This window comes from Thamnophis elegans, chromosome 2 (genome assembly GCF_009769535.1).
Source record: "Thamnophis elegans isolate rThaEle1 chromosome 2, rThaEle1.pri, whole genome shotgun sequence".
In the NCBI taxonomy this organism is placed as follows: Eukaryota; Metazoa; Chordata; class Lepidosauria; order Squamata; family Colubridae; genus Thamnophis; species Thamnophis elegans.
Window position 1 is genome coordinate 115,604,937 of NC_045542.1, and position 121,896 is coordinate 115,726,832.

The following is a 121,896-nucleotide window of genomic DNA, read 5'->3' on the forward strand; positions in this document are numbered from 1 at the left end:
TGAAGACCAGCTGGTCTTTGTTCATGTGCGTGGCGGAATTCAGAAGTGCAGCTGGGTGCTGTGCGCATGCACACTGGCCAGCTGTTGTCTTCTGGGTTTTGGTGCTCTGACGCACACACACATTCCTTTTTCGGCACTCTGGGCCAAAAAAGTTAGCCACCACTGCCCTAAATTATCCCTAATTGGTCTTTGTTTTAGTTCAGGTAGACTATATTACCTACAGCCCATTTTTATTTTAAGTCACTATAATTTTACAATTTATTCTGTACAGGAGTTCATGTCACTGTACTAGATATGCATTTCCAATTTCTTGTTTTAAGCTGAAATAATACTTCTCCCCCTAAATTCCTGGTAAGCCCAAGCTCAGAAGGAGTAAACTGTTTTATGTAAAGGTATTTACTGATATATAAAGCTCTATTTTATGTGTAAGGATCGCCCTCTGCTGATCATGAATTAAACCAGAGAATGATTTACGGCAATTAAATCATGCAGGTTTTCTCTCTCTTTTGGTTAGGAATCATTAGATATTGCTGAAATACTGGGAACATTGTGAAACTAAGTTTGAGTTGTGCTATCACATGAGCAAAATGTCATGTCAGTTAGTGTAACACCAAGTCATGCATTTCTTGCTAGAATATTATATCTATTTGTTATACTGATGAAGTGCAGCAACAGAATGTGTCTTTTGTTTATACTACAGAAAAATATAAAATAGAACATAGAATAGAGTTGGAAGAGACCTTGGAGGTCTTCTAGTCCTATTATCAATAGATAATAATCAATATGAATGAAATGCTGAATCAATATTTCAATAATAATCATTAAATGATTGAGGGGATTAATCTCAACAAAAGCTCACAGGTTTATTCTTATCCTTTAATAGCAGAGAACTAAAAATTGTGCCTCCAAAGACCTGACAAACTGCAGGCCTGACATTGTGATGGAACTTCAATGACCAAAGAAGATCAATAGTTGATTAGTAGAGATTACTCAGCACTTTTCCACCCCAAGGCCAAAGGAAGAAGTCAAGTGAGATTTGCTAATAGGAAGCTAATTTATATTGGGTTGGCAAAGGGGACAGAATGATGACTGTGCTATTTGCAAATAAATTCCATAGATCTCTAGATACTTTTATTAATCTGATAGGGACAGCAAGAACTCCTTATTCAGCAACTAGGGCTAGATTTTTTAAAATTGTAACTCACCTTGCCCAAATTCAAAATTTTATGAAAAGTTCTTTTCTAATATCCCAAACAATGTCATTGTCATGACATTGAGGAGGATATATTTCAAATATTTTGGTATTTTGTTGCATAAACATCTTGATTTACGTTTATGCAAACGTATAAAATAAAATACAAAGCGAAGAACAATAGCATGTTTGTTGTGTATGAGAAGTCACACCAGCTGAAAAAGCAATATGACTTTTAAAAAGTTGAGACAAAACTCTTTCAATCAGGAACTGTCGCTCAGATTTGACCTTCATTTTTAAGCTATTTTTGCTACATCCTAATAAGTTATCTTAACTTTTAACTTATGCTATGTATTCATAGATTTATTTAAAATAGGTGCTTCACAACTTGTTCTCTGTAAATACTGACATCTATTTTACGGTTCCACCACAAATGCGCGCACAACAAAAGCACGCCTGACTAAACCGCGGTGTCTAAAGCGCGGTGACAAAACCGTGCGACGAATGAGCGACTAATTAGCCCTAAAGTGCGCCGACAAAAGCGCGCCGACAGAAGCACGCTGTAACGTAACCCTAAACCTAACCCTAACTGTAAATCTTACCTTAAATGAAATCGCGCTTCTGTCGGCGCGCTGTTGTCGGTGTGCTGTTGTCGGTGCGCTTTTGACATCGCGGTTTTAGCGCCGCGGTGTTGTCGGCACGCTTGATGTTCGCGCTTTTGACGGGTCACGCTATTTTACTGCTCCCAAACTATATTTCTTTTATTCTATTTGTTCCTTTTTTCTTACCCCCTTTATTTTTCCTATAGTTTTTCCTTACTACTGATGTTAGCACCTAAAATAAATTTTAAAAAAGGAAATGCAGTATGATGGATCATGATTGATCAGGGTACCCCTTATGCAGCTACTGTGAAGCAGACCATTTTTCTCAAGAATAATAGAAAGAATATTTTTTGCTGTTACATTCACATTACGGAATCTTCTCCCCACCAGAGATGAAGTTGGTCTTATCATCCAGATAAGCTTATGAAGGTCTCTCAGGATAGTTCATGCAAGCAGACCTGGAAAGCCCAGGTCTCCAGGTGAACCTGTGGGATGAATCCATTATTATTCACATCCTTCTGCCTATTGTGTCCTGTTTAAAAAAAAAGTTTTGCTTTTATAGTTTTTAATGTTTCTTATTCATTTACATTGATAGAAGGCGACAATTGTTTTACATTTATTCTTTTATTGGATGGTTGTATGCTGCCCCGGTGGGACGTGGTGGCTCAGCGGCTAAGATGCTGAGCTTGTCAATTGAAAGGTCAGCAGTTTGATGGTTCGAATCCCTAGCGCCACGTAATGGAGTGAGCTCCCGTTACTTGTCCCAGCTTCTGCCAACCTAGCAGTTCGAAAGCATATAAAAATGTTAGTAGAAAAATAGAAACCACCTTTGGTGGGAAGGTAACAGCGTTCTATGCACCTTCAGCATTTAGTCATGCTGGCCACATGACCACGGACAGAGCTGGCTCTTCAGCTTTGAAACAGAGATGAGCACCACCCCTAGAGTAGGGAATGACTAGCACATATGTGCGAGGGGAACCTTTACCTTTATGCTGCCCAGAGTCACTTTCTATGAGATAGGTAGCCATGTAAATTTGATTAATAAAGAAAGAATATAAAGAAATGAACTTTTACAAAACTAGATGCCGGCATCTTATTCATGATAGAGGTGCCTGGAGGTTACCTCTTCTGTTATCATTTCTGTTCAGAGCACACAAACATCCCTAGGCTGAAACCAAGGAAGATGGAAGTCTTGTTTGTACATTGGGACTCTGTATCAACACCAATATTATCTCTAGACAGGGAAGCCCTATCTCTAAGAACAGGTTCACAATTGGGGATCCTTCCAGACTCACAACTTCCACTCAAGAAGCAAGTGGAAGCCGTGGCTTGAATGACCTTTGTGCAGCTCCAGCTGATGCTCCAATGGCAACCTTACTTGGGAAAAGAGGATCTGGCTACAATAACTCTCACCTCAAAACCACTGGATTAGACTAGTGCAATCCACTGTACATGAGGTTGCCTTTAACGCCTACTTGGAAACTATAGTTTATCTAGAATGCAGCGCCTCCTTCCTAATGATGGGAGTGTATTACCTGTGTTACAGGCCTTGCAATGGCTACCTTGTGGTTCCTGGATACGATGTAAATAGCAATAGCAGTTAGACTTATATACCGCTTTATAGGGCTTTCAGCTCTCTCTAAGTGGTTTAGTCAGCATATTGCCCCCCCAGTCTGGGTCCTCATGCTGGTTTTGACCTATAAAGCAGAAATGCTTTCTGAGAGACAGAGGAAAAAGCTTCAATAAAGGCACTTGAACTTGCATGTACTTAAACATGAACTTGCATACTCAATGCTGTTTTTGACCTACTGTCACCATTCTATGACTGATTATATGACCGAGGAGAGTGTCAACTCTAAAGGGATAGGAATGTCTAAGTGATGTTGTCCTTTGTCATTTACAAGGTTTTTGATACAGTCCATCACCAAAGATTCCTAAAGCAAACATTTGTGGTAAAAGCAGGAAAGGAGTGCCTTTTCTTAATCTATCATCAATTGTTGTTGTTGCTGTTGCAAAGTTGTGTCCAACCCGTCACTACCCCATGGGCAACGTTCCTCCTGGCCTTCCTGTCCTCTACCATCTCCCGGAGTCACACAGACTGCTTCAGTGACTCCATCCAGCCACCTCATTCTGTCGTCCCCTTCTTCTTTTGCCCTCAATCTTTCTCAGCATTAGGCACTTCTCCAGTGACTCCTCAATTACAGGATTTTTTTAAAAAAGTGCGCTTGGAAATAAATAGACAGCGATAACAACAAAAAAATGATTTAGGGAAGCAACTCACCAATGACAAAAAGGGTTTTATTTACAACCCAGACAGAAGTCCAGTAAGGAGCCACCGTCAGCTGATAGCGTTGTATACATATATGCAAGGGATACAATTGTATCCCCCCCCCCTTGTAAATTGTACTTTGTACAATTGTAAATTGCACTGCCGCTTACATGCTTCTAGCTTTGCATGCTCGAACCCAGAACTTTCCCTAAGCTAAAGACCTCGGCGAGTCAAAGGCCGATTTGCACGTGTGAAGAATGCAGCCTGGCCAAATCCGAGTTGCACGCGGGATTTCCACGGGCCTCAGCTTCGTTCCCGCCGGGACGGAAAGTTTGAACGGGCCACCCTTCTTGCGAAACGGCGCCGCGGCAGATGGCGCCACAGCACCGCGGTGGGAAAGGGGGCGAGGCTGCGTCCTGGCGCCACGGGAGGCTGACGCAGGCCCGGGATAGGGGCGGAGCGCTCAGAGCGGCGTTTACAGCAGGAGCCGCCGGCGCCGCCACTTGGTTGGAGGGGTCTCCGACCGGAGTTTTGCCGGCTAGTTTCTTCTTCGCCGGCCCGCCTCCGTCCCCTTTCCAGCGCCATGTACCGGGCCCTGTACGGCTTCCGGTCGGCCGAGCCTAACTCTTTGGCCTTCGCCGTTGGCGAGACCTTCCTGCTGCTGGAGCGGAGCAACCAGCATTGGTGGCTGGTGACCCGGGCGGGCTCCGGGGAGACGGGCTACGTGCCGGCCTCTTACCTGCAGCGCCTACAGGTCAGGCAGGGGGGCAAAGGATGGGCGAGGGCAGCAGTGGGGTCGGTGGCCACCGGCGTGGCCGAGGACAGACTTGGAGGTTTCTGCTGCTTTCCTGGAGGTGGCAAGGCGCGCGCTGAGAGGCGCAGGGTTCAGTGCCCGCAGGTCCGAGGCCAAGGCTCGGTGCCGGTGCTGCGCCGTGCTGGGATCTGCCTGAAGATCAGCCAGGCTGGAGGGGTTTGCTTCAGCCATCGGGTTTTTTAAAATAATACAACAACAATAACAATAATAATAATAATTCCTGTTCAGAGAGAACGGTTTCTGTGTATGGAAAACGGAACTAAGCCTGGTCATCAATCATCATTGCACATTTCCATATCCATGTAAGGTAGGGCTAGGCAATGGCATCATAGGTAGGTACTGTATTGGTGTGGCTGACACAGATGATGATCAGTGAGAAGGTCTTGTGGAACTTTTCACCTAGGTGCGAGGAATACAAGGAATGGTAGGCACTTGCTATCTTACAGGTGCATCTTCCAAAAGTCAGACATGCTGACATAGAAAATGGTTCACCTCCATATGAAGCCACACAGTGTGTGCACTGTTTGGAGGTGTTTGAACAGGAACAGGCCTTTTTCAGTGGAGATAAATTACTTGTATTATTACCTATTTGCACACTCTGGAGGCTCAAGTAACAAGGAGGCGCAAAGGTGATTTTGAGAGGGAGAGAGACTGCTTTACATTCCTTTGGTTGGCAAGGAAAATCTGCAAAGATTTTTTGCTACTGGTACTCTTGATGCAGATTTTCTGAAGTTGTATTATCGTTCTTAGGATGCACTTTCCCCCATATATGTTTTCCTGGAACAATGAGCTTCTTTGTAGATTAAGCCAATACTTTAAACTGTAACAAATACTTTGTAGAGGATGTTGCATGACCTTATTTTGATAACTGGATTGGTATCTAAAAGAAGTAGTGGGAGATGGGAACATCTCACCCTTTCTGCAAACTTTAATGAGAGGTAAAACTTGATGAAATTTTTGTGATAGTGCTGGGCATATAAGGAAGAAAAAGTGAATGTAACAGAGAACAGATTGATTTTGATTATGTGCCATCAAATTATTTTTGACTCCTAGTGACCACATAAGTAGATTTCCTCCATAATAATATATCCCTAACCTGGTATTTCAGATCTCCCAATTGTGCACCAATGGCTATTATGAGTCGATCCATCTATCTTCTTGCTCATCTTCCTTCTCTTTCCTTTTGCCTTACTCAGCTTTAGAGAGTCAGGTCTTTGCATAATGTGTCCAAAGTAGGATAATTCAAGCCTGATTATTTGTGCCTGCCTCATGTGAGAATTCTGCATTGGTTTGTTCAATGATCCATTTGTTTGTTTTCTTTCCTGTCCATCGTATTCTCCAACACCATAGTTGATATACGTCAACATTCTTCCAATCTGGGCTAGTAGAGTATCACAGGGAATACGGTGGCTTGTATGATTCTGATTTTTGTAGGTATAGACGCCTCATTTGGCATTTGAATATCTCTTCCAAGGCCTTCATGTCTGCTGTTCGAAGTGCTAGTCTGTAGTGTATTTCTTAACTGCTTGTCCCTTTTCTGTATATGGTGATCCTAAAAGGCAAGTTATCCACTACTTTGATATCTTCATTGTCAGTTCTAAGGCTGTATTTTCTACCTATTGTCCTTACTTTCTTTATATTTAATTTAATCCCATATTTCACTGTGTTCTTTGACTTTTAGAATATTGAATAAAGAAGGAGAGATCATGTGGTGTTGAATTTCTTCACCACTCTGGAGTCAATTTATTTTTTGCCATGTTCCCGCCACACTGTGGCTTCCTGAGCTGTACATAAGTTTCTCATGAGGACAATGAGATCTTTGGGATTCTCATTTTTCTGAGCACTTTCCGCAGCTTGAAGTGATTGATATAATTAAAGGATTTTTTATAATCAATGAAGCACACACTGGTTTCTTTTTGGCTTTCTCAGTTATCCAGCATATATCAGCAGTGTTCCTCTGCCTTTTCTAAAGCCAGCTTGTACATCTGGCATCTCTTTTTCCATGGAGGGCTCTAATCTGCAGTGGATGATCCTAAGCATTATTTTGCTGGCATGTGAAATTAAGGATGTAGGTCTTGCTCCAACATTTCACTGCACAAGGGGAATCAAAGAGATTTTAAATTTAATGTTATAAAGTAGAACTAACATTTGGGTGAAACCGAACCAAATGTTATTTATTTATGCCACTTATTACCAAAATGTCTTGGTGATCTACAAAAAAAATGAATGATTGGCAGGACTTCTCATTTATTCCTAATATATTACAAAAATGTAAAGCTTGTAATGGTTTCCCATCACCAATTTCCAGGATATTATAACTTCACTGTAAATCTTACACAACTGTTTGCCATGGGGAGAATCCCTCTAACACACTGAAGCAGAAAGTATACTGTCACAGGTAAAATGTGTGTGTGGGGGGGGGGGGACGGACATTGTGAGCTGTGCAATAAGAGAAGGGTCTATCTTGCAATTATTCTCAGATATTATCTTGATTGATAGCCCCTACAAAGGGAGAACTTGAATGTTGTCTTCATTACTTGATTTTGTTTCTGTATGTACATGCCTACGTATACATGTGTGTCCATATGTACTAATAATTTGGCATTTGTCTGGGGAAGATTTTTGAAGCAGACGTTTTGCATCTGTGGAAATAGTGCAACATAATAAATGCATGGGAGAGCCGCTTTGGCTGTAGCAAGTCTATTTCTCCGAAGTAAAATATAATAGAAAGAGGCTAATAACAGGCCTGCTCAACTGCTGATGAGGGGGCCAGTCGGCTAAGCATGAACAAATGTTGTAACAATAGTGGCAGTAATTATAGCCAAGTCAGACAAGTTTGCAATTATGGAAAGTGAAAGAACAGATTGCTTCAGCCCAAATAGGAATCGGAGTGATGAGTGATAACACCCTCTTTGCTAATGTGAGGGTGTATTTAGTAAAGGAAATCCTAAGGAGAGCATAAATATGGAAATGAGCTTCTCCTTTGCATCAGGCACCCTTTGGGCTAAAGTGTTTTGTCCCATTGCTGGAAATTGGACATACTGCTTCTGAGTTTGAAGGGTCTTAATGGACGAGCCCACTTTGCCTTTATGCAGGTGGTCCTCCTTCCCCACAAACAAGTGACAGTTTTGGTGTGAAACTCTATACCAGGACCAACTCTCCTCTCTGCTCTAGCGCTGATCCAGTTCACTGCCTCCCACATAGCAGATGTTTGAGAAAGGAAAATCATTCATGCATGGGCAAACTACATGACAAGCATCATTGTCAGTTTGGCCTTAAGTTATGTGTTGAATTTATATTTACCGACAAAGAAATAAAGGGAGACTTAAGTTATGTAAACAACTGTCCTTGTTTTGGTGTTCATGTAAATGAATATGAATGAAAAGAGAAAGCAAGGTGAGATTGTGCATTATGCCCCTCAGTATGCTCTGATTTTTAAGAGTCCTTAACTCAATAGTGGTAGAATATTAATTTGGAAAACTGAAGAGCAAAGAGAGCTGTGCACTGTCCTGCTGGTTAAATTGTACAATAGAGCATCTACATATTTTGCCTAGAAAGAAAATGTGACATACATATTTGCTTGTGGTCTGAAAGAAAAAATAGCCTTTTCCCCCAATCCCACCCCCTTTAAAAAAAAATTCCTTGAGTTCTTCTAAATTTATTGCTGGGCCTAATATTAGTTTCCTGCAATTTTGAAGCTGGAATAGTCAGAAAACTGATCCAAAGCAAAAATTAAACTAAATCAACTCAAGAGCCATACTTAGTGGGTAGGCCCATTTAAGGTTTTCAGCAGTTTTAATCAGTATGAAGCTTTAAAAAAAAAACGGGTTTGCCACTTTAAATCCCAAGCCCTTCACCAGTGCAAAAAAGAAAAAAAAATCTAAAGTTTTGGTGAATATGTACAGAATGTTCCATTCAGCCTAGAACTAGACTAATCTGGAAATGTATTAGTCTATGCTTATTCTATTTTGGATGACAATTTATGCTTGAAATGAGCGTGCATAGCTTTTCCTGAGAAAGAATATTTCTAAAAGTTGGCAATTTTCTTCGCTCTGTTAACTTCAAGTCTTGAATTCTAGAGCTTTGCTTCAGGTATATTCTTAGTATTTTCCCATCCCCATTTATACCATCCTCCATCGTTGACAGCTATTGCATATGATGGAGGTACCATCTGCAAATCTATGCATATCTTTGGAGTTTGATTATATTTAATCTTGAATACATTTTATAACAACTGCTGGCTTTAGCCACATATTGACCTTCTTGTAAAGTTGGGCTTAGGTATCTTGTCCAGCTGCCTCATTTAAATATTGTAAATAGAAATGCATCACATTTAAGAATTCTTTTGGTCTAAGTCATATAATTAGATGTCTAGAAGGCAGCTATGACCACGGGAGGTTTAACTAGCCTTAGAATTACATCTTGCTCAATATAGTTCAGTCTGGTTATGATCGCACATACATTAGATATATAATTATTAAGCTACTGTATATTATGTTCAATTTAAAACTTCAGTTGCCACAATATGCTTCAGCTATTATTAGGTTCCCCTTTTATGCTTTTAATTACACTGGGTGTCATTCATTTTGGGGTGTAATTCAAGACATAGTGATAGTCCTAAAGATAATCCTTAGTTTGTCTCACTCTCTGTAAATCTGAGTGCTCCTCCAGATTTTCTGATAACATTTCAAGGTTTTCAAAACAGTGATTGATGGGAATGTAGGAGAATACTTCTTTTGTAGTTATAGTCCCAATATAAACATTCCTGTCCTCCCAACTTGATTTAAGGAGTTCAGAGATGGCCTTGATGAAAATATATGGCAACCATTAGAACACAACTTAGCCTAGGAAAACAGAAAAACATGAGAAAGAAACTCAACATTGCCTGACCTTGATTTCTTTGCCATATGAGAAAGGAAGGGGAAATTCTGTTAAGCTTTCAAGATTCGTCGATTATAGTCTATACTAGCTGGATACCTGTGCTTCGTGACAAAACTATGTGATTGGGCAATGCAGGAGAAATCCGGTTCACTCTGGTTCAGTCCGTTGGCTCAGTGGTGGTCAGTGATTGAAACGCATAAGAGAATATCGCTCCCACTACCTTGAGTCTGGAAGAAGTTCCATAGGTGGAAGGCATAGACATTTTAGTGATGTACCGACATTTAGTATTGTGAGAAGCCCCAGACCGCTCCTGAGTGAAGGAGTGGAATGTCTGCCAGTTTGAACTGAGGTAATGGAATATGAGGCAACTGGCACTTGAAACAGAATTATTTTCAGGTGGGGAGAGGGAGTAGAATGTCTAACTCCTTAGCATCACAGGGTGTTAATATAAGGCAACTGGCAGTTGGAACAGAATTCTTTTCAGGTGGGGAGGGGGAGTAGAACTCCTTAGCATCAGAGCATATTAGATTAGATTAGATTGCTTTTATTTATAGGCCGCCCTTTTCCCTGAGGGGACTCAGGGCGGCTTACAACCTATAGGGAGGGGATACACGTGATGACATATACAGACAATACATAATTAAAAAATAGAAGCAACATTCATTCATCATTCGGGTGGGGACAGATCCTAATCTTTAACCCCAGGCCTGGCGGGATAGCCAGATCTTAAGGGCTGTGCGGAAGGTCTGGAGGGTGGTGAGGGTACGAATCTCCACGGGGAGGTCGTTCCAAAGGGTCGGAGCTACTACTGAAAAGGCTCTCCTCCGTGTAGTTGCCAGTCGGCACTGGCTGGCAGATGGAACTCGGAGGAGGCCTAATCTGTGTGATCTTATCGGTCGTGAGGAGGTAATTGGCAGGAGGCGGTCTCTCAAGTACCCAGATCCACTACCATGAAGGGCTTTATGGGTGGTAAGTAGTACCTTGAAGCGCACCCGGAGATCAACAGGTAGCCAGCGCAGCTCGCGGAGGATAGGTGTTATGTGGGCGAACCGAGGAGCACCCACAATCACTCGCGTGGCCGCATTCTGGACTAGCTGAAGTCGCCGGATGCTCTTCAAGGGCAGCCCCATGTAGAGCACGTTGCAGTATTCCAGCCTAGAGGTCACAAGGGCACGAGTGACTGTTGTGAGAGCCTCCCGGTTCAGGTAGGGTCGCAACTGGCGCACCAGGTGAACCTGGGCAAATGCACCCCTGGTCACAGCCGACAGATGGTGATCGAAGGTCAGCTGTGGGTCCAGGAGGACTCCCAAGTTGCGAACCCTGTCTGAGGGGTATAATATTTGGCCCCCCAGCCTGAGTGATGGAACACTAGCCAAATTATTGGGAGGGAAACACAACAGCCACTCGGTCTTCTCCAGGTTGAGTACAAGCTTGTTAGTCCTCATCCAGTCCCCAACGGCTTCAAGACCCCAGTTCATCACGTCCACCGCTTCATTGAGTTGGCACGGGGCGGACAAATACAACTGCGTATCGTCCGCGTATTGGTGATATCTTATCCCGTGCCTCCGAATGATCTCGCCCAGCGGTTTCATGTAGATGTTAAATAGTAGGGGGGACAAGACCGACCCCTGCGGCACCCCATATGTTAGGGGCCTAGGGGTCGATCTCTGCCCCCCCAATCAACACCGACTGCGACCTGTCCGAGAGGTAGGAGGAGAACCACTGCAAAACAGTGCCTCCCACCCCCACCTCCCGCAGTCGTCGCAGAAGGATACCATGGTCGATGGTATCGAAAGCCGCCGAGAGGTCAAGGAGAACCAAGATGGAGGCATGTTAATTACTGTATAAGAAATACTAATGATCTGATGGTCATTTTGAAAAATCCATTCTTAGAGAGCACCTAGAAGCCAAGAGGAACATACGTGCCAAATTTCAAGTTTGTAAGCTTTATAGTTCTGGAGATTTCGTGATGAGTGAGTGGTATTTAGCTTATATATATATATATATATATATATATATATATATATATATGTATATGTATATGTATATGTATATGTATATGTATATGTATATGTATATGTATATGTATATGTATATGTATATGTATATGTATATGTATATGTATATGTATACACACACATACATATACACATACACATACATATACATATACATGTAATAGAATTCAGGTATTTCTAGTGATGACTATTTCCTGGCCAGATTTACCTTAGGTTTATTTTAACTTTTAGGTTTCTATTTTCTCTATTGTCATCATGCTAGTTGCTTGAAGAATGTTCTCTTTCGTTATACTTTCATTTCTGGTTTTTATTGGCTTTGTGTTACTTATTAGCATGCTTTCTTTTTTCTCCACATTTTATTTGTAGTTATTGTTGCCTGGAGTTGTTTCTGCAGTGATGTGCAAAATATTTTGAATGCAAAGCATTTGGGGTTAGAAATTTCCTGTTTCAAACTAAAAATTGCTGTTTTGACTTCATAGAAAGTGTCCTGATTGTGATAATCTCAGAACACATTCCTTTTTTTTCCACATTTGAAGTGGAGGCCTTTCAAATGTGGAACTCTTCCAGAACAGATTGTGTGTGTTTTACATTTCCGTAAGACAGGCAAAAACATTTTAAAATAGAAAAATAAGTGAAATATGGACACTCTGAAAAAAAGTCCATTACTGTATATTGTACGTGTATGTTTAGAACGCATTATCATCAACTCGGAGAAACAAAAGATAAAGTATGTAAGCATGGAATTTTGTATGGACACCAAATCTAATAGCACAGTCAGATGTGAATTTAAAAAATATCGATATTCTGCTTTACTATCCTTGACAACATTTGTGTCAAACTCAACAAAGGAAAATTACCATATAATCAAAGGGTTGGTTGGAATTTATCCAATAATCATACAGAAAAAAATATTTTGATTCCTTTCCACATACCCCTCCGGAGTAAAGTTCCTGTCTTTGAAAATTCATTAAAAATCAAATGTTCCATTTAAAAAAAATGTAATATAATGATATAAGCTGCAGCCAGTATAGGTAGAAACTATGGAACTTGAAGTTCAAAACAACTGGTAGGCCACAGTTTAAAATTAAGCTTTTGTTTTTTGACCTTGAGAAAGTTTTATCCTAACATGCTGTAGTTATTAGGAACTCATTTTGATGAGCATGACATCTGGTGAATAGATTTATAATTTTAGACTTTTATTTATTTTTTTATTTAATGTATGGCATATCATACTAGCAATATATGTTAACATTTCATCTAGATTGGTAAAACACAATAAAATATGCATGTTAAAAAGATCTATGTTCAAATACCAGTGTCTAGGCTAGCGATGGCTAACTTTTTTCTAAAGGCGTGTCAAAATTGTGTGTATGCTATCATGTGCACGCGCATTCCAACCAACTGCGCATGCACCCCCTGCATTTGCGCACCCCTGTATTGCCTCCCCAGACTCTGGAGTCTTTCCTGAAGCCCGGGGAAGGCGAAAATGGCCTCCCCCAGCCCCCCGGAGGTCCTCTGGAAGGCAAAAAAGGATTGTTCTGAACTTTAGGAAGGAACTTCCGGTTGGCCTGTTGGGCCTGTTTTTTGCCCTCCCGGTGCTCCGGAGGCTTTCCTAAAGCCTGGGGAGGGCAAAAACCGACCCAACTGGAACTTTGGGGATGAACTTCCAGTTGGCTTGTTGGGCCTGTTTTTTCCCTCCCCAGGTTCTGGAGGCTTTCCTAAAGCCTGGGGAGGGTGAAAATGGCTTTCCCCAGCCCTCCGGAAGGCCAAAAATCAGCTGGGGTTGCTGTGCTGGCAAATATGGCACCGCATGCCACTTGTGGGGGCATAGATTCACCATCACGGATTTAGGTAATCTAACCATTGAAACACAATATCATTTATATTTATTTTTTTTAAAAACAGATACAGGACTATATATGCCCTCATATCCAGCTAGTCAGAATATGATCTACAGTTAGACATGGGACCCTGCAGTCATACTGAGGGCAGGATACTATGCCCCATTTACACAGATACCATATGATGTGGTAGTTCAAAGCATGGCACTGTTTTTGTGGGGCCATTTCTATGTTTTATTATGTCTGGTCATTTAGTGTCCCATTTGGCTTTCCATTGGGAATCAATGTTAAAGTTGCTGGGCAGACTTTGTGCAAGTACAGTGGGGGCTTCTTGGATTTAAGTCTTTCAGCTTAAATGAGTAAATTGGCATGCAATAGCAATAGCAATAGCAATAGCAGTAGACTTATATACCGCTTCATAGGCCTTTCAGGCCTCTCTAAGCGGTTTACAGAGAGTCAGCATATTGCCCCCAACAATCTGGGTCCTCATTTTACCCACCTCGGAAGGATGGAAGGCTGAGTCAACCCTGAGCCGGTGAGATTTGAACCGCTGACCTGCTGATCACCAGTAGGAGTGAGTGGTTCATAATTTTTCTGTAATCTCTCACTAGTGCATCTTGCCTTTGTAAAGCTGGAGTGCTATAAGCAGATAGTTGGAGTGGTTTTAATACATACACTTATAATCCTCATGGTGTCGTTGAGTCTGGCGTCTAACTTAATAGTATGGCAGCTGTTACAGGAGCACAGTATTCTGCTGCTGGGTATATCAACCCTAGTGCTGATGACTTGAGGGTTGCAGATGAAGCTTCCCATTTAGTTCCACATAATTTCTGGAGTATGTTGTTTCCAGTATGCTCCCCTATTCTCTAGGTGTATCTTGTAGGAGGGAGTTCAGTCCAATATTATTCCAGGGTTCTTTAGATACCGTGTTTCCTCAAAAATAAGACAGGGTCTTATTTTCTTTTGATCCTCATAATATGGCTTGGGCCTTATTGTTTTGGGATTGCCGGGCGGCTGCTCTCATGTGATCGGGCTCCCGAAGAGCCGGGCACATCCTCAGGAGTGAGCGGCTGTGTTGCGCTGTCGCAGCAGTGCAAGAAGTGGTCATGAAGTGACCACGCGCACGAGCAGCCGCCCGTCAACCTTCCTTTCCAGCCAGGCAGAGCGCCATCCACTCACCTAGGGGTATCCCAAAGGTGCCAAGCCGCGTGGCGCTCTGCCCACCCCCCCAGCTCCCATGGCTTGGCACCTTCGGGATACCCCTAGGTCAGTGAATGGGGCTCTGCCCGGCTATAGAGGGGGGTTGCGTGAGTGCCTGTTTCGCTCCAGCTCGTGTGCCTCCCAGCCTCACCATGCCCTGGCCCAGCTCTACCTGCAGGGTCAGGGCACCGCCAATGCCACGCTCCTAGCATAACTTCTTCTCCGGCTTCCAAACTCCGGAGATCGGCTGCCGTGTCTTCCGGCAGCGGCCGCTCTGAGAGTGTGCTCTATGGTTGTGATTCAGCTGCCAGAAGACTGGTGGTCTTCCACTACCCACCCAAGTTCTCACCGGAGAACTCTTCCCACCCCCTTGTCTATCCATCACCGCCACCCTGAGGGAGTTAATGTGATTGTGAGACCTGGCCTCTTCAATCCGCAGGCAAAGGATTTATCAAAGCAAAAAGTTCGGCTTCCAAATCTCTCTGCTCAGCAGCTGCCAAACCGGGGAGTAAACAGTGCTTGAGTGTGCAAAGAATATGCGTCTTTTTCCAAACTGGAAAAAGTTCGCCCCTGAGGCTGTGCAAGAGAGCAGCTATCCGGCAACCCCCCCTCTCCAGCTGGGCACAGTGCCATTAATCAACCTAGTGGTATCCCAAAGGTGCCAAGCAATGGGAGTGCCTTTGCCCCCCCCCCCGGGCTCCCTTGGCTTGACGCCTTTGGGATACCACTAGGTTGGTGAGTGGCGCTCTGCCTGGCTGAAGGCGGGGGGGGGGGGTTGCCCAAGAGACTTATTTTCAGGGAAGGGGTTATATTTTTGCCCACCCGAAAAATAATGGCATGGCCTTATTTTCAGGACATGTCATGTTTTCAGGGAAACATGGTAGGATCATAGGGATCATAATTTTGGAAATAACAGTGCATAGGAAAAAGGATGTACTAAGTAAACAGTTTCAAAGGCATCACTTATTTTTATGTTCCAAGTAAAAAAGAAAGAAGTGTATCTTAAAATTAGTCTAGATTTTGATGTAACATCACATTTGTTTTTAACTTTCTTTTCCTATCATGCTTCAGATGCCATTTCGAATGCATTTCTTATCTGTTTTCCTGCAGACAGAAAATGACCTTCCAGAAGATTAGTCTCTAACAGTTTTTCTATTTTTTATTTTTTAAATAAATTTGTTATTAAACAAATAAAACTAACACAAAGTAATAAAAAGCAAAAGCAATAAAGAAAAGCAAAAGTGTGGGGGGAGAATGGGGATAAAATAGAAACTTCCACTTTCCTTTATAGTTATCAGTACTGTTTAAAAATTCTTCCTTATACTATTGTTATAAAATCCCCCTTACATTTTTGTTATCCCATTTTTTTCTGATCATAAAAACCACAAATCATAAGTGCACTTTTTCTGTTTTATGAAAAAAGCATATGAGGATTTTCTGTTGTTGTTAGTTGCAAAGTTGTGTCTGACCCATTGCAACCCCATGAACAATGTTCCTTGAGGCCTTCCTGTCCTCTACCATCCTCTGGAATCTATTTAAGCTCATACCTACTGCTTCAGAGACTCCATCCAGCTACCTCATTCTCTGTTGTCCCCTTCTTTTGCCCTCAATCTTTCCCAGCATTAGGCTCTTCTCCAGCGAGTCCTTCCTTCTCATTAGACGTTCAAGGTGTTTTTTGAGTTTTATCTTCAGGATTTTCTAGTCAACTATAAATATTATTTTCCTCTAATCAGAGGTTAATTTCAATAGTTAGAAGAGTGGCAAATAAATTTAATAAATAAATATCTTCAGTAACCATTCTACTCTAGACAGTGTTGAGTCTTTCCACTTTTCAACATGCAATGGTCTTGTCGCAGTTGTCATTTATAAAAGCAAAGTTCCATGACTTTTTGTAGTTGCTTGTCCATTGGACCCAAAAGAAAAGTCTTCTGGTTTCAGTTGCACTTTAACCCTTTAAAATCTTTTGAATTAGTGCATATATTGTATTCAAAATGTTCTGACTTTTACATGTCCACCAAACATGATAAAATGTCCCTTCCTAGCAAAGATTCAAAGTACCTTTATACATTGTAGACAATTTCTCTGATGATAAATATGAATGATACCTCATCTTATAAAATTCCTTTGAAGGCTACAACATTTCAATCCTTTCAGCCATATATTTCCTCATTGGTCCTTTTGTATATGGTTAGCAAAGTTTTTGACCCATTTTATTATGCATTTTTCAGTTCTTCTGTCTCATATTTTAGCAAAAGTTTATACTTTTTAGCAATAACATGTTCATCATTAGTACATAATTCTATTTCAAATTTAGTCATGCTTCATTCAAAACCATAAAATGTTTTATACATGGTCGATCTTTCTGTTAATCATACATAAGAAAACTTTAAACCAGGATAACTTTCTGTTATCAAACCTTTTCTTGATTTCATTTTACAATCACTTGAGAAAATTTTAGTATCGCTTGGTAGACTAACCATTTAGATTTACTTATTTCTCGTCTATAAAATGCATCTTGTACTGAAAGCCATATAGGTTGTTTTGTGGCAAACCCTGAGCTCATATTTGTTTCATGTAGTCTGTCTAACAATGATTTTTAGAGTACATTCACCTTAACTTTATTATACCATAGACATCCATACCTTCCAAATCTCAAGTCTATAGCCAATAACTCCTTCCTCTTCTTAACATTACTCATTCTTTCATCCGAACTCAACAGCATGCAACCAAATATACTGATAAGTCCAATCCTCTTCATTTCTTCATATCTTCCCTTGCCATGTAAATTTAGATATGTCCCCCTGCCATTGTTTAAATGGTACATCAGCTGTCAAAACAGGTATTATCTGAAACAAAAATAACATTCTGGGTAAAACATTCATCTTAATCACAAAATTTCTCCCCAACAATGACAATTATACTTCATCCCATCATGACATTTTTTTAAAAAATTCATCCATAATGCTTTTCTTTCTGAATGAAGTATCCAGTATTGTGTTTTAAAGGATGAGTTCTCTTGGAAGCTACCGTAATGCATTTTCAAGTAATTAGTTGTGCTTCTATGACTAGATCCCCTCTAATTTAAGAAATTAATATACTGTAATTGATCTTCAGTGTGGAAGGGAACCTAATGTTGTGAAGTTCAAGCTCCAGAAACACAATCATTCTGATTTATTTTATATTAACATATGGTTTAATCCTTTAACAATTAACAAGAGCTAGTGGATGTACTTGGTTAATTTAGTCATGGCTATCTTTCTTACCATCCAGAAAATATTTCAAAGAATATGTACTTCAATAAGTACTTTCAGTGCACCGTTAATCATCACATTCTTTGTTGTATGAAAATTGTCTTCAAGGACATGTGAAATTATCCATCTATTAACTTTAGAGCAATACAGGATGCATTTGTTAAAAAAAACCCTAGCAGATCTGAAATTTGTAATCAGCTGAAATTTGACATTGTTTTCTTGAATGGGTGTTTGCATTCCCTTCAACTTTTAAAACTCCAGCTGCTGTAATGTTATGTTAATTATAGTAAATAAATATACTGCACATTAAGACAAGCCTCTTAAATGTGTTTTTGTTGGTGCATCATGTTTGATTGTAGGGCCTGCTTTTGGTAAATGGAAAAGCTTGGGGACAGACAGTTGATAATGTCAAAAACAAAATTATAATTTGGAAGCAGCTGTGAACTGCACAAGTGGAGTTAGGCTAGAATTAAACTAACATCTCTGTGGTTACTTGAAGGGAAGCAGTACTGAAAAAGAGCACATTCTTCTGTCTCTGCCCACAGCCAGGAGTTCGATTCTAATAGGGCTCAACATTGACTCAGCCTTTCATTCTACCGCGGTCAGTAAAATGAGGTTCCAGATTTTTGGGGTGGGGGAGCAATATGCTGACATTGTAAACCACTCAGAGAGTACTGTAAAGCACTATGGAGCAGTATATAAGTCTAAGTGCTATTGCTATTTTTCCATGAGCCTTCACAGTCTGAAGTGAAAGAGGTAGGGACAAAAAAGTGTTCTTTTTAGCTTCTCTTTCTTTCACTTGGCTTTTAATTAATTCGTATCTGCTTCTTAGGATTGTCTCTTGTCCTTATAATGTTTTGGATTTTTAATTTTGAACCACACTGAAGTGGTGTTTCTGAAGCCAGTTTCTGGCTTGATTTTGTATATGGCAAAGAAGGAAGAGGAGGACTTTTTGTCACTTATGAAAATGGTTAGTCAGTGGTCACATAGCAATAGCACTTAGACTTATATACTTCTTTATAGTATTTTGTAGCACTCTCTAAGCGGTTTACAGAGTCAGCATAACCTTGAGCCAGAGGGGATCGAACTCCTGGCAGTGGACTGAGTTAATTTGCAATACTGAATTCTAACCACTGTACTACCCTAGCTTGTAAAGACAAGATTGAAAGAACTGTTTGAGTGTCCCTTCCCAATCTGGAGTGCCTCAACTACAACTTCTAGAACAACTTGCAACTGCATGTTAGGGGGAAATTCTGGGTACTGTTGGCCCAACACCATTGGATTGGAAAGACTGGTTTGCGTTATGAGTAACATAACTCTGAGTCACTTTATGTTGAAGTGATGATGTCCCTATAGAACCAGCAAGCTAACCTGATTTTTTTAGGTAATTTGCTGTTTCATTACTCAAAATATCATATTCATAAATATGAATGTATTGTATTCAATAATTCAACATTAGCCAGTGGCAAAACACTGAAAGGTAGTTGAAATTGCTTGCTCCTGGTGAGAACACAGTACTTTGCATCTAATATCAGTGACAGTGTCATGGGAGATAGAGTTTCCATCACAGGATAAAGAATGTTAAATGTGCAACTAACAATGGAGTCAGATTCCAAGTAAAAGACACCTGTTGTAAGAGAAGCAATCAAAAGCTGAATGTCCTGGTTGGAGGATTCAGAATTCAGGAGTTTATTTGTATGCCGCCCTTTTCCCTGGGGGGACTCAGGGTGGCTCACATCCGAAAGGGAAAGGGGAAACAGACTTTTACATATACGACAACACATAATTAAAAGAAAACACAACATTCATACCATTAGGGAATCTTAGCCCCAGGCCTGGCGGGATAGCCAGGTTCTAATGGCTGTGCGGAAGGTCTGGAGAGTGGTGAGGGTACGAATCTCCACGGGGAGATCGTTCCATAGGGTCGGAGCTGCCACCGAGAAGGCCCTCCTCCGCGTGGTCGCCAGTCGGCATTGACCCGCAGATGGAACCCGGAGGAGGCCCAATCGGTGAGATCTAATAGGTCGTGTGGAGGTAATTGGCAGTAGGCGTCTCTCAAGTGATGTACTTAGACCACAACAGGTCAGTAGGCATTTCAAGTACTACCTACAATTGCCTGCTGGTGCCATGTGCATTTAAACAGGGATTTCTAATGTAACTGCTGGTCTGTTCCTAGTTCCTCTTCCACTCTTAGCTTCAAGTAAAAAAGGTGAACCATCTTTTGTGAATATATGCAACTACACAGTGCATCTATATGTCACAATGTATGCAAGCATTTACGAGCACAGTAAACCTTGGGCTCTTGTTTCAACCTTCTTTCCTTTTGCATTTGTTTATATTCTGCACTCTGCAGCTATAATTAGGGCTAGCTATGTTCCGTTTCGAAAAGCCACCTTAGTCATTAAGTCTATCTTACTTAAAATAACTATAGGTTTATCTTCACTGCATTTCCAAGCCCAGATGAAACAGTAATATGTGGTTTACAGGGGTGCAAAATAATCTGAATTTCTCCTTCCTTAGTAAGAGGAGAGTGAGCTTGTTGCAACTTGTTCTTGCTCATGCATTTTATAATTGGCTGTGGTTTAGTGTGATGATTGAACCACAGCATTATGATATAGCCTGGGATAGATACTGTATTCCATTAGGCCTTTGAGATCTATACATTTGTTTTTCAGGACAAAATTGGGCACACTTATATTTTGCTGTTGACATGGTTACACTAGACATCTTAACAAATTGTAGCCTTATCTTGTTAAATATTGTGAATTAAAATTAGCCGAATAAAGGGATTCAGTACCCTAGAATGATTGCTTTTCCTTAAACTGCTATTCCTTTCAAGAGGGAAAGCATTAGCAATTTTCCCCATGGGGCAGATGCCAGCTTCAGTGGGTCTGTTTTCATCCTTTCTATAGTTTAGGGAGGGAATAAATGTTTGCTTTTCTTCCAGCGCTGCTGATTAGTCAAGAGCACCTTCCCACCCATTGTAATATACATCTTTAATAATAGATAAAAATAGAGATGCACCTTTATTTTTATTTCCTTCAGTATAATAGTTGAAGTGAAAGAGTTGTACAAATGCCATCAAATGAACTTCATTTTTCCAGCTGTAGCAAAATTGCCAATGTTTAATGTTTAAAGCCAGCTTTTTGTGTCTGAAGTGTTAGCCAATATTTTGTATACAGGATTTGATGTAACTGGTATTGGAAGGAACAATGGCGCTAACAGGTGCTATTGCTGAGACTTTGAAGCGTGACCTTGGCTGTAGCATCTAGTTAATTGCCTGGAGTCACTGAACATGCTTCTAGTCCCTTTAGTGCAAAACAGATGTTGTAGTAGCAAAACCAGTCTATGAACTTCACAAGTTCTGAATAAATGGAAGCATGCCAATTGCTAGAAGTTCTCAGTCTGTGGCAGTGCAACTTAAATAGATTGAGAACAGCAAAAAGATTGATGACTGTGATGGAAAGTCCATTTTTAGGTACATAATTTCTTATTAAGAATTTTGATTATAATAGTAAAACACAATACAAACTAAACTTTAAAACAAAAATAGAAAGAATAAAAATTACAAGAAAAAGAAGAAAGAAAAAAGTAAGAATATAATAAAAAGAATATATAGAGAGGAGTGACTTCCAATCTTCATTATGAGTCCAAACAAATGTGTTGACTCTTCACCCTTTCTAAGGTTACAAACAGTTATCTCTTCATTCTATATTTTTCTTTATTCCATATTTGATCTTTTATCTATAAACAAATCCATAAAGCTTAATCTTTTCAGTTCTGGTGTCAGTAAAAAATCCATAAGGATTGCCAGAAGTAACAATATTTTATTTTATTTTAATTTTGATCAAATTAACCAACTTAATATTCTTTCTTCTCTACTTCTGACAATCTTAATCTAGTTCATTCAAATATTTGTCCCATCACATGGAGGCTTTATTGAAGGCTTCAACAAATCTTCTTTGTAAACTCAATAGGAAAACATTTTCCAAGTCACAAACATTTATAATTTGCATTTGCTTTTTGAATTTTAAAACATCAGCCAATTTCTTTTGTGGATCAGTGAAGTATCCTTTTCTAAGTCAATATTTTGGCTTGTCAGTAGTAAATATATTGTTGATAGTCCAACCTGTTGGATAATTTATTCTACATCTGCCATTTTTTTCAATAACCTTTTGGACATTACTATTGACATTTTCCACTCCATTCTTCAAATATCTCCTTCAGTATTCTCACTGTTACATCACTTTGCATTTGATAGGCTTGCATAACATTTTACACTTGATAGGCAGTCTAAAGACTAAATCTTTAGTCTGCCTATCAAGTGTAGTCTTTAGTCTTCTGTAGTGTCCAGTTTATAAATCTTGAAATTACTTATATCTATTATGTCTTCCAAAAACCAAAATAGATTTGTTGTCCTCAAGAAGTTATTGTTCTTTATAATTAACTACAAAATCTGATTGCAAAAGTTCCAGTATTCACATTTATCTGATCCCATAGCCTGTTTATAACTTTCTAAGAACAAAATCTTAATTAGTTTTTTGCTCTTTATTTTAGATTCTTTAAGTTCTTAAGCTTAAATTTGATTTTGTCTTTTGTTCACACTCGGCCGACGCTTCACTTAACGCCACCAAATTTTCATCAAGGGCTATGGCTTCTAATGTGACCACTCGCTGCTTGCTGTGGCTATGCCACTGGCAGGCGGACATGAAGGCTAAGTGGAAGTTGGCCTCGGCTCCCTTCAAGGGTGGCAAGCTATTTGGGGAGGCCTTGGACTTAATTGAGTCCAAGGACAAACAAAAGATCTTACCGGCGGTCACCAAGAAAGCGGCCCTCAAAGGCTGCTCCTATTTTCATAGGCAGCCCTTTTGGAACAATAATTCCCCTTCCACTTCGGGGAGTTTTACCAGATCCTATTCCCAATCACAGGACTGCACTCAGGATAGGGCGTCCTTCAGGGACAAATGCAGACAGCAGGGGAACCGCAGGTCATTTCGATGGGGGTTTTCCAACCGCTCCTTTCGCAGACCCAAGTGACCCTCACTAGTTGCCTCCCATCAGGGGTTGGCTACAGCTTTACGCCGACCAGTGGGAGGAGACAACAATGGACACTTGGGTATTGAACACGATCCGTCACGGCCTCACCTTAAACTTCCTTTCCCTGCCCCCTCGGTCCTTCATTCGTTGTCCCATCCCGAAATTGTCTCACAAGCGACAAATGATGCAGGCGGAGATCCAGCATCTACTGGACATAGCAGCCATAGAGTCAAGAAGGCAGGGGAGTCTACTTGATCCTCTTTCTGGTTCCCAAAGCCTCGGGAGAGGTGAGAGCCATACTGGACCTCAAGAAACTCAACATCCACATAGCGTACAAGCGCTTCAAGATGCAATCACTCCAGAGCCTCTGTGGGGAGCAGGAGGCATAGCTACACAAAATTTGAACTCAGTCCTTCGGCAGCAAGCTGAAGTTAATCCATGCTTGGACACTCCTGCGTCTAGAGAACGACCATTCAGGTAAGCCAACGGTCAATCTCCCAGCACTCAAACCTATGGAAAATTGCTGTCCTGCAGTCTCCTTGGAAAAAGCAGCCGTCCAGAGCCCATGTAGGAAATCTCCCACCCTCTCCTTATCCACAAGGGTTCCAAGGAGCTAGACTGGTTCCTTTGTCTTTGCTGCAGTCATCGACTGCCCAGAACTATCTTCCGTTCACTGTACCTCCTCTGGAAGTCAACTGCAATAGAAGCTTTTATCTGAGACAGAATAATTTATTGTAGGAGACTAAAGTTATATATGAAGTAATAACAAAATCAATTTAAAAGCTTCCTTGGGAGAAACGGATTTATTCTTTGTGTCAAGAAAAGGAATAGTTGCTGAATACGAAAGAAACTCCCGTGTAACAAATGAGGGTCTTACAGTTAGGTTAAACAGCTCATACGTTATCTTAATAATAAAACATGTAATTACTAAATGGAAAATTGGAGCTGTTCCAAATTTCATATTTTAAGGTAATATTTGACAATCTTATACCCTTCGAAAATATTGGAATCGCAGATTCCAGCATGCTGGTGGTTTTGGTTTTGTTTCCATTATTTATGTATGTGCCCTCCCTCCCTCCCTCTGGAGCTCATGTACATCTGAACTGGAAAGTGCCTGGTTGGGGCAGAGTATTATATGAAGATTTATTTTATTTTTATTCACCATATAGAATCTGTTTGCAAAACTATATTGGGAAAATGCTTCTCTATTTATAGACTACTAATACATTCTTTCTGATAGTTAGAGGAAGATAAGAAATTGTACTTTTGCCTGCCTTGACTGTTGTCATCAACAATTAAATGAAGATGAGTTGACATAGCGAAGAAGTCTCTTGTTCAGTCAGAAGAAATGGAAAGGGGAATGTTCATTTGTCTTGAAAGTCTATGGTACATGGTTCCACCACAAAACCGCGTTCGACTAAAGCGCACTCGATGAAACCGCGTAGCTGATGTCATCACAGAGCGACAACAGCGCAGAGAAAAAAGCACACTGTAAACGCTAAAGCTAAAATTAACCCCTAAACCTAAACCTAACCCCCCTAAACCTAATCCTAAACCTAATCCTAAACCTAACCCTAAACCTAACCCTTAACCTAATGCTAAACCTAATCCTAACCCTTAACCTAACCCTAAACCTAAACCTAAACCTAACCCTTAACCTAACCCTGAACCTAACCCTAACCCTAAACCTAAACCTAACCCTAAACCTAACCCTTACGTTTACTTGAATCGGCTTGCGTTCAAAGCACTATTTAAAGCGCCCTTTTTTCTCCGCGGTCGCTGTTGTCGCCCTGCTGATGACGTCAGCGACACGGTTTAATCGGGCGCACTTTAGTGGAGCGCGGTTTTGTCGTGCCACGACGGTACATCACTTATGTCACAAACAGTGACATAATTATATGGACCAACTTTATATGGAAGGAAATTCATGTGAAAGCAATTGATTCTATATATTTTTTCACTGCATTATGGCACAATGAAAGTTATTATTCATGTTTGCCTACTCTGAAGAATTGGCTGTCAGGTGGCTCATTATAGGTGACTGTGTCATTGCAGCTCTTTTTGAAATCAAGATTTAGGTCAGGGGTGTCAAACTGGTGTCATCACGTTGTCATGTGATGTATCATGACTTTTTTTCTTGTTTGCTAAACTGAGGGTGGGCATGGCGCATCCAGCCTGTGGGCTGTGAGTTTGACACCCCTGATCTAGGTGGTTGCAATAGTTGTTGGATCTCTGTTTCCTGAGCAGTTCCAGTTCTCTTTGCAGCAGCTTCAGCCATTTATTTCATGCTACACTTTCAACTGGTTTGCAATTGGTTGCATCTGGTGTAGAAAGTGTCTTTGAAAGACGATTATTTTTAGACATTCTATGTAGTTTGGTTTCAGAGATTAAGGAATAAAGAAAAAAATCTTTGATTGCAAACAAGATTTAGATTAAAGGAATGCTGTGTTTTAAAAGTAGGACAGAATTTTAAATACGATTGAAGTGTCATATGGAAGTAGCCAAAACAATATTATTTATGATTTCAGTGCAAGGAAAAAACTCTTATTGTAGAATGATAGGGCTGCAAAGGACCTCAGAGGTGTTCTAATCCAGCCCCCTGCTCAAGGCAGGAGCCTTCTATCATCCCAGTCAAATGGTCCTCCGATGTATTCTTGAAAATCTCCAGTGATAGAACATCTACAACCTGCAAGCTGTTGAATTAATTAATTGCTCTTACTATCAGAAAAAAATCCTTTTGTGCTAGTGCACATTCTCTTTTATACTCGTGCATTCTCATTTAAGCAGAATAGATGCTCTAGCATGTCAAACTAGTTGAAAAACTATTCGTATTCATCTCAGTGTTGATTAAATCAAGTTATTTAAGTCAGTGTGTCTTTGCTTTCCTGGACATATAGGATCCGACCATCAGTGCTCAATTTTGAATGCAATGAAAAGGAAGCTTAGAGTTCTACAAAATATGCCATCTGTTTTGATTGTGACTTTCTTTCAGAGAGATAATGATTTTTTTCCTTTCCAAATAGAAGAATGAATGTATTGATGTCCCAGAAGCATATTTTGTTATGCAAGCAGGACTGTAATTTTTCCTCAAATATAAATTCTGTTTAGATGGCATATGATCAGTCAATTCTTCTCTATTAGGATTTGCTCATATGGTCAAAAAAGAACCTGATTAGAAGACTAGAGTCAAGGCATATGTTACTTGTCCTTAATATAATGGCAGTAGATAAATTAACATTGACCCCCAAAAAGGGGGGGTGAGCAGGATTTGGCCCACTGTTAATGCTCAGATAGAAACCAGGACTGAGCGTTTAGTCAGGGAAGTTGAAAAAGATTCTAAAAGAAGGCAATATTGCACACTAGCCTGTTAGGGCTAAGTAAATTTTGACGATGAGCTCTTGCAGTTAGTTGCCTGATTTGAAGGAGTGTTTTTTTTAAAAAAAATGCATTATCTATGCTCAGAGGTTAGTATTCTACTGGTTCAGACTGGTTCGCCCGAACTGATAGCGGAAATTGCGGGTGCCCCCCCCCCCCGGTCCTTGCTCTGGCATACGTTTAGGTCCAAAAGCACATGCACAGAAGGCTAATGCATGCACGGAGGTGATTCATGTGCTCACATTTGCAAACGGGTAAGGAAGATGAGTGAATACCACCCCTACCTACGCTTTATCTGTGGTTGATTTCTAACAAAGTTTGCTCTGCTTTAATGCCACTCCTCTGGAACATCCTGCCCCTCTGGGGTGAGGTTTGGCCCCACCCTCCTATCTTTCCGCAAGGACCTGAAGACATGCTCTGCCAGTTGGCCTGGAGACATAATAGGGGAGTACATCACGGGAGGTGGCTACTGGACCAATTAACTGACCCCACCTCCACCTTGTACTTCCTGCTTCTCTTCCGCCCATCATTTTAATTTCATATTGTTGTACTTCCATTGTTTATTTTTATTGTTTTATTCCTTTGTTGTTCTGTTTACATTTTTTTGACATCCCCTCCCATTTTATTTTGTTGTAAGCCAACCAGAGTAGCCCCATGGCGAGATGGGCAGCAGATAAATTTAACAAATAACAAATAAATAAATAAACAAATAAAGTCACAGAATTGATTTATGAACAAATATGCAGAAATACAAGTTAAGCAATGAAAGAGAAGTGTGTTTAGTGGTGGAAACAGAGTTATGAGAGTGAGCACTCGGATCTGTGGTTTGTCTCCAATATCTTAATCAGACACGAACTTGCAAGTGACAATATTTGTTGGAGAGAGAGATCAGCTTGGTGGCTTTTGATTGGATTTTCAGACTGGAGATTTGGTTTTTAATTAGCTTAGTTCATACTCTTGTGTGATTAAATTTAAGCTGTGTACCTTCTGTCTCATTATACTCCAGACTCTAGTGTTCCCTTAGAAGGGAAGTTCTTGTGATAAAGAGTGTGTGCGGTGAAATCGTGTTGTTCCTTATAGTTTATTAATCTAATTTCAAGGCTTCTCTGTCCTACTTCTGTCTTCCTATCTTCATTAAAGCCTCTGAAGATCCAGTTTGGCTCTATTAAACTGGCAGTTGAAACTTAGTTTATATGTGTTGTGATGGATGTTGGAGGGGACGAACACACACATACACATTCTTAATCATATTTCTGTACTATGTATTTTTTCTTTCTATTCTCTTTCCCTAAGCTCAGTTTGTATTAGATGTTACTATTATAATAATAATAACAATAATAATATTTATTGTTGGTAAGCTGCTGCAAGAAGATTGTACCAGTAACCTGATAAGCTGCTGCAAGAAGATTGCACAAACTGACTACAAGCAGCGGCATGACAAAGTAGCAACAATGGTGCATTGGAAGATCTGCAAAAAATATAATTTGCCTGCAAGCAAGAACTGGTGGGACCATAAAATAGAAAAACTCATAGAAAATGAAGATGTTTAATTGCACTGGGACCTCAGAATAGACCGACAAATAGAAATAGAACAACTATGGTAAAGGGAAGCAAGGGTAGGACCAATAGTAGTAGGCACCTTGGGTGCAGTCCCAAAACAACTGGAGCACCACTTTAACAAATTTGCCACCAGTCAATTGCAGAAGGCGGCTTTACTTGGAACTGCTTCCATCCTGCGACAATATCTGTAACACCATAAAACATCCAGATTTGCCTATCCCAAGTCCTTGGTAAGGACTCAATTTTCTTCTTCTTGTGCTATATGTGTCTTCAGACGTCAGCGATCATGTTGGTGATCCTATTTTTATTGATAGTTGCACGAAAAAGTACTCTTGAGTTTTGTCCAAACCAGTCCCTTAGATTTTGAAGCCATTATCTTTTTCTTCTGCTTGGACCTTGTTAGGATTCAATAGGTAGAAAAAAATGTCAAACCCGAACATCTGGCTGTGTGATGATTAATAACAACAACAATCATAATTTTTTGAAAACCGTGATATCTGGCATGTTGTGTTCCAAACGATGATCCGTCTGTATTTGAAAGTCCCGCAAGATCTTCACTATCTCATTTTCAGTAACTTTTTCCATTTTATGTTCCCATGACTTTTTGGATACAGGTAGGACGTATTTTTTACATAATGAGCAGTGGACTAATTTAGCAACTCGGTCATGTCTAGCTTTGAAATCGCGCAAACTGATTACAAAGCTAGAGATGATTGAATTGCTAAATTAGTCTACTGGTCATTATGTAAAAAATATGCCCTACCTGTATCCGAAAAGTCATTGGAATATAAAATGGAAAAAGTTACCGAAAATGAGACGGTGAAGATCTAGTGGGACTTTAGAATAAAGACGGATTGTCATTTGGAACAGAACATGCCAGATATCACGGTTATCTAGGGCCGAAGAGTACAGTTTATTGATATTGCTGTACCAGGCGATGCCAGAGTCGAAGAAAAAGAACTGGAAAAAAATCACGAAATACTGCCACCTGGCCATCAAAACTACACAGTTATGGATGAAACATGTAACAGTGATACCCATTGTCATTGGGGCACTTGGTACCGTGTCCAAGAATTTTAAAAATAAATCAATAATTTGCAGCTTCCTGCAATAACACCAGCAGAACTGCAAAAAACTGTGCTGCTCGGAACATCATATATTTTAAGAAGGTACTTGGTTGATACCTAGGATGCTGGCAGCAACCCGTATAAACCATTAGCATCAGTCGATGGTATTTGTTACACATTTTTAAATATTCAATTGACTGAGTTTCACGTTTAATGAATACAGTTTAAATAATAATACATACAAACATACATAGCTTTTCAGCACAAAAGGAGGGCCAAAACAGCTAAGATTGGATAGTAAGACAGTTAACATTCTTCTTTCAGATAAAATGAATAAGATCCTTTTCTCACTGATCCTATGAAGACTCTAAGAGATACCAGAAAAAATGGCTGGTCTCCTCCAGGACAATCATATGTAAGGTTGTTCTAAAAGTCAACTGTAATGTCAATTTTCTGTTAAAAAAAACAACAACAGATTTTCTTACCGTCATCATTAGTTTCTGGTCATGGTCCTAACTTTTTAGATTGTATAACTTTATTATTGAATATCAGTACAATGTTTTGCTCATTTTTTTAAAAATTACAAAGGTATAAAATGTTCTTTATTGTTAAACTATTTTGTGTGCCTTGTCATGTTGTATCCCAGAAGAAGGTAGCGGCATACTACTTCCATATTGCAGTATGGATTTTTTCTTTAATCACCAGAAATTAATCCCAGCTTGTTTTTGTAGCTCTGGATAGTATACAACAGAGTAAAACAGATTGGTGGGCTAAAAGAAGAATCCTCATAAGAAAAAAAAAAAAGGAACCGGATTGGTGTTGTGATTAAAGGCATTGGATTAGAAACTGGAAAACTCTTAAATCTAATCCCGCTTTAGGCATGAAGCCAGCTGGGTGACTTTGGGTTAGTCACTTTCTCAACCCTAGAAAGAAGGCAAGGGCAAGCCACTTCCGAAAATGTTGCCAAGAAAGCTGCGGGGATTAAAGATTGCCAAGAATCGTGACAGATGTAAGGGCACATAGAAAGCAAAGCAAAGAAAAACCACACCCAAAATATACACTCACAGAAAACAGCTCAAGTTGAATCTGCAGTGCAGAGTTTTTCTACCTGCCATGTAAAATGTCAAGAGAGTGTGGGAACTTTCTTCCCCACTTTTTTGGCAGCACCTTCTAGTATAGTTGTACATGGATGGAGAAGGGAGTATGGGAGATGAGATTATGTGAGGGCTATCACTTTAATGTATGCGGTGGGGCATGTGAGAGGGATTTTTGCTGCCGCTGCTTCTATGTGCACCCTGTATGGATATGAGAATGTTCCCACTGTGGGTCAGTAACCCTCCTCTCTCATTCATAAATGTATTTTCCATGTTCCAAAGATCTTTTTCAAGAGGCAACTAGGCTTTCTGGTTTTCCTTTGAAGACGTTTTGCTTCTCATCCAAGAAGCATCTTCAGAAAGTCCAGTTGCCTCTTGAAAAAGCACTTTTGGGATAACCATGACCTGGATGAATCTCTATAATAATTTCTATGTGTTTTTCCTTTTTTTATTGTATTGTGATCTGCTATCATCTAGATACATTATACCAGCTCTACCTTTTCCCATGATTTCATGTGATATGCAGTCTGCGATAAGAGTGGGTTGCATTTTAAAACTCTTTTAAAAACCTGTTTTGTAGATTAATCCCTTTCTCCCTTTGTGGGAATAATTGGCAGCATTGCATTACTGGCTAATACACTTCTTGAACTATTGACAATCTAAGGAGATAATAAAAAAAGAGTTAGTATTGAGCTAATAAAAATAATCTAGCTTTTACAGGAGTGGTATAAAGAAATTTCAATACATGAAAGTGCAATATAGAAGTGGTAATTATGAACAGAGATTAAGATAAGTAGTACTACCCAAAAAGGCTTATTTGAGTGTATCTTCAGAAAATAAATTCTAGGATTAAAGTAAGCACTTGAATTTAGCTTTTTTGGCTTTTACAGTCAGTGGTAGATACACACACAAAAGGATGTCAAGGATAAATTAAAGTTCTTGCCTTAATTTCAAAGGAATAATTATTTCTAGGTCAGGAATAGGGTAATGTGCAATTTTCCAAAATGTTGCCAAATGTCATCTCCCAAATCTTTTAGCTTTGAATGCAATACAATACTGTACAATGTATCGTGTTCCCCACAAAATAAAACGGGGTCTTATTTTCTTTTGACCCCCCCCCCCCAAAAAAAATAAGCATTTGGCTTTAGTTTTGGGGAGGTCTTATTATTTTTGAGGTTCAGGAAGCGGCGAGCGTGGTCACTTCATGGCTGCTGCTGTGTTGCAATATTTTCAGGGAAGGCTTATTTTGGGGGAAGGGCTTATTTTAGTGCATGTGCTCAAAAGCCCAATTAGGCTTATTATCTGAGGAGGTCTTATTTTGGGGGAAACGGTAATACAAAAAAAATATTATAGCAACTTAACAACTGGCATTGGTGAGAAGCACTTTGTTGTTGCTGATTTTTATTTTCTTCCTCTGATTATTTGTCATGGCTAAAACCCAGAATAAATGCCCCAAGATGACTAATATTTGCCAAAATGATCTCAGCTACTTTGCCCTCCACTTTGTGTTTAAAATATAAACTTGCCTTTTCCTTCTTGTAGCTCTGCAGAGTTGTTGCCCCCAAGAGCCCACTCCTCCTTGCAAATGTCTTAATGTTCATGCCATATTATATATAGATGAAATATTGTTATACGTAACATCAGTCTCCTATTACTGGAATGATAAAACCTACAGGTTGAAGTCGAGGGGGCATTCCTCAAAAATAACCCAATTTATCCTATTCTATCTTTGATAAATAGTTTCTAAGGCAGCCTGAAGACCTGGAGAATCATCGCTGAAAATGTGATGACCTGGCTGATTAGTAAGAGTAGTAGCATAAAAATGAAGGAGCAGATGTAGAAAAGATGTTGACAGAAATTTGAACAGTTGGGATGGCATAGCAGGGAAGGAGATCTGAACAGAGGAGCTAAAATATTCTATGCCAGAATAGCTGAAGCTCTCTTTCCCAGCCTGCTTGTTCACATAAGAATAACCTGGCATGCAATGAATTGAGAGTAAATAGTCTGCCAACAAGCAATCTGTGAAATTCACACCCACAGCATACTGTTGTGGATATATATAGGAATAACTCTTACTCCAGTGAGATTGTGAAGATAAAGTGATCATTTTCGGCTTGTGTGCCTGTTGTAACTTTTCTTTAAAATGGAGCTAAAATGCCACTATTTTGCTGTATTGGACACGTCTTAACCAAAAATACTACTAGGGCTTGCATTGCTTTGTATTCAACTGCAAAAAGCTGCTTTGGAGAACATAATACTCACATAATATTCTCTGCCACTCCTTACAGCAGCTCTGCCTTCCCAGCTGCAGCACAAACTTGGGGAGATGCACATTTAAGTGTGTGCATCCCCATACATTCCCAAACACCTTGCTGGATCAGGCCAAGGATTCATCTAACCTAGTTCATAAAAATATCCACCCCTGTGTTGCTTTGGAGGCTTATAAGGAGCACCATCCTTTAAAGTAATTGGTAATTAGGAGCTTTCAATCTGGAGATTTGTTCACCAATCATTAGGTCATGCATTTATAGAGAGCCTTTTAAGTTTTGCCCCTCACTTTGTGTTTAAAATATAAACTTGCCTTTTCCTTCTTGTAGCTCTGCAGAGTTGTTGCCCCCAAGAGCCCACTAAAAGGCTTTTTGGTAGACATACGCCTATGGAGATTCTCAGTCATCCAGGTCATGGTTGTCCCAAAGGTGGTTTTTCAAGAGGCAACTGGACTTTCTGGTTTTTCTTTGAAGACATTCACTTCTCATCCAAGAAGCTTCTTCAACTCTGACTGGATGGTGGTGAATGGAAGGATTGATACTGCTTGCAGACAGCTGGTCATTTGCATTCTTTTTAAAGAGCCCTTGAGGCCACCTGGAGCTTTATCTATGTCATCAGGGCAGTGGTGAAATTCATTTTTTTTTACTACCAGTTCTGTGGGCATGGCTTGGTGGATGTGGCAGGGGAAGGATACTGCAAAATCTCCAATTTATAGAGAAGGACAATGTCAGTGATCAGGAAATTGGAAACAAAATTCTGTGAATTTGGAAATTGGAAACATATCTGTGCCTGGATATGTTTAGTCTTGAGAAAACACAACTGAGGGAGGTTAGGATAACAGTCTTCAAATAGCTGAAAGTAGGTCAGGGCTTTTCCTTTCTTGTTGACAGGATAATAGATTTAATAGTTACAGAAGAAAGATTCTCACTGAAGTTTAGGGTGAGAAAATCATAACTGTAAGATCCGTTTGGCATTGAAACTGGTTATCCAGAGAGATGATTGACTCCCTGTTTGGAATAATTTAGTTTGGATTTCTGCATTGAGCAGGGAGTTTAGACCTACTGGTCTAAATGACCCTTTCCATCTCTCTCTATGATTCTGAAGCTCATTAAAACTGGATATCACCATTTGTTGTAGTTCTCTGTTCCATCAGTTTCCTCTTAAGAAATCTACCGACCTCCAGTGGAAGCGTATCACTTCTACTGCTTGATAGCTCTTACTATCAGGGAATTCGTCATTACTATCTAATATAAATCTACTTTCCATAGTTTCAACCTACTGGTTCTGAACTTGATTTTTGGAACAACAGAGAATGAGCCTAGACCAGTGATGGCAAATCTTTTTTGGCTCGCGTGCCATAAGCAGGAGGAACGCAGGGTGGTACTGTGCCAACCCCCCCAGTGCGCATGCGTGCATGACAGGTGCAACCCCCCCCATTTTTTGCATGCTTTTTTGCCCTCCCCAGGCTCTAGAGGCTTTATAGGAGCCTGGAGAGGGCAAAAACAGCCCCCCCGCTTCCCCCCCCGGAGGCCCTCTGGAGGCTTCAGGACCTTCCCTGAAGCCTCTGGAGCACAAAAAAACGGCCCTATGGGCAAACCGAAAGTTTGGGAACGGACTTCGGGTTTGCTCGTAGAGCCGGTTTAAGCCTTCCGGAGCCTTTAGGGGCCTTCTGGAGGCTTCCCTGAAGGCTCCGGAGGACTAAAAATAGCCCTATGAGGAAACCGGAAGTGACTTCCGCCTGTGGCAAGCGTACCATAGGTTCGCCATCCCGGCTCTAGACTTTCGATCTTTGAAGACTGTTACTATATTTCTCCTCAGTCTTTGCAGGCTAAAGCATGGCTCATAGGGCTTGGTTTCCAGTCACCTCACCATCTTAGTATCCCTCCTAGAATTTGCTTTAGTTTTTGAGTCCCCTTTTAGATTGCAATGCCAGCACAATATTTGGAATACCATAAGTGGGGCAAGACCAAGACAGAATAGAATGGGAGAATTATTTACCAATTATTTATGCTTCTATTAATATGTTACAAAACAACATTTGCCTTTTTAGCAGCTGTATCACTTTGTTGGCTCTTGTTCAATTTGTGATCTATTAGATTGACCAGATCCTTTTCACTTGTAATGCTATCAAACCAAGTCTCTCCTATCCTATACTTTGTTTTTTTCCTACTCATATGCAGAACTTTTTCAGTCGTCTTTTTCTAGATCTTTAAAAATCTCATGCTTCTGTTCTAAAAGAGAATTTCAGAATATTGTGCATATCTGCAATATCTGTAGATATTATCTGCAGATAATATGTGCAAATAGATAAATCACTTTATCATCCCCTTTTCCTTCATGATTAACAGCACAGGGCCCAGTTCAGAGCTGTATGGTCCTCTCCTTGATACTATTCTACAAATTGATGTAGAAGCATTTAATATTCCCTGGGTGCAGCCATTCAGCCAGTTATTAAACCCTTTGACAAATGGTATCATTGAGCTAATATGCTAGCATTTTATTAATATTATGACAGACTTTGTCAAGTGTTTTGCTGAAGTTAATATATACCATTGCCATATTATTTCCCCACTCTATTAAGCTGAGTAAACTCTGTGAAAAAATGAAGTAAAGATTAGTTTGTTTTACTTGTGGGTGACAAACCATTGGTGGGTCTCACTATATTCCTATCTAAGAACTCACAAAAGAGTTGTTTAATAATGAGCTCTATGACTTGGACTTTATTCACATAAACACAGTAAGCTTGACATATTTGTAATTTCCAGAGTGCTTTCTTTGTTGAAAATTGGGGAAATGTTGACTTGTTAAGAAGTAAACAAACCAGGAATTCACCATTCATCATGTTTATTTACAAAGGGATTCTGGTTTGTTCAATAAACCATAGTTAAAGCAATATTTTTAGCATAATGTGCAATACGTAGATATGAATTGGCTGATTTTTTAAAATTGTGCTATTAGTCCTTCATGGTTTGTTTCCTTTTTAATCTTGTCCATCAGCAAGGAAAGAATCATCTAAGATAGTGGTTCCCAAACTTGGCAACTTTAAGACTTGTCGACCTCAACTCCCAGAATTCTCCAGCTAGCTCTTCTGGCTGGAGAACTCTGGGAGTTGAAGTCTACAAGTCTTAAAGTTGCCAAGTTTGGGAACCACTGATCTAAAAGAATGGCAGGATGATGGAAAGTAGAATCTAGCAAAAGAAAGTTGCAGGGATGTGCAGTCATAAGAGAAATATAAGAGCAAATATAAGGAAATTGCGCTCAATAAGAAGATGAGAGATCTGTTAGATTAGAAGAATGTATCATTTAGTAAACCCAAAGGTGTTTTTTTTTTAAAAAAACAAGTCAACGAAAGATTAAAACAGATTAATTTTACAATACCAAGAAAGTGCAGTTGCCTTTTGGAAAAAGCCCCTTTGGGAAAATTATGATCTGGACCAGAGGTGTTAAATTGACGGCCTGCAGGCCAGATGTGTCACACACAGGCCATGCCCACCCATGCTCCACAAAGGCAAAAAAGGTCGCAATATAGTATGTCTGGATACATCACATAACATGACTGAGTTTGACACCCATGACCTGGATGATTGAAAATTTTAGAGCCAAATTGATACAAATAGGATGTTGACATCGTGATGTGGGAATGTTCACAAAAATGGCTGCCCTAGTCAATTTGGCTGGTCACAAAACTTCAATTTATCTATTGGATCTCTGACAAGGAAAGCATTTTAAACATAACTGGGGCATATAGAGAATCAGAAAGCATTGTTAGAAAATAAAGGTTTGCTTGAGGCTATTGCTTTCTTTTGTGGCATGCTCATGCCTTATTTTTTTTTTTAATTAAAAGAATCTAAAAAAATAAAATCAATGGTGCATGCATTGTTCAGTCAGCATAATTAACTCTCCATAACTGCAGTTCTAAATGAATATAGCTTAACTATAAATTGTAGTGTTTCATAATTCATAAAATTAAAGTTGATAAGCAGTTCCCGAGCAATCCTAAATATAGGTTGGCATGATCCAACTTGTTCAGTTTTTTTCTGATTATTGTAGAGCACCATGGAAATTAGAATATTTCATTCTTCTTCATTCTCTTTGTTTTTTCCCAAAAAATATGTGCTTAAGAGTAAGCCTATCTTGTATGTGTGTGTGTGTGTGTGTGTGTGTGTGTGTGTGTATGTATGTATGTATGTATGTATGTATGTATGTATGTATGTATATGTACTGTATATAGAATAGAAGAATAGAATAGAATAGAATAGAATAGAATAGAATAGAATAGAATAGAATAACAGAGTTGGAAGGGACCTTGGAAGTCTTTTGGTCCAAACCCCTGCCTAGGCAGAAAACCCTACACCACTTCAGACAAATGGTTGTCCAACATCTTCTTAAAAACTTCCAGTGTTGGAGCATTCACAACTTCTGTATAAAATGTTACATAATAGAAATGTGATAAGACCAATTGTAATTTATAGATAACGATTTAATTTGGTACTAGCAATGTTTTTTTATAATTCCATATACAGGTAGTCCTTAACTTACAACCATTTATTTATTGACTGTTCAAAGTTACAATGGCAAAAAGTGACTTATGACTGTTTTTCACACTTAATGTACAACCGTTGCAGCATTCCCGTGGTCACATAATCAGTATTTGGATGCTTAGCAACTGGCCTGTATTTATGATGGTTGCAATGTCCCGGAGTCATTTGATCACCTTTTGCAGCCGTCTGACAAGCAAAATCAACGGGGAAGCCAGATTCACTTAATGACTGTGTTAGTAACTTAACAACTGCAGTGACCACTTAACAACTGTGGCAAGAAAGGTGGCAAAATGGGGTAAAATTCACTTTTAACAACTGTCTCACTTAACAGTGGAAATTTTGGGCTTAATTGTGATCATAAGTCGAGGTCTACTGTAAAGTATAAATATTTAGGTTGCAGTAAGCAGTTGGGGAAATAAACAGAAGGGGAGAATGTGTTCCATAGTGTTTTTATGTATATTTGCAAATCAACCAATTATAGATGGGGAGGGTGCAGGCAGGTGCTTGATACTTAATTATTGCAAGAAGATCCAAGTAGTAGTTTCAAGTATCAGCAGAAGGAAGTACATTACTGTAGTAAGGAAACCATTGTACATTTTCCAGTAGACTTCAGGGAGGGGCGACTCCTGGGATATTCTCACAGCCTGATTGGTCCAAAGACTGAGGGAAATCTATTTTAACCCACTTCTTTCCCTGTGGTTCCCAGTTCCTCTCAGTCTTTTGGTCCAAGCACTGTGTTTTTGGTTCCCAGAGAAAGTGAGTAATTCCTAGGATTTGATTCTTCAATTTGATCCATTAGCAAAATTAAATTCTAAAATTTCTGAGCTGCTATCTTGCAGAGACAGGCTCCTCCATCTCACAGCAAGCCGGGAGAGATCAAATTGGCTTCCCTCTCCCCTCGCTCTGACCGGTCCCTGGAACTGTGGGGGTGTCAGGCTCCGTTTCTGAAGCTCCGCGGGAAGGGCTGCCAGCTGGAGGCACCGATCAGGCTTCGGATGGCTTAATTTAAATCGGGAAGTTGCGCCTGAGTGAAATGAGCCGTGGCAACCTATTTTGAGCCGCGGCTGAAGAAAAAGTTTAAAGCGCGCGGAATTCTCCGGTGGCCATTTTGAAAATGGGTGCCCATTTTGGAAGGGTGCACATGGAGGCGGCCATTTTCTGGCCCCAGATCATCGGCTTGCATAGTAATCAGAGTCGGGCCAGCATGCTTCAGCCTCGGCAGCCCAATTCTTATTCCCGCAAGGCCCTTGCACCGGCTGGTGACTCTGGGTAGCAGTACCCTCAGGACATGTGAGTGGCACCAATGGTGGAGAGCAGGCAGTCCACTTCAGTGGCCCTGGGGAGTGTCCTAAACGAGGCCGAGGAGAGAGAGATGATTGGGCCAAGGACAAGAGCAGCAACAGCTAAGCTTTCAGCAGCCCAGCGACCCTCCAGAGCAACCCAGAGAGATGAAAGCAGATGCCAGAAGGCCCTGGAGAAGAGGATTGCTAGGGCAGAACAACAAGCCCAGGTCAACAAGTCCACTTCTCCAGTTAGATCCAGATCTCCCCTGAGGCCTGCATCCCACCAATCAGCCTCTCCCAGGGGGTTTAGCCCTTCTTCCCCCTCCTCGGGGGCCCAGGAAGTAGTCAGGAATCCATTAGAGGATTCATCCCAGGATTTCCTCCCTCCCTACACCCTGGCTCCACAGGGTCCTGCCCCAGGACATTCGGAGGATGAGTTTGCGGATCTGGAGTTGCTCCCTGAGAGCATTAAGAGACTTATTTCCTCAGCAATTTCAAAGGGGTTTGTCTCTGCAGTTTCCTTAAGGGAACGGCATCCTTCTAGGGAGCCTACATCTCAGGTGTCTCACCAGGCTAGGAGCTCCTCAGACCATACACATCAAGTGGCAAGGCCTCCTTCGCCCTTGGTTGTCAGTGAGTGTTAGGGGATGACCCCCGTCAGGACTTGGGGTTTTCGGAAGATGAAGAAACTGTCCTCGCGGACAGTTTCACCCAGGCGACCATAGTTTCTTTGACATGTTCCTCCTCTAGCTTATATTCCAACAAAAATCCAGGTGGCCCTTTTGTGGGGAGGGGCACCCCTTCTGCAAAGGGAAATGACTCCAATCCGAGATTTCCCATTGGCTGCCTGGAGCTCTTTGCAGATCAGTGGGATTGAATAACATCAGATGCCTGGGTAAAGTCCACGGTCAGGAACAGCCTCCGTCTGTAGTTCCTCTCCATGTCCCTGACCTCCTTCAGAACCTTTCCGCCATCCCGGGACCCGGAACCAGGAACCCCATCGTCTGATGTCCTTAGCCGTTCAACATCTGGTGGACATCCAGGCAGTAGAGCCTGTTCCAGAGATGGAGCGCGGGTTGGGCCACTACTCCAAACTGTTCATTGTTTCGGAGAGCTCGGGGGTGCTGGAGGGTGATACTGGACCTCAAGCAGTATCTGGTATACAGGCACTTCAAAATGTCATCCCTCAGGTCCATTCTGCAGGGCATCAGGCGGGGGGATTACTTGGTGTCAGTGGACCTGACAGAGGCCTACCTCCACATCCCCATCCTGCCCACCCATCGCAGGTTCCTACATTTTTCACACAGTGGGCTCCATTTCCAATACAGGGCCCTCCCCTTCGGGTTAGCTTCAGCCCCACAGACATTCACGAAGGTCCTGGAATTTAAACCATAGTTGTATTCACTGTATTGCAGAAATTATATTGTGCCATTGGTAGAAAATGGCAATTAAAACATTCAGGCACTGGAATAACACCAGGGAAGAAATGGTGAAAATATTTGGGACTTTGTATAGAATAAAGGGAGAAATATGCATAATCAGAAGAAAATGAATGTGCCATTTTCATACCCACTGAAGCTAGATCAAGCTAGATGAAAGTATAGGACTTCTTCCAAAGGTGCCTTATCCAAAAGGCAAATTTCTTGGTGTTTTTTTTTCCTTTGAAAATGTTTTACTTCTCATCCAAGAAGCATCTTCAGTTCTAATTATTACACCTGCACAAGCTGTTAGAATCTTCTTGGATGAGAAGTGAAATGTTTTCAAAGGAAATAAAGAAAGCCCAGTTGCCTTTTGGAAAAAAATACTTTTGGGACAATCATGATTTGGATGATTGCAAATCTCCATAGAAACTCGGAAGTAGATGAATTTTCCAATGTCAAATATTGAAACAATTATTGTGTCCCAAAGTAAAGAAAAAATGGCTAGATATTGGTGCCTGCAAATTACACATAGCTGCAAACAAAACGATCTATATGACTTCCACTCTGGTGACATTCTGATAAGCATTGGAAATCTGATTATCTTCTGAGGTTTGGGGCAAGGTGATGGTGAACCTCTGTAATATTTGGTTTGATTTTTTTTGCATGGTGCTTTTTAATGCATATTCATTTCTTTTTATCTCCCTCCCTTCCTCCCTCTCCTTTATTTTACAAGCTTTCTGAAATGTAAAGCACTCAGTTGTTGGATGTTCTTAAAATCTTTGTTAATAAATACATCTGTAGAATAAACCTTCAATTCTTGCTAGAGGGAGAGAGAGATGAGACTTTTCTTCTCTTCCCTGACCTTGCTGGGTATTACTGACTTCTTCCTGCTGTTAGCAGACAGATGAGTGATGCGTTCTCTGCTAGCCAACTGAGCTTTAGAAAGTTTATGGGGTAGCTAGTGGTTGCACGTGGCACCATTTTTTTGCAGCTTCGGGCTATAGGCAATTGCATTTGCTGCTAGAATGTAATGATGACCATCAACTTGGACAGTTATAAATGAGGCCTGGACTAATTTAATCTTGGTGGTTGTATTTCAGCTCTGTTATAAAAAGCAATATGTTTCTAAATATTACTTTGGAGAGTTACTTTAAAAAAAGTACTATTATGGTTATGGCCTGCAATATTTTTTCAAATTCAGAATAGAGCTGGAAGAACTTTGGAGGTCTTCTAGTCCAACCTCCTGCTCAGGCAAGAGACCCTAGGCCACTTCAGACAAGTGGCTGTCCAGTCTCTTCTTAAAAACGTCCAGTGTTGAAGCACTCACAACTTCTGAAGGCAAACCGTTCCACTGGTTAATTGTCCTCACTGTGAGGAAATAACTCCTTAATTCCAGGTTGCTCCTCTTTAACGACTGTAAAATCAGTGTTGTACTGAAATGGTGTAGGGCAGGGTGTCAAGCTCAAGGCCCCGGGGCCAGTTCCATCCTGTAGGGTGCTTAGATCTGGCCTGCAGGGCTACCCTGGAAACAGCAAATCACCAGCTCACAGTGCCTCTGCCAGTGGAGCTCAGGAATTTTTGCTGGCAGAAGATTGTAGGAAGCAGTTGCAGCCAAAACGAAGCTTGAGAGGGTTGCAGCTGGCTGTCCCAAGCTCCATTTTCACTGGCAGAGGGTTGCAGGAAGCTATCGCAGTTGAAAATGGAGCTTGGGAGCCCGTTTTTTAATGGCAGAGTGCTTGGGCCACCACAGGTGCCCCAACATGAGTGACGTCAAGCTGGCCACGCCCACCCTGGCTCTCCAAGGTCAAGCCCAACCCTGATGCGGCCCCCAATGAAATAAAGTTTTGACACCCCTGGTGTAGGGTAACTCTTAAGAGCCGAGGTGGCGCAGTGGTTAGAGTGCAGTACTGCAGCCATTTCAGCTGATTGCTAAGCTGCAGTTCGGCAGTTCAAATCTCACCGGCTCAAGGTTGACTCAGCCTTCCATCCTTCCGAGGTGGGTAAAATGAGGACCCAGACTGTTGGGGCAATATGCTGACTCTGTAAACCGCTTAGAGAGGGCTGAAAGCCCTATGTTGCGGCATATAAGTCTAACTGCTATATAAGTCTAACTGCTATTATGATTTTATTTATTTATTTATTTTATGTCTTAGAATTATCATTCATATACTTCCATTTTGGTACAAGAAACATGGAATAACTCTGACTCTCTTCTTGACTATAAAGCAACTAGCAGATTTATATTTTGTTTGCTGTAGCTTCTAAACAATATAGTAGTAGTTTTTGAATGACAAATCCTCAGGATGTTGCTTCCATCTCATCCCCCAATTTGGAGTCATATTTAGATATTCTAATTTGGAACTGAAACTTCCGTTGTGATCAGTGGAGGAATGAACCATGGTAAGGCAGTGAAGGGCAGTGATCTGCTGAGACCTACTAGCATTTCTGTGGCTATTTTGGCTTCGACTGTCAATCGGACACCTGCCGTTCTTCTCTTTATTCTGGAATATTGAACTCAAAGGAGTTGTCAGGCAGGAATTCTGCTGTTTAATGTGTATTTAATGTGTATGTGTGCTGGCTGCAAGAGGCAGAACAGAAGAGAGTCTGAGAGCTTCTTGTCTGGCTTTGCTTTGTATTCAGATCAATTCTGCCAATCACTTAGGCAGATTTTAAGGTTCTCAGATTTGGGAAACAAGAACCACTTGGATTTCTTGAAAGTTCTTCATTGCTACCGTTGTAGGATAATGCTACAGCATTTCAAAAGCTTGCCAGTGCAATTTCCCCACTGTACTTATACTTGGCAAAGTAAAGGCAGAATTATTCTGAGTCTCTTTCTCACATTTTTTCCTTTCCTAGGACAAATATGCTTCTTTTGCCACAATTCTGTTTCCTCTTCCATTTTCTTAGGAGACAGTAGACACAGGGAATCAACCCTCTGTTGCTATTTTACCTAATTTGATGTAGTGATTAAGGTGTTAGCCTAGAAACCAGAAGACTACAGGTAGTCCTCCACTTACAACATTTCATTTAGTGACCTTTCAAAGTTACACTGAAAAAAGTGACTTTTGACCATTTTTCACAGTTACAACCTTTGCAGCATCCCCATGATCATGTGAACAAAATTCAGATGCTTGGCAATGCTTGGTTCATACTTATGACTGTTGCTCTGTCCCAAGGTCATGTGATCATATTTTGTGACTTTCTGACAAGCAAAGTCAATGGGGAAGCCAGATTCACTTAACAACCGTGTTACTAACTTATAAACTGCAGTGATTCCCTTAACAACTGTGGCAAGAAAAGTTGCAAAATGAGGCAAAATTCACTTAACAAATGTCTCACTTAACCATAGAAATTTTGTGCTCAATTGTGGTCATAAGTCAAGGACTACCTGTACTGTGAGCTTGCCTTCAGCATGAAAGACAGTTCGGTGATCTGGGACCAGTCACTCTCTCTCAGCCCATCCCACCTCACAGGATTGTTGTTTAAGACAAAAGGAGAAAGAAGGATTATTATATATGTTTGCCATCTTGAGTTATTTATTAAAAAATAATAAAGGTGAGATAAAATTCAAATACATACATATCTTACAGCATAGGTGTCCAATCTTGGTAACTTTAAGACATGTGGACTTCAACTCCTAGTGTAACTCGGCAAGGACACTCCTGCCTTACAGTAAATTTTGTGAGGACAGCAACAGCATCCAACCCTAATGCTGAGGTGTATTAAATGTAGGCTGTGGTGGGATATGACCGGTACGCCCGGGTATGGCGTACTGGTGTTTGCTGGGAGCACCAGGAACCATTCCGGTATGGTGCTCTGGAGGGCCCGTCCGCCCACGTTCCTTATCTGTATTTGCGCTGTTCGGGGTTTCCATGCACGGAGCTTACGGCATCTGTGCAATGCTCCGCCGAGCAGCTGGAGCATCGCAGGCGGTAAGTACGCATGCGTTCATGTGGTGGATGCCCGGCCCCGTTGCACTGTATCAATTGCAACGGGATCTGGAACCCACCACTGTTGTGGTGGTGGTGGTTGTTTTATTAATGTTATTTTATTTTGCTTTTGATTCAGAGATGGAAAGAAGAACTCGTTAATGCAGCCTGGGGAAGAGCCAATGTCAGAATAATTTATTTCATATTGGAAAGGCAGGGCAGATCATTCAGAACTTGAGTACTTTTCATCTGCCTGAATTACTATAAACTTGACTAATATTCATGTAGATTAATACATCTAAGTTAAATTCTGGCTCCCTTGGGTCCTGTCCTAAAAATCTTTGAGTGAATATTTGCAAGTTAGTTAAATACTTGTATCTCAGTTTCATTGTTTTACAAAAACTTTATAAATGTTTCAATTCTATCATGGCATTGGGAATTACAAAACTTCCCTGGGCCCAGTTGAAACAGAATTCATTCAAAGGAATGTGATTGCCTCAGTGTTTGTTGAAATGCTTAGCATTAATTGAAACGTGGTCTTCCAGGAGAAGTAATAAAGCTGTTCTGGAGGGAGATACCTACATTGTCAGAATGAGAGTTGATGCTGATAGTATTTTTCTCTACCCCAGCACAAGATCTATACACAATTTTCATACAAAGTGTAGTAAGAAAAGCTGTTTTCCAGTATCTTGAGGCACCAGCCAGCCTGAAGACAGCAGGTGGAGCTTGTGTTTACCTGCCCTGTTCTCCTTAGGAGAGAACGAGTTGGGTGCTCGTTCCCACAATAATCTCTTAAAACCTAAAGTAAGTCACAGAGCAGCTGCTGCTAGCAATCTGGCTCAATCACAACCTTGAATTCTCCTTGCAAGATAGATGCTCCTACGGATCATCAGATCCAGCCATTACATTGCACAAAGTGTTCCCCAAAAACATTGTAGTAGTGAACAAGGATATTTAGCAACAATTCCATAAAGAAAGAAATAACATGTATATCTTTTCTTTGGTTTAAACCTAACAATGTGGCATATGTGTTTAGAGGGGCTTCATAGCAATTTGTGTTTTAAACAGTACTTTTGAGACATACCAAAAGTATGTCAAATTATGGGCAATGTGCAGGGTATTGCAGATGTAATTGCAGCTAGCTCTCAAAATACAATGTCATTTTCCTGTAGTTTCGGCGGGCGGGGCTACAACAGGGTCACAGCCTGATCGGTCCAGAGACTGAGGGATTTTTCTTAAGTATCCTCCTTTTCCTCCAGGCTCCCAGTTTCCCTCAGTCTTTGGTCCAAGTACTAGTTGGGGCCCCAGCGAGGTACCTTTAATAATTGTTTTGATAAAATTGATCGATTGGATATTCTAAATTTAGGCAAGACAGACTGCGGCCAAGAGACTATCTCCAGTCCCACAAGGGTAAGGGGGGCTTGCCTCCTATCTGAGGCCAGCCAGAGAGCTGCCTGATTCCTGGGAGTGCAGGGGTGGCAGGATCTCACAACAGTCTCAGCGCATTTAGACGCGGCGGCCGACAATCTCAAAATTAGCAAGTTTTGCTGCTTTTAAACTCTACTGCGTAGCACTGCCGCCAGAGCTTGCCGCAGCTTAAAGGAACCACCGCGGCTTGATTAAACGCCGGAGGGCGTGCCTAGTACAATTCACCGGGAGAGTGCGGCGCAGCCCATTACAGCAAGAGGACTGGTTGTTGGTGCAGGAGTCCCCAGGGCTCAGCTCGTCACGAGGCTAATATCTCAGAACCATTAAGTCTGCACGTTTGCGATCTCCTGTTTCATTGCTCCACGAGGTGTGGTGGCTATTTTGGGTGCGACCTCGTGGATGGTGGCCAGTTTTAGCAGCAGCGGCCTGCATCAGGGCTGCTTATTGAGGCCCGCAGGCTATCAGGGCACAGGACAATTGCGGTCAAAACCGAGGCCGGTGGGATGGTGCCCCTGACTAGTGCCTGCAACGCGGTCAGGCATCGAGACCAGTGGGCACCACCAGTCCATCTAGCAGCAGGCCACTTGAGTTAGGCATGGCCATCACAGTCCCTGAACCAGTGCAGGCCCAAGGAGAACTAGTGGAGGAGGGCCATGGCAGGCTCAGTCCCAGGGCAGCAGCCTCCAGGCCTACAGCCGACCAACGCCCTTCCAGAGCAGCTGCTAGAGATGAATCGAGGAGGCAAAAGGCTTTGGAAAAACAGGTGGCTAGGGCGGAAAGGCTGGCTCAAGCTGTTAGGCTATGTGTGTCACCCATTGCACTTATCTTTTGAAGCTCTTGGGACTTCATATTGGGGAAGGAGGGCAGGCTGCAGAGGCAACCCAAATGCAACTGCCATTTTGTCCCACCTCCTTGTGGACAGGGACAAAATGGTATCCTCCTGACAAACTGCTTCATTTTGCGGCCTTGATGAGGTCTGCAAGTGCTGCAGAAGCTCCTGAATGCTGCAGAAAACGTTTACAGTGCTGTGTAGGCCCTGTTAAGACAGCATAACAAAGCAGTTTGTCTGGCGACTGCCATTTCATTCCAACCCCAATTTCATTCCAATCTTGTGAGTAGGACAAAATGGTAGCCACTTCCAGAACAGCACTATGTGGTCACATACAAAAGTAATCCATTCCAGTGCTCTGAATGGCCTTGGACCTCTTCAAAATGTGCGGAGGAGGCTGTATTTGACCTGGTGAGTGGGAATCGGGCCTTAGGTCTAGTGGGACCTGGTGGGCGTTGGAAAAAAACTGTGGAGAAATGGTGAAAATGGTAAAAGGCTAGGTGGGGGGGGGGGGAAGAGCCAGTTGGCAGAAAGCAGAGCAAAGGGCATCTCAAGGTGGGATGGGGGAAGGCCTTGGGAGGGCCAGAGCAGGTGGGACTGGGCTTGTGCTAGGCATTCAAGGGCCTCCTTCCCTCTGCTCCACTTAATCCGATAATTCATTTAACAATTAATTGGATTGGAAGACCAAGGATGGGGGGAATCATTAGATCAGATGTTTCATGTAATGACCACCACAGCATTTAACCATAATGGGCAAGCACCATTAAGGTCATGTCTCAAGGACATCCTATGATATAAGATTAAAATGAAAATAAGACTATATTTGTCAATATTTTATTTAAAAATATAGTACTTGAGAAAGAAAATTCTATTAAAGCATTTTAAATCCACTGGGCCACATCCAGCCCTTTCTAGCCTGTATGAAATTAGAAATCAAATATAAATAAGTGTATGCCATGCACACAATACAACTGCGTAGCTTTTATTTTGAAGGTGACTGCTATTTTTAAAAAAATTCTTTGTGTGTGTGCGTATGTGCCTACATGCCTTCATATTGGTTTGACTTTCCACAATATCCTAGTGTCTCATGTGACTCTTTCTAAAAATTAATTACTGGTACCCACCCCTGCATTAAAGGTTCTTTGAGGATTAGATATTCCATCAATAAAGCATTGTATTGAATCCAAACATTTTGGCCCATTTGCTCATACAGTTTTTAATTTGTTCATCTTCCATATTCATTTTCAATAAGTGTACAATATTTTTATTTATTTATTACATTTATATGCTACCCATCTCACTATCACTGGGTGGCTGCTACATATTATCAATAACATGTTCCTCATTAGTCCAATCCAATTCAAAGTCAGTCTTCTCATTTGTAAAATCGTAATAATTCTTGTCCAATTTAAACTTTTCTGTCAACTGAACATGACCAAATCATTGACAAGTATGACCTTCCATTTCCAGTTGTTCTCTTGATTTTTATTGATTTCAATTTAGGTTTTCCTTCAAAAATGGTCAATACTGTAAGTCAGCCAAGTTTGTGTAACTATCATTTCTTTTCTAAAAAAGCTTTTTCGGGTGACAACCATAAAGGACTCTTGGGAGTCAATCTTGCTTTATACCTATTTCAAACTCAATATTGCCGCCTAATGAAGTGATTATTAAAATCTACATTAATCTTTATCATACCATAGATAGCTAGTCACCCAAATGTCAAGTCTTATAGCTTTCCAACTCTAATAATCTCCTATTTCTCAAAGTTATCCAATATGTTTATTCATGTCTTGTTCCCTTCTGTATCTGCCATGGTTTAATTAAATCGCCGTTGACACATATTATTACCTTCTGAGTCCACGTGACTCCCTTTTTCTTTTCAGGAATCATCGGATTATATTGGTGAATTATGTTCACACCAGGCTTGCTACTACCACTTATTACACAGCTGTGAAGAGGGCTTCCTTTTATATAACAATGTGCTAAACATCTTTTGACTTGCTTCCATGCTTTAATGGGCTCTCCTGCCAAATAGATGCAAGAAAGGTCCTTCATGTTATTTAAGGGGGAAAGCTGATTTGCGAGGAAGCAAAATCAATTAAGTAAAATCAAGCATTTTATGTAAGGGAAGATTTGAGCACGGTTAGGAAATGTTGGTTTTTCTTTTGCCTAAATAGTTACAATCTCTTGAAGTTTCTTTTCCCCCTCTTTTGTTTGTGTCCTAGGTGGAACTGTAAAATAGTTTCTAAGAGAACTGAAGGTGCCATTGTTCATGATGCAAACATTCCTTTTTCTTCCCTGTTTTAAATAAATGGTGTAAGATGTTTATCAGGGAAGACACAAGAGCAATGTTATGTGAGTGAGTGGAACGTATTTATCCTTTTGGCTGTGTTCTTTGTGAAAAGTTTCTTTTTTCCCCATATGTTTTTCTTTATCTGTCATTGGAGTAAAGTTTTTTCTCTCTGTGTCTGTTTCTCTAATATGTGGCTTTTATGGAGAGTATCACTGAGAAGCTGGATGTCGTTGGCTAGACTATATTTATCTCTTCTCTCAATTACCTGTATCCTTGCCTTTTTCTGTCTCCTTCTCTACCAGAGCAGATAGGGCATGTGTTTGTAGTGCAGTCTTCATACAAATGTGGATTGCTAAAAATAAGAGGGATTGGAATAATTGCTCAACATTCTGAGGATTTGTATAAATGTATTGTGAATATGTAGCTGATCGCTTATTTTAGTTCTTTAGAACCAAGGTCTGCAGGTACAGAACCTAAAATATGCTATATATACAATTAAACTGCAGATGTTTAGTTTTTGTGAAATATTTGCATAAGCAAATGTGCCTAGATGGTGTGAAAGACTGATGCAATGTTTTGGTTAGTCAAACATCTATGTTTGAATATATCCAAAGTTACTGCTTGCTATATATTGCTATCAGTAGACCATAATCATTAAGTTAATCACAATTATGAGTTGAGATCATGAATGAATTTATGTACATTTAAATCATTCCTCTAATTAATTGCTAGGTAAGAGTCACTCTGTTACTGATTTTATAAGCCTAAAAAAGAATTTTAATAGGCATTTTCTCCATTTAATTTGGTGAATTTAATTGTGAGATTGCACAATTATATTTTGGATGTTCATACATAACATCTCACACATTTTATGAATAAATTCATTGTGAATTATTCCATGTAGGAAAGCCATTTAATGCATATGACATATAATAATTGCTCATATATTACTCATCTCAACTTTTCTTCCATGTTTATTTGTATTACTGCAACCCTTTGTATAAGGCAAAGGTTTTTTTACCACTAAAAGGAAAAGAAATATGGAGTTTGGAATAGTTATAGAGAGGATTGTAGCTTGTACAATTGTAGGACTTACTTTCTTCCATTTAACATATATTTGGTGAGGTAACTTAATCAACAGTACAAAGAACAGCAATAATAATTGCTGTCAAGTTTCAAATGAAGCAAGTATGTTTTATCTTCTCTAAGCTGACCTTCCCTAAACTAAAGGTTATGCTAGCTGGAAATCACAGGACCCGATTGAATCTTTACACATTTGTTGGTCACCTGGGAGGGAAGGCTACAGAAAGCTCATTAACAGTTTGGAAGCAGAATAGATGTACTACCCTCCCCTTCTCAAGTAGATCAGCTCAGTGGTAATCACTGCATTTTATAATTTTATTCCAGTCTCACTTTTTCCTTCCAATATATCACATATCTTTATATTGTTTGATGAGAAATGAGATGGAAGAGATAAATCATTATCAGGATTAACAATGTGGTTTTAAAATTAGTAGAAATATCTCACATTTACTAGGAATAGACAGAAAAATTAACACATAGCACTTGTTAGGACTATTTCATAAAACAGATCCAGAATAAATTAGGATCTCAAAGAAATATGTACTATTTAACAGATCTGTACAGTCCACCCTGACCTTTATCTGAGTCCTTAGCTATTGAAGGAAGTCAATGTCTTCTCAACTTTAAATGGCGGTTGTAAACTTGAGAAAATTAAATCGCCCAAAGACATTTACAGGAGGAACCCTATATTATGTTAATCTACAGTATCTCCAAATCGTGCTATGAAGGTCTATAAGCTATTCAACAGATAGCCCGTACAATAGTTTGCATGTGTTTTATTGTAGATTTTTCTTCGATTACTTTCAGAGTAATGCATGCACAATTTAATTTCCATGTATGGAATTATAGAACTCTTTTTTTTAATGTAGCATTTTCGTGACCCGTCAAAACCGCGCCCGATTAAACCACGTCACTGACGTCATCATCAGGGTGACAACACAGCGCGGAGAAAGAAGGGCGCTTTAAATAGCGCTTTGAAAGCAAGCTGATTCAACTTAAGGTAAGGGTTAGGTTTAGGGTTAGGTTTAGGGTTAGGTTTGGGATTAGGTTTAGGGGGGTTAGGTTTAGGGGTTAATTTTAGGTTTAGGGTTTACAGCGTGCTTCTGTCTCCGCGCTGTTGTCGCCCTGTTGATGACGTCAGCGACGCGGTTTAGTTGGGCGCGGTTTAGTCGAGCGCGGTTTTGTGGTGGAACCTAGCATTTTAGCCATAAGGTAATCAATTTTTGCCTTAAGTGCTAATAGACATTGAGAAATGGCATAATGATCTATGTAAATAGTGGCACATATTTGTCCTCTACAATCTTATGATTGTATTTTGGGCTCTTGGCAAACTATTCACATTTATGACTGGCCATCATGTGATCATTATTTGCAGTCTTCCCTGCCAGCTTTCCTGGAACATCAATGGCCGGGAAAGGTTGCAAGTGGAGGAGATGGAAGATTTGAGATATATTCTCCCAGTGCTGTAAGATTTCCCCTTCTCTCTGTGCAGGGAGGAGACATCCTTCCACACGCTGGAGGAACAATCTCAAATCTGGTGAAAATGCTAGCAAATGCCAGCTCTCTGACCTTTTCACAAGTCTGGCATTCACTACCATTTTCCCCTCCACAAATGCCAGTCTTGTGAAAAGCTTAGATTTGTTAAATTTCTCCAGAGGGGAAATTCCTTGTGCTGAAGGAGAGGACCTCAAATTTGGTGAAAATGCTAGTGAACACCAATTGTTATTGCAGTCCTTTGGAAGGCCCCTTCTCCAAATTGCATGATTTGAAGAAGGAACTTTCTGAGCCATCATGAGAATTGGGCCCATTCTCCATAGTGAGGGGGGAGGAGTATCCAGAATGGGTTTGACTTTGTCCTCTCATGATTGGGTGAGTCAGATAAGCTCTTTGGGTAACGCCCCCTGGGCAGCAGGTATCCCAGATTTGACTCACCCCAATCAAGGGAAAGGTTGCACCTCTCCAGACCTCCAGTAATTTACAAAGGATTAAAGAAAATAAACTTGGACCCGGCAAATCCTGCCTCCCTTCATCGCACACAGCCTCCTCCTGCAACGACTGGATTGCCACAAGCCCTCTGGGGCGGCACGCTGCCCTGGCCATTGAGTGAGATGGAGTCACTCTGTGAGGACCGTTGCCGGGCAAGCAGGAGAACCAGGCACACATGCCTCCTAGAGGCAGCCCTTGATGAGAGGCTTCTCAGGAGCAGAAGCGCTCCTCCGCTCCCCTCAGCCACGAGGGTTTTTAAAAAGGAAAACCTGTGCTGGCAGCTATCACCAGTGGACAAGGTGAGAGCTGGAAAGGCTTTAAAACAGCTGCGGGAGATGAGCGGCAGCCGCATGGCAAGCCTGCAAAGGCAAAAGCCATTTCCATGTGCTCAAGCAAAGAGGAGCCTTTTGAATTTGGAGCCGGGGGCCATCTTGAAGCCACGTGGTCCAAGATGGCGGCCCCCAGCAGCTCAGGAGGCCGGCAGGACAACAACCACCACTTGAGGAGACCTTACAAAGGTGAGAGACGATCGCAGAGGCATTAGCCAAGAGCGAGGGAGGCAGCAAAGGGCCAAAAGGAGGCCTATCAAGGAGTTAAAGAGGCAGGTGGTGGATCAACCCCCCCCCCCAAGCCTACCTCCTTGTTGAATCACAAAGGCAGCTGCCACAAGGCTTGCAGGAAGAACCACCCCCCCTACCTTTCTGGCTGCCAAGTAACAGGAGAAGGCTTCCTCCATAAGAACATTCTCCTTTAATTAGGAGACAGAGCGGGAGGGGCGAGAGGCTGACTGGCATCCGTAGCAAGCTGTGTTTGTCATGGCTAATTCTTGATTCCCCCTTAAGAAAACTCTCCTTTAATTAGGAGACAGAGCGGGAGGGCCAAGAGACTGATGGGCATCAGTAGCAAGCTGTGTTTGCCGTGGCTAATTCTTGATTCCCCCTTAAGAAAGCTCTCCTTTAATTAGGAGACAGAGCGGGAGGGGCAAGAGACTGATGGGCATCAGTAGCAAGCTGTGTTTGCCGTGGCTAATTCTTGATTCCCCCTTAAGAAAACTCTCCTTTAATTAGGAGACAGAACGGGAGAGGCGAGAGGCCTACTGGCCCCAGTAGCAAAAACTGTGTTTTGTTTTGTTAATCCCAAGCCAGCAGCCCCCTGCAGCCTGGAAAAATGCAGGGGGGGGGAGAATATTCAGCCCAGCTGCTAAAGTGCAGCTCCCAATGGAGCCCCCAATCAGGTTACTGAAGACCTTCCAAGGGTGGGGGTGACTAGGCAAACGGCTAATGCAATACAATACAATACTATGCAATACAATAGCAGAATGGGAAGGAACCTGCAGGCTTTCTAGCCCAATCCCCTGCCCAGGCAGGATATCCTATACCATTTCAGACAAATGGCTTCCTATGGTTGATTAGGCTGACTCTGTAAACCACCTAGAGAGGGCTGAGGGCCCTATGAAGCGGTATATAAATCTAACTGCTATTGCTATTGTCATTGCCACCCAACAGCTTCTTAAAAACTGTTGGGGCTCTCACAATGTCTGGAGGCAGGTTGTTCCACTGATTAATTGTTCTAACTGTCATGAAATTTCTCCTCAGCTCTAAGTTGCTTCTCTCCTTGTTTAGTTTCCACCCATTGCTTCTTGTTCTGCACTCAAGTGCCTTAGAGGATAGTCAGGCAGCCTCTTCTCTGTGGCAATCCCAGAGATATTGGAACACTGCTATCACGTCTCCCCTAGTCCTTCCTTCCAGTAGACTAGACCTACCCAGTTCCTGCAACCGTTCTTCATAGGCTTTAGTCTCCAGTACCCTGATCCCCTGTTGCCGTCTCTGCACTCTCCTTAAGAGTCTCCACATCTCTTCTACATCATGGGGACCAAACTGAGTGCAGAATTCCAAGTGTGGCCTCCCAAGACCTTATAAAGTGGGATTAACACTTCATGGGAGCTTGATTCTATTCCTCTGTTTATGATGCCAAAAACTGGGTTGCTCTTCTGGCAGCTGTTGCACACTGCTGACTCACATTAAAGGGGTTGTCCACTAGGACTCCCAAGATCCCCTTCACAGTTACTACTGTGGAGCAAGGTATCCTGTACCTGTGCACTTCACCTTCATTGCCTAAAGGTAGAACCTTACTTCCTTGAATCCCATTTTCCTAGGTAGTGCCCAATGTTCAAGGGTATCAAGATCCTTCTGTAGCTTTAGCCTGTATTCTGAAGTGTTGGCTATTCCGGCCAGCCTGGGGTCATCTGCTAACCTGATGACCCCCCCCCCATCAGCCGTTAACAAACAGAGAGCTAACAGTCATTCTGGCTCCTTCTTATGACCGCTTGAGATAACAGCAGTTCTTAAAGAAACAGTACTACTATCATGACATATATTTTGCTATCCCAAATGTTAGCTTACACACCTAACACCCTCATTCAAATCACTGATGAAGATGTTGAAGAGTACTGGGCTCAACACTGAACCTTGGGAGACTCCCTGCACTCTTCCCTCCATGAAGAGGCAGTTCCATTGAGGAGTACAGGTGGGTGCACCAGTTACCAAGGCACCTGGGGTGACTAGGTCTAACCCACATTCTTCTACTTTATCTAATAGTAGGTTATGGTCTACCTTATCAGGACTTGCTGAAGTCCAAGTTAACTATATCAATGGCATTCCTATGGTCCACTAGGGTTGTCACCGTAATCTAATATGGCCAGTCTGGTATGATGTGTTTTTGACAAACCCATGTTGGCCTTGGGCTCTCGAGACGGTTTTTCTTCCTTTCTGAAGGGGGGGAATCACATCAGCAATTCTATAGTGGTTCTCCGGTACTCCAGGATCTCTGATAGATATAGTTTCAGTTGTTTGGAGATTTTGTCCGCCAGCTCCTTCAGACCCCTGGGTGTAACCCACCCGGTCCTGGGAATTGGACCTTGCCTAAGATAGACAGGCTACCATTTCTTCCCTATCTCATCTTGGGTTCCTAATCTGAATTTGGGATGCTGTTCTTGAAATACTTCGGCTTTACCCCTGCTGCTTGTCACCTTCGGGCCACTTCTCCCAGCAAGGGACCAATCGTTTCCTTAATCTTTCTTGGTTTTATCAGGCGGGAAGATGCCCCCTTTTGTATTTTATTCTATTTCATTATTATTATTGTGGTTGTGGTTCTTGTTGTTATTATTATTAATTTACCTTTGTGGCAGGCCTTTATTGTGAGCCTTAGCTCCCCTCACTCCATCTTTACACACACTCTAGTGGCCGCCCATTAAACTCCGTCTGTGTTTACATTCTGAATATCTCTGCGCTAATCCTAGCCATAGAATCATAGCACCCTTATGGCCGGGGGAAAAAAAAGGGTCAGACAGGCTGGTCCCCATGCCAGAACCCACCACAAACTCAGAATGGGATGCCCGACTATGAGAGATCGCAGAAGCACCTCAGATAGCCTATGAATTTAGACAACATTCGCTGAGGGCAGAACATACAGCAGGGGTGGGTTCATCAGAGCCGACTGGCTCAACCGGACCAAGGGGACAACTTGGAGCGGAAGCTGCAGCCATCAACCTTCAAGGAGCTGGCAGAGTGCTTCGGACACCCGGAGATCGACTTATTCGCCACGCCCCTCAACGCTCAGCTCCTGAGGGTCTTCTCCAGGTACCAGACATGGGGGGGGGGCAGAAGGGGCGGACGATCTGCAAAGCCCCCGGACCAGGGGTTGTCAGTATACCTTGTCGGATTCCCAGGGTCATATGGGAAACCCTTCGGGAGGGGGCGGAAGGGGTTCTTTTGGCGCCTCACTGGCCCCGGAGGCTGTGGTTGCAGATCTCCAGCGCTTCAGTGGAGAGGCCATGGAGAATCCCCCAGGAGGGAATATCCCTTAACCAGGAGTCCGCTGGAGCACCCAGACCTTCAATGGCTCCAGCTGACTGCTTAGCTCTTGAGCGGAGCACCCTGGGGAAAGACCTCCTCCCCCCAGGGTGATGCAGACTATCCAGACTGCCCGCATACTCTTCACAGAGCGTATCTATGGCTCCATGTGGCAGGCCTCTGCCTCATGGTGTAATCTCCTGGGGCACAATCCTAGCCAGGCCTCAGTGCCTCAGATTCTGGACCTCCTCCAGGCAGGCCGGGATAGAGGGTTAGCTTCTAACACAATTAGGAGACAGGTTTCAGCCATCTCACCAGTTCTCCTGCGTGGCAGGAACCAGAGCCTGACTTACCATCCTATGGTCAGGCAATTCCTCAAGGGAGCTTCCAACCCCAATCCGCACACAGCATTCAGGTTCCATTCCTGGGACTTACACAGGGTAGGGAACGCTCCAATAGGCGCTCCATTTGAGCCGTTACGAACAATTTCCCTTAAGTTCCTGATTCTCACGGTGGCCTTTCTGGTGGCCATCCCCTCCGCCAGGCAGATATATCCGAACTGCAAGCTCTGTCCTCCGGGGAGGATCTCTGCTTCTTCCACCAAGACAGAGTGGGGTTACGTCCATCATCCCCAGGGTGGGCCCCTGCTTTCATCAAACCCAGGAACTGATTTGCCCAACTTCTGTCCAGACACTTCCCACCTGTTAGGAAAGAAGTGGTTCTCTCTGGGCGTAAGGAGGGCTCTGAAGATTACCTCAGGAGAACCAGGCCAGACAGGAAATCCGAAGCCCTGTTTGTCTCCTCCAAATAGGGGCCTGGGTAACAGGGTGACTTCCACCACATTAGGTAGGTGGTTGCGAACCTGCGTTGCCACTGCATACCAATCGCAGGGCTTACAGACACCAATCATATCACAGCTCACTCCACGCGGAGCGCAGCCAGGGCCTGGGCCACACAGACACCCCTGGCCGGAATCTGCAGGGCAGCCACGTGGGCTTCCCCCTCTCCCTTTGCTAGGAACTATAAACTGGACTCTTTTGCCTCAGCAGAAGCCTCTTTGGGCGCAGGGCATTGCAGGCGGTTCACAGGGCCGGGCCCACGCCTCAACTGGCATGAGCGGGGGACATGGGGCCTCTTGGGTCTCCCTCCCTAGGGACGTGCAGGCTTTGGTACGTCCCATTCTGGATACTCCTCCCCCCTCACTATGGAGAAAGGGCGTTGGTACTTACCTGATACGCCTCTTCTCATAGTGGGGGGAGGAGTATCCAGTCCCCCCCTGACTATGTTTGTACGACTAAGTTTTATGTTCACAGTTTTATGAAATATAAATATGGATGTTGAAGACGATAAAAGCTAAGAACTGAATTAAGAGTCTGGAGTGAATGGTGCAACGAGTCGGATGGAGCTCTTCGTCAAATCTGGGATACCTGCTGCCCAGGGGGGCGTTACCCAAAGAGCTTATCTGACTCACCCAATCATGAGAGGACAAAGTCAAACCCATTCTGGATACTCCTCCCCCCACTATGAGAAGAGGCGTATCAGGTAAGTACCAACGCCCTTTTTCAGGGTGGGCCAGGTGGTCTTTTGTAGTCAGCAGCTATAGAACAATGCAAAGGTATGTGGACCTGGGTATAAATGAGGTGGGGAGAGGTCCTGGAGCTCTGGTGAGGGGCTCAGGCACTTCTCTCACCCCATCATGCTTGAGAGGCCTGGGCCCTCTTTCAGTGTACAGTTTGACAACCTGCACAGTTAGTTAATGACTTCCGACAACTGAGATTCTGGGCCCAATCGTGGACATAAGTGGGTCATAATAGTAAGTTAAATTTAGGTGTTATCCTTTAATTATAATCTCTAGTTCTTTCTAGTTCTAGTGTCCAATCTTCCAAGTCTCATCCTTTCATTTCAAAATAAAAGCACTTTCCCATAAGAAGAATTCTCACAGTTAATTCCAAACTCTTACTTCAAATCCATCTGGACCCTTAGTCCACCTATAACTTTCTAGAATCAGCATTCTAATCATCCTTTTGTTGTTTATTCTAAATTTTTTTGAAACATCTTTAAAATTGTACAGTATTTAAAAGGGGTTGTTGGGTTTTTGTTGTTGTTAAGAATTGAAGGATCTCCACCCACATGTTCTAAAACTTGTGGATCCAAAGTTTCCTCATAGTTGAACAGTCATTAACAAGCAATTTCTAAAAGTGACTAGAAAAGATGATGTTTTGCATTGCTGTTCCTTGCCAGGAGCAAATTGTATAGATCCCTTGTGAGCAATTTCTGAATTCTTGTCTGGAGAAGAATTATGAAGAGCCAACCTAATCTCTGGTTCTTCATTCAGCACAGTCATCGGCTACGCTTCTTCAGTTCGACTTTTCTTCCCCGGAAGTCAAATCATATGTATTTTCAAATATGGACTAACTGCAAAGAAAGGATAAGTGGCCTGTTTGAGAAATATGGGACTCAGGAGAATAGATTAAAAAAATCAATAATGTAATAAATGGGATGGGAAAATGGATGAGTAGAAAATTACTTTTCAAGGTTTAAAAAAACCACAGAAAAATATGCTAGCTTGGTATTTAATAAAAAGAAGTGCTTCTGTCTTATGCTGAGTTATGGAAGTGGCTTCTGTGTCTTATTTTTTTGTAAAAGGACATATCTTCTTTTTGAGGTTCATTCATGTGTTTCAGAGATAAAGACATTTAAAATGAGAAGTTATACCATATCACTGTAACCATTTTAGTTCCAGTTCTCTTATATATGCTTATACCCATGTGCATATGCAGTATTGAGAGAAAGATAAATAAATGAATAGGGTTGGTTTACTAGGAAAGAAAATAATGTTTTTACGCATTGCCAATTATGGATATCCTGGAGATCACCTGCATATGATGGATGTTTTATTTATAAATGTTGTTGCAAACTGCCAAAATTCTGGAGCTGATCCATTCAGAACAGGTAGATAGGTTAACAGACAGTCAGACAAGCAAGAGATAACAGAATGACCAATCTCCTTCCTCATTACACCAGATAGGAAGATTCAAAAGATAAAATTCCTCCTGAAATAAAAGACAATTTCTGATCAAAACAACTACACGAGAACATTTTGAATTATGCAGAACAACTACAGTATGTTTCCATCTGCACCTGAAATAAAAAAGTCCGTTTTGGCTTATGTCTGGTATAAAACATCCCCAGTATGCATAGTTTTTGCAAATAAACCTCCCTGCAATAGCTGTTATGCTTCTCTGCATACTTAGGGCAAAAAATAATAATAATGATACCCCAAATCTCTTGCTACATACCCATGGTGATTGTGATTTAAAATTTACTTCTAAATGCATTTTGAAATTACTTTTAAGAATAATTCGCTTGCATCCATTTTTGTCAGAACATGATAGTCCCAGAATAATATCCATTTTAGGGAATAACCCAACAAATTTCTGTAGTTAACATAGTCGTGTCTTATAGAAGAAAACAAAACCGTGCCCTTTAGATCACAATGAAATGCATTCAGAAAACATCTCAAGGTTTCTTTAAAGTTTGTGCTGATATCTTTACATTTTACAATGACAGCTTTGTAGGGAGACGTGCAGACTGCTCTGTTGAGCCCTTCAATTCTTTTCCGTTTGCTGCTAAGAGAATCCTTGGGATTTGGATCTCTAGTTTACTATTCTCTTTGTACATTTTCCTCACATCTAGCAGGGAAAAAATGTATCTAGTGGCGCATTCTTTTGTGTTTGTCCCCTGAGTGACAAAGAGGTGCCTTTCCATCATTAGTGTTTTATTAAAATACACAAATAGATTTACCTATGTACCTCATAACTTGCAAATGATATTTTGCTTCTTTCTTCATGCGGGAGTCTTCATAAGTACCCAGCCTTATCGCTGGTTTCATTGATCTCTTTCTCTCCAATGCCTGCCTCTTTGCAGCTGGTCATTTTGGTTGCTGACAGGGGATTGTGTGATGGCAGGCAGCTTTTCTTTCATAACTATGTGTTGATGTTGGCCATCGATCAAGCAATGAACCAAGTTTCAGCTTGGGAGTGAGGTCATTTTATTCTTCCTCTCATTTCCTTTCCTGTCAAGCCCATGCATGTATCTAAGAATCTAGGGCAAATACCACAGTTCTGCAAAGAAATCTTTTCTGCGAGTGTGGCCTTTTGCATCCTTCCTCTTTCTGCTAAAAATGAAAAATAATATTGGGTTCTGCTTACGGTGTATTCATACATACTCTTAATTTGCATGCAATGATGGAGTAGAAAAAAGAAGGTGTGACTTTATAAGGAAGCTGTAAGAGGCTTTATATAAATAATCTGATTTAATCTCAGTGCAGAATACTAGTTTTCAATAGGTTTCATAGAAGCTGTTCCATTATATCAAATGATAAGATGCATTGAAGATATCCTGAAGGAAAGGAGTAATGTAAATCTAACAAATGAATAATTTTCTCTTAGTTAACATGAGTAGAAGACAGTATAAATGTTTTAGTTAAGTAAGTGGTTTGCTATTACTATTTACCATTTACTAAGTTTAATTCTTCCAGGAGCTGGGGTTTGTGTTTTGACTTAATATTTAAATTGCTTTTCTGTACCCTGGTAAAATATGCTGTTTGAGAAGTACGTAAGGCATCCATTTTTTTAGAAGAGTTGATGGAAATTGTTCTGACCCCCTCCTCTGTCCAATAATGAAAGCCGAGACAAGCATAAAATGAATGTCTTTTAATAACAAGACCAGATTCTTGGTGGCTGAAAGCCAAATAAACAAACAGATAAGGACTTTGGCAGCAAGTCCGACAAACCTTGGCAGCAATGCAAACAACCTCTGGCAGCAATCCAGCCTGCCAAGTTTGTTTCTCTTTAGTCAAACGTTGATTTCTGCAAGAAGGGCATGGCACAAGCAGTCTCTTTTATAGTCTGGGAGAGGAGCTTAATGACCATCAGCTGAGCGTAATTACCTCCTGTAATTACGTAGTTGTTCTTGACGCCGAGTAGCCCTTCGACAGCGTGCATCCCTGAACAACTCACAGGTGGTTTCTGGATCACACTCTCTTGTCTCCTCCCCACTGATCCAAGGCTCAGGTGCCACCTGGTGGCCAACCAGTCTCTCTGCGCCCTGCTCGGAGTCGGAACCCTGTCCAGGGTCCTCCACATCCTCCAGAGCCGACTCAGAGGGCCCCTCGCTGTCGGAGTCTGGTGGCAGCTCCAACGGCTCCTGCCAGGCCACAACAGAAATCATGTTGGGATTTTGATTTATCTCATTTTGATTTAAAAGCATTTCTGTGTTTGAATGGAGGTCGTATTACTCATTTCTTTCAGCTTCAGTTTTATGTATAATCAGTTGAAAAGTGAATTTTCAACTAACATGTCATCCTTGCTATTGGCAATATGGTTCTACTTGGTCTTACCCAGACAGTCACAGAAAGAAAAAAGCTCACTAAGACAGAATGTTACCATTTATCTAGATTTATTTCAAGGCAGAGTTTTTCAGGATTGGCAGGGTAAAATACCTACCTGACCTCACTACCATAACTAAGGGGTTATGCATGTATGGTTCTCATAAGACCCAATAATGTAAACTACATAAATGAACCATCAACCTATCAAAGGAAAAGTCAAATATATTTAATCCAGTTTATTGGGAAAGTTCTGTTGTCCGTTGTAAGTTAGCACTGTGCATTTTCTGCCTCCAGTTTATCATAGCAGCGAGTAGGAACAGCTTGGTATTTTCATCTAATATATTTCAATTAATTTTAATTAATGTTTAATAATTGTTCACTGCAATGATATATTTCCCCATAAGAGAAGAAGCTTGAGTGTATTACTCTTATTCTCTCTTCTGAATACACATTCATATTGGACAATGTGACTGACTGCCCTCTCTGTTCAGGTGATGGCTACAGGAAAGAAGTAGAATTCCATGCATGAAGATAAGTGCTGGCTCCCTCTGTGTACCACTAATTTCTAATCAATCTTTTTTCTCATACAAGTTAGGAGAATGGAAATCCTTTTTGTTTTAGAAACCTGTTGCAGTAAACCAATTGTTTGCTAGTTTCCTTGGCTTTAAATGTTGTCTCTGAGTACCAGTAACATGCTTAGGAATTAGACATTAAAAAGGATTCTGTTTGCTATTTGTTTGACTATTACTTCTATACTATATTTCTGTTTAAATCATTTTCATGTTGCACATCAAAGCAAAAAGGATATGAAATCAGGAATTCAAAGGACCATGTTTTGCATTAAAAATAAAAAGGGTGACACTTCCATCAGGCCAATGTGATTTTGGCAAATGTTTTGATCTGCTGTGGTGATGACTAATTCTGGAACCTTTTAACTGGAAGCACTGAAGGAAGTGACATTTAATAGGGTAAAGCACTTTTTTTGTGATGATGTGTAATAAATGGGATGTTTCATTTAACAGTTGCCACTTTGATTTAAATTTTAATTGGGGTTAAAACAGCAAAGCAAGTTTAGAGCAGATAATGGTTAAATATTATGTCTGCACAGGACAACATGGTAAAAAACCCCATCCAGATATTTGCTTGATGTTTTTGTTTCTTAGCTAGCCAGGGAAAGCATTCAAATTGTCCTTGACATGTGTGGCACGTTATTGCAAAGCCTTTTTCTCAATATAAGAAGCATCTTGCTTTTAATTCATTACGTGACCTTTGAAATGAAATGGCTTTGGGTCTGGGCTGTTTCCTCTAAATTGGGAGTGACAAGGAAGAAGTGGAATATTATTGTATTTTATCTTCCTTCCCAAAGGAAAAGAAAAGCTTGGTTTGAAAGGTAAATTTTTTCAGGGAATTGTCATATCTGTAATAGGCCCATTGCCTTAAATATGTAAATTACATGCAGAGCACACGCCTGCATCCATCTTTGGTTCTGTCAGCACAGCCCATAAGATTCCATTTGTCTAGAATAATGTTTTTCTGAAAGATATGATTATTCTAGACTGCTGAACAAGTTCTTTGATGTGACTGGCATTTAAACAACCATGGTGTTTTGAAGAATGACATTTAGCGAAGTACTTTGCAGGAGAGATTTTTTTTAATGTGTATTGACAGGAGGGAGGGAATAAAAAACAGAAAATGGTTGGGGGTTGGGTTGTAGAAAAGAGTTTGCTATTGATAAGTAGCATATGTGTGTTGAAGCAAGACAGCCCTAATTTAGGTTGAGTTGCCCCTGCCTTGCCTACTATATGGTCAGCAAATCTGGGACAATTTTTTTCCATTTAAAAGATAATGGAGAGGGGGGAAATCTTCCCTTCAGGAAAATACAGTATTTTCCTGATCGGTATCAAAATCTGAATCATCTGTAGCCTGAAAACTGTGAGCAATGACTGCAAGAGGAAGGAGGATTTTATTTAGAAAGGATGAAGATACCTTGTTCAGAAACTTTGAGGAGCATCTTGAATGCTTGACTAAACATTCTGTGGATTTTATTGAAAAGGTATCAATATTATAAAGACAAACGGGTACCAGAAAATGAATCTCATTTTCTTGGTGATAGTCTAAAGCAAAAGTCTAAATGTGGAGATTTAGGGACAAAATAATTTTGTTTGCTCTTACTATGTTTTGTCAGGGAAGTTCAAAATTGATTCATTTCTGCAATTTCACCTATGCTGGCCTGTAAAGAAAGATAACTAATGTATAATAAGTGCACGTGAATAAGGTATCTCTGAATTCAGTGAAAGTCGTGTCAACTCATATTATCAACTGCTGGCCACCTTCACATTTCCAATACACCAGTATTAAGTTGGACTAGATAACCTTGAGACCTGTTCGGTCATCATTTGAGGGAAACATAGTGCAGTCTGATGTGACCAGAATAAACATTAAATTTTACAGTGACCATATTGTTTTTACCCCAAAGCTGGATGGTCCTGTGATCATCTAAGAAGAGTGTATATCATAAATAAAAAAATAATTGTAGTGGCAAACTTTAATAATAGGACAATATTTACTTACCTAAGTAGATCAACAGAACGACCATAGGCAGGCAAAAAAAGCAGTGGGAGTGACTTCTGACTTCCTGCTGGCTTCCTCATTGACTTTGCTTTTAGGAAGCTGCAGGGAGCATTGGAAATCATGATATGGGACTACAGAGACACTGCATTTGCCACAATTTTGCAAATACAGCTTGCCAGAACATTATAAAAATTTCAATGCCAATGAAGTGATGGCTCCCACATGTTTATACATTCTTTAAGTTAGTGGATTTTAGGTACTTTGATTCAAAAATTATTGTAATATAATACACTATTTGGATTAACGTGAGAGTACAAACAAATAAACACGATGAGAATTTAATTGAGATAGAAGATTCTGGTCACATCAGACTGCACTATGTTTCTTTCTTTTTTTTTTTTTTAAATATAATTTTTATTAAACATTATTACCTTTAAAAAACAAGAAGAAAAATACAACAACATAAATACAACGACATAAGCAAGACAAATCATACATAACAATATAGAGTAAAACATACAGATACAAATGCCGTTTTAAACATACAACCCCCCTCCCCCCCCCACGGTGACAGTCATTCACAGCCCAATTTTTTCTTTCTTTCCTCATTATTAGGTCTCTAAGCCACATCTTCTCATTGCAAGATTCAGGGATCTATTACGGTACCTACGTTAACTTTCCCCATTTTAAGTCCCTGCTGTTCTCCTAGTCGCCCACATATACCATAGGTTCCAGCTAAGATAATGTTCTGTTTCTCCTTTGTCTCTCAGCCAGCCCATCATTCTGTCCATTTCTGCACATTCGTAGATCTTTTTAATTATAGCATCTTCCGACGGTATAGTGGTGGATTTCCAAGATTGTGCATAGGTTATTCTTGCAGCCACAATTATATGCAGGCTCAAGTGCCATATTGAACTGCTTATGTTATCTGGTTTGATGCTTAGTAACAGGTTCTCAGGTCTCCATTCAATGTTTGCCCCGGTAACCTCTTTTAACCATTTTTTAATCCTTTTCCAATATTTCGTGGCCTCAGTACAGGACCACCAAATATGATAGAATGTGCCCTCCTTTCTTCCACATTTCCAACACAATGGAGATAACCCAGGAAACATCTTGGCTAACCTCGTTGGGGGGAAGTGCCACCTATAAACCATCTTGTATATATTTTCTTTGAATGCAGTGGATGTTGTAAGTTTAATGGTCTTACTCCATAGCTCCCACCATTTGCCCATTTCAATTTCATAACCTAGGTTTCTCTCCCATACTATTAGAAGGCTTTTGTCCATCTCTTCATTAGTATCTTGGCAGGTCAAAAATTGGTAGATCTTTGATAACATTTTCTTGTCTCCACCAAACAAAATCTTATCTAGCCCCTGAGGGTTTGGGTAGATCCCGAAACGTGCCTTATCACTTTTAAACCTGTTTCTAACCTGTAAATATTCCCACCATTCCAAATTCCTTCCCTGTTGCTCTAATTCCATTTTTGTTTTCATGTTGCCCTCTTCTGTCATGATATCTTTATATGTTATGTTTCTTGTCCAATTAAATAAACTCGGATGCGTTAAGGCCTCTAATGGTGCCAACCAACACGGAACCCTAAGATAATATTTTTTCCTCATTTTTTCCCAGACCCCCATCAAAATCTTCCGAATATAATGTCCCATGAAGTACCTATGGGGGGTGTTTCTTTCTTGCCAGAGGGAGGCATGCCATCCCTGGGGGAGGTCATGTCCCTCTATAGCCAATAGGCGCCTTCTATTCAACATCACCCAATCTTTCACCCATGTCATGATTGCTGCGTTATAATATGCTTCCCAATTGGGTACTCCGAAGCCTCCCAGTTCTCTGCGTTTTTGCAAAGTTTGGGCTTTGATTCGTGCTTTCTTTCCTTGCCATATAAACTGTGTCACTATTGTCTCCAAGGATTTAAAAAAAATTTTGTCCAATTTAGTTGGTGCCGTTTGAAACAAAAACAAAAATTTTGGTAATACATATGTCTTGACTGTCGCAATCCTGCCCATCAGAGACAATTGTTTGCTACTCCAATTAGTCATATCTTTGGATACCTGTTGTAGCAATTTCATATAGTTATCTACCTTGATAGAGGAACATCTCTCCGTCAGCCAAATTCCCAAATATTGTACTTTGTGGGCCATGTTGATCCCTAACAGGCTTTGTACTTCCCTTTTCTGGTTCAGAGTCATATTTTTAATTAACAGTTTTGTCTTCTCTTTGTTTATACGTATCCCCGCTATCCTGCCGTACTCCTCTATTTTACGTAAAAGTTGTATCCCAGACGCCATAGGGTCCTCCAGGATAAAAACAAGGTCATCGGCGAAAGCCTGGACCTTAAATTCCTGAGCTTTAGCTCGTAACCCTTTAATTTGTGTATCGCTTCTCACTATTCTAAGAAGGGGTTCTAATGTGAGGATAAACAATAGGGGGGATAGCGGGCATCCTTGTCTTGTGCCTTTACCAATCACAATGTCACCCGCCTCTTCTCCGTTTACCAATATTGTCGCGGTTTGTCGTACATAAATTGCCCGAATTGCATTTAAGAAGCTTTCTCCAAACTTCATGTTTTCTAGTTGTGACAACATAAAATTCCAATTTACCCGATCAAAAGCCTTTTGTGCGTCAAGAAACATAAAGGCCACTTGTTTATCTGGCCGAGCTTCATAATATTCTAAGGCATCCAAAATAATTCTGACATTGTCTTTCAAATGCCTTGACGGCAGGAAGCCGTTCTGATCAGGGTGTATAAATTTGTTAAGGAAAAATTTGAGTCTATCTGCCAATATAGCTGCAAAAATTTTATAATCCACATTCAAAAGTGAAATGGGCACTATGTTTCTGTCAAAGGATGACCCAACATGTTGCAGAGTTATCTAGTGTTAATTAAATTATAAGAAAAAGGATAATACTTTTTTAAAAGATGCACTGTGTTAATCTGATAATAATAGTTTTGGAAGTATTTTGTGTGCATATTGTTTTGCAATATGTCACAGAAACACAGCTCAAGGAAATTTAAGTTGAAATATTTAATGAATAAATTAAATACAGGTGAGATTGTAGGAGAACAAGGGAAGCCTATATGAAACAATCACTCACACAGATATTTTGAATATTAATCAGTTTAGCTGATAAACATACATTATGTTTTGGAGAATGATGCATATAAATTGATCTTGGTCTTCATGGAACAATTATGGTTTCTCATTATGGTGTTGAAAGATGATTTATAAGCAGTATGAGAAGGTTTTATTTAAATAAAATGACATATCAATAATATTTTATTTGTATGTTTTCCATGAAAGTTGTTTTAGATAATTTCTTTCAAATATTGTTTATTGTTCATTGTTTCTTTTCAACCTTATCTTTAAGTTCAAAGCAGTAACATTTGGTTAGCCTAAGAAAGAGTATACAGGACTGACGTTAATTCACTTCAAAATATACTGAACTGTAACTCTTATAAAACCCTACTGTCTGGAAATTGTGGGGATTGAACCTATCTAGGTGAAACCAAACTTTGAAAGGCTGATGATAGGCTGTGGCTGGGTGACATCAGGAAGTTCAGTGATTAAGATTTGCAATATTACTTGAGGGTAATACAAAGAATAATTACTGTTTATTATTTCAACATAAATTTTGAGTGTAAATAATAATTTTGTATGACATGTGTTGCATAAACTTTACATTAGCTGAATGGCTTACGTTGGAGAATAGTTATTACACTCTCTAGTGCCTGAAGGTAAATACAGTATGTATAATTCTAGCTGCTAGATTTTTTTCATTTGTAGGATATTGATGGAATCTAGTCCTTTGGTTTTTCCAAAAATGAGCAGTGGTAGCAAAAAAAGATACGGTAAATGTAAAATTATCACCTATCTTACAATGAATGTAGAAGAGTCACTATGGCAATTTGAATGTGAAATTGATCTGAAGAGCTGCTTTGTACCTCTGAAGTTTTGGTATTGATCTTCATGTAATGAATTGCAGGGACTCCAGGGCCTAGGATGCGTGAATAGAACTGTGATGTATATTCCACTGCTGTCAGAACAAATGTTTTTTCTATTCTACCAATAAATCTTACACAGACAAAAGCCATTTTGTATACCACCCGGTTCATTCGGTTTATTTCAAAAGAATTTCCAACAAATACCTTTATCAAGTAGTAAATGGAAATGGATTTTGTTATAAATGAATACTGTGGGTTATAACTACAAAATGATTGGGCATATTTCAGATGCTACCTGTGCAACAGATTTAAGGTGGCTACATTTGTCAATTCAATATTGTTATTTATAAACCTTGTTGGGAAGAGGAATATGCTTAATGTGGCATATGTTGTGTTCCTTAGGTGCTAGAACAAGATGTGGTTCTGCAATCTATTGATAGAGCTATTGAAGCCATTCATAATGAGGCAATGAAGAATGGAGGAAAATACAACTTGGAACAAAGGGACGTCCTTCAGTAAGTAAAACAAACAAGGATATTCAGCACGGTATGAAAATATGGTTATCTGAAACATTGTCATAATTAGAACCATGTTAGGTAATATAAGAGATACAGAGCTGGCTCTCTCTTTCTTTCATTCATCTTTTCTCCATGTAACACTTTATTTAAGTCACATGGTATGGTGATGTCTTTATTTTTTAACATCTGGTTTCCCCCTTAGAGTGCCTTTGTTTCCAAAGAATTGAATATTCATTTGCAAACTAGTATCAAGGTTTGTGAAGACATAACATCATTTGAAAGAGTGGAAAAGTGGAACAGAATGATTAAATATCAAGATGAATGAGTGAGTGAGTGAGTGAATGAACGAATCTAAGAAAGCAGTAGTACGCTGGAAATAAACCAGAGAAAGTTACAGATAAATGAGATTAAAGGCTATAGAAGAAAAGGAAAAAATGGACTGTAGGAAAAGTCAAGTTAAAGAGAGGATGCATTGATAGAGCAGAAGAACGTGAAGCTTTTCGAGAATCACATTTGATATAAACAAATGTCTCTGATGATTACTCAAATTATGATATCACTAATTCAAAAATCCTCTTAACTGACAACACGATGGCTTACAGTGGCGCTAGATGCTCTGTAATCTAAACTAAAAGTGGTACTCTAAAGCTAAAAGAATCTGTGAGCGATAAATACCGTTAAAGTCCAGTTTTCATCCATCCTCACCATTAGCCGTGCTGATTGTGATTAAATCCAGTAACATTTGAAAAATGACCAGATTGTCTCCATCCCTATAGCATTAATCTTTTGTAGCTGAATTTCCTCATAGGGGTAATAAGGAGCTTCTTAGTTTCCTATACCTTACTTCATATAGGTTAAGGAAAAGTCTTGATTTATTTCTTGATTTTTTTAAAAAGATGCTCATTATATATACAGATTTCAGCTCGTCGTATCGCCGATATATTGGACATTCCTGAAACTTACTTTCTCATTGTGATTCTTTGCTATGTTATCAGAAAATTGATCCATCATCGAAAGGAAACAGTTTCCCGCAAAGGACATTCACCATCCACTCAAGGAATGACCCCATCCACCAGTGATCACCATCTGGACCTAGCTAGGCAACCCAATGGTGTCTGCAGAACTGGATATGAACGACAACACAGTTTGCCTAACAAAGACATCCAGGAAGAAGAAGGTGACCTTTACCAGGTAAGGCCTTTGCCATATGTGTAAATTTTCTCCAGCCTGCTCTAGGCATGCAAAACCAATGACTTGGCTGGTGTTAAGATGTATTCTTTTCTTGTTGACTCTATATATCGATCATGAATAGGGAAAAGGAATGAGTAAAAAGGTGCATTTTACCCTACTAGAGTGTTAATAAATTTTGTACATCTTGAACTCCATTTGATTCTTTGGGGGCATAAAAGTTCACCTGCTGACTACCTGTTTTGTGAGTTTATGGAGAACAGTGTTTTCTTTAGTCTTACAGTCTAAGACCAGTCAAAAATTAATGGCAGCCATGTCTTCTTATGTTTCGATTATTGCAGAAGATGAGTTTTACAAGATGGCTGTTTTATGTTAGATTAGGCTGGGGTGATATAGAATTTTGTTTACTGATTTTTAAATATCTCTAGGAGTGGAATTTGTCAAGCTATCCAACAGTACCACAATGCACTTTTAAAGAATTGACTGTGTTGCGGGAATAAATATTTTAGTATGCTACTGTTTATTATCTCATTCTCTTCTGCCAATACTCTCCAAGCCTTAGTTAAATGTGAAGAATTTAACTGATTATCAAATCTTCATTGGGATAACTGTTGTATGGTTGACTGAGAGGGGATTCTGAATGCAATAATTTCAACCCATCTGAGAGCACCTGATTGGGAAAGTCTGCCTTACATATATTTTGTTACTAATGTTAAAGTAAACTAAATTTAAACTAAAAACTGAGTGCGGAAAAGGTGAGACAGAGACAATCTGTCCACGGTTAGATCAGCTGGTCCCATTAGATCTCACAGTAGGCATGCTGAGAGTACCAGAGGCTAGGGATCTGTTCCTGATAGCCTTCTCTGCTATGGCTCCTGTCTTATGAAACATCCTTCCCCCTGGAATTAGATTGGCCCCATCCCTTTTGATTTTTCAAAAGGCCATCAAGACCTGGTTACACTGAGAGGCCTGGGGTTCCCAGGGAACCAGTAGCAGAGCCGATTGTCTTGTCGACTCAACTACTGAGGGGGCCACTTCTTTCCTCCCTTCACTCAGGGTTAGTATGTTTGTTTTTATTATTATTAACTGCTGTGATTTTTTTTAGATTTTTCTGTTTATATTGGCTGTTTTATTTACTGTTGTGTCTGCCAGTGGCCTTTGATAAGATGAGTGGCTGTATAAATTTGATTAATAAATAAGTGACAAGAGCTTTATGTGCCCATTATTTTCCATATATATATTTGTTAGTTCTGAAGTTAATGATATAGCAGGGAAATAAGTCTCTCCAAGGGACAAGCTTACGTCTTAGTTAAATGAAGGCAAGCTCTTACGATTGGAGGTACAGCAGAATGGGGAAATTAATGTTGATGGAAATTGATGGAACAGGACCTGTCGCCTTCCAAAATAACTTCTTTTTCGAGTGTTGACATCTGCACCCAAGACAAATAAACTCATTTAGCCTTTGGGCTTTTTTTTTTTTGGAAAAGAAGATAAAAGCTAGATAGATTTCTTCATGGGGAGAAAAATGAAAGGCAGAACTCCTCTGCCCATCTCTATTCCCTGTCATGATCCTTTTGTATCAGTGAAGCTCTAGCAAAGCATAAGTGCATTGACAAATAATGGGAAGACAATTTCCTATAATCCAGTTTGTGAAGGATTTATGGCCAATCTCTCTTCAGTGTATTCCAAATAGAATACGCTTTGCACTTTGATAAATAGATGATGTTCTCAGAATCAGGATGAAATATATTTGTATTTGGTGTGTGTGTGTGTGTGTGTGTGTGTATGTTGATGATATAATTTTTAAGCTTCAATCTCTTCCCTCTAATTTGAAAAATGACTTCCTAGCATTAGGTTTAATCTTTGTGGTTGTTTTCTAAATAGCCTGTTTCTGATTAAATTGATTAAGTACTTTTTGCTTCTGAGAAAAGAATATGAAGGACAACAAATCTCTTCTTTCTGTTAAAATCATTGAGACAGGGTAGTAGGGTTGAAGAATTTGGAGTGCTTAGATGCAAATGCTTGTTTCCAGATGCTTTGCTAACACAGGGCAGTTTTCTCAGGTAAGTTGCTGTGGAAATAGGTTTAAAATGGATATACTTTTGAGCAGCATGCATTCAGGCTTCAGCAAAATACAATTTGGATATCTGGGTACCTTTGGGCACACACACACCCACACAAACATATACTCTTTCTCCGCAAAAGACATTTCTAGCTCATAGGGACATCATCAGCCTGAGATTACACATTCTTAAGATTGCAACCGTTTGAGAATATGACTGCTGATCTGGTCTCATAGATGAAGGTTTTTATACTGGGTTGATAAAAGGGGAAGAAAATGGACAGAAGGAAATGCTGTCTGACTCTAGTGCTTCTCTTTTTATTAATTTATTTTACTAAATTTAAATTTAGACTCCAGATGATAATGGGCAGCTTAAACTTTCAAAAAGCAAAAAAATAGAAAAAGAATCAGAAGAAAAAATCATACAAGCAAGCAAAAAATAACCAACATGGACTCAGTTGAACCATTCTACCTCAAGACCTAGGAGAACAGCCAGGTTTTCAAGGACATTCAAAATATTAGCAGGGTGACAACCATATGCATCTCTGGGAGAAGCTGTTTCAGAAGGCAGGTGCTGCAACAGAGACGGTAGCTGATAGATGGCTCTGTTTAATCAAAGGCACCTGGAGCATATCCATTCTCTCCAATGTTACTGGGCAGGCAGAGACTATGGGAGACAGATGGTCCCTCAAATAACTAGGCCCTATGCCAGCGATGGCGAACCTTTTTTGGCTCGCGTGCCATAAGTGGGGGGAGCGCAGGGGGGTCGTGTGTGGGCATGCCACACCCATAATGCAATGCGCGACACCCCCCCCCCACTTTTTGCATGCTTTTTTCGCCCTCCCCAGGCTCCAGAGGCTTTATAGGAGCCTGGGGAGGGTGAAAACAGCCTCCCCCGCACCCCCGGAGGCCCTCCAGAGGCTTCAGGGACCTTCAGGAGGCTTCCCTGAAGCCTCCGGAGCAGTCAAAACAACCCTCCGAGCAAACCAGAAGTCAGCTTCCTCAAGGTCCCTGAAGCCTTCGGAGTGCTTAAAACGACCGTCCGAGCAAACCGGACGTGACTTCCGGTTTGCTCAGAGGGTCATTTTGATTGCTCCAGAGGCTTCAGGGAAGCCTCCTAAAGGTCCCTGAAGCCTCTGGAGTGCTCAAAACGACCCTCCAAGCAAACCAGAAGTCCATTCCCAAACTTCCGATTTGCCCATAGGGTCGGTTTTTTGTGCTCCGGAGGCTTCAGGAAAGCTCATGAAGCCTCTGGAGGGCCTCCATGGGGGGCAGGGGAGGCTCTTTTCTCCCTCCCGAGGCTCCTATAAAGCCTCTGGAGCCTGGGGAGGGCAAAAAATGGCTTTTAAAAAGGGTGAACTCAGCGCCTCGCGTGCCCTGACAAATGGCTCCGCGTGACATCTGTGGCACGCGTGCCATAGGTTCGCCATCCCAGCCCTATGCCATGAAGGCCGTACACTTTGAATTGTACATGTAAGCCAGTTATCAATCATTTTGGTTCATAAAGCATTGGGAACCCATGGGTATAGTGTGGCTTGCCCATTGCTGCTTGCACCACTGCATTCTGGACCAGTTGTAGCTTCTGAGGAATGAGGATTAAAAGCAATAAAAATCCAACATTAAAATAAAGAAGAAAAATTACACCTACATCCACTATACCTACCCAATAATTAGTGGGACCACACATATCATCCTTTTCTAGACATGAAATGCATTTATTGGAAAGAATCAACCTATTGTAAACATGCCCAGCCCAAATATATAATATAAAAATTGCATTAGTATATATTGTGATGTGTTAGTATATATGGTGAACTGCTCTGAGAAAACAGCTCCAAGTCACTAAATCCAACTGGCTCAAGAGGAGAGGGTCCTAGTTGGCTATAGTTTTGTAGATAGGTTTTTTTGATCCAGCCATCATTTGTATATCTTGATAGCCGCAGTCAAGGAGAAGTCCCGACGTGTAAAGCTGCTCTTATGGTGCAGCTACATCCACCTATATCCATCTCTGAATCCAGTTTTCTCCTTACCAACAGCACCACTCTGAATTTAATTTTATTTTGTTCTCCTTCATCCTGCCCATTATCAAGCTCAAGTGAAGGGTGTTGATTGTTCCTGTGGAATTAAATAAAAGAAGTAATAGAGCTGGGTGGCACAAGCATAGTGATGGCACTCTGTTCCAAAGTTCTAAATAAATTCCAAATAATCTACCCGATGGTTTCCGGTAGATGTTGAACCAAATAATATGATAGAGCTTTTTGGGACACCATAACACCACCATTTTGGTGAGACCTGGCAAGAAAGACTGGAATCTCTCTGCAAAACAATTTCCCTAAGGCACAAATTCTCAAGATGTCCACCTCCATCAGAGGTGTTGAAAGGTGCCAAGAAGTGCCTGAGAAATAGCAAATAGCAGCCCTTTAAAGTAGGCCAGATCAGGAAATAGGAACTACGGGAAGTCTGTTTTATTTTTATAAAAGGTGACAGAAAGCCTGACAGAATTTTGATTTCATTCTCTCTTATACCCAAGAGAATCAAGGTGGGCAATCATCTTGTCCTGTTTTTTTTTTTTGGCCAAACTCATGACTGCCTCATATCTTTGTCATACCAGTGTACTCCTCCATACCAATGTTGTATTTCTCCTCACCTAATTTCCAATGTACCTCATTCGCTGGGTAATCACTTTCATTATTCACCTTGAACTGGAAGGTTATCATTTTCTCAACCATCTTATTGAGAAATGGAATATTAGAGCCTGGCTTATAATTACAAAACTCTTTGAGGTGCAAAAAGGGCTTTTCAGTAAAGGTCACATAACTTTCTTTTTTAAGTAAGTGGCAAGACTTTCCTTGCTGAAGAAGTCATTAATCATTTCTGGTAACCATGAGTGATTCCAGTGTGACTAATTAGTTAACCAGGTGGGGAAAGTGTTGAGCAAACAGATGGTGGGCCTTAACTTTTCCACATCCTCTGTCCACATCATCAAGATGTATAAGCAATTTTTAAAAATCCATATGAAAAGGGAGTAGAATCAGCCCCAATACTAGAATCTGCGGTAAATTCAATCTTTTCTACAAAAATGATGGAAAATTGCTCTCAGCTGTTCTGGTTCCCTTCCCTCTACATCTTAATGGAAGAAATATTGTGCAACATTGAAAAGCTTTTGCAGAACTCTTCAGTGCAAATGCAACAGAGGTGGAAAAGAAGAAAACACTCTCTGCTACATCCACTGCCACAAAATAGGATTGTAAGCAGGCTTTGGGGAGAATGCAAATCCATGTTAAAATCAAATTGTATCCAGATTCTCTGAAACAGTACTCAAGCCTACTATCAGTCTGCTTCATCCAAGATGCAATGTGATGGAATGGAGGGAAGAGGGCATTTAGGAATCATCTGGGTGAGCATCATATGTCACAAATTGGCCAGGTTTATCAGTACTGATAACAAACCAGGCTGGAAATTTGTGAAGTTACATTCAGAAAAGCATCCATCAACCCACTTGGGTTAAATCATCTTAATTACTCCTTTATCCCAGCAGAGGTGTATAGCAAAATCCTATCAGTGTCAAAAAAAATGTGCAGGTAAGTCCTTGGGTCATGACATCAGATGGGCCTGGATTTGACATTGCTAAGCAACACAATCATCGTCAGGTGTGGCATCACTAGTCGAGGCCATTTAGCAACAACAGTTCCAGCAGTCCTGGTTGCAGTTGTTAAATGAGGACTGCATGGATTCTTAAGGAAAAACCTTGCATAGCTGTGACTTCCAACTTCCTGCTGGCTTTCTCCGTTGACTTCGCTTGTGGGAAACAGGCAGGGAATTTCAGAAATCGCAATCATGTGACCACAGCTTGCTGCAGTGCTGTTGCCTGGGTTACAATTGGGGGTGGGGGCGGGGAATGTACGGCCATACCTGGAACTCTGAGGACCAGTCATAAGTCTGCCTCATACAACACTCTTATTAAGTTTGAACAGTTTTTGAATGAGTCATCATAACCCGAGGACCACCTTTCTGAGTGAGCTTAAGCAGACTGAGATGTTAAATGCATCCCAACATGTTATCTGAGAAACAGACTGTGCTGCACACACACACAAGAACGTATATCATTGTAGGGTTAAGGGTTCGTATTATGTTGTTTCACTGCTCCCGAGACAAAGGAACTCAAATGTTAAGATGTTGGTGTAGTGCCAGAGGGAAACATCCAGCCCATCTTGCTGTCATCCCTTCCCTCCAAATAAGAGGGCAAGACTTGCAGTCAATATTCCTAACCCTCTTTGCTTCCATAAAAAGTGTAAGATTTGAGAAGTGGAGTCATTAGAGGAAACCCTGCACACCACTTTTCTTCTCACGAGCCTCTTCAAGGAAGGATGCCATCGTAAATGGCCCTTTCCTACCCTGAGATGCTTTTCCTAGTCTAAGTTTAAAAAAAAAAAAACTCTGGATGCATTAACATGAAGGAAAGCTGCATGGCTCGAGCTTTTGTCTTTATCCTTTCACAAGGATAATTTGTTGCATGGATCACTCCCAGTGCCTCTAATGTGCACATGGCTTGCTGCCTCTGCAAAGGGGCTGAGAGCAATAGAGAGTGCATGTGTTTGACAGGTCTGTGCAACAGGAATCTGGCGCTCTGCTGAACATAGCAATTAAACATGCAGCTTTTTCTGTCTTAAAGGAGGGAGGGAGGCAACACACATTCCGAGGTTCTGCTAGGCTCAAACAGGAGACTGATGATTAACGCTATCCTCTAGAGGCATCTTTAAGAAATGAAAAAGCACTATTAGGACAAATTTGCTGCTGCCTAGGAATGAATGTTTTTGATACATTACCATTGCTCTCGCTGATGACATGGATTGTTCTAAAATGCTTTCTTCTAGATTTCTGCGCAGCCATGCCGTGCCACTCCTCTTATTCCTCCACCACCAGAGAAACGCAAGAATGTTCAGACCACTGCGCCTGTTAAAAGTAAGAAATTGTCTTGCAAGTTGGTGCTATTGAGGATCAAAGAATGCTAAATATCAGCTTCACTGGCTTGGCAGTAAGCGGCTCTTTGTGCTCTTGAGGACAAAAAAGAAAACACTAGTGAATTGGCAGGAAATGGAACTTCATCAGAAATGGGCCACCTGTGGTCCTTCAGAGGTTACTGAACTCCAGCAGAAGGGTTCACAGTTCTTAAAATTTGTATTTTTCAAAAAATAGCACATGCAGAGTGGAGTTTTTTGGAATTACAATTGTTCTAATTAAATTCAATTACAGTCTGATCAGTAATATGTACTTAGGCATATATATATTTTTCTTGAATTTAGTCCAACCTGTTTCCAAATAAACTCAGGCTGTCGGGCTGAAGCTTCCATTTTATTTTGTATATTTGCTCATCAGGTGAAACATCTAAACTTTTCTTCTGGCAATTGAAATTCCTATTTACATACACAACCTAATAATGCACTCCTGAAATTTGTTTTCACGGTCTAAAACTGGTCACAGCATATCTAGGAGCAAGTTTCTGAGAGGAAATGTCATTAAAAAACACATTTTTCCATTTCCTCTTCAAAGATAAATGATAGAAGGAACTGCTGCTGTTCCAACTTTCAATTAATGTGGCCTTCTGGCACACAGGAGAAAGCCAATAGAAAAAAAAGCCCACAGCATCAAACTATCACAGATGAGGAACTTGGTACAAATGCTTGTACGATTTCATCTGAGGTGAAACATCCATATTCTTGTATGAAATTAAAAGTGCGGGGTTAGGAACACACAACAGCTTGCAAATTTGGCCAAACCATTCTAGTCAGGTCATGGTTCAACTGGACTGAAACTCAGAATGTTTTGATTATTCTGGATTTCCATTAAGGCAGAGTCCATAACAATCTTGCAGGGACAGTGATACAAAGGGGTTAGATCTTAATGCACTCTCTCCCAGCTCCTATGCAGTCACATGCCAACCATCTTTCTTCCCCTTGCCTATCCTTTGTCACCCTGAATTCTTGCAACCACTACATTTAGTGACTGGTCAAAGTTGCAGCTTCACTGAAAAAAGCGACTTATGACTGTTTTTCACACACATGACTGTTGCAGCATCCCCTCTGTTACGTGATCAAAATTCAAACACTTGGCAACTGACTCATATCTATGACAGTTGAAGTATCCAGGGGTCATGTGATCACTTTTTGTCACCTTCTGACAGTCCATGGGGAAACCAGATTCACTTAGCAATCATGTTACTAACTTAGCTGCACTGATTCACATAACAACTATGGCGAGAAAGATCATAAAATGGGGCAAAATTCACTTACCAACAGTCTTGCTAAGCAACTGAATTTTGGGGCTCAATTGTGGTTACAAGTCAAGGACTACTTCTATACCCAACCCCCCCTACCCACCCAATCTTCTCTGGGCATTCCTTCTGCTAATCTTCCCTTATGTTTCACTCACTATCTCCAACCATGGGACATCTCTGCCAAATATAATGTACATGGTTTGGTCCATGCCTGGAAAAACCACGTCTATTTTGTTCTGGGTAGAGACCGTTCAAAATTGTCTATGTTTAACCACTGTATTTTGGGACTGAACAAAGTAGGAAGAGAATGTTACATGATACTATTTATTTCTTTAGTCCTTCCATGCAGAAAACCAGATTACAGGTAGAGATTTCTAGTGCTCCCTTTAAAATAGATGGGAAAATGAAAAGGCCGTTTTCTGAAGCTCAGAAACTGCCGTCTTTATACTTTACTTTATTCTACTCTATACTTTAAGCACCAAAAAACATGAGTGGTCTAGGTGAGCATAGGCAGTCATTTGGAACTGTTTGGTACATTTAGAGTTTTGAGGACATGTGCCTGACTCTCTTGCAAATGGCTGCTGGGGGTGGAGAATTCCTATTTAGAAAAATGTTGCCTTAGTGTAAAGGGACACTCGTAAAACATCCTTTTACCAATAGGTAAAATGCTTCCAGCCACCTCTTTCCCTGTATCTTTTCTTCCTCATAATCTATACCCAGCTAATTTTTGGGCTGGTGGTGAGGGGGTTTATTTTAGACTATAAAGATCCTGGGGTAATTTGAATAAAGATGATGCTAGGTGCTGGTATTTTGATTTGGAGAAGCCAATTTCCTATTTAATTTTTCCTTCTTATTAAAAATAAAAATTATGTGGCCAGGGAGCCCAGGAAAGGGGCAAGGAAAATCTCCAGGGATTGCTATTCATTTGTGCCCTAAAGGCCTCGTTGTATATGGCTTTGTTAAAATGCTTCCCTTCAGTCCATGAACTGGCAGAAAAGCATGCTGGTATATAAGTTATGCTGCCCTGATTTACCAAGTCCTGTTCTCTCTCAATGACACAGTTGGGAAAATAGTAGATTGCCACGTGAAACCCATTTATGACAGAATCAGTGGAACACCTCACTGTTGAGGTCCAGCCCCGACTAGAATGAATGTATGAGGGTGTTTGTTGTTTTTAAATTGTTTTCTTTTATCGTTATGTGTTTTTTTCTTATATTTTTTTGTAAAGTTTAAAGTTTAATAACATTTATATGCCGCCCAATCCCGTAGGACTCCGGGCGGCTAACAATACAAATAAATCAAAAAGAAGAGACGGAAAGAAAAGATAGATTTAAAAAACACACCATGCACTCTGTTCCAAATGGGGCTGGACCATATTTTGGGGTCAACAGCCCCAGGCCTGCCGGAACAGCCAGGTTTTAGTGGCTTTACGGAAGGCCGAGAGAGTAGGGAGGGTCCGGATAGCAATAGCAATAGCAGTAGACTTATATACCGCTTCATAGGCCTTTCAGGCCTCTCTAAGCGGTTTACAGAGAGTCAGCATATTGCCCCCAACAATCTGGGTCCTCATTTTACCCACCTCGGAAGGATGGAAGGCTGAGTCAACCCTGAGCCGGTGAGATTTGAACCGCTGACCTGCTGATCTAGCAGTAGCCTGCAGTGCTACATTTAACCACTGCGCCACCTTGGCTCTCTGCAGGTAGATCATTCCACAGGGCCGGGGCAGCTACAGAAAAAGACCTCCCCCGAGTAGTCGCCAACCGGCATTGCCAGGTCGACGGTACCCAAAGGAGGCCCAATCTGTGAGATCTTATAGGTCGTTGGGAGGTATGTGGCAGGAGGCGGTCCCATAGGTATCCAGGTCCTAAGCCATGTAGGGCTTTAAAGGTAACGACCAGCACCTTGAAGCACGTTCGGAGACCGATGGGAAGCCAGTGCAGCTCGCAGAGGATAGGTGTAACATGGGTGTACCTAGGTACACCCGATATCGCTCGTGCGGCCGCTTTCTGGACCTATTGTAGTCTCCGAACACTCTTCAGGGGCAGCCCAAGTAAAGTGCATTGCAGTAATCAAGCCTAGAGGTGACGAGAGCATGAAGTAGTCCTTCGGGATTGGGCGGCATATAAATATATTTAATAAATAAATAAATAAACACTTGCAATACACTCATTGGTGGGAGAATCATTCTCTGTTTTCAGCTTAAATTGATCTGTGAAGTTCAGGAATAGTATTGTCAGGGTTCCAAATAGCATCCAAAACTAAATCAGAGTCCAAGGCAAAGTATTGCTCAAAGTTCCAATTTATTAAGAGAGCCTTGTTGACACATCTGGGATTCATACCTGAATCTGAAGGCTTCCTGGTTTTCCCACCCAGTTGGAAGTTCAAGATCTTGCTCCCACACCCACAAGTCCATCACATGGTCCAATCTTCCATGCTGGCAGCTTCCACCCATCCAGTTCTGGTCAGGTGCACAGTGCAGAGACAAACGATGACCTTGGCTTTCTAGAAAGAATTTTGTTATGGCTACATATCATCTACCGTATTTTTCAGAGTATAAGACACACCTTTTTCCCTCAAAAAAGAGGCTGAAAATCTGGGTGCATCTTATACACTGAATACAGCATTTTTTGCCTCCCGAAACCCCGCCCTCGCCCCTATGGCTGTGCATAGCTTTTAGGAGGCTTTCAGAGAGCTCCTGGGGGCTGGGGAGGACAGAGGTGAGCCAGCCCCCAGGAGCACTCTATAAGCCTCCTAAAGGCTATTCATGCCCCCTTTTTTTACCAAAATCGGGCCCATTTTAGCAAAAGAGGGGTCATTTTGGGGAGGTTTGCAGAGTGCAAAAACTTTTTTTTTAAATTGCCTCTTCAAAACCTTGGTGCGTCTTATATTCCAGTGTGTCTTATACTCCAAAAAAATAGGGTAATTCCATACCATCTGCCTTCCCATTTTCCCACAATAGAAAATGCATAGTAGAATAATAGAAAGTGTGGCAGGCCTGAGATCCACAAGAAAATATGGCTGCAGGCCTAACAAGTACATGCTCAGAGTTCTACGCGTTTAAAAAAAAAAACACGCTGAGTGCTTCTTCAAAAGCTTGCTAAATCCGTATATATTAGATACCTGTAAGATCTGGCATGTGCTTCAGAACAAAATGGTAAGTTTGTTCTTGAACAGATTCTTCTGTAGAAGCCACATGCGCGAGGGCAGGGGAGGGCAGGTGGCAGTAGTGATCGCGCACGCATTGCATTATGGGTGTGGGAACACCCATGCGCTGTTGCACATGTGCACAATATTTTTGGCACAAGATGACAAAAAGATTAGCCACTACTGCCATAGAGTATAGTCAGTGCCTACATCTGGAGAGCAGGGGATATTCCTGCATCTGCCAAAAGTAGATAATAGAAACTGAACAGATCTTGTCCACATCATCCACCTTATGGACAAGCTGTCCTGCACCATGTTCACAATAAAAACTGAATTGTGGGAAGATGGAAAACACTAATATTGGATCAGCTAAATATAAGCAGCCTTTAGTTTAGGATGAGATTCAGACAATGTGTTCAGGATATGTCATATAAACAGCTATTGTACAGGGGCACATTTTGCAGGCAGGAGAACATGAGGATGAGTCCAAAGTTAATCAAGTGTTAGAATCAGTATTGTTGGCATTTGAATGGAGAGGGGTGTTTTTCTTTTCTTCTGCAGATAAACAAACTATCTTTTTTGCTGCCTCAAATTATCTCCCTTGTCGTAACTATGAAAGACGGGCTGAGAGGAACTGAGTATTTGGTGGGATGGGAAGATAAGGAATAAAACACAGGAAACACAGACGGAATCTTAAATAAGGCAGTTCAGCATTTAGATTGTTTTCACAAATAAGTATTGCTTACTTAGAGTTTGGCAAGTATGGCAATTTATTGTTACAAAATAAAATAAGATAGTTATGTTCTTCAGGTTGGCTGAGAGAAATAGATTGTGCAAGTCTGATTCATTAACTTTTGATTTATTAGGCACACTGTCCATGCACTGGAAAAGTCCTCACTAATTAATCTCATTCCTTAACAATGCTGGCCATGTAAATGTAAACATTTAGAGCTCAAGGAAAGAGAAGAATGGATTTGGTGTAGAATTGACAGTTGTGGCTCGGTAATAATGGAGAAGGATCTGGGAAGCCTGGAAAATGTCATTTCCTCCTGTTTAATGGTGAGCAGAAATGACCTTAGGAGAATATTGGCTCCTCTTACAAAGAGACACAGCCAAGGGAAGGTCACACTTGCAGGATTCTGTTAATGTAACTTTATGATAAAGTAAAGTTAGCTTGTCCAGCTGTGTTTCCTGTCTGGTCTACCTCAAAAGACTGACAGCCAGATCTTTATGAAGCTCTTCCCAAATGTATTCTGTGGTTAGCCTTTGCAGCAATCATTGCTGTAGCCAAAGTTCACGTTTCTGCAGAACTTGTTGAAAGTGCATTGGTTGGCTAACTGGTCTATGCAATTAAAACAATGCAACAAGTCAGCATGAGTTTATGTTTCTGTTACATTCACAAGACATCTCATCTGTACTTGATCCCCTAGTGCTGAAGAATTTGGAGTTACAAATATAACAAATACAAATACAAATATTTCTCTCTCCTGGGAGTAAATGGGTCATCAGCATCTGAGCCATAGCTACCAAGGAAAATGTGGATTTCAAGGCTTAAGGTCATGTGAGTGAGGAAGAGGAGCCAATTGTTTTCAGCCAGAAGTGAACCTCTGCTTTTAGGCAAGCTGTGTACTATTTTCTTCTGTGCTCCATGAAAGCAGTTGCATAAAGAATCAAGTTATTTTCTTTAGCAATATGCTTCTTTTCTCTCTTTATATGTCAAATAAATGATGCATTATTCAAAAACAACATCTGCATGCATAGAATGAAAAGTATCATCTAAAAATCTCCACTCCTGCATGGATACTTTCCTATAAAAACACGAAAACACCTTTTGGTAGAATTGACGTCTCCCTTACTACAAAAAGATTGGCGATCAGGAATACTCAAGAGACAGTAAATACAATTTTGCTTTGAGATAAATGAACCAAGAAAAGTATTTTAACTGCTCTGAAAGCTTCCACAATAAGATTCTTAATGAACACTTCTCTTGCAGTTTTTTTTTTTGCCACTCTCTTTTTCTTTGTTTTTGTTGCTAAGATATGTCAATTGTTTCCTTTCAGATGCAGTTGGAATCATTTCTGGGTCAGTTTCTAGCGCCTCTACTGAAAGCACAACTTCACTGGATACCTTGTACACGGGTTCAACAGAGTCAGGTCTCCCTACTGCTACACCCAGCCCCAACAACACTCCTCCCCCTGTTCCTAGCAGAGGGGCCCTCACCATGGCATCCTCTAGCTTAGATATTAGTCCTGTAATGCAAAGAAAGCATGGGAGTGCCAGCAAATCCCCCCAAACCAAAAGGGCTGCTCCACAACCTCCTGCCCAAATGGAGGTTCCTGATGCAGGTGGTGAAAAGACCTTAGAAGCAAAGAAGACCACACCAGCCACATCTACAGGGATGGAAAACTTTGATTCTCTTTGCCTAGAAGATGACAAGGCAGCCGATACAGAGGAGGTGGAGCAAGAATCATCTGGTCTAGTAACCACCGTGCCAAAGACGATAGGGGCTGAGTTGATTGAGTTGGTCCGCAGGAACACAAATCTCAGCTATGAGCTCTCCAGAGTTGCCATAGGGGTAGTAATTGGGCATATTCAGACTTCTGTTCCAGCCCTCAATAGCATCATGGAGCAGATTCTCATCTCACTGGTGGAAAGCAAGGTAGGGGAGATGTTTCTTTTCGCCTCCATAAAATATATATTAAGGCAGCATTCCCCAACCTTTCCAGGGGGATAGAGGGGATGGTCCCAAGTGAGCGGCAGGTAAGTATGCACACATGCCCATACATACACACACACACACACCACTCATACAAATGGAGCTGCGCATGTCCGTGTGCTCGCCCGCCGCTTCCATGGCCCAATTAAAATTTTGAATTGTAAGCCAAGTCCTAAACTGAGATGGGGGGGCTGTAGAAATTGAATGAATGTATAAATAAATAAATAAAGCAGCCCCAACTTGGATGGTTTAGGAATTGCTCTGCAACTTGGAAAGAGATACAAATGTGTTGCTTAGGGGGGGGAAGCCTGGAAAATATGATATTGTAGACCTCGAAAATATGGCTCCTGATATGTAGTTTTCTGCTTTTTTTGAATGCTCACTATTCTAAAGAAAGAAAAGTGGCATTTTTCCTAGCATAAGGAATATTTGGGTGACCTTAATATGTAAATCCATATTATACTCTGGAGAAAGTTTCTGTTTTGTTTTGCTTTCCTCAGCTGATATGAAATGAGCTGAAAAAGATTGTTACTAAGTGGTTTGGGGAAGAGAAAAGGTACTCTGGTTTTTGTTTTGTAGGAAGAGGAACAAGGAAGTGATAATAAAAGAAGACCTTCAGTGCTTAAGGGGATTATGGAGACTGTTAATTTACTATATAAGACATTATATAGTGCCTATAATCTCTGTGAAGCTTTATATGTCAAGGCTGTATCAAAAATGGAGACACTCCTTTCTTTAGCCAACACTCTGCCTCACATCTGACCAACTCAATAGAAATGACAGGGCCTTTACACCTTTAGTTGTTATGGTTTTCATTTATGTTCGAATAAAAATGTTGCTCTACTTTACATTGAATTCAGGCTCAATCCTGGATTATGTACATGGTTTGCAATAGTGGCAAATATGGTTTTGTATATGGTGCTGTTCTAAGTTGCCTGTAGTTACCATACTATATCTTTCATAATTGCATCATTGATCAGGGCTTAGCTGTGTTGTATGATCACAAAGGCTTCAGTGGTGCCAGTTCATAGTCAGGAAGATCCTCTGATTTTTAAATAGCAAATAGAAAACAAGATTTGAATGAAGCAAACTTTTGAGATTGGCCAGAGGATTTTTTTAAATTTTTTTTACAAATTCATGCAATCTGTGGATAGTCATCCTGGAATACTTTTCCCTTACAGGTAAGTTAAATCTGCCCCTGGGCGGAATGGAAGCCAAAATGTATCTATTTTTCCCCCCCAAGTGAAATAAGAGATCATCATTGATTAAAGCTTTTCTCTGCTCTGAACTAAATCTCTCACCTTATGTTGGAGAATCATATTATATTCTTTAATTACTTGTATCCCTTTATTCTGTCCTCCTACTTTAAATTAAAAGTCAAAGCACTACTTTACTAAATCAATTTTAAAATCCATTACTACAGACTTATTCCCAGTGTGCTCTTTTGAAGGATGAATTGCTCGAGATTTGCCTGGTGGTTCTGTGCATGCATTAGAAAGATAAAAGGGGACAAAATACATTCCAATCTCTAATGCTGTGTGTAGCCTGCTAGGATACCCGAGCATACATTCTGTAGTGAAATTATTACTTCTACTTCTCTGATTTACATACATTACCTTAAATGCAGCAGGGATGGAGATGAGCTAGCCCAGATAGTTCGAGATCATTCTTAATGTTTGGCAAGAATATAGGGTCAAAATTCCAGCTTTCCCCAGTGTTTTGGGCTTCTATTTATCGCCTTCATTGATTTTTACAGTAACGTTTTAGTTCAAGTGGCTGATGTAAGGCAAATAGCATTCCACATTATGACCAGGGGCTAAAAGCCTAGTAACACAGGGAATAAATTATTGGGGTCGTAAAGCCATGGAACAGGTGTCGTTGTGTGCCTGTCCTCCTGCTGCCACACATTTCATATTACCATAGAAATATGGCAGATAAGTAAGCAGGCATCTCTCATCAACCAATAGCTAAACATACACTATATTGCCAAAAGTATTCGCTCACCTGCCTTTACTCGCATATGAACTTATATTGGCTCCCAATAGATGTTCAGGTGCAATTCAAGTTTCCTGGTTATTGCCTTTAAAGCTTTAGATACCATAGAACCCAGCTACTTGCAGGGCTACCTGCTCCTCTCAACCTCTGTCTGCCCCATGCATTCCCATATGGACATGCTGCATGTTCCAGATCTCTGCTAACTGATGTCTAATGGATGCTGTTCCAAATTCTCTACCCAATACTCATATTAATACAGAACAGATAAATGAAAATAGGTCTAATCCAGACTAACTATAATTAGCACAAAGAATAATGAAAAAAGTCATTAATGTGGAGAAGTCACGTTATAACTGATATGCATCTGTAGGATAATAAAAATGAATGAAGCATGGAGTAGACTAAGGAAATATCTAGCCACATTATGGGCACTAATGCAGTGTCAGTAACTCAACAATGAAGCCAAAGGGGGAAAAATACTAACAGTCAGGAAGACATAATCACAGGTTAAATACTGTAAGTTCATATGCGAGTAAAGGCAGGTGAGCAAATACTTTTGGCAATATAGTGTACCAAGGGTGCATCCATCCCTCATTTAAATTATTCCTTTTACAGCTGCATGCAATGCTTAGCATTGGTGTGTACTGTATCTAATACATATTTGGAAGTAAGATGGAAATGTATATACAGAAACTAGTATTTGTTGAATGTTTGAATGGAGTTTGAAATGTTCACCTCTCTAATTTCATGTTAATCCTTTTGCTTCCTCTTTCCTAAGTTTGGTCATTTGTTCCTCTGTATAATTCCAACAGTCCCTTTGCTTGCAGTTTCTGTTGCCTTCTTCATCTCAGAAAAGTTGGTTGCTATCCAGACTGGCATGGAAGGCAAAGCCAAGATTTGACTTAAGCCCAGTAGACTTTGCTTTCCTTTAACACTTGGAATTTACTTGCTATGATCTCAGCAGGGGAATAAATTATGCAGCAGTTGCATCAAAACTCTCCTTTGAGAAAGTCTTTAATGTTCTATTTCTATGCAATATTTAGATTTATGAGTTTGGTGTGGAGCTGAATGGAAAGTCATAATAATACAGTGTAGGCAGGCTTTCCTTATTATAGGTCATGCACTACAGGGCGGGGCATAACCTTTTCCTAGGGGGTCACAGCAACACTTGTAATAACAACACAAATAATTCATACACCATTCGAAAGCCCATCAAAAACTGAGTTTATTGACACGATTTAATAGTCAGTATGACCACCATTAGCCCTTCGAACAGCATTCAAACGAGGTGGATAAGAACACAACAAATCTTCAAACAGTTCCGTTCGATTTTCCAGATTTTTCAACACAGTTTCCAAATTCATTCTCAAAGTTTCAACCGAATATCGATTTTGACCTTGCTCCTGAATCATCAGAGCTTCCACTTCATCCTTAATTATGGCCCCAATGTTCTCTGCCGGATTGAGATCTGGCGAATTTCCCAACCAGACGTCATTGCCCCAAAATTCGACATTGTTTTCCTTTAACAATTGCTGAGTCGCATTTGCACGCATGCAAGGAGCTTTGTCATGAAGAAAGACAGCCTCACCAACCACCAAGACATTGTCTGGATCACTGAGAAATGGAATGACATTCTCCAATAAAATTTTCTCATGGAAATAACTGCCATCCCAGGATTCCCCTTTATCCTTCAAAACCCAATGCAGTTTCTTGGCTGTGAAAATGACGAAAATCCCGATGCAAGTCGGATTGCGAACGATTTGTCGATATCGTTCATGTTTGGCGATGTCGTCGACGTCTTTAGCCCAAATTCGATCGTTCTGGAAATTCGGTTTTCGAATGGCATAAACGAAGAATTCGTCAGATGGCGCCAAATGAAGAAAATCTTCCTTGGTCCATTCAGACAACCAATTGCACAACCAAAGCCGATCTTGAACGTGTGTTTGAGTTTTCAATGGTTTGCAAATGACGTGAAATGGCTTCAAACCTTCTCGTTCTCGATATCGGCCGATTGTCCTTTGATCAACTCGTTTTCCACGAATTTGAAGGATTTCTTGGGCCACTTTTCGGTTTCCTTTTCGTTGTTTGCGACTGCCAGTTGCAATGATGGCTTTGCTTTCTTGGGACAGTTGCAGAGGACGCCCTTCTCCAAATTTTGTGAAACATTCTTGGGCTGTTTTGTTCCAATTATCAGTAACCCAATCCGGATGACGTTTCAATTTGTTTGCAATCCATTTTCGATTGATAAACGTCGCTCCAGCATCGCGAGCCTCTCGAAAGGCAATGCATTTTATTCTGTCAATGATCCTTTGTTCTTCCGAATCGAATTTTCCAGCCATTCTTAAAGCAAATTTAACATTTAATAGCTCATTCAATTCAGTTTTTTATGGGCTTTAAAATGAGGTGTCGCGGAAGTTGTAAACTGCTGTCGATCTTGCTGTGACCCCCTAGGAAAAGGTTATGCCCCGTCCTGTATTCTGTGCACATGAAATATTCCTGCTAGAATGCTTTTGAGCATCACTGCCTGTTTGGAAGGAAAACAAACAGACCTGGAACTGAACAAGTAACATGTTAAGAGGTACCTGTTACAGGTTGCCACTCTAAACAAGGATAGTTGTCAGGGCTGCTACATTTGAAACAGAAGCTATAAACATTTGGGCTTAGTAATCATTAATACCCAATTGAACTTCTCTTACCTGCAGATACTTTGTCGTTCAAGGAAGTGGAGGTGGGGAGAGAACTGTATGTATTTGTAAGTCATAGATATAGGATTGCAATGAACCAAGAGTGATTATTGCCCAATAAATCTGAGGAAAAGTTTGATTGCTAGCCCCAAAGATGGTAGAAAGGCTTGAAAATCAAGAAAGCATAGTAAGGTAGCAGGGAAGGAGGGTCACATTCTTTCACATTTTGCTGCTTTCTGTAAGCATTTCAGTGGTGGGATTCAAAAAATTATATTACCGGTTCTGTGGGTGTGGCTTGGTTGGCGTGGTGTGGCACAGTGGGCGTGGCATGGACGTGGCGTGGGGTGGGAAGAATACTGTAAAATTTCCAATCCCACCCCACTCCAGAGGAAGGTTACTACAAAATCCCCATTTCCTCTTGATCAGCTGGGACTTGGGAGGCAGGGAATAGATGGGGACGGGATCAGTCAGAGGTGGTATTTACTGGTTCTCCGAACTACTCAAAACTATCGGTTCTCCAGAACTGGTCAGAACCTGCTGAATACCACCTCTGAAGCATTTGCAACATTGTTCTGCTACTCAATAATAGTTGTAATTCCAGAGGTAGATGAGAAAGATCCTGTAATTACTCCGTCCTGTTTGCATAAAATTTTCAAAGAAATGACCTTAGAGAGAAGCTCAGTAAATTAAGTCTCTGTCTATCTGTTTTGGCACTGTTAAACTGTGCTACAGGCTTGAGGTTGGAATGAAATAAAGACACTTTTTCTTACTTTAATCATACACATTGGTAATGTGGTGTCAGCAGAGAGGGAGAAAGAAGTAAATTATATGGTGCCCATTCTTAATTCCTCTTGTTGGAAGTGACTCCAGTTGTTGTATGTACCTTCCTAAATAGTTGTAAATGGATGCTCGTATTTAAAATAGTCCTTAGCCTTCTGGAATGATGTGGAAGAAGATCGAGAAAAACATGTAGAAAAACTTCTGCAGGAATACAGCCAACTTGGCACAATGGAAGAAGCATTCCATCTGTTAGTACTGAAAATGAAAAGAGAGAACGTTCCCTAAATAATCATATTTTCAGGGGGAGTAAATAAGATGGATTGTTTCCAGTGTATTGTTTTCCCCTCCAAATGAAAAATGTCATACCCAAAATTGCTGAAGACAGATCTTGGTTTTACCTGTTATTATGGTTTGTCAGCCAGATGTTCACACTGGATTTGGCATTTTTGTCCACCTATTGACTCCTTTCCAAGCACCTGGGATAAGCAGATGTGAATGTTTGATGGTGTTAGAGGTATTGTCACAGAATGCAAAATGTTTCTAGTAAAGCTACCGTTTGTAATTGATTGGTGGTGAATTTGTCAATGCCAATGGTGTTCAAGTTGTTTTGGGATTGCACCCAAGGCAATCTGCCTATTACTATTGGTACTACCTTTGCTTTCTTTTCCCACAGTTCTATTTCTATTTGCAGGTTGCTTTATTTTGTTACCTTCTCCAGTCTTCTATCCAGACTTTTTTGTTATTCTTATAGACAGTTATTAAGTCTTGTGTGGCAGGGGTGTGTCTGTTTGAAGTCTAAAGTCACAGAGCAATTTAGCTTTTCCTTTTCTATTGTGTGGTCCCACCAGTTCTTGCAAATGGTGTTTCTTGCAGATCTTCCAATGCACCATTGTTCCTACTTTATCCTGCCCTTATTTGTAGTGCAATCTTGGTATAGGCAGCACTTGCCATCTGTTGCTGACTTCTCAATTCTGGCTTTGTGTGCATTTGTTCTTATGACTTGGTCTTGTGCAGCCCTTCTGTCTCTTTTCAACTTTCCTGCTATTAGCCATTACGGGGTCTTGTTATCATTTGCTTCTCCTGCTATTTTTCTAATGTATTGGCTTTATAATGCTTTTTCTTCCCATGTTTCCTTTCTATTCTTCATTTGGTCTTTATTGTAGGCCAGTATTGGTCTCTCCAATACTCAGGAGGCTTTCCTGGTATACTAGTTTCAGTACATCTTCTTCATTATCCTCCTTCAGATATTTTTCCAATGCTCTTTTTTCTTCTTCAACCATCTGATATACTTGCAACATTCCACGTGCACCCATGTTTCTTGGTAAGTAGAGTCTGTCAACCTTGCTGTGTGGATGAAGGGCATGATTCATTGTCATTATTTCTGTGTTCTACCTATCCCTGTCTTTTAGTTCAGCTTGAATCCAGCACACTATTCCAGCTGTGTATTGAATGACTGGAATATGCCCATTAGATTCCATATCTACTGACTCCTGTTATTTCTAGGCATGTGATTATCCAATCATATGGCAGAGAGTCAAATGCCTTCTTATAATCAATCTATGCTACATTCAAGTAGTAGTAGTAGTAGTAATAGTAGTAGTTATTAAAATATTTTCTCTAGGTAACTCATTATTACAAAAAAAAAACCAAAACAGATCTTTCAAATGTTGTAAAGTCTATTTTAGTTTGCTTGGTTGTTTGCTTGTATCCCAACTTTATTATTTTTACAATTAACTCAAGGCAACAAACATATCCAGCACACCTCCCTCCTTTTTTCTCCATAACAACAATCCTTTGAGGTGGATTGGGCTGAGAGAGAGTGACAGGCCCAAAGCCATCTAGCTGGCTTTCATAGGTAAGGTGGGACTTGAATTTATACCTCCTCCTTTCTAAAATTACAAAGCAATGAACCTTATTTATAATGTTATTCCAGATTTTATTTTATTAATTAATTATAAATGCAGTTATTACATTCAACTTCATCTTTAATTCCCTCTAAATAATCATCATCAGAACCATACTCTAACTAATTTTGATGCTGAATGTTTGATGACCACTTAAGGTTCATACATATTAAAAAAAGATTTAAGGTTGATTTTAAAAGCACAACATGTTTCTTTTAAAATATCCTAGTTTTCCTACTTTTTAAGTATTGCTGCTGGCAGACAGTTTTCAAATATTGTTTCTTACATTCCTAGAATTACTTGCAGGGATGTGTAAGATTGTACTTTCTGCCATACTCCTGGAGAATATTGGCTTTTATAATCTCTTGGGCTTCATATAGAGAGGAAGCATTTTCAGTGCATCTTTAAACCATATGTTTTTCCTGTTCTGACATATCTATTCTGTTCCCCAGGAATTCCAGCAATGTAGAAGTGGCAGAGAAAGAAACTATAATTTTCCTCCTAGAAATTTCATCAAAGGAAGCTAACTGATAGTGAGAAATTAAAACATCCCAATTACATAATCTACTTTGTGAGTCCACAACTGACTCTTTCATTTTTATGATTAGGGTTTAAAAGTGGTAGATATTTGCTTAATTTAAAGTTGGAGGAATATCTGCAAACACAACACAAGGTTCTTATATTAAATACCACAGGATGTCTTGAAAAGCTAAAAAGTATGTGAAGAATTATAGTCATGCCCCATTTGGGGGAAGTCCGGGGGCTGAAGCTCGGAAGTATTGTTTCTCTGTAGTCAGGCAGACTCTCTGCAATTGCCCCTTTTGGGAAACGCTTTGGGCTTCAATTTTAGTCTCCTTACAGAAGGAGATGAAAATGGAGCTTTTCTGGAGGACATTTGGGATCTGATACTAAATGCTGTGGATAGATTTTATGTTTGATTGGAAGTTTCTGTACTTTTGACCCAATGCCTGAGGGAAGAGCCCTTCAGATCTTGTGGAAAGGTATTAATATATAAAGCTAAAAGTGAAAGAATCTCTCTGATAATATATAAAATTCTTCTATTAAGAGAACTCCTGAAAATCATTTTTTTAAAAAACCAAAACAACTCTGGGATGATGTTTTGGAATTGAATCAAATGTATTTCATATGGCACAAAATTATTTTGAAAACTTGTCACAGCAAATCATCAGAAATTGGCCATGAAGATAATCCTTCCCTTACATGAAATCAAAACTTTTTGTGATAGTATTAGTGAGGTTATAAGCAAATTGGCACATTATTATTATTTGGTGGCAGTGCCCAAATAATCATTCTTTTTGGAACAAACATCTGAGAAGCAGACTCATCTAGCAGTCCTTCACAATGAATCCTGCAGTTAGCTTATCATTCATTTTTCCTAATGCATATAAATTGATGGAGCTGGAGAAATAAATTCAATTCCTGCAGCAAATATGTCAGTGATCGACTGTTATTTAAAAGTATGGTAAATTGCTTTGGCTGAAAAATTGCTACATGGCAGTTTGTAAAACTAACATCTGGCCATCATTCCTTAGCTATGTGTAAGTGTTTTATATAGATGAATGTATAAATAAAACATCATTCTAGCATAAAAAGTGAATATGGATACTTTAAATGCTATTAGATTGAATCTTCATGTTGTAAAATTCTATTTGGGTCTCTTCAGCAAGCCATGTGAAGGTTGATTATAAAAATCAAGGTTTTGACAAAGTCGAAGTATTTGGCATATGTTTTTATTTATAAATCAGGCTTAATTTAATACTTGGAATAATAGTAAATGGGGAAGAGGATGTTAAAGGAAATAATCCAATATGATTATTAAGACTGAAAGCAGCGGGGGTTTTTCCTAGTAAATCAAAAGTAGGCTGATTTCAAGGTTGCAGAATATCTTATGTTTTGGAATCCATTATTCAAAGTATAGTGCAACAATTGGCAAAAAAAGTCTGATTTTTAGAAAAGAATTATTAGGCCAGCAATTATTTGAGGATTGGAATTAAATGGAACTAACTGCCCTTCTGTGCAAAAACATCCCTAAATTGGTTATATTGAATACCAAGGTTTGTTTTTTTTTTCATTTCAGCAATATAATGTAGGATAATGGACTGGCTTCTTCCATTGCTGCTATCAGTATACTGTAATGTTAACAGATTAACATTAACATTAGTTTAAAAACTAACTAGGCTTGGACTTAATAGGATGGCAGAACTAACAGCATTCACAGAACAACAGCAAATCCCAGATTTGTGTGCTAGATTGGGAAACACCTCCATGTTATTTTCAAGAAAGTTACCAGGATATGTCCATGAAATCACCAGAAGTCAAACTCACCTTTATTATTCTGATTCTCAAAAAAAAAGAGGCAAAAAGGCTAGCAGGATTAATTACAAGTCAGTCAGAGATACACCTTCTACCCATCATAAACAGAGCCATTAAGAACCATAACCTATGACTTGTTCCTTATTAGAGTAAGGATTTAGTCTTCAGGTGATGGTTTCCAAGACATTTATGGAAAACAGCAAGAATGTCTTGCTCTTTCTGCTAAAAGATCATATTTTTATTAGGATGGGGTTAAAATGCATAGGAGACAGCTGTTTATCTGTTTTTATCACAGATTTCTATCAGGAACTCAAGGTGGCATACATAGCACTTCCTCCCCCCCAAAAACATGAGGCATTATTTGTAATCAAGAAGCAAAACTACTAACTTCTTTTAAGTAATGCCAGCCCTGATCCAGTTCAGCATCTGAAGTATAATGTCTCTTTTCTAACAAATGGAGAAGGTAGGAAGAAATATAGAGATAACAGTGTCTTGTTTACTTTGCATATTAAAATGACTAGAGTGATGGGAGGAAAGGGTTATTATTATCTGTAAACCTATTTAAAAAACCCAGCATAATGTTTGCACCTTTATCAGGTTAGATTTTTAGGCACAATGTTATCACATTGTGCAAACTGAGAAAAATCAGTCTGGTGTTTCAAGCTTTATGGGAAAACAAGAAATATCCAAACTTGGGAAAAAGAGATTCCAGGATGATCTAATCACAAGAATTTAATAATGGGTTCACAATTCTTCTGTAATTGTTAATTCATTCGATTAGTCGTGTTATAAATATAGCTGTAGGTGCAAAAGCCTATCAGTTTTAAGGTTTTTGAATTGCTATCTTTCTTACCGGAATTACTGTGCAAAAAGGTATTTTATGCTGATATTTTCACTGTACAGATCTTCAAGGAAAGTGCTTTTGTATGTAATAACTCAGGGGTATCAAATCTGATTTCATTGAGGGCTGCACCAGAATTGTGTTTGACCTTGGGGGGCTTGGGAGGCTGGGGTGAGTGTGACCAGGGTAGGCATGGCCAGCTTGACCTCACTCGTGTTGGGGGCGCCTGTGGTGGCCTGAGCACTCTGCCAGTGAAAATGGATCTTGGGTGGGTTGCAGGTGGTCCTCACAAGCTCCGTTTTTGCTGACAGAGGCACCGCGGGCTGGTCCTTCGCTGTTTCCAGGGCGGCGGGCCAGATCTATGCACCCTGCAGGCAAGATCCGGTCCCCGGGCCTTGAATTTGACACTCCTGTAATTATTCAACTAATTGTTAAACCTATTTGCTTTCTGTTTCCAGGAATCTGAGTAGAATAGGCACTTTTGTTTTCAGGACACTATGATATTTCTTGTTGTATTCTGTAAGTGTTATTAACCTCATTCAGCCTCCAGTGATAACTGTGAGCGATGAGAAAAAAGATCAACTACTTTGATTGTTATATTGTGCAGAAAGGCAAGGTCCATACGGTGGTAATAGTAGTCATCATTATCATACAGTAATCCAAGTGGATTTGGTGCAGCTTTTTGCAGCTCAAGATGCAATTCTGATCTCCTGTTCTAAATTAGCATATTTGCAGATTTTTTTTAAAAGAAAGTATTTGAAATCTTTGTAAACCCTCCAAAAATAGCAGGAAAAAGACGGTTGGATATGTTTGCCACCTATTTTTAAAAATAATAAAGGTGGGATGCAAATAAGTAAAAAAATATGAAAGGGGTGGCTAGAAGGGAGAGAAGGGGGATGTTTTAAAGCAGGTATTGTATTTTATTTTACTATTTTTTTCATTTGAGTTGGTTCTGCCTGAAATATCATCTCAACTAGGTAATTCAAGAAAAGATTTAATTGATCATTAAGTATTCTCAGAAGGCAAATGCAAAGTATTTTTGCAAGGTGATTGGAATGCAAAACATTATCCCTCTGCACCTCCAAATATTAAACTTATTAAAAACCAAACATAAGGAGAGAAAGATAATAGCTGCTGTGTGAAGTATAATGCCAAATCACAATATAAGGTTATTGCTTCTCTAATACAGTAATAACTTTCATATGAAGAAACTCCAAAACAGAATGCTGATTACAGGAGATAATATTTGTTCATGTAGGAGAAAGATTGGCAGAACCTGAGGGTGGAGTGAAAAGAGGGATCCGCCTAGAATTTTTGCATGGCCACAAATGAATTAAGTGCAAAACCTCTTGAGTGGCATTGTCCGTTATCTACAGTAACTCTAACCAAATGTTTATCATTAGATGAGACTTTAGCAATAAATCAGTTTAATTGAAACTTCATGTATGGACTTGATCTTTCGCACCAGACAATTTAACAACCACAATTGTGACTGACAACTTAGTTGTTAAGGGAAGCAGTCACTAAGTGAATCTGTGATTGGGTTTATAATCTTGCTTATAGGTTTCCTTTGTTTTACAAACCTGTGAAGGTCTCGAATTGGTCATAAAGTTACTTTTTCGTTATTGTCATAACTGTGCCCAGCTCCACCGCACATGTGTGTGCGCACCTCCTGCCTGCCAGCTGATTTTTGGGTTTCTGCTGTGCATGCCGGAGATGCGCGTGCATGCGAGGAAGTGGGGAGCACGCCTCGCCTGCACCCCATTTTTGCTTTCAGGATGCCTCAGGGAGGCCAGCTAGGCCCAAAACGGGTTGCGGGGGGGTGTCACACGTATTCACAGGGGGAGCACAGGGGAGGTGTGCGCATGCATGGGGGGGCAGGGTGCATCGTGTGGGGGGGGGGAACGCCTGCAATTTTGGCACGCAAGGACAAAATGATTAGCGATTACTGTGTTAGGTTCTTTTCTAGAAGCCTGCTTCTGCCTTTTTCTATCAGAGGTAATATGTAAGACAAAAGCTTCTCAGTGGCGCAATTGATGCTACCAAATGTGCTCTGTGGTGAAGAATTGTCTTTTTTTCTTCTCTGGCTCTAGTTCAGAAGGAATTTGTGATCTCTTTAATTCATAATTGTATAATTATTATTGCTTTGCTGAATTTCTAGGGAATAATAAATCAGATAATTCTGATTAGCTTTAAAAAATATCTTCCTTTGTTTAAGGAACTAGCAAACTTCTATTGGAAGATACATTAAGCTCTCCTGCAGATTAAGACCTTAAGAAAAAAAGAAGTGCCTTGCTACATTGGGCCCCTGGCCCTTCAGGTCCAGCAGTCTATTCTCACAATCCTTATAGATTGTCCTATAGCCTAACAAACATAGATACTGTATTTTTCGGAGTATAAGACGCACCTTTTTCCCTCAAAAAAGAGGCTGAAAATCTGGGTGTGTCTTATACACTGAATATAGTATTTTTTGCCTCCCAAACCCTGCCCCCTTCACCACAATGGCCATGCATAGCCTTTAGGAGGCTTTCAGAGTGCTCATAGGGGCTGGGGAGGGCAAAAAATGGGCTGATTGTTGCTCAATTTTGCCCCCTTCAAGCCCCAGGACCACTCTATAAGCTTCCTAAAGGCTATACATGTCCTTTTTTGACAAAAAAGAGCCTGTTTTTGTGAAAAATGTACCAGTTTTTGCTAGTTTTTGCCCCCCCCCCCCAGGAACACTCCACAAGCCTCCTAAAGGCTATCATGCCCCCTTTTTTGTGGGGGGGGAACTTGGACCCATTTTTGTGAAAAACAGGCCGTTTTGGGAGGCCTGCAGAGTGCAAAAACTTTTTTTTAATTTGCCTCTTCAAAATCTTAGTGCGTCTTATATTCCAAAAATATGGTAATTGTTTTAGAAGCTTGTGAACAGGAAGGCTGGGGAAATAATGCACCAATACAAGCATGGGGAGGCTGGGAAAGAGAATTGGGCTGGGAAAAGAGGGCATGGTGTTGCCAAGAAGAGAAGGTTCAGGGTGCGTGCATATGATCACACAGAGGCCCCAGGGAAGGAAGATGCTGTTGGCTGAGAGTGAGCAAAGTGGGGAAGAGGGGAGGTGCTGTAAAGGCCAGAACTTCAGGGACCAAGTCGTAAGTCCATTCAATACCATTATAACTTTAAATAGTCACTGAACAAATGGTCATAATTGGAAGACTACCTGTATTGCAAGGATAGAAATTCATAAACTCTTGTTTCTCCTAGCAACCATAGCAATGGGCCATACTTCAGAGAGGCAAATTTAGGGTTTCTATATAAAGTTATTGACGTAAGTATTTTAGAAAACCTGTAAGTCCAGAAATCTACATGTTGTTCGAAAGAAATTTGCTTCCATAAAGAAAAAAAATGATGCACCTTATTGCTAGACAGGGGTCTCAAACTCACGTTGTCACAGCAGCATCATGTGACATATCGGGACTTCCCCCCCCTAAACTGGGCGTGGCCAGCACATGACGCATCCGGCCCGCGGACCAGGAATTTGACAGCCCTGGTATAAAACATATGTCAGACATTAACAACTATTTGAAAAGTATTTGAAAACTGCAGCATCTGCAGTAGTACTTCCTGTTAAGATGGTGCATTATTTCTTTTTCTTGCAGGATCTCTGTTCAGGTTTGCCTTCTGGCCAGATTTGTCATGATGAAGAGAGACTGAAGGTGATATTTACAGATCTGGCTCGGCACAAAGATGATGCCCAACAGCGCAGTTGGGCCCTCTATGAAGATGAAAATGTCATTTGCTGTTATTTGGAAGAATTGCTTCAGATTCTGGTAATTCGTTGCTTTGGCAGAGACAGGCTTTTTATAAAGTTTATTTGCTCAGCACTTTGATTATTACAAATGGAAAGTGAGTGATAAGATCGCTTAATGCCTGGATGGGCAATTCACAGAATAGAGGCCCCTGGAATCAAGAGAAGCTCAAATTTTGGGTGCCAACCAAATGATTAAAATTCTCAAATGGAACAATAAATGTTACCTTCTAGCTAAGATAATATACCATTCCTAATGTTTTAGTCAAGTTAGATGAGATCCTAAATATTATGCTGTTGCCTCTTGGGCTAACTCATCTCAGGTGTAGTCAGAATAAATGTTCCAGTAATTGTCGAGCTCATTAGACAATTTTTAATCCTCTCCAAGTGAATAATAACATTCATCTTTTGTCTGGGTTTGGCTCTTTTTCAAGTAAGTTTTTTATGAGTTTATTGCAAAAGCTCTTAGATATTTCTTCCTGTAAGAATGTATATAAAATAGAAGTGTTATCTAAGAGACGAAGGGAAGGAGGCAGAGAAAGAAACATTCTTGTGGCAAAATCTGTTTTAATGCACATACAGTTTTAGTACTACCAACATTGGAAATAGTCTAGATTTAGGGAATAACTCTGTCTTTGTGTCTCTATTCTGATTGTTAATTTTTTTCCCCATTCATTTTTACAGACAGATGCAGATCCAGAAGTATGCAAGAAGATGTGCAGGAGGAATGAGTTTGAATCAGTATTATCTCTTGTGACATATTACCAGATGGTATGACATTGCATTTCGGGCATATAAGTTTGACCGAATATTGAATAGTTTAATTTTTCCTTAATAAATTTGAACATAGCAGTAACACAGCATTGCTATAATAATGCTCTTCTTCCACCCGCACACTATCTCTAGGTTCCCTTATTTTAGGTATATCTCCAATCAGTCCTACTAATTAGTAAAAATAGCAGGCATGGCAGCCCTACGTTAAAGTAGGAACCAGTGGCCCAAGTATAAGAGCGGTGGCCAAATTAGGAAATCTGATGTCAGCACACTAAAATAATAGAATATTCTCAAAGTTTGCTTTGGATTCTCTACATTGGGAAAAATGTGGGTGGAAATAACAATAACATTTGGGGGAATATGCATTTTTGTACGAGATGACCAGGCTGAGCCCGAGAGAGGGGTCAAACACGCCATCAGACTTAAGTCCCTTCACGCCCACAAGAGATCTAAGTCCAGCCCACCTTGAATTCCTTTGACTCTTATCTGCCAATTTGCTTTGACTGTTAGTAGTTCAGATTCTTGTAGAGACCATGAGCTTGCAATAAACCTTTATGTTCATTTTAAACTGCTTGGACTTCCTGATTGTCCTAGCCTTGACAGTTTTGTTTTCCCCAAAAAGTAGAAGTTATGGATAACAAAGTCCCTCCTAGCAATTTGAAAGCTAAATGTAGCTTCCCTACTTTTTAAAAGCAGCATTGAGGAAGAGAAGTAGCAGGCTTACTGTCATTGGAAAGATCTCCACTGGTGCCTAATGGGCACATTAGCAGGTTGTTCCCATTTCTTGGTTAATTGGGACACATCTGGGCATTGCGTTGAAAATTAGGGTATACAGGTGGTCCTCAACCTGCAACTACAATTGGGACTGGAATCTTTTTCATTGAGGGAAGCTGTCATTAAGTGAGATGGGCTCATGACCATTTTGCTCATCAATCATAAACCAGTTGGGGTAGTTAAGTGATTGTGCAGGGCATTTAACAGAGCACTGGAGAGAGGGCTCTGTCTCTTCACCCCATCACACTTAGGTCCACTTATCTTTTGCCTTTTTCTACAGCGTTCTATCAAGGCCACTTCACATCCTTTGACAAGCCAGCCCGATTCTCACAATCATTGGAAGGGTCCTTCTCAAAAATCACATAATTTGGAGAAGGGGCCTTCCAAGCGATTGTGAGAATGATGCCGTTCTCCAGCCTTCCTAGGCTTTTTAGCCTAAAAAATCTTTCTTGCCTTCAAAAATCCAGAAGGTTTGAGGTTCATTCCGGAAGCCCACCAAGCCCATCAAATCCTCCTTCCCCTCTGCTTGCAATCTTCCCTGCCGGCTTCTCCACTGAGTTTGCATAAGAAAGAACAACATTTAGGAATGATTGATAATTGTGACTTGGGGTATTTTGAGTAAAAGATTGGAATATAAGCTAAGATGTAACTAGAAGGAATACTAGAGTAATACTAGAAAATTCATGAAAGCCAGTGTAAGGCAGGTTAACTGTGACATGATTCTTAGAAGCACTTCATCTTTCTCTAGGGAGCAAAAAATAAATTTAAAAAATAGGCCAAAACATGCAGTGATAAAATATTGGCATCTTGACAATTTCTGATGTTCTGAATAGTCATCCCATATGGATTTGGCACAGATTTGTCTGGTATGCCAATTGCACCCTTTGCTGGACTGGGAGACCTGACTCAGGGTCACTCATGGCTTGATCATCTCCCATTTAGATTACTGCAGAGGGTTCTACATGGGGCTGCCTTTGGAGACCATCCAGAATCTTCATCCGGTCTAGAATGAGGCAGCATACCTCTATTGTGTGAGATGCACTGGCACTACGATTTACTTCAGAGTGCAGTTCAAAGTGTTATCACTTTTAAAGCCCTATATTGGCATAGTCCAGGTTTTCTGCAGGAGTACATTTTAGCAAGGCAGGGGTGTCAAACTGTTGGCACGCAAGCCGGATGTGTCACACATAGGCCACCCCCACCCCAGGTTCCCGAAGGGAGAAAATGTTGAGAAACGGCACATGACACAGCGGGTTTGACACCCGTGTCCTAAGGACATCTCCCTAGGAAGCAGGCCTTTTCTGGTGGCAGAACATTATTCCCACTGAAGCTGGCAAGCCTCTCTCCTTCTAGCCTTCTGAAAAGTACTGAAGATCTGACCTTACCCCCAAAGTACTGGGATAGCATTGGGGGGGCGGCATGTCAGGAGCCTGACTTAATGCCAGATGTTTTTTTTTTAACGTTTGCCATTTTAATCGTTTAATATGATTTTTATGTTGTTTCAATTGTTGATTGGGAGTTATCTGGAGTTTGGTATTAAGATGAGCGGCCACTCAGTATAAATGTTTTAAATAAATAAAATAATTTGCTTGCTGAAATTATTGCAGTCCGCATAGAATAATTATTTTCTGAGGTGCATCTGGAATACTTCACTTTCTGAATAGCAAGTAAAAGAAACATGCATTATTTATAGTTGGGTATTTTGTTAATTAAAAACAATTTTCTTCTTAAGGAGCACAGAGTTCCATTACGCCTGCTGCTTCTGAAATGTTTTGGAGCCATGTGCAATTTGGATGCTGCTATTATTTCTGCTCTGGTTAATTCTGTTCTGCCAATGGAGCTAGCCCGAGATATGCAAACTCATACCCAAGGTGAGGCATATTTTATACAGTAAGTCTTCCTATAGCTCAGACAGAATACAAATTTTTCTTCTGATGATATGTCACTACATTGTGAGACTCTTAAGGGATACATTCCAAAGCTTGCACTTATTGCAATAATTGAAGTGATGGTCTGTGTTGAACATGATGTTGTGGAAAATTTCAATATAGATATAACTACCATGTAGTAATAAAGTTACAGATCATAACCTCTTTCTTTTCACTGAGAATCCCTGATACAGATAGTAAAGGGGAAAATTACATTATAGACTATAATGGTAATTTCTTTAATAGAATATATAGAATAGAATGCTGTAGACGTAATATATCTTGAAGTATTTGACAATGTACCCTATAACATGTTGATGGCGAACTGTGTAAAGGTTGAACTGGAGGATGAAAATGTAAAAGATATACAGCTAGTTTTGAAATTCATTCCCAAAGACAAGGCTATTTTACTCAATGATTTCTCATCGGTTTGGGGAGAAATATTGACTGGTGTATCCTAAAGTTCAGTTCTGGGTCTTTTATTGCTCAAGGTTCCGTTAATGAATTGTTAAAGAAGTGGGTGGAATACATATCAGATTTGTGGATTATATAAATTTGAGCAAACTGGCTAGTATCCTAGAATGCAGAAAATCAAAATCAAAACAATATTGATGAGTTATAGAAATGAACAGAAAGCAAGAACATAATTTAACCAAGCCAAATGCAGAGCTCACTTAAGAGATAAAAACCAAAAGTGTAGATATAGGATTGGGAATACCTAAGTTTGTACTATTACATGGCAAAAGTTATTGGAGTAATAAACTGAATATCAACCACTAGTTTAATATGGCTGCAAAAAATGCTAATTTTGGCTGCACCAACAGAAATACAATAATAAGAAATAATGTTTCCACTTTATTCTGCTTTGGTCAGGTTCTACCTTGAAGACCATGTCTCATTTTGGATACCATGATACAGAAAAACTTGCATAGATTTGGAAAAAAAGTAATGAGGCAATAACTGGCAACTATAAACTAAGACAATTTATATTTCATATTTCTAAACTGCCTATCTCCCTAAAAGAGCATCTCTATTGGTGATATGTTTAATATTTTAAAAAGAGAGAGGGAAAGGAAATGAAACCACTGTCCAAATACCTGGAAAGATATCTCATAGAAGGATACGATTTATTATCTAACATTTGAGGGTTCAGGAGACTTGAATTAAGTTATGTTAAAAGAAGATAGATTATGATAGAATGCTAGAAAAAAACCCTTAATAATAAGAGCAACTTGACAATGAAACCTATTACCCAGAGTCACTGAATTTGTTCAGACAGGCACATCTGTTGGAAATGCTTTGTTTTGGCTTCCAAAACTGGACAGCAAATTTGACTTGATCCCCTAAATGGCATTTTCCAATTCTATGGTTTTATGAATTTTTTGATAGTAATCAGTTTTAGTAGCAATTTTCATAGGGAACCTCTATTGTCCTCATGGTGCATGACAATTATGTACTGCTATGGAGGAATGAAGATGAAGGCATGGATGTGGCTAGAACACAACTTTTCTCTCTCTCTCATTTGGAGGCATTTAAAAATGAATTGTGGATTGGGCAAAGCTCCAACTACCAAAGGTCTAAAACACGCCAGAGACTGGTACTTTACAGTCCTTCGTGGCAGCATTTGTAAGGACACTCGGTGATCCCAAGCCCTCTCCTACATACAGAGAGGGATTCAAGGAGACAATTCCTTCATGGGCTTCATTTTCCACCGTGATCATTGGTTCCACTAAAAGTGAAAGCACCTTAGTCTGTCATTGCTTCCCCTGGAAGTCTGCTATAAGGGGTTGGTGGGATTCTAACACTCTTGAATTACTTTTATGTTGGACTTCAGCTTTGAAAGCAAGAACTACCTTTGGCACTTGATAGATCATAGCTGACCAGCACTTGGAGAAACATTCATATAGCATTGGTGAACATTTATTGGCTATTAACAAAAAGCATAGAAAATTTGCCATAATTGTTTTGTTAATACATGGCTCCAGCATCAGCAGGTAGCAGCAGGAGCTAAGCATGCTCCACTCTGCATAGTATTTAAATAGGAAAGCCCTTGAAACTCAAGGATTGATGAATAAATGATGAAGTTGGGAGAAGACAGGGACAAGCCACTTCATAGCATTGCCAAGAAAATATTACGCATGGAGTTGCCAACATTGTCTTATTGGCAGGACAAAAAAAGGAATCTCTTATAATTAGATTATTATCTTTATTTTAAATGACATATCACTAAAAAAAATTCTGATTTAGTAGGAACGACACTTCTATCTAGGATTTAAACAGATCATATTAATAAACATGATCAACTGCTTTAGTATATTTTCCTTTTAAGAAAAAGCTTTAAGATGAAAAACTTCTAAGAGAATATGTTGGAGTGTATTTGCCCTAAATATCAAAAACTGTTCATAAGACACTAAAATGGTCTTTCTCCATTGCAAACAGAAAAAAATACGATAGAAGGAGAGGCTGAGCTAGGGAACATTTTACATTTGATCAAAGCTCTGTTGTGTCTGGGTCTGAATCTGACCATCAAGACTCTTCTTCCCTGCAACTGGTGGGCAACCTTAACAAAATGAAAAGGGAAATCCTGAATAAATGTCAAAGTCATGTTGGAAATCATTAATAGGGATATGCAGTGCTTCCTGTTCAAAGACATACAGGTGCTTTGGGGTATAGGTATGAGTGTAGCATCTATGTACAATTGTTTGAAGTAGCCATACCTTTCTCTGTGAGAAGATTTGTTGGGTTGAAGAATTCTCACCCAAATGTGATGCATCCTTTGAATACAAAATCCTATGCAGCTGTAATAACCACCTTTACACATAACTATCCAATTGTTCTAGGATACATTCTGATCCAAGTACTGGATATGAATTTTGTTTTATGCCTGTCCTTTTGAGATTTGGCTGTGTACACATACTCACTCGCTAGTTTCCTTTTTATCACAGGAGTTTATTGATTGTCTGCCATATCAGAAGACCAAATATTTCTACGTTTGTTTGCAGAACTTTTGGGAGGCTATTTCTCTCTGCAGCTTGATAGGGGAGATTAAAAATGATGCTGACACTTCATATTAGCAGGAAGTTTGCCTCTGCTTCAAGAGGGGTGCTGGCTTGCCGCCATCTAAACAGCAGGATTCCATTCCATTCCTCACTAACGTCAGTCTGTTACATGCTGCTATATTCAGTCATTTCCTCTAAGAAATTCCTGTTGTCATTCATTCAATGTTTATATTCTTTTACCATTGTGCTTGTTGGCAGCCAGATGAATGGGGAGTCTCATTGTGTCTTTATCTTCTCCCTTCATCTCTCTTTCTAAGTCCACCTGCATATCCAGTTAAACTCACAGAAAATATGCATGTTGTGTTGTTTTTTGCATTTGTGTTGCATCTTGACACTTCCTTGTAGGTAGGACTTTCCATCTATTTGGTGTCAGACTCTGGCTTTGTGGTTGGTGTTTCTTTCCTAAATGGCATGAACTTAGAGCGGCACTATAAGCACCTCCACCTTCTTACTATTGCTACTACTGTTACATTTAATTCCACTTTTCGATGTCCAACAAGTAAAGTCTATCAGCAGAGGGGCACATGGGGTTAGAATAGGAATCCCATACATATCCAGCTACTGAGGTATCAGTTTCAGAAAAATGTGTCTTATCTGTTTGCTCCTTGCCATGTTTTCTAACCAAAGCTTATCTTTTTCATAGCTATGAGTTACTGTATTTTTCGGAGTATAAGATGCACCAAGATTTTGAAGAGGCAAATAAAAACAAGTTTTTTCATTCTGCCAACCTCCCCAAAGTGGCCTGTTTTTTTTGCAAAAATTGGCCCATTTTTCCCATAAAAAGGCATGAATAGTCTTTAGGGGTTTGCAGAGTGCTGGGGGGGGGGGGCAAAAACGAGCAAAAAATGGCCTATTTTTTGAAAAATAGGGGCGGTATGGATAGCCTTTAGGAAGCTTATAGAGTGCTCCTGGGGGGGGGGAAATTGAGCAAAAAAGTGCCCGTTTTTTGCTCATTTCTGCCCTCCCCAGCCCCCAGGAGCTCTCTAAAAGCTTCCTAAAGGCTATGCACGGTCATTTTGGTGAAAGGGGCGGGGTTTCAGGAAGCAAAAAATGCTGTATTTGGTGTATAAGATGCACCCAGATTTTCAACCTCTTTTTTGAGAGAAAAAGCTTATTATACTCAGAAAAATACGGTACATCTATCTTGCATGCATGTCGTTGCTCATGTGTTAGGGACTCTTCATTGATTGACATGTGCTCTTTGTTGGCCAAAACTATCATGCCTTTTTCATTGATGTTCAAGTGGTGGTTTATTTAAAATAACAATTGGCCAAGAAGGACGCTATAGTAACAAATAAGCAGCAAAAGTTGGCGAGCACTTTGCACTGCTTTCATTCCTTTCTGAGAGCTATTTTGTAACTCAGTGCCTGGATGATATTTTTGTCCTGTTGCTGTCAAAAAACTGTAAACAGGATTTCTCATGAAAAATGACTTTGTATGGTATAGTGATGGAAGCTTATTTTGGGGCTAGCAACTTGGGAATTGAGGCTGATCCATCTTCTGATAGATTGCAGAGTGTCTAATCCTTTTTTGTGGCTGGCAGAGATCAGGGTAATCCTTGCTGACTCTCAAGCAACTCAGATTGGTGCCAAGCCTGCAGTATCTATTCCATAGCGTCCCAATTTTAGCTTCCCAATTTTAAGGAGAAACATGGGATGCTAAAGCACTAAATTCTAAGTGATTTTGATGAAACAATAGAACACTTCCGCTGACACTGGCATTATGGCTACTGCCTAGTTTTCCTTTGTGAGTTAATTTGCCCCATATTGTTTCTTTGCTGTCACACATCTGGCTGTAGTGCTTTAAAGAATCCTCCTGGAAAGCTTTCTATACGATACAGCAAGGCCCACTTAACTAGAACAGTTGTAATCTGGTCTCTACATCAACAGGCCCAAATTACACACATTTAGTGTTAATCCTGCTTTGTTGAACATCACCTTTCCCCTCCTTGCTGCTTTATTTTGCAGTATTTAAAGTAAAATAAGATGTACCTTAATGTCTAGTTCAGAAAATGTTGATGTTGACCCAAAACTGTAGGAAAAGCATTTTTTTCGGACACTTCTTTTTTCAGACACACTATATATGTGTGTTGCCATCTGCTGCAGAGTCCCCTGGTGACTTGCAATATTATAACTTCAGAAAGGAATACAGTCGATAGTTGCTTTCTTCATAAAATTGTTTGTAACCCCCGTCTTTTTTAAAAATACACCTGTGGTACAACAATGGCCTTTTTGTAGAATGATTTGCTTGAGACACTCTATTCGTTGAAGTAACTAAAACAAATCTTGTAATTGACGTATCTGCTGTCGAGTTCTAGTGATTTGATGTAATTCTTGCAGATCTTTAATTATTCCTGGTCTTTCCCTCTTCAGCAAGTAACAGCTACTGGCCTTTGTAACATAGTAGCAAAATATAATGATATATTTTATATTTGAATTGCCTTACACAGGAAGCAGGAAGCTCTACATTGGAGAAGATTAGCCCTTTTGTAGCATGGGATATTTGTTCAAAGAGGCCTGGCTTATTCCCAACAAAGCTTGAAACTCCATAAAAATCCTGGCAATGTTTTGTTAACTGCCCAAAGGCTCCTACATTTATTCCTCTGCCAGGAGAGTAAATGAGTAGAATTCAAAGTTACTCCTGGTTTTTCATCTCTACAGGTAATTTGCCTGTAGAGATGAACATAAGGTGAATAACTTGGAGAACATGTCAGGGACAACCAGATGTGGCCTGTCATCTGCCAGTTGTCATCCATTCCCTTTGAAAAATAGTTTCAGCTGTTACAGTGATACTATATGTCTGTAGGTCTAAAGCTGGAAAACAAATTCAGCACAAACAGAGAGGGGAACAATGATACAGTCTTCCAGAAAGTTGGTTGCCAGTTTGGTCAAGTGGTTAAGGCATCAGGCTAGAAATCAGGCAGCAGTGAGTTCTAGTCCAACTGTAGGATTGAAAGCAGGCTTGGTGGCTTTGGGCCAATCCTTCTCTCAGCCTGTAAGTCACAATTTAAAAATGGCTTGCATATCCTGTACTGAGTGGGTGAATGATCTACAGTGATCTTCAAGCTTGGCAACTTCAAAACGTGTGGACTTCAACTTCCAGAGTTCCCAAGGCAGCATGCGGGCTGGGGTGTTCTGGGAGCTGGCCCACATATCTTAAATTTGTCTAGCTTGAAAAATGCTGCTATAGAGCATATTTCTTTATTCTCTTTTATAAAGGAGCAAAGGGAATGCATCCAAAGGATGAAACTCTCTGCCGCCTTTTCACATTTTCAAGAGACTTAAGTCAGCCCTGCCAATCCTGATTCAATCAATCAGAATTGAGCTGGAAGGGAGTTAGGAGGTCTTCTAGTCCAACCCCCTGCTCAAGCAGGAGACCCTATGCCATTTCAGACAGATAACTGTCCAGTCTTTTCTTTAAAATTTCCAGTGATGAAGCACCCACGACATCTGATGGCAAGCTGTTTCACTGGTTAATTGTCCTTGGTGTTAGGAAGCTTCTCCTTAATTCCAGGTTGCTTCTCTCTTTGATTAGTTTCCAACTATTGTTTCTAGTCCTGCCCTCTGGTGCTTTGTAGAATAATTTGACCCTTTGTTTGTGGCAGCCCCTCAAATACTGGAATACTGCTATCATATCACCCCTAGTTCTTCTTTTATGTAGACCAGCCATACCCAATTTCTGCAACTGTTCTTGATATGTTTTTGTGTCCTTTTAATCAACTCAGTTGCTCTTCTTTGCAATTTTCCCAAAATCCAGTTAGTCTAATTAATTTCCAATTAATATATGTTTGTGTGACTAGTAGTGCCCACTGATGGAGAGTGATAGTCATGCCATCTCACAGTGAAATAAAATGACACAGTGGATAAGAAAGGAACAAAAAATTTTCTAATATCAAATAAATGTATACTAGTTGTCCTGTATGATGGATAACCTAAGCATCAGTCCTTATTTAAATGACTATTCATTATGGCAGATAATACCCCAACTTCATAGTTTTCTGCATGGCTTGAAGATCAGTTGTAAGTAGGATAAAGTGTGTTTCGTGGTGGCCGTGTGCCTCTTATGCCGCATTTCTCACATAACCCTCTGTTGGAACATGCCAACTAATTAAGATTCAGGAAAGCCAGCGGCTGGGATTCTGTGGAGCATTCATGTATAGACGCTGCAAGTGAAAATTATGCTGCAGTACGAGACTCTGGGACAGGTTGATGCATGAGATCCATGTGTGCTTTGGAAGGGAAGCAAAACTGCACACCTGGAATGTTACTGAATCTCAGAAGGTTTCCACTCACATTTGCTTAGACTGATCTTTCCCAGAGAAAATCTTTCCCTTGTTTTAGGGAAGGCACTTAAGTTGTAGCTAGAGGATATATTTGTATTATATTAAATGCACTTTATATGGAGATCTATTTTTAACTTTTATGTATTTTTAAATATTGTGCTTTTCTGCCTGTTGGTTTGAAAATAGGCAACAACAGTCACCGTGCTACAACGTCCATGTTAGTGGATGCTAATGTGGTGGGTGGATGTGATTCTTGTCATCAGGAATGAAATAAAACCCCATAACTAATGCTCAGAATCACCTCTCAAAGGACCAGGTCTTCACCTGGTGCCATAAAACATATTGTCCCCAGGAATGCAGTCCAGAGCATTAACTTCCCCCACCTATCCTACCTAACTTTATAAAGGGATTATGCATAAATTCATAAGGTTTTAAGCTTTAAGATACATCTGGAAACAGGCAACCATCCAACTGGCCACAATTTCTGCTCAGCCAACAAGAAGCTAAGAAGTTAATTATTCTGTATTTGCAGAATATGACCTAGGTGCTTAGCCATGTCATAAATCTGTCTACTTATCTTGCAGATTAACCAGCCTTGTCAGTTTTTGGATTTCAGATTTTCGGAAGGGTGGTTCAAAACAGAAATATGCCAACTGAATGCTTAAGGGAAGAGTGGCAGAAAAAGGCACACAATAATTGGTTTTTTTATAGCACAAGCTAGTGTCAAGCACTCTGAGACATTGCTAGTTCATAGAATGAGTAGTGCTTCCTAATATAACAGAAGGGAGCTACACCTGTGGTGCAATAAGCAAAAGAAATGTCTTTGAAGCTTTAACCAAATTAGGAGAAGACGCTGTATACCAACTCTAAAATGATATTTGTTGTAGAACATTTACACTCAAGGCTTCTTTGTGGTTGTTGTGGGCTAGCATACACTATCTCCTCATACTGAGATATGTACTAATTTAAAATGTCCATATGTGGTTTGGTTTTTTTAATGCATTTGTTACATATACTTTTCAGTTGTGGCTGTAAAGCAGCAGAAAAGATGGTAAATTCTGAAACTATGAATGTATGATACTCTACCATGGCAATATTGTTAGAATTAATGATTTTTTCCTCCCCGTAGACCATCAGAAGATGTGTTACTCTGCACTGGTGCTGGCAATGATATTTTGTATGGGAGAACCTCTGCCATACCATCACTATGGTGAGAATGATTTACAACATAGGGAGAAATAGATGGCAAGTAGCCACTTAATAGGACTCGTGTACTTCTAGATTTCTCTTACTCTTAACTCTCTTATTTCCAGATCTCTCTTACTAATTGGGAAAGTACCCAAAGTAGGATAAAATTATTTAAGTCCTTAACAGAAACAATGCAAAGTTGTGACAGCTATTGGTTAATTGCTAGGCTTCAGGGATTCTAGAACAGACCATAGACTAGATTCCAATGTTCTTTAAACTTTTTGCATTGTATGTTAAATATATGTGTTACTTTTAATCTATCAATCTAATAAACATTCTGATATACAACATCAGGGGAATCTACGCTATTAAGCAGTGCAGAAGAACTCTAAATAAAATAAATGTCTAATGTTGTATTAGAACTAAAAAGATTTATAACTGCATTGAACAGATATAAAAAGGCCCTGGTAGATTTGGGGGATACTTTAGAAAGAACAAAGGGTGGCTTATAATGTAGGGCAACTTGCTAAACAGAAATAAGAGAGGTTTTTTAAGACCACTAGAAACTAGAAACTGATACAGTATCTGGATTGCACTTTTTTTTCCACCACCAACAAGTAAAAAGCAATAAATCACCAATTTATCTTCCAGGCACGGATCCAGATAACCCTGCTTCTTCAAACTATTGTTTGTCTAGCAGAATAGATAGCAGCTTTAGGGAACAGGGAAGCATTAAAGAAGATATCAATTCCCTTGGAATTTTTGGAGCAACATGTGGAAAGCTGGAGAACATAAGAGAGCAAACAAAGACCTCTGCTTTTATTGACTTTGTTGCTTTATCTTGGTGTTATCCTACAATGGTTTTTGTAAGATTAGCTTATTGCCATAAGCTATAGAGCTTTCATAAAAGATATAGCAAACAAAGATGGGTAGCTAATGTTTAGACTTAACTGTAACTAGACAAACTATTGTGGGACAAGCTTACATGTGTTTGTGATGTTGTAGGTGAAGAGAGTTATCCCTGGCATAGAGATAGTTTTTTAAGAAGTCTGCTCGTTAGTGGTGAAGGGTTCAATTTTGGAGTGGGAGTCTTTGCTGAACCTTGAGTAACAAGGTTAGAATGTAGCCTTCAGGCAGACAGTGGTAAAACTCACTTAGCCTTCAATCTCCCTACATCCTTTTCCTCTCAAATTGAAAAACAGATACTGGGAATTACAACTGTGCATGGGAATTAGTGAACAAGATATCTGTTTACTCTTCCCTCTAGAGCAGCATTCCCCAAACTTTCCAGGCTGGGTGGCCTGGTGAGGTGGGAAGAGGAGATGGTTTTGTGTGAGAGGCAGGCGCACACACACACAGCTTCATTTGTTGCACAGTGGGTACAGGCACCCACTGCTCGCACAAGTGGGGCTGCGAGTGCTGCCGCTTGCCACTTGTGTGAGTAGGGCTGCGTACACATGCTGGTCTACCGCTCACACGAGTGGGGTTACGCACACGCACCGGCCCGTCATTCAGTCTGGTTACGAATAGGTCATGGCTCAGTAGTGGGCCACGGCCCACAGGTTGGGGACTTCTGCTCTAGAGTATATCATTCTTCCCTCCAAACTATGTTCTCCCCATCCACTACTTTAGAAATCTTCCACGAGAGATCTGAGTTCATGGTATAGGTCTACAAATAAACTGGAATTTCCCCCCACATATCTCACCACCTTAAGTGCCAACTAGCTTCAAGGTTGGCTGGTTTTAACTAGTAAGGCTAACACCCATCTCATGTTAGAGTTAATCCTTTCCATGTAAAGATGCAACATCTCTGTCCTTTATTTTTTTTTTCCACAGAGCATCTCAATTCCCAATTTATTCAGTTCCTATTACATGTGATTGAAGATGGATTGCCCTCAGATAGCACAGACCAGCTACCTGATCTGTTCATTAATGTTCTTCTGGCTTTTAATCTTCACATTCCAGGTCAGTGCTAGAAGTTTTCTCCCAACTGAGATTATATTGGAGTTTCAATTAATGTAGAACTTCTTTTCGTTGTCATATGCTAACTTGAAAACAGCCTCAATTTGCACATGTTGTAGAGTCAGGTATGTTCTATGCTTCAGAAGGCTAATCTTTTCTCCTGAACTCACCAGCCAATTCTTAAACAGCTAACCTTGGTGTGGCAGCACAGTGCCCCAAGAACATCTGATAAATTGTCTCAATGTTGACCAAGGTTGTAATTGTTTCCTAAAAGACCCTCTCCCATGTAATCCTATTTCTACAAAGGTAAAACTGCATCTTTGCAATGCTATTGAAGCAATAGCTGTGACTTCACGAAGAGCCTCAAGTTGCATACTAGTCTTGAATAGGGAAGCCCCACCCCATCCAAGACAAAAAGTTTAAAAAAAAATCCCAGATCCAAGGGATCCAAACAGCCAGAGCACTCAGTCTTGGCCGGATTGAGCCTGAATCTGGTCTTTCCCCCACTCAGACCTAAAGAAAGTCCAGACACTATTATTGTCATCCTCTCCTATTCCTAAATATCTCTTTTCTCCCAAAGATACATTTTTTTAATCCAGAGATATAAAATTGCTTCTTAAGGGAATTTCTCATTAAAACTTTCTCCTCATGCAAAGGATGCACATGGATAGCTACCCCAGGCTTCGGAATTAAAACCAAATTTTTCGAGTAAAAGGAGCCCAAGAAGCACACTGCCTTTAATCCTGGCATTTGATGACATAGCTATCATAACTAGGTAGCTGCATTCCTCATGAGTTCGCCTGCATCCGTTAAAAGTCTGTGGCAGCCACCGCATCCTGCAGTTAACTACATTGCAAATTAAGAACCATATCTTTAGTCTGAATCTCTCCAACACTCATGAAATAAATTTATATTCTAATATTTTGAGGGCAGGGTGAAGAAGCATTTTCTATTTTAATTGCACACATGATTATTTATAAGCCTCATGTCACCTCTTAATTAGCCTTTTGACAGGCTATCGTGTACTACAATAGCCTCATTAATGTATTACAGTGCATTCATTTCATTCTCAACCCATAGGAATGATTCATCTTGAATCAGACGTCCCCTTGCTTCTGCTGCTTTCCCCTGTGATTGAAACATGTGTGGAAAGAGTGTGGGTCCGTCATTTGGCAACTATAGAAATTCAAGAGTTGTAATAGTGAGATAAGACTTCAGCTCTGCTTATAACGGGACCGCCTTCCATTTTGTAATACCACTTCACAGTCCCGCTGGTGTGTAAAAAGCCTGGGTTGCATGGGTTAAAACTTCAGTAACCCTCTGCTTTAAGAGAGAGAGCACTTCACAGGATTCTTGCCAGTGTAATTCTGCAGTTAACCAGGCATCTTCCTCCTTTTAGTGAGTGGCAGATTTTCTGCTTATCCCTTGCTGTGCCCTGTGAATCTCATTAACTGTAGAAGCGTTGGAGTCTCTTTTACAAAGATACTCTATTGGATAGTACTTCCTTCTGGAATGCCTGCTCTTTCATATTCTGGCCAGGCTAAAAACCTTTTGGGAAGCGGCTTAACTTATTCTGGCTGGTAGTGATTGCAAGCTTTTTTTAAAAACAAAAAGCAAGACACACAATACGCTGTGATGTCGTCTTGCCTCTCAATTCCAAGCAATTTGGCAAGTTCTTATACTGTCACATGGTAGCTGTCAGATCTTAATTGCTTAATGCATTTATAAATGATGCCATCCCACATTGCATCATTTTGATGGAGGAAGCAGAAAAAAAACACTTATAATCAGGAGCTTGTCATGTAGACAAGGAAAAACATCATTAGTATTTGGATGTAGGTTTTTTTTCTGAGACACAGAATTAATCATGTGACCTGATCAAGTCCACTTTTTTTGCTCTTTTATTCATTATTTTATGTGGCTTAATTAGAAATTAGCCAATCACATCTGCAGAACTACGCAGCTTTGGGAAATATTCTTTTCTCTTTGGGATACGGTGGGAAACCATGATGTATGACACAATAACATAGATTCCAAAGGGAAAAGCAATACCAGTGGGTCACCACTGTGGGGCATTGGTTGAGCTCTTACTAGATACTTCTTACCAGCTGCAATAAAAAAGAGTAGATGAGCTCAGTTTTTTAAAAAAATATTTGTGGGAATAACTTTGATTCTTTTGTTAATTATATGCCATTTGCTGATTGGAAAGTTAGAGAAATTTCAGCTTGCTTGTCATAATATACATGAAGTCTCCGAGTACAATTCCATAGCATAAGCCAATCTTTGCCAAAACATCATTTTTAAAGGATATATTGGTGCAAAATTCCCATAATTTCTAAATAGTCTGGCTGGACCACATTCAGATTCGAAAAGTCTGGAGTAAGTCCTGATGAAGATTGTACAGCCAACCTGTTCTGAAATTAAAACAGTGATGAAACCCAAGTATTTTGCATTAATTTATCAAAGCTTTTGTAGTTTAGATTTCTGTACTGTGTTTTAGCTATCTAGAACAGATATCTAGATATTTTGTTAGTAGATATCTCTAATAAACCCTCTTCTTGTTTCTTAGTTCCAGAGCATAATGTGATCATGGTTACTGTGAAGAAGCACTCTAACATCAAAATATTTACAGAGAAGCTGCTACTGCTTCTGAATCGTGGAGGTAAGGTCTCTTGCTGTTTTATTATTTATCCAGTTTGAGACAGAACTAATGGGAGAGTTGACCTAGGAAACTAGAGGCAGAGGAAGATTGGTAAACAGCCTCTCAATTCCAGAAGGTTTCTGCTTTTTAAAAGGTCTGGGTTAGGAGAATGTGTCCAGCATCTTCATTCGAGACACTGACCTGCTGAAATGTTGGCTTGGTTTCCATTCAAATGACCTGGTATTAAACAGCTTCCTAAACTGTTTGTCCGTGTAGAGTTCAACCCAGCAACACTGAGATCATGGTTCCTAATATAACCATTATCTTCATGAACCATTATCTTCATGAACGTCCACTCCTAATGGTTGTGAAAATCAGCCACATTCTGTTTTCTTCCTTCGTAAGTTTTATCAGACAAGTTTGATCATTGACTTCCAATGAAGATAATGTTCCACACTGAGTGAAACTTTCCAGTCCAGGATATAAGCAGCATGATAGCTTAATTTATTTCCCTATATATGCTTTGTATGCCACAAGAAAGCAACAGTCTGGCTTCTTAGGGAATTCTCCCCCACCCTCCCCCTCAAAAGTCCTCCCCTTCCATCTTTCAATTAGTTTAACCACGGATTACTTTTTCCAGCAGTGAGCCCTGTGTTAAATCTCCTGAATCTACCGAGCCTATAGAAAAGCACTTCATTTAAAATCTGGGAATCCTTATTTCTAGACAGCCTAATACCATTATATCCATGCTTTCCTCACAAAGCTCTGGGCAGTTTAATGCCTTTAGGAGCAGAAAGCCTATATTTGTTTGTGTGTGCAGAGATAAGTGTGTGTTCATTTTGAAACAAAGGAAAATTAAATCAAATTATTTTGTTTGAAGATTAATAGGTTCTTTTATTTCTGGTTTAAGTTTTTTTTTTCCAAATGAAAATTGTGTTCTTTTCATATTGCCAGCCAAGAGCTGGTTTTAGTTTTATATTACTCAACAGAGCTTTAACTTATTTCATTGCCAAATGTCCATTCTTTGAAGAATCCACTGAATATTGAGTAGCAAATTAAAATTTTCTATAGACGCCTCTTTAGAGATAAGTTCTGCTTCCCCAGTAGAAAAGAATTCCTGGTTTTTAACATCATGGGATATGTACATTGATTTCATATTTCTCCATATAGAGAGCAGAAAAACTGTTACAGCTGTTCATATATTAAAAGATAGACTGGTTTACTGTGGTGAAGGGCTAGGTGACCATTTTTTGCCCATTTATATATTTTACACATTTAGTAGTCCATTTGCACAAATATTGTTCAATGAAAAAGATAATTTTGACATTAGATTTCAGTGGCCAAAATTACACCAAACCAGTACTGTGGATTCCCATCATTTTAGGTAGGAAAAAGAAGAAGCCGTAGTTCTAAAGTAGGTTCTGTGAAACACTCAAGTACCCTACATGATTATCTTACTCTAGAACTGACATTGAAAACTCAGGGCATCTCCAGTTTATACTTCAAATGGAAAAGTGTTTCAGAAGTGTGAATTGAAGGGCAGGTTTGAGGGGAAGCTCAGGGCCCTGGCAGGAGAAAATTAGGTATCGGAGAAAGAGGTTTATGAATATAGTTTTATTGACAGGGAAGGCAAGGATTGACAGCCTATAAATACGTTGTATTACTATAAATTTGAATTAAGGGATCCTATGACCTATTTAAAATTATTTAAAAGAAATTATTTCAAGTGTGTATACTTTAGAATCAGGGTTGATTCCTGGTGACTCCCTGGACAAGGCCTTGGCAAGATTTCAAAGATGATTTGCTATTGCCACCTTCTTAGGCTGAGAGAGAGTGACTGGCCCAAGGTCACACAGTTGACTTCATGCCTATCATGGGTCTAGAACTCACAGTCTCCAAATTTTCTAGCCTGATGCCTTAAGCACTGCACTAAACTGGCTCTTCAGTTCTTTGCCTAAGTGTATACAAAGCAATCGTGTGTTCTGCACCTTCTCCACATTTCACTGTCATGTTACCAAAAACCAATATAAAGAAATAGCAAAGAAAGCCAAATAAATTTCAAATCAAGAAGGGTTTTGGTAGTGACACAAAACCAGCAGATCCTTTAGAGATAATCCTGAATTAATTGGATTATGGTTTCATTTTGGAGAAAAATAAAATACAAATTATAAAAGGATCTCCATGCCTGTGAGGGAACACAAAAGCCTATGAAAACAAAATCCAGGAAAAACGAAAACCCTGGGCTTGCCTGTAACTCTTATATTCTCACTGCACTTGTTTAATGCCCCTGATCTATGTGCTAGGAAGTATGGAAAATAAAGGCAGGCTTTATAGCCCAAAATTTGACTCTCCAACCACATAAAATGATAGTTTATTAACTTCACTTATTAAATATATATTAACTGTATTTATTGTTCACATTATAGCATAATACAAGGAGCAAGGACAACCCCAAATACATTTTCTTTAGTTGCTCCAAAGCTTAGCCTTACAAACAACAAAGCCCTCCTTTTTCATCCCACCATCTGGCTATCAGTAAAGACCCCAGAAATTGTCAATGATCTCAAGAAGATTTTGATGGAAAAAGAAGATGTTGCACAAGAAGAAACTTGAGTAAACGTAGTTTCTTCCACCAGAATATTTTAATATCCGAAGAGTTTCATGAGCCGAAATACTGTCTTTCAGACAATTAACCTGGATAATTAAAAAGCACATAAAATTGTATGCTTTATTGATACATCTGCTGTCATTGTAGATGGAGTCAGTTCACTCTATTTAATGTTTCCTCTCGAATAATTTTCTTTAATAAAGGAATGTAAGCTGTGGCTTGGAAGCATTTGATCATTCATGCACACACACCCTTCCCGAATCCTTGCTGGATTGGTCTGAACAAATGCTACCGTAATGCCTGTACCGTGTTATATGGAGTAAATTACTACCTTTCACCTAAATGAGAAATGGCAGTACATGACAGAATATCCCCCGTTCTGTCTTTTTTACCAGATGATCCTGTGTGCATCTTTAAACATCAGCCCCAGCCTCCACATTCTGTGTTGAAATTTCTTCAAGACATCTTTGCTTGCAAGGACACTGCGAGCATCTTCTACCACACAGACATGATGGTAATGATCGACATAATTGTGCGACAGATTTCGGATCTCTCCCCTGGAGAAAAGGTAAAACCTACAGGAGGAAAGATAGTTCTAGATTTTTCTCCTCAAGAGGGAAAACATTACGAGATGAATGTTTGGGGCACATATGAACTAGAAGCTTCTCTCTCTTCTCTGGTCTTAATGCTATAGAATGAGGAGAGGAATCAATGGTCTCGCATATCACTAAACAACAATTGCAGCTGCCCTAGTCAACACAATCAGTGATGAAGTGGGGGGGGGGATGGATTGTGGGTTAGGAACATCTGGAGAGCCAGAGGCTGTTCTAAAGCATGTACAGTAAGTCTCATATCTACAGAGTTGAATAGATTAATAAGATCTCATTTAGATTTAAATTAAATTAGATCTCTATGGTAGGTAATAGTCGAGCTACAAATTGCATTAATTATGTGCCTAATTACCTAAAGTGACATGCACAGGATTCTGATTCAAATTAAGACCACTTTGCACATGGAGAGGAAGTTTAAATTGCTTGCTCCCGTTCTTGAACTTTTCCCATGGAGCTGAGATAGAGGGATTAAAAAGAACAAGGAGGCCTCCTTCAGTGCCAGTAGAAGATTTTTCTTTTTTCAATGAAGGCATTATCGGGATACAAGTCATAACATTTCTTGCTAAACTTATAAGGGAACTGTTCTTTCTTTTTTTTCTTCCCTTTTCAAAACATTTTTTAAAGAAAATGCAAATTTATATAATAAAGCAGCTTTAAGGGCATTTAACCAGTGCTTATACATTGTATTCTGTTCTTACTTCAGAGTAAAAATCAAGGATGGTTGCAATGACATGTTTAATTTATATGAAATTACCAGTAACATTTTTTTTATTTATATCTTGGAATTGCTGCCTACGATTTTATTCTAAGGTTACACTTTCTGGGTATCAGAGATAGCTTTTCTGGTAGTAATGTAGAAGCACATTATGTTAATGCTATAGATTCTGCATTGCCTCCAAAAACCAATTCAAGATGTCACCACTGAAATATGAAGTCATGATGAATTTTTCATAGCCCATGCAAAACAAATCTTGAATGGGTACAGACGTGTTTGGTCCTCTGTTTCTCCATGGTAGAGAGTGCATCCTAAATAAAAATATTTGGAATATTTTTTTTAAAAAAAAATGTGTTTGAAGAATGTACTTCTAACTGACAGATTCAGCTCAAATGTTTTAAGGTCTTCGTTTCTAATCTAATCAATGCAAGCAATTAACTGCTATGTTTTGAGAGTTCACCCTATGATTATGACAGGAGAATCATGAGGATTGCAGCTGGCCCCCAAAACTGGAGTTAGGTGGGAATGGGGAGGTGACACTGGGCCCACATATTTTTCCTTTGAAGAGAGAGAAGGATTTCAATGGGAAATCTTAATATAACTTAAGCTATAAAAAGATTCCTTTTTATCACACAGCTTAAATAAGTATTATGAAAAAACTACCGTGTTTCCCCCAAAATAAGACAGGGTCTTATTTTCTTTTGACCCCTGAAATAAGCACTTGTCTTTATTTTCGGAGAGGTCTTGGTGCAGGAGAGGGCGAGTGTGGTCACCTCATGGGTGCTGCTGTGTTGCAATATTTTTGGGGAGGGCTTATTTTCAGAGGATGGCTTATTTTAGCCCATGCGCTCAAAAGACGATTGGGCTTATTATTAGGGGAGGTCTTATTTTTGGGGAAACAGGGTATCCAGCCAAACAAACTACTTTGAGGGGGGGGGATAACCTACCTAGATGAGCATGAAAACAAGAACAGCACAAGAACTCTTTCAAGTCTATTCTAATGGCTTCTGAGGGACTTCACAAGAATTGACTCTTTCCAAAGTATTTGCCTTTCCAGAAGGCTCCCCCCACCCCGATTTATCCTCTTTCTCAATTCCCCCCCCCCAATTGTCTTCTGCTCTTACAGCTGCGGATGGAGTACCTGTCTCTGATGTACGCCATCATGCGGACTACCCCATACCTACAGCACAAACACCGTTTAACTGACCTGCAGGGGACCTTGCAGCGCATCATGGTGGAAGCAGAAGACAGTCAGCAGTGCCAGATGGACAAAATGATCATCCAAGAGATTTATAAAGAGTTTCCAGAGATAGCTCCCGGAGCCAGCTAATTGATCGAAGGAAAGAAATGGCATGGAATAGAAATACCTCTTGTGGCTATGTCTTTCCCATTCTTCCCACCAGAGCTCCTGCCTTATTAGACCTACAGGTGAGCCCTGGAGTTTCAAGGGAGCATTAAGAGGCCCAACAAAGGAAGTTTCCACATAGATGCCCACCAGTGTGAAGTGCATTAAAAAAAAAAGACCTTTCTAGGTCTGTGACTCGGGGTGGGGAAAGGCCTCACAGATTAGAGGGGGATTTGGCTTGTTAGCGCCATCGGCATGATTTTACTGAAAGCAGGAGAATATTATTATTATCTCCCCGGTGATCTTTGCACTAAAAAAAAGGACAAGGGTGAGCTAAATAACTTTATGCTGTCCTTAGGATCTCAAAGCAAGAAGTCTCCATCATAATTATCTGTCTCTCCGCACATTTGTTCTCCTGCAGCTAGCTACAAAACAGAGTAGGCCAATGATCTGAACAACATGCTTCGGTAATTTTGTGTCTGCAACATCTAGTGCAAAGTTGCCACAGTGCTAGTGAGGGGGAAACGACTTGTTTCTCCTAACGTACCCAGTCAATTTTTCTGATCCATGTATACCTATGTGGGCTCAACATGCCAAGCTCCCTTCGTGACCCCGATCCGAGCAAGTGCCCGCTCGTCTTAAATGCTTAATGCAGTAGTGTTTACGTATGAGTTTCTTGCACGCCGAACAAGGACAAGAATACTGATTGTCCAGGCACTGCAGCAAGAGATCCTTCAAATAGCCTGCTTCTTAGACTCGCCGTGAAGACTTAGACTCCTCTTTGAAAAATATTGCTTCTTTCCTGGTATGTGCTAGCTTTTTTGCCTCTGGCACTGCACATATGAGCACTGTGTGTCTGTTAAGTGGCAACGCACAGTGCGCGATCAGCCTGCGGGTGTTTTTTGCCTTGAGCTTAGTAGCAATTGGTTCTGCCTGGCTTTACCTTTTTCATGTTCAAAAAGCTACCTGAGCCTGATGTCTGCTACTGCTGCTCCTTAATATGCACAAGATGGGAGAAGTCCTCTTTATCTAATTCCTCCAGATCTTCTGCAAAGTGGATTTTGCCCCGTTTCCCACTGAGACCCTTTGACGGACTGGGGCTGTAATATCTCAATAAAACATGCATGCTGCCACAGCTCTTCGTAGTGGGTAAATAAGAGCTTTGCAACTGTTGCTGTAGCAATAGCCTGAATTTAAACTGGAAACATTTGGATAACCTCTATAAATCTAATGGATGCAGGAATAAATTTGAAACCGTCCCTTAGGATAGGGCATCTATTTGACAACCATGTCCATCTAGGGAGCTTCTGCCATTTTCTTTCTTTCAAGTAAAGAATCAATACATGTGCCATCCAAAAATAAACAGCCTATATATATATATCCCTTGTGAATGTTGAAAGGGACTTGTATTTTCATAGAATCAAATTCCTTGTGAATGTTAAAAGGGAATTGTATTTTCATAGAATCAAATAAATGTAGTCCATAGAGAAAAACATTTTCTTGTTCTTGTCTCATTCTAGAGTGTTTCTGTCTTGCAGGCTGTTGTGGGTTTGCTTTATGAATGGCTACATTCCTCTACAATACTACCGTCTGGCTAGCCTAATGCATCACCATTGTGGATTTAGGCTTTTATTTGGACCTTCAGGTAACAAGAGGAAAACATAAGTGCTACTTATTTAGATGCATGCCATCCTCTTACTCTCCCTTTCATGTTCGTCCCTTTTAAAAGTATGTTAGTACCATGTAGCTATATTTTTAAGCCACCTAAAAATAGGAGTTAGTGACAGAATTCTTTTTAAGCAGAAATGTGGGATGGCAAAATTTAAGAAGAGCCAGCCTTGTAACAAGTTTCACACAAGCACGGTTTATTTTGAGGGTAGCTCTCTTTGTGAATGGAGACTTCAGCATAGACTTATTTCATCATGGGAAAAGAAAAAATAGTGAAGGGCCAGTTTGCCATTCGGTTAGAATTCTAATCCAGAAATAACAATATAAAGATTCAGCATGGCCTGGGTAAAAATGAGTGTGGAATAGCAATGTCCTACTGGACAATCCAAACTGATTAGAAAACTGAATGCAAAAACTCATGGAAATGTTGTGTGGAGTTTTTTAAACATTGCATATCCAGGCAAAAATGTGATGTGTTTTGAACTTGCACTTCAAAACATATCAGAATCTAATTGGTGATAGCAAAGCAATAATTTTTTGAGTCTGGAAGATAAGGCTGTTTTCCATGTGGTTTTCCATCATTCTAAATTTAAACTTGAAAAAATCTAGCAATTTGGCAGGTGTAAAATGTGTGAATTGCAGCAAGAAAACCACCCACTCTTCGAAATTGATGAGTTATATTGGATGCATCATATATAGCTAAAGATGACAGCTTATTTATTTATATAATGGATTTCTAGGCCATCCAGCGCAAACTGATTTTAGACAGTGTATAGAAATCAATTCAGAAAAGACCTGTTACTGAACGTGAGTTTGTGTGTCATTGTTTGAGTTATTGACTCCTGGCAACAGCTTTGACTAGTCCTTACAATTTTATGGCAAGATTTTTGTAAGCAGTTTGCCATTGCCTGCTTCTTTGGGCTGAAGGAGAGTAACTGGCCTAAAGTCACCCAATTGGCTCTGTGCTTCTCATAGTTTCCCAGTGTCTATTCCCATGATGGTGAACCTATGGCACACATGCTAGAGGTGGCACACAAAGCCCTCTCTGGCATGCACGCCATCGCCCCAGGTCAGATCTCCAA

General features: G+C 40.3%; 1 protein-coding gene across 1 annotated transcript; it reads left to right on the forward strand.

The window, feature by feature from the left end:
• Window positions 1-4,525: 4,525 nt before the first annotated feature.
• Window positions 4,526-120,641, forward strand: NCKIPSD (NCK interacting protein with SH3 domain). Its single transcript, XM_032211309.1, has 13 exons — window positions 4,526-4,817; window positions 67,437-67,549; window positions 68,548-68,743; window positions 75,677-75,764; window positions 82,281-82,879; window positions 97,111-97,281; window positions 97,944-98,030; window positions 100,540-100,678; window positions 109,206-109,286; window positions 111,101-111,229; window positions 113,796-113,888; window positions 116,871-117,043; window positions 118,928-120,641. The coding sequence occupies exons 1-13, from the start codon at window positions 4,647-4,649 to the stop codon at window positions 119,129-119,131; spliced, it is 2,244 nt and encodes a 747-aa protein (XP_032067200.1). The 5' UTR covers window positions 4,526-4,646; the 3' UTR covers window positions 119,132-120,641.
• Window positions 120,642-121,896: the final 1,255 nt, after the last annotated feature.

Excerpts from the sequence above, each read along its gene's own strand:
- NCKIPSD (XM_032211309.1), top strand. The coding sequence starts at position 4,647 with ATGTACCGGGCCCTGTACGGCTTCCGGTCGGCCGAGCCTAACTCTTTG. Across the intron at positions 82,880-97,110 it reads TCTCACTGGTGGAAAGCAAG|GATCTCTGTTCAGGTTTGCC; the intron begins GTAGGGGAGATG and ends TTTTTCTTGCAG. Across the intron at positions 100,679-109,205 it reads TATGCAAACTCATACCCAAG|ACCATCAGAAGATGTGTTAC; the intron begins GTGAGGCATATT and ends TCCTCCCCGTAG.